Source organism: Gallinula chloropus (assembly GCF_964237585.1).
Source record: "Gallinula chloropus genome assembly, chromosome: 17".
Lineage (NCBI taxonomy): Eukaryota > Metazoa > Chordata > Aves > Gruiformes > Rallidae > Gallinula > Gallinula chloropus.
In genome coordinates this window covers 10,673,790-10,807,918 of record NC_140102.1, presented here as the reverse complement: position 1 = coordinate 10,807,918, position 134,129 = coordinate 10,673,790, and the positions used below count along the sequence as shown (strand labels likewise).

Below are 134,129 nucleotides of genomic sequence, written 5' to 3'. Positions count from 1 at the left end.
ACAGTCGAGTTCTTAATGGTAATTTAGTTACTACCTTTACAGCTATTTTCCCTCCTTCAAAATGTGCACAATATTCTAGGAAAACAACCTTTTATTCCGTAATGACAAATTGAGTGGAAAAGTGCTCTCAATACCTCGAAAAATTTGGCACGGAAGAACTCTTCATTCTAAAGCTTCATTATAAGCCTACCTCTGTCACAGTGATGTGGCTTCCAACCTTATCTTACAGATTGTGAAGACTAGCACATACAGCTCCTGGCTTTCAGGGTATGCTGTACTTCAAGGAATCTGTCCAGTCTCCCTGTGCTTCCATTGTAACAAAAATGAATCAATAGTCAGCCTTTGTACAGCTCCTCCTTCCCCTCTTCCTCCTTTGCCTGTATAGCACAGCTACCCCAGGCTTTACAGCAATACAAGCATACAGCATGGACTTCTGTGGTAGAATTTTGGAACTAGGATGACGTTTCCTCTGCAGAAAAGATATTTTCACTAAGGTGTACTAATGAAGTACCTTGTCTCAAAATCCAGCTTCGCCATGTTTTCTGTGAGTTTTTTTCCATTGGTCTTGCACATCCTCATCTGACTGACAGAAGGTGAGACGTTCCCCGACAAGGACTGTGGAGGAACTGATGTAATTTGTATACACCCTTTAGTCTCGAATATTGTGTGGAAATGACTCACTGTCGCTAGGAAGGAGTTGAGAAACTTTAGTCTGCTCAGCTTCTGTGTTCCTAAAATGTACCTGATTTCATGTAACGGCTCTCGGGTGAAAGAGTTCAAGTAAGTGCCTTAGCAATCATTGAATTGATACATCCTGGCACTGCAGGGCCTCGTGCAGAATGTTAATGGCTCAGAACGATTTCATATATCCATTTGTCATAAGCTGTTTGTTGTAATTTTGTTTGTCAAATCAAGGGAAGACTTCACTCTATCATTGCTTCTGCCTCTTATTTTTCTGAATACTTATCAGCAGTTAAGCTGCAGTTGAACATCTCATTAATATTAAGCAGAAGCCTACTTTAGAAGTGAGTTCTCTAACAACTGCTATTTATAAGCACATGCTCTTTCAACACAGTAACCCTCTTATAAAGAAAATGAATCTGCCATTTCTATGGTGCTCTTATGACTGTTAAGGACAATTTGAATGTCATAGATGTTAACCCAGTGAATGCAACTGTGCTTGGCATCTGTGAAACTTCATCATGGTATAAAAGCACAGATTTAACTCAAAATTGTTGCCAAATCCAAAAGCCTATCATCTGAAGAACATAGCCCAGTAATATTTTAGCATGTCTCTAGCAGCTAGCATTATGAAGAAATACATGCTTACACTGATACGTGCCTGTGAGAATTAAAAAATTTGCAAAATAACTACTTAATCCATCCTGAGGGCCTTTGGAGAAGTTTTCAGAGCAGCAGTGTCTCATTCTTACTGTTTCTTAGAACCCTAAAAGATGCTAGATACCCTCAGATTATTCATTGGTGCAGCTGAAGAGCCAATGTAATCTACAGACCATTGGTTGCAAGAGAGGCTTCCAGCCTAAAGTCATCATTAACAGATTTTAATAAAAGTCTGAAATAGTTTCCTGTATATTTCTTCAAATTTTGTTGTCTCTTCCATTTCTTCTAATAACTTTTAAGTAAAGTCCACATTATTGCTGTCTCACATTCCATCTCTTAAAATTCCAGGTTTTGCAATTTGTTTAAAAGAAAAAATCCCTTCTGTTCATCCTCTGAACAAACATCCTCATCTATGATTGCCTTAGATTTTAAGAGAGTATTTTTCTAATGAAAAGGATAGCATTTCTTGGTCTAAATTCTCTTGTGACCTGTTTTGTTAAAGCAATTTGAGCTTTAAGCTTTTTTTTTTTTTCTGTCCAGTGGTCAATTTCATTTACCTGGACTGTTGCATTAGTCCTTAATTGAAATAACAGGAACAGTGTAACCATTTGTACAAGGGGAAGTCACATTTTCCAGACACTTTCTGTTAAGATGAGCTGCTAGGCTTCAGAGAGAGAGAAAAGGTAGTAGTAATTACAAAAATGATCTTGTTCTGAACTTCAGAGCCCTATAAACTGCTTTGTGTGATCTGTCTGATAAACCTCTGCTGAATTCCTATCTGTAAAGGAGTATTGGGCTTCATGAAGAGTTGGGAGCTTTTCTAATGGTATATCTGAGCCTTTGCATGTAAGGTCCTGCACAGCTATCTGAGAGGAAGTAATGGAGCAATGGAAGGTCTAAACTAAACACAATGCCCTGCTGCACTCCACAACGTGTCTTTTCTGAAGGTTCAAACAGCATTAATATTTTTCAAGAGGAAGTATAGCTGTAGTCCTTCTGGATGGGGATGATACTGTCCTGTTTGGTTCCTACTTGTAGTTAACCCTGAAACAGCCTGACTTTTGTACGTATGAGGAGCACGTTTATGCTGATTTCCTTTCCTTTCTTTTTAATCCAGAAAATGTTTGAATGTACTAAAAGAAGACACATATTTTATCATCAATTTACATTATTGCATTTTAATATGTGCCTTGCAAATGCCTCTGCTGTGATATATTCAGGGTTCCTCATTGCCAGCTGTAGAGGTGGGTAACAAAATGGAGCTGTGGAACTTACAGATGCTGATACAACTGTATTATCTTCTGGGTCCTGTGTACTGGAACACTTGCATAGGTTGGAGAGGTCAGTTTAGAACCAGATGTGTATTAGTCCAGTTTGGCTAGTTGTCATCTTCAGAGGAGATACTGAATGACAGCTCTGGGCTTTTCTCTGCCCTACAAGAAGGGATGGGAGGAAAGATTTTATTTGGGTTATTCAGGAAAATTCTGACAGAGAAGTTGTGATATAGAGTGTCTAACAGTAACAGCTGAGGTGACTTAATGTCTCACACTTGGTTTGGTTTTCATTTTGGTTTTCATTTTGGTTTTGTTTCATTTGGTTTTCCTGTATATTTAAATAGAAACACTGAATTACTATCTCTGGTGTGAATCTTTGTGTCCCTCCCAAGGATCTCCTGCTCTCATGCCTCTGAAAAATCATGACTGAAATTGTCTAGTTTAAATTTGTGTTTGTGAACAGGTTATCCAGAATATAGTATTTAATTACAGCCTCTTCTTACACAGCAGTAGATTTTGTGTCTCTTGCATAAAATGTATCCCTCAAGTTATATGTAGCATTTTTAATAATCTTTTTGTCTCCAGTTTTGTAATATATTTCGTCTGTTTGATTTTTTTTTTCCTGTAAGGTCCATCATTGTGCTTTAGGGACCCCTTAAATTGCCAGAGCTAAATGAACTCAGCTGTGATGTACTGGTGTAAACTCACGTTAGTAGCACTGGCAGCACTCACACTCTGGCTTTATGTGCATTAGGAGAAACAAATTTGTCCCTCTCTCTGATGATGCAGCACAGAGGTGAAACTGCTGAGGATCTGCCTTAAGAATTTTGTAGCTGTGACAAAAAATTCTCATTAATATCTCATTTCTGTCACTGATCTCTGTGTTAAGTTCCTGTCTTGTTCTTTCAGTTCCCTGATTCAACACTTAAGACATTTGAAATCTGTTCCATCTTTTACATCAGAAAAAAACTACTTTTACTCAATTCTCTCTATTTCTCTACAGTTTTGGCCCATGGTACAGGTTTTATCATAGCCTGGGGTTAAAAATAGACTATTTGGGAAGTTGGAGATATGGAGAACTTCTGGGTATTTTTCTTCCTTTCTGTGTTCTGCTTGTGTCTGGTTTGGGAACACTGTCTGGTTTTCAGGTGATATGTGATGGTATCTTCCCAAGCTGCCCTGCCCTCAAGATGGCTGGTGTGAAGCTATGCATAGGCTGAAAATAAGCCTTGAAAACTGTGTTCATGTGACAATGTCATGACTTAACTTTTTATTTGGCTCTTGCAACTAACACAGCCACGGTTTAGCTACAGGCTGTATCGAGCAGGAGCTATTACGGGGCAGGATTCTTCTGGGAAGGAATCCAGCTGTACACCTTTACACTATTTTTTGCCTATTGTGAATAATGTTCTTGCTGAGGTGGCCTAAGAAAGTGGATTTAAAAATAGAGTTTGCTTGCAGACTGATTTAACTATATAGTTTGTTTGTGGTGCTTCCCTTGCCTTGGTAAATATTTATTTCCCTTTTATTTTTATGTCCTGCCAGGCTGTGTTTCTGCAGTTCCTTTCCTTACTCTAGCATTAGTGTATGGTTACTCAGTAATAGTAGCCAGTGTGAGAAATAGTTGGATGAGAAGTGGTATTAGCATAGCCAGGAGCTCGGGACATGCTGCCCTGCTTTCCCAGGGCAGTGTGCAGTGACGGACAAAATGCGCTGCAGCTGCTGAGCTCTCCCACGACTTCCTCACCTCCCAGATTGCCTACATCACCCCGGGGTGGCCAGCAGGTTGTCTTGCCGCCCCAAGTTATCAACTCCTTAAATGAGTTAAGGGTTCATAGGCATCTCTTAATATATATTAATTGTCCCTATTTAGAAAGGTATTTCTAAGGGTGTTTCTGCTTGCAGAGGAGAGTGACTGGATGCTGTTTAAATTGCTGCCTGGCTTGCTGAGCTTTCCCAGTTCTTCACTCATCTGTTTTTTTTAATTCCCTACAATTTCAGTATCAGTGTTGTAGCACACTTTGTCATTGTCAAAGCCAAGATGTTAAGCATCTGGAATATGTAGCAAGTACGCTTTTGATAATTAATGCTAAATCATTTGTAAGATTGAGGTTTGTTCAGTTCTGATTTCTGTTAGAGCCTTGATACGAGGCTTTTTTTTCCCCCTCTTATATCTGCTTGCCAGTTTCTGGGATGCAACACCCTTGAACTCAGTTTGACAGGCCACTATCCTAGCCTCCATAAATTCATTAATTCATTCTGCGATAATAGGATTATTTCCTCACACCCAAACTTGAGTAAAAGCTATGAATAGCAGATTACTTCCTTCCAACTGACATTTAGCTTTTACTTAAGAGTATTCCTTACCCTTAGGCTGCTGTCTGCCACAGAGTTGCACATGAAGTTCCCATCAGTTCCAGTGGGATTTGTGGATGCAGAATGTTAGGGTAAACTTTTGGCAGAGTATTACAGCAGCCTGATGCAATTAAGCCGGTTTCATTTTAATCCCCTGTTTTCAGGGGGTTCCAGTTTAGCCAAAATCACTTACTCAGAGCTGAAATGTGGCACGTTTGTTCTCCACTGGGAAGTATGCTTCTGTTTAATAATATTTTTATGAGATTGTATTTATGGAAATGGAAAGGAAAAATGTTGTAAATCTAGTTTTGTTGCACTTTTCTAAGGCTTTTTCTATTTTGCATAGAGTTCTGGAATATGAACAAGTTGTTTGGGGAAGTCAAAGCTTAAAACTTACTGTGCCCCAGAGTAGTGACGTATTGTGTGCATCTTCATTCTAGTGATATATGTGTTATTTTAATGGCATGTAACCTGTGTATTTATATGGTAGTTAGGAAGCCCAGTGGACATTTCCTGCTGCAGAGGAGCCGTTGGCAGTCCTGGTTCCACAGTTCATGAACTGACCTTGTTTTGACAGCAGACTGCATTTGCAATAATGGAATAGTCGTTTTTTGTTCCTGAACTCAACAAATGGGAGAAAGGGGCTCCTCTCTTTTTGTGTTCTGTTGTTGAAATTTCTCTGGGGGCTTTTACTGCTTTCCAATTATTGCATATGTTCAATTAGGATAATTACTTGGGAATCAGTTCAGGAAAGAGGGCACAAGTACATGTAACGTACACAAGTATTTAATCTTTGTAACTTACAACATTTCAGTTTCTTAGAGACTTTTGGGTTTGCATATATTTTAAGGTCAATTTTACTTTTTTGAAGTAGCACTTTTATACATATCTGAAGGGTTTTTTTGAACAGAAATGTTTTTTTTCTGTATGTTACCTAATGGCAAGACAGCATAACACTTCTAAACAAAACATAGGCTAGTTCGCCTCCAGACTGTAAGTTCACTTTAGGTCAGTAATGATCAAGAGTCATTCAATGTGTATGGAATAAATCAGTGATCCCATTTAATATTGGACGACTCTCCTGATCAAAGTCAGAAGGGCATTAATCGGTACCCTGCAACCCTTGGCTGAGGGTACTTTCAGTTCAGGTGTGAGGCAGAATTGACAGAACAGCGTGGTGAATTTTGGACTTGATGAAAGAACAGAATTTTATTGATGTGTCAGTCTAACTCCACAGCACTATTGGATAAGGACTAACCTTGTTTGAGATGACACTGCCGCCAGTACTAATATCCTAAATTAGCTAATTTAGAGCTCATTTTCCATGGACTTTACAGATGATGTAAAAAACTGTGATTCTTAAAAGCTCTTCTCATCCAGCCAGCCGCTCTGATTTGTATTTGTTTTATACTCCCTTGAAACACAACTGTTAGGCTGACCTAACAGGAAACGTATGGGTTTGGTAATTGTTGTTCTAGACAACAAGAATTTTTCTTCCAGAACACTTTCACACACATGCAATATATAGACATTTTACATATATAGAGAGGTTTTACATAAGTGTATGTATGCACATATGTATACACACATGTATCCATCTGTATACATATACGTATGTACGCAGGTTCTTAATAAAACTGAACATGTTTCAAGAAGTGCTTGCATCTTGAATACCATGGGTGATATATTGGCATGTACATTTAAAAGGTAAGGAGGAAAAACCCCATTTCGTTTCCTTCTGGTTAGAGCTGAGAAATAGAGGTTTGAGGAAAAGAAAAGTATGTTCAAATTGTATTTCACCCTGTTTCTGGTTTGAAAGGCACAAGCTGTTAATCGTTGGAACTTAAAAGGTCAGCAGGCATATTTTAAGCTAAACCTTTTGGAGGACCAATATGCTTTTAGTTTGCAAGGACCACTAAAGATCTGGGCATTTACTTTCTCCATAATGTATTCTGTATGAGTATTTAGTATGTATGCCTTCAGTTTGCCGATGTTGCCATGTTTTCTTCTTAATTATTCATGAAATAAAGATTGCAAATAACAAAATGTGTGTTTATGTTTTCTTGAGTGAGGCTGCTACAAAAGGGAATTATTTGAATGTTATTTCTGGCACTGTGGTTTTTCAGGGGTAAATGTTACAGGAAGTAGTTTGTGGATGTTTAAACGCTATGGATGAGAAGTGCGTGGAAATGATTTGTATGCACGTAACCTCACGGCTGTCTGGAAGTCATGTCTCTCTTAGGATACCAGCATACTTCACAGTATCAATCCCCCAAAGGGGCTTGAATTGTAGGACAGTGAATACCCTAGATAAGAGGTACATAGTTAAGGCATCTGTTTCGTCTGTATTGTCCTAGGTTTGAATATGAGTAACAGAGAAGGGAATTACAGAGAATATATTCAATTTAGGCATCTTCTGGACTACATTGCAGCATTAGAGTTATTTAGATGTTACTTAGCCCAACCCAAGTAAGGCAGTGCATGTGTGTGCGCTCGCTTATTCTCCCTTTCTCTTTGCAAGGGAATTGGGTTGGGGAGGGATTGGGGACTTAATCTCCAAAACAGTACAGAACATTTAAAATAAAATCTCCAGGTGAAAATAAGAATGTAACACCTTAAATCGGACTTGGTCTAAATCATCCTGGATGGTAACTGGTTTCAAGTGCTGGTTTAGAGCTTTAATTTCAAGTGCTCTGGAATAAATTGGATCCAGAGGTTTTGACTGAGCTCCTATTTAGTTCAAATGTTCTTAACTGCACTGACTGGTATAGCTATTTTAATTCTGTCTGTTTCTTACATAATTTTTTAGAGATCTTGTGTGGTGGTTTCTGACTGTTCAGCAGTCCAGAAAAGTCTTTGTCTCAGTAATGCTGTTCTGCAAGAAAATGTCTTGCTTCTCCTCTCTTGAGGTGAAATATTCTCTCTGAACTAGTGGGGGTTGGGAAAGCTCTTCTTAGTTTTTATGGTGGATTTATGTCCTGCTTTTAAGCATGAACTTTCAGTTTCCATGCTCCTTTTAAAAATCAAGGTTTTTAGTGTGTAGTGTAGTAAACTCATGTCAGAAAAAAAGATGTGTTTTGTTCTCCTTAGGAAGCGCGTGCCAGCACTGTACAAGTGACTTGTAGGCCTGCAACTGCCCGGTCTGAAGGTGAAGCCAGAAGCAGTGAGCCCAACACAGGCCAGGCCTGAGGTACGTTAAACCAGTGCTGCCTGTGCAGCCTCCAGAGCTCCAACTTTTCTTTCTATACCCACTGAAATAGTATTCCCCATCCAAAGGGGTTGTTTAATGGTTTGTCTTCCATGCTGTCAATAGAAAATTCTGTTTAAAGCGTGAAGCTGGCTCCCTAAGTTTGGTTTAAATTGAATATAATCAGTTGAATAGTGTCTCACTGTAGTGAAAATCTGCAGCTCTGTGGACTAGTAAAATAACCCCCCCAAAAATATAACCCACTGTACCAATCACAAAAGCTTAAACTGGAGTTCTGTTTTTTCTGCAGCTAAATTCTGTGTAGGAGCTAGGCTAGCACTGCAGAACTTGGAGCTACAGTTCTTATCGTAAAGGGATTCACAATTGCTTTGATCAACGGAAGAGACTTGGATTATATCCTGTGTGTTGCCAAGAGCTGTGTGCAGTTCCACAGTGTGCACAGACAAGAGGCACTCGGGAAGAAAGAAGTTTTTCCCACACAAAATTCTTTTAACACAGAGACACTAACTTACCATAAAAAGTTAACTCCCTTTTCCAGATGGGAAGTTATTAATAGCCAGCAGGCTATTAAGTTAAGACTTAGAAACCCCCAACAAAACAAACCCTCAAAAAAGCCACCCACAAAACCCAGGAACTCCGCCGAATTCTGTGCCTTTCACATTGTTCACCCTCTCTTGGGTCCCTCAGTGTTTTGTCTAGGGAAGATTTTTTTCAGCATTATCTTTACTTTGGGGCCCAGCATTTGTGTTCTGGATTCTTAAACCAGTATGTTTTCTTTTCCATCCTCCATACTAAAGGTTGAGTGAGGTACAGAATTCTTTGAATTGCTCAAAAAGTGGGGATGGTATTGCAGAAAGCTCTGGTACCTTCTAGATGAATTACTGCTTGATGCTGCAACCCAACACCTTCAATGAAGAAGTGAACTAATTAGTGTCTTTATTCCCAGCAGCTCAAGATTAGAAAGTAATTTATATTAAATATGGCTTATTAGCTTCACTTCTGTTAGAAAAGTTGCTTTTAAACTTCTCCCATGGGTCTTTGTTTAGAAAACTTTTGTCTGTGAATTTTAGAAAAAAGAAAAGTAGATATGGGTCTGATGCCATCAATCCTGATCCAAGTTAAGGTTTTAATAGTCTTTGGCTGCCTTTGCCTTCTGTATCACCGTGGTTTAACTGGACTCCCTCTGTTGAACTGAATTCCTGTATATGAAGTGTCCTGTTTGAAATGTTGGCTTTTCTTGAAGTTCTTTGACCTTCAGGATTTTCAGTTCTTTGGAGCCTCCTTAATCTCATTATGAAAACAGCATTGAAGGCAGTAGTGTTTTACCACAGAATTTTTACAGCTAGACATTTGCATTGATGATATAGTGTGAGGAAATACTTGTGTTTCTCTCCAGTGCAGCATGTAGCTCGTAGTTCGCTCCCTTGTTTATCCTCCCTTTACTTAAACCATTTTAGGCTCTTTCCTCATGCCAGGAGCCTAAAAGTTAAGCTCTTAAAAATGAAAGAAACTTGAGAAGGAGACATAACAGTCTGGAGACAACTTCACTGAGCTGTTGACAATATCATGTTTTTCAAAAATAAATATCCCACAGAGCAGGGCAATGCCAGTGTGTGGAGTTAACGCTCTGTGGCTCCCTGGGGCCATATTCAGAGTCCGTCGACTGCCATGGAGTAAAGTCCTGAGTAAACCCTGTGGTGCAGGTAACCAGTGCAATCTCTTGCAAATCACAACACTGGAGGGTATGAACACAGGAGGTGCTGAGCATGGCGGCTTTGTGGTTTCGGAGGTGTTAGGTGTTGAGTCCTTCTGAGAAATCTTTCCCAGAAAGGGCTGGTCTGAAGAAGCTATAGCTGAACTGAGGTCCCAGTAGAGATGGGATGTAAAGGGAAGGCATGCCATGATTTTCCTCTTGGCCAGAGGTACCAGCACGATACAAGCATGGGAACAGGGAGCTAAAGCACTAACTTCACTTGATAAACCCATGCAGTTCCATTGCTTTGCACCACTGTTCCCAGCACACGCAACTCCTGAGCAGGGAGTGCAGGGAGCAGGGTCAGCAGCTACTTCTTGTCTGCAGTTTGTGTTGTGCCAGGAGCTCGAGTATATACAATGGGGATTTTGTCAAGTTAAATAAGGGCTGCCCTCTCATTACTCCTTCTAATAAAATGAGAATAGTGTAAGTGAAGAAGAATCATCTGACTTCTGCTGGGCCTTGCGACTCCAACAGCTCCTTTATTGTATAAAGGTAACGTCTATATATTACTATTATAGAAAATAAATAGCTGTTGCTCTGCAGCTCCCACATGATGATTCATGCTACCAGTTTTTCTTCTATTAATAGTCTACAAAGAATGCTTAAATTTAGATTGAACTCCATCTCCTAGTCTGTCATGCTGAACAGCATTTAGAGGGATGAAGCCACAGTGCGTTTGGGCAATGCCTCTCTCAGAGCCCAGTCCAGCTCCCACCACACAGTGCCTGAAAATCCTCCCCTCATTTCTACCTTAAGCACAAGTGGCAGGGTCGTGGGGATGGGTTGGCATTTCCCACTGAACACAAATCATGCCTTGGCTTTAACTTGTTTTCCTTAAGGTTAGGTAAAAGTTGTGCTAGACCTGAACAGTTTGTGATAAAGAGGAGCCTCCTTGGTTATGTTGTTAGCAGTGGACATTTCCAGCTGAATTCTGCGTGTTTAACTTTGTTAAAGGCACTTTCTTGAGAAAATCCAGCTGCTTGGTTTTTAATGTTTGATTTTAAAATTGCTAACAAATACACGGTGTCAAATGATGTGAGAGAGATTATTTCATCTAAATATATGTACATATATGGATTTTTATGTGTATATATATTTATGTATCTGTAATGTTGAGGGATTTGCTAGTGCTTCCAAAGGACCTCAAGTAACCCTAACTCCATCCCTTCTCTTAGACTACCACGAGTGCCTTTCACTGCTCTGAGGCGATTCAGGCAATATTTGTGGGAATGGGATTGCGTACAAGTCAGAACACATCATCTCAAGTGTCCTGTTCAGCAGCACTGCACCTGTGTGCCCAAGGAATCCTCAGTTCGATGCTTCTTTGCAAAATATCCATCCCTTTTGTATCAGATGATTCGTTCAAGTTAGAAAAGTTTCACAACAGAGCAGAGCTCTAAAACTGGTAAGTTATTTCTTAATAACAGAAATATTTTTTTTCTATTTAAAAAAAACATGAACTCTTCCAGATTCTGTTCTAGGCAAACTGGTGATGGGTTTCAGTCCTTCACATGGAACCCTCCATACACAGGTGTGATTTTCAGGCGCTCTCGCTGCTTACCGGGGCAGCAGGCTGGCCTTGGCTCTGGTCTTGATCTATGACTCTGGTTTGTGTTTCCAGTGGCATCACTGTCGCACCCAAGCAGAGTGTTGCTCCTGCGGTATCAGCAAGGAGAAGGGTGAGCTCTGTGATAGGTCCAGGTGTGAGTTGTTTATTTACTTTGCTCTCTTATTTTTGAACCATTGCAAAGTTGTTTCTACGTGGTCTTCCTAGAGCTTAATGCTTGAGCGTGGTTGCTAAGCCTGAAAAGCACAGATGGTCTCACCTCGCTGCTTTCCAGCTGCCCAAATTTCAAGGGTTTGGCCTGTTCGGTTGGCACGCTGTATGTTCCTGCAGCTCTGCTTTTCAGGAATGGAAAAGCCAGTTTTGGCTCTGCACAGGAGAAGTGGATAATTCAATTTCTTTCCTTGCAGTACTGGACTTCATTCAGCTCACATCCAGAGCCAGCAGCAGCTCTAGGCCTGTGGCATTGCCTTCCCCAGGGCTGCTGGAAGCTGGTTTATTTCCAGGCAGTTTCAGCCTACATCTTTGTGTTGTCCCTTCTCAAAGGGGTTCTGGCCACAGTGGTCATGGTAATGCTGGTGTTTTCCTTCATGAATGACTACAAAGGGAAGGGAGGTTAGCACTCCACTGTACCACTACTCCTCTGTATATTATAAAAACAAAGATAAAATAGGAAAGCTGATGGTCTTCCTTAGCTCTGTTTACTGTCCTCATTGGGCACTGTAAGGGAGACGCATAAATAGAAATTCTACAGGTATGGGCGATACACATTGAATATGCATGTTCTGATAGAAAAAAAAATAGTAAACCAATTAATTTCTTAATTAAAAAGAATGGCAACAGATCTATTCAGATCTTACTGTAGTAATGAAAGCTAAAGCTATCCCATCCAACTGCTAAACAGGACATAAAGTAGCAGCTGATGATAATAAATGCTTTTAGTTGTGCCAAAGTGAGAAATGGGGATGCAGAAGTAATAGAGGACCTGGCTCAGTTGCTCTGCGAGGTGTTAATGCTGACTTGTACCATCTTGGAATGCTACAGAATTCCCACCGGCACAGAGAGAATCAGTATGTGACAATGGGGACTCAATATGCCATCCAAACTGGAATGGCTACTGAGGGAAGGAACCAGTGGCTCAGTGGTTCTGGTAGTGCTATCAGAATGCTTTCATGGAAAAACGGAGGTTTAAGAAACACCAGAAGTTTGTCAGGCTGCCATTATCAGCCAGCCCTGTGAAAGCACTTGGACCTTTGCTTTGGGTCTTCTCCAGCTTGCTGATTTAAAAGCAAATCCCCATTGCCTGCATCAAATAGTCTTGAAACTGATTAGCTGCAAAAATCAGAGTTCTGACTGGGAAAAGAAACATCCAGTGAAGTGTTTCTGGGGTCCTTCAGAGATAAGCTGATCAACATCCATGACTCGGGGTGCTTGTAAAAGGATGTGCTGAGGGTGGGACTGTTGGAAGAAACCAGCCTGACAGCTTAAAGTGAGCTGACGGCAACGGCTTCATTTTGAATGTATTCGGGGAAAAAAGAAACCCTCATTTAGAAACTGCATCCCTGCTCCTTGAAAATATTTTGATTCCCAGCTTTCATTGATTTCAGTGGGAGAGAGTCATTTGGACATTTGGGGAATCTGGGCCAGAGATGAGAGGCAGCCTCTACAATATAGGAAACTGCCCTGGGAAGGAGCAGCGCTGAGCAGGCACAGCAGATGCCAGCAGGTAGCTAAGCGCTACGGCATCACGCCTGCCCCTCTAGCTCAAATGCAACCGCACAGCCTAAAATGCTGTGGAGTGTCAGCCCAGGGTGGGAAAACAGCACCTCTTGTGCAGTGCAAAAGCGAAACCACTGCCTGAGCAGTGCCCAATTCTAGTGTCAGCACTTGTCAGTAAGCTCTGCAAGCTTCATGTAGGCAGGCGGCAGTTCTAAATTTATCAGTGTTGCCGCATGTTTTGTTGAGGCGTCTGAATTTCTCAGTCTCTCATTTTTGCTTTATCTCTTGACTTGGCTGGTCAATATATGTGGTCCTTAAGATCCCTGCGTGTTAGCATGTGGTGGATTGCTCCAGCCTTTTCTGTAACTTCCTGGGAAAAAATAACAACTTCTTTTTTTTCCCCCCCTCCCCACAGGATCCCCATTGTGTTTGGAGCAGCGCTCAGGTCTCTGCTCGCTCTGTAATTCATGGCTGAGGCAGCTGTGTGCCAGCCTGCCCTCCTGTCCCAGGTAAGAGCGGAGGGGAGGACACCACAGGTGCCAGATGCTGCTGCCAGTGCCAGTTTTTTAATGCTTGAATACTCGTAAGTTTTGAGGTTGATGCTGGTGTGGCTGGTGCCCATGCTCATACTTTTTTTTCCCTACTGTCTTGGTACATCAAAAAACCCCTTAAAGCATCGTTCATGCCCTTACTGCCAGGAGAGGCTGGGTAAGCCAGTCACCTGCAGGTCAAAGCAATATACTTATGCTTCTGGCAGATGTGACATGGGCAAAGCAGCTCTGGGCTTGGGAACCCTCAAATGAAAACTTTTGAGGCATGGAATGAGCATCGGGCTGCCTGTTGTTTAAATGAATCAGCTTTTCATAGGCTGAGCTCAGCCATGGGCTTGGAGGGGAACGTGGGGTCACACTGGTGGCTTTTCCTGTTTGCAGTGTCCAACCAATAGGAACGTGTAGATAAATTACTTGCTAAGTAAGTAAAGATGTAAAGTTGAAAAATAGAAATTTTTAAAAAAGGCCTTAGAAGATACCCACAAAGAGCAACGAGTTCAAATTCTTAAGAGGTTCTCTCCCCGCTTCAAAATTGCTGCGAGATGAGTCATGGCTGTTCCCCAAGTCTGTTCCTGCGGAGGAGCAGGAGCTGGCTGGGGACACGCACAGCCCCAAGGGGCACACACAGCCCCGGGCCCGACTCCAGGCAGGAAATGCAGGAGTGCAGACTGGTGGGACCCACCACGACCCACTCGCTGGGAAACGTGGGACTTCTGTAAAATATTTAATGTCTTTACTGAGAACTCTCAAATGCTTCCACAGTAGTGATGCGTGGGGTTTCCTTTCCGGGGCTGGTAATGACAGTTCAGCGGGGAAGAGACAGTTGTGTTTCGTTCTGCTTCTGCAGCTTTCAGGGTGTCTCCTCGGCCCAGCACTGCCCTGTGCCCCTTGCCAGAGTTGTGGGCTCACACCGGCTGGGAGGGCTTTGCAGCCTGGACAGGGGATGCTCAAACCACCGCATGGAGAAAGCCCTCCTTCCCTTTCCTACTTTCATTGTATGCAGATCGAGCCCGGTAGAAGCCCGTTTCTGTCACTTGCAGGACCCTCAAGACGAGGGCTGGACTCGGTGCAGCGCTGCCAACCTCTTCTCCGGCCGCCCTGCGAGATGCCGGTCCGGACTGTCCGTGGCGGCGCGACCCCCGCAGCGCCCGGCTGCCGCCCGCAGCCCCTGCGCCAGCCCAGGTAAACCCGCGGGGCCGCCGAGCGCCTGGCTCCAGGCGCTGCCAGCGCCCGCTCGTCCTCGGGGACCCGCGGCCGGGGCACCCGGCGGGGTTCGCCGCCGCCTTCCCGCGGGGGCCGGGGCCGGGGGTTGCCGCGCCTCCCCGCCGCGGGCCGGCCCCGCCGCCGCCCCCGCCCCGCGCCGCCCGCGCCGCCCTGCAGGGGGAGCCGCTGCCGCCGGCTCCGCGCCGCCGGGCTGCCGGGTCCTGCGGCGGAGGGCGCCGCGGGGCGGGAGCGGGACAGCGCCCGGCGGGCCGGCACCGCCGCGGCCACACGCCTCCCGGGCGCGGCGGCGGAGGCGCGACCGGAGCGGAGCGGCGCCCCGAGGGCAGGTGGGTGATGCTGGCGTCGCAGCGGCCGGGCTGCACGGTGAGGGGCTCTCGGGAGCGAGCGGGACCCGCCGGCTGGGTCGGGCTGCGGTTCGTGCCCCGCCGCCGCCTCCCGGCCGGTCGATGCGGGCAGGCTCGGCGCCCCGCTGGAGCGTCCCGGGAGCCGCTGCGGGCAGCTCAACTTCCCTCCCGTCCTTCGCGGTGTTCACGGCAGCCCTGGTCCGTCTCCTGCCGCCGCCGCCAGTTTTAAAAGTGGCGGCCGCTGTCCTCTGGGTGCCGCTTAACCCCTCGCTCCGAGACGGGGGCGAATTTTCTTTGCCACCGCTTTCTCCCGGCTCGGGTGGCTCTTCCCCCGCAGCAGAGCCGGCTCTCTTCGCGCCGCTCTGGTCCCAGCTGTCAGTCCCCTGACACACCCCCGCACGCCGGGACGTTTGCTCCACGGAGCTTCCTTCAAACATCAAGTGCCGGACTTTGCCCCCTTGCACCCAGCCTTCCTTCAGCCCTTCAGATGGGATTTGTGCTTGTGCTTAATCGTAGAACGGCGGTGCCGCGGGAGCACCCCGCGTCCCGTGAACTTCCCCGCAGTGTTAAGCGAAGGAGATCTCTGTGCGCTTTGCCCTGGCGCTAAGGGGAAAGGGCAGGGACTGGACGAATGGCTTTAAACCCAGACGCGATCTTATCCTACGCCGTGTCCCCAAAAGCCCCGACCCTGCCCCGTCCCGACCCTGCCCCGTCCCGACCCTGCCTCGCCCGTGGCAAGAGACAGGAGCCGTTTTGCGGTGGCATCCCTTCTGCTGTGCCTGGGAGCGCGCTCAGCCTCGGTACCCAGGGAGTACATGATTCAGCGATGTAGCTTAAGAGACAATTAATTAATATAGCTTTAATATAGGGAGAATCTGAGTGTTTTGGGAATTGAAAGTGTTTGCGTGCTTTGGATTTTAGCAGCCTGCGGGTGGTTAGTGGAGCTGCCGGTCACAGCGGGTCCCGGGGCCTCTGCGCCGAGGGGAGAAGGCAGGTGAGGGAAAGGGGAGGAGGCTGCGAGGTGCCAGTTGTCCCCGGAGCTGCTGGGGGATGTGTGAGAAGGCTTTCTGCCCGGGTGGACAGGGCCCTGCCGGGGTGACCTGTCCCCATGGGGCTGCAGGCAGCCCATGCTGCAGGAGCACTCTGGATGTAAGATGCGTTCCAGCTGTCTGTGTGCCCGGTGCCCTCGGAGGGGATGCTTCTGGTAGGACATCTTTCTGCATGGTCTGAGAGTCACCCAGAAGCACCACAGTTGCTCTAATGGTCTTTTATGTCCTGGTGCAGTATGAGCTTGGGGCTAAGTTTCGAGGGCAGGGGTATCAAAGGCTTTGCTCTAGCTTGAAAGTAGTAAAGGTGGTCGAGCACCCTCTTTAGAACTGCCCTAGGCAGAGGGCCCAGGCAGGAGACAGGAAGGGTTAACCAAAAAACATGACTCACATAGTAAATAGCAGCTAATAGAATCGCCATAACTACTTTAAATTATTTTCCTAAGCAGATGGTCAACTATAAGATAACTCGATCTTTGGATGTATTTGTTTTCAGGTTTCTTATCAGACCCGTAGGTCTCAGACCTGTGTAACTCAAGAACTGTAGTAGCCGATAAATTCATTCTTCTGCATGGGAGAAACTCCAGCAGAGAGGGAGCAGGGTCAGGTCCTGCTGCTGGAGACACCTCCCAGAGCTCCCTGTCGAAGAGACAGATTAGATAAAGCGACCAGCGGGGATGTGAGAAATGTTTCAATTGAATTAGATCTGTGGCAGAAATACCTTCTTTCAAATCTCAATAAAAAAGTCAATATAAATGTAATCAAATATCACAAAAATACTATGAAAATGAAATCCTCTCTAATGTGGCAAATGGATTCAATTCTGAGTTAGCCAGGAAAGCTACAGGCCTCTGAATTTGTAGAGAAAACATGTAGGTAGAAACTGCAAACATGGATGTGTATATATAAAATAAAAATGGCCTATTCCAGGTTGTGTGGGGGAATGAAAAAGCAAGCAGGTCTCCTTTTTAGTGCTGTTTAAGTGATAAATTCGTAATTTACACACGTACATAACCTGTCTCTCTTTCCCTATGTATCTGTATGTATAAAGAATAGTCAGCAGCATTCTGTGCTAGATCAGGGTCTGGCAATCCAGTAATGATGTTTCTAGCCTCTGTCCTGCCAGTGGGTGCAAAAGGCAGTAAAGCTCTGAGCTGAAAAGCCTCCTGCCAGGTCTCCCCTGTTTGCATTTCTATTTTTGCTGGTATTTTAATAGGATGTTTCCATAAGGGCTGCTGGCATGGTTGTGTTTGGATGTAATCAACTTTTGAAAGCTCTTCATCTTTTTTGTTTAATCTTCAATAATGGATTTTTATGTAGAGCCGTGTGGTTAAGCCCTCTTAAGAACTACTGGGAAAGGCTTAGTCCAGCAGGAGGTTTGGAGGGACTGTTCTCAGTCTTCACCCTTCCTTTCAGTTGGGTTTCTCTGAAGGGTCCAGGCTGGCCAGCTAAGTGCATCCCCTTCGGTCTTGAGCCTGGCAGCCTTTCTATCTGGTGTGGAGGGAAAACCTCCCCCTTCACCACTTCCTTTCTGCCTGGGTGACTGATAGCTGTATGATTTCTTGTCTATACAGGATGTTGAAGGCTTCACAGATTTTCCAGCCGAACACTTATTTTCATCCTGCTTCAGCCTCTCGCTTTGGTTTGACGTTTCCGGCCACATCTTTACACCTGTGAGGTGTTTTCTGTCCAAAGGCTGAATTAAGCTTCTCTCTTGGTGTCCTGCAAAGTTCATCCTTGTCTTCAGCTTGAACAAATTTCAGCTGTTCATTCTCTCCATCAGATCTGGATGGTGAATAACTCTCTCGGTCCTTCTTCAGAAGATAGACATGGGCTATTAAAGCTTTTTGGTTTTGTTGGACTCTAAACTAAAACCTAACAGATCTTAAGCTGTATATCAGGGAAGTTTCTCAAAAGCCATTGGAGAATTACTCTCTTTCTTTGGGGCCTGGTATTTAGGACCAGAAGGCTTGGTTGCCTAATATATCATCTTCAGGTTTTGCATCAGCACAACTGAACAGCCTTGGCAAAGCTACTTTAATGCAATGACACCAGTTCCTGGCCTCTCTGCTCGTTTTAAAGAGGCAGAGAAAGCTGTGTACTTAATGAGACGCTCATGTAGCTGAATATCAAGGGTTGGTCTGGTAGGGGTAAAGAATCAGCAGCATTCTGCCTTGGGAGGGCACAAGGTACACAGAAGGTGGTTTAACCTCTGAAAGCCTCGGTTTCCTCTATAGAACCAGAAGATGCCTCTCCCTTCATAAAACCTGCATCTATGTCGGGAATAATTATGGGTTGTATTGCACTTTTTTGTTCCCCTGAAGTAAATCTCCTCAGCTCGGAACAGACAGATGGCACATACAACTCTCAGTTATGGAAAATATCCTCAGGAGGTACTTTGAGGTCATCTAATCCATGCCTCTGCCCAGAGGCAGGATCAGCTATTCTTTTGCCATTCCTGACAGCTATTTCTCCATCCTGCTCCTAGAGACTTGCAATGGAGACTCCTTACTTCCCCAGCATGCAGGAAACACCCCAATGCCCAGCTTAAACCTCTTTTGCTGCAACTCATGCCTCATCCTGACCGCAGAGGGTCGGCAAAGAGGATTTAGAAGTGCTCCAGCAAATGCAGGTATTTGGTAAATGTGAGTGACTAATGGTGTGATCTCTTTCACTCCTTGATCTGAGGTCTTTAAGGAGTAAATCATACGAAACCTGGCTACCCTGTGCCCGGCTTGGCTGGAGATGCACACTAGTGTGGGACGGATGGGGCAGGTAGCCTGCAATACAGCTCCGAATGGTGATGGAATTGCAAAGTTAGGATCAAGCTGTTTGGATAAACCCCAGAGCCGTGAGGTTTTGAAAAGAGCTGCTGAGCCATTAAGTGCTTAGGAGGGTTCAGAGAAAAGCCAAACGCAGCAAGATGGCTTCTGCAAAACATGACGTCTTCAGGGTGATGTCTGCTGTTAGGCAAAAGTGTTAATAGTGCTGTGGTATGTGCCTGAGTGCAAGCCTTGTCCCTTCCTGTTCAGGACGCCTGGGGCCTGATATGGGTGCTATAAACAGACATGTAGTGCTATGTGAGACTTGCCGACGGCGCTGGCAGAGAGGAGCTCAGCATAGGAGCTGAGGGAGGCGCGTGCCTCTCTGAAGTGGCAGCAGAGGCTCAGGTGATAGCTTAGAGCACTTCAGGCCTCGCCGTTCACTCATATTTAAGCAACTAACTCAAACCTCATCAGTTCAGTTTAGGCCTTGTTCTGGAGAAAGGATGCTTTTCATCATTTGGAACAGGCTGCCCAGGGAGGGGGTTGAGTCACCATCCCTGGATGTGTCTACAAGAGGGGTAGATGGGGTACTTGGGGATGTGGTTTAGTGTAGGACAGGAACGGTTGGACTTGATGATCTTAAAGGTCTTTCCCAACCTTGTGATTCTGTGATCATTGGGACTGCTGGTTGATTATTAAAACCAAAAATCACCAGGTAGCATGAAATACATCGTATCTTATGTAAAGCATATGTAAATGTCTTTATAGAAGATAGAAAAGAGCAGGGGTACTGGAGTCTCCTCCCTGCCCACAAAGCCGCAGCAGATCTAGTGTCAGGGTGGCTGTACTTGAAATTTTCTGTCTGTTCTGGGGCTCTTGCTGATGTGTTGGTTTTGGTGGCGTTTTTGTGAAGTTGTGCATTTCAAGCCCAAATGAAATCAGTAACTTGTCACAACTACAAATGCAGCACTGGAAGGCAGGATCTGAAAAGAAATGACAGCTACAAGACAGATCGTGTTTGTCTTAGGAGATAAGTCAGGGGTTGCATGCAGTAGGTTTATCGCTATCTGACAGGTAACAAGATAAACCCAGGTGTTACACAGGGATCTGACAAGACCTGAAACAGGAATAAAGATTACTTTACATTGCATTTTTAGGGAACATTTGCAAACAATGCATCTGAGACAATGGAGAAGTTAGCAGGGAGTGAAACCTCTTGTGGGGATGGTTTGAGCCAGGGACAGGGGGAGGGAAAAGCATACAGAGAGAGGATGAGGGCATCTTCCTGTCCCCTTCTGATACAAGGAGAGGAAGGGGAGTTTTCCTGAAGCTTTGGAGACGTGACAAATGACATGCCGGCCTCCTGCCTGCGTGTTGATTAGCATTTGTGATTGCACTCAAATCCAGGGTGGAAGGCACTCAGGCATTCTCAGGAGGCCTCTAGTCCTTGCAGATTGGGGCCGTTTTATCTGCCGGCTCGCCGAGATACGGCACACTCTGTGTCCCTGTCCCCCGTGTTTACCCCATGTGACACTCACAGGGACAGTCGTTCAGCAGCTCTTCCAGGAGGGCAGGCGGTGGGACTGTTCACTGGTGGGACTGTTCGAAGCTCAGCTGAACCCACGCCAGCATCAGCTGGGGGTCACGTCTGCGTAACTCCCTGGGCAGAGTCCCTCATGCGTTTGTGTGAGTAATGCTGATGAACAGAGGGAAGTGTAATTTGGTCTCATTCTGCTCTTTTCATGCATCCCTTTGGGAGTGGTGAGGCTTGTGCTGTTTTCCCTGTCAGAAGTTTCTCTCCTCGTTTAGTATTCAGACCTCAGAGTCTCTCCCATTTTTCTCCTGATTTTGCTTCTTTGGAGCAGTTTTGGTTTGTTGTGTTCTCCTCTTGGTGCTTGTCTCCCCTTCCTTTTATTTTTCTTACTAGGGGAGCATTAATGCTTCTGCTCTCTCTGCCTCTCCTGTAACGTCGGCCTGTCACCCACATCTCCCTTCTTGTACTGGAGAGGCCCTCTACAAACTGACCTATCATTTTGGCTATTGAGGTTTCCCTGAATAGGACTGTCAGATCCTGGGATGGATGAGTTGTTGAGCTTAAGGAGTTAAAGGAAGTAGGCTGTTAAAGATCACATTCTGCGGTGATAACAACTTTGGTTTCAGTGTGAGATCCATATAGTTGGGCACAGACTGGGATTTTCCATGGGAAACGTTTCCCAGGATAAAAGACAGCTAAGAGCTATGTGGCTTCTTAATACAACCTTCAGAAGTGGGGCACGTGACCGAGATTGATTTGAATGATTGCAGTTTCCACAGACGTCCGATCCACAGATCAGTGCCCAGGTTCAATGGGATGATGGAAAATAACATCAGATGGACTTGGGCTGGCACCAGCACCGTTACAGCTCCTGGAGCATGTGAGGGGATGCATGTTGACTTTTTAAAAGGTCCCTAAATGTCCTGCAACCTGGATCTTTGGCAAAACCTGACCTAGTCAGGGATTCCTTCAAATCTTCTGATTCCTGCTTCCTTCCCAGATATCAGGCCTCTTTATCTGGACCTGTTAAAAGGGAGGCACCTAACTTTGTCGAACACCTAAAACGCGTTAAACTTTTGTTTTATGTCATCCTGTGTCTTGCCTAATTCTGATCCAAACTCTGCTTGACCATTATGATGTATTTAGGGCTACAATGTGGGTAGACACTGAGGATTCTGGCAGATCTGATGTGGTTATGGGACGATATTTCTCTGGTACAACTGCATAGTGTTAGCTCCTGTGGGATATAGAAAAATAAGGAGCTGTACTCTTGGCTCGAAGCCTGGAAAGAGGATTCATTGACAGTTTTTGTTGTCTTTTTTACTCCTTTCCTAAAGGAAAACCTTCCTTTTCCTCCAGGTAGCTGCAGTACAGGCTAGTTGTATGATTGCAGCACGCAAGAGACTGACACAGTCTGCCTGTGAGAAACCATCTGAAGTTCTTGGGGCTGGCTGTTCTGGGTGCCTCCCCAGGATCCAGCTCTGCTTGACTCCCATCTTCTGCATCTGGAGTCAAATGCCGCAGTCCCTAAGGAATTTGCCTTGGGAGTCTTCTGCTTTATCCTTGTTCAGCAGGCTGTGAGGATGGTGGTTGTCATGTGTTTGAGAAATGATTGCAGGTTTCTATAGCTGGAGCTTTTTATGATCTCCTAGTGCAGAATCTGTAAAATACCTTGAGGTTTTCACTGGAGAAAAAAGACGCTTCCCAAGCATGGTAGAGGTGTCTCTGTTGTAGCAGGGTACTCACTGCTCTTCTCCTTTGCGTTCTGTTCGCTGTCAACAAGCACACTAACCCATAAACAGCCAGCAAGGCCAGTAGAATGGTTTCTAAAGTGATTTATGAATAGCCACTAGTTCTCCAGTGCAAACTAGAAATGTAATTTTTCACCAGCTGTTGCACACTCTCTCCACCCCAGAGTATCAGCGTCTCTGGCCCGAGCAGTCGAAGGAGGAAGCGGGCAGAAGCAGGCGGATGTGCATTTACCACAGCACAAGGGCTTGGGAACCGAAGAAAGGACTTTAATTAGAGTCCTCAAGAGCACCAGCTGAACACTGAGACTTTGGTATGAGTAAGCAGTGACACTGGAGACTTCTTAATAAATTGGATTTCTAATCAAGGACTTGGTGGGGGGGAAACCCAGTCGCTTTGAGTACCTCCAGAAAGGCTTGTATTGGCGTGGCTGCCTGGAATAGTGAAAATGCAAGTCACTTTGCAAGAGTGACAGGGGTATGGTGCAAGTCATAGTGAAGAGAAGAGGGAGAGACAAAGTAAGGGCGTGTGGCCTCAACATCATCAAAGCATCAGCTCCTCCTTATGCACAGAGGGTGACAGAGTCCTAAAAATGTCATAAATAGCTTTGAGACTGAGCCAGAAACACTGACAGGGTGATGGAAGTGACAGAGCAAATAAGCAGCGGCCAGTCAGGATAAACACCTGGAGAACTGGAAGAGGGGAAAGCTGCTGGAAACAAACCAAGGAGGCAGAAACATGCTTACGGTGGCTTTTTTGCCTGCTTTTGAGATGAGCCCACAAATCCCACACTGTCACTCACACCTCTGCCTGAGGTGAAATGAGTTGGGTAAAACATACTGGCCCACAGCCTGGGGGTGCAAGGAGCCGGAACACCCCTGGGGCCATGGGAGGAAACAGGGGTTCTGGTGTGTGCTGAAAACCAGCAGGTATCGCAGGGCACGTGGAGTTCATGCTTGATGCCTGAGACTGAGCCAGCCATGAACAGAGCAAACGGCGGTCCGTGAGGTGAGCTGTGCAGGGGCAGAGGAGGGGGGAGCTCTGGGAGTGTTTGGGCTCCCACTGTGTCACTGCTTAAATTGATAAGAGAAGGGAGAAGGCTGGGGAGGAAGGATGTGATGAGCTGTGTTAGCAGCCCATTGGAGGCTGGACTGCTTTTCAGACCGTGGGTGGGTATGAGTAAACCACTTGGGTGGTAATGGGAACTTCATGGTGAGTCCTCAGGAATAACCCCTTGCTCAGAGGGGTCAGCATGTGAGCTACGGATGAGCTAATGCAGTGAGACAGCTTTGCTTTGGCTCAGAGGCAGGTAGGATTTGCTCATCTCTGTTCAAGTTGTGCAGTGCCTTCATCAGGACAGATGAGGAATCACTTTAGGTTGCACAGAGAGAGATGGAAAAAGTTCTATTCCTTCTCTTGTAGAAGGGAGGGTGTTAGATGACCTGATCCAACAGCACTTGTGCACTGGAGTGAGTTTTTGTTTCCCTGTCAGAGCTCAGGCAAGCACTGCTTAGAACCTGCAGAAGGACAGTGCTCGGAGAGGGAGCAGGGCTCGCAAGGCCTGGAGGAGAGCCAACCCGGAGTTAGAGAAGGCAAATTGTGTTTGGGAACAACTGAATAAAACCACGGGAAAACAAACAGATGTACTGAATTCTCAACTGCCTGACTGGAAACCTCATATAGAAATGAGAGGTGAAGTCACATCTGGAGAGAAGTCTCCTCCGTTATTTTAAAATACACCAGAATGGACGAGTTAGCAATAGAATGAATGTTTTCTGAGCAAATTCCTCCCTTGCCTGTATTCCTCAGTGGGTCACCTCTTCTTGATATCCTGTTTTCTTATTTCTCTTATTTTGTTCTTGAAGGAAATGCTCCCTTTGTCTGAGCACAGCTGGCTTTAGTAGGGCTGTGGGGGGGAGGCGAAGTTTGCTTTTGAGTTCTTCCCTCACACAGGAAAGGAAAACTGGATCCTCAGAGACATTGTGGATGATATTGGCAGTAGAAGCTTGTTTCTGGCCATGGTACATGGTTTTAATTACACTTTTGTACATGTCTGTCTTACGAAAGCTTATCCAAATGCTCTAGTTTTTATTTTTGGAAATGGCACTGTAGGTAAATCAACATCATCAATCCTGGTTTGCTCGAAAGTCCCAGCATGTTTCCGTGCCTTTTGGCAATGTATCCTGCTGCCCAGGCAGACTTTACTCAAGTGAGCACAGGGGAACCTTTTCCCTTGTGTTTGTTTGTTCGATCTGGTTTATTTAACGTTAGCTGGTCATTCAGCCTTACTTAGTTTTGCCCTCCCTGGCTTTTTGTGACCATTAGAATGGGAATAATTACTGTGAGGATTTTTTTTTTTTTCCTTGCTTTTAAACATTTATAACAGCCACTTAGGGGAAAAAAAAAATGGTCAAATGCATTCTGTTCTAGTCTTCTCTTCCGCTACTGCAATAAAAATTAATCCACTCCTAGCACTTGGAGGGCAGGAGGCAGAGCTGGAATATTTGTTTTGGATTAGCCAGTCCTATTAGCCAGCCCATCTGTGTTATGACCTTCGCTCGTTGTCCAGTGGGGTTTCACTTTTTGGGTGTTTTTGTTTTGTAATTTTTATATGGGTCATAAACGGGAGGAGGAGAGAGACACGGGAGGGGCTATGATTTTATTGTGCTTTTTGTTGTCGTCACTGCTGCAGTGGTGTATGTGGCTCTAGTAATCCCCTAGTCGAGAAAGGCTTTACACCCAGACTCACCGTGCTTGTTCTTGCTGCCAGTATAACCTCCTCCTTTGGCCTGGACTGGGCAGATGTGGGAATGTAAAGCAAAATGTTGTCCCTCTTCCCCATTTCTGAACTGACAAAGACCAGGGGCAGTCCAGATCTCTGAAGAGCCATTTTTTTGGCCTTTCACCAGTACACGGAGTGAAGGGTTTAGGTCTTGGAGGGCTGCTGTAAGTGGGAATTAGACCACGTCTAGCAAAGCTGAAGCCCTTACTTTACACGCTATTTCTGGAAAATTTGCAAAGCCAGTCAAGAAACTTTGTTACCTGTTGGGAGGGTTTACACTGCAGGAAGACTTCACTCCCCAGACGGAGACAAGCTCTGTGTGCAAAAGATCCTTGGCCCCGCACTGGCTCAGCAGCTCAGACGATGTTTTGGATCCTCTGAATCGATCCTCTGGAAGGGTCAGACTGCCACATCCTCAGTAGAACAAGGATTTCCAGATGTCAACAAGTTGTGCATCTGTATGGGTGTCCACACGGGCAGCTGTGCAGCACATTGGGCATCTGCAACTCTAGGGAAGGTCGAGGGAAACGACAAGTGGTCCCGGTACCTGAAAACCAAGAGCATGCGTGCTGAGAATTTTGCCTGCTTTGTTTCACTTGTACCCTTTGTTAACAAGGAGCAGTCTAGAGGGAAATAGTCTATTATTAATATTTAATTTCCTCCTATTACTGTAAGCAGATGACCTAAAAGATCATTTAGCCAGCAGCCAATAATAAAGCAAATAGGGGAATCGGAAAAAGTATGAGTATCTCTTAGCTCGTGATGCTGCCTTCCTCCTCTTTCCTGCCCCACCCAGCCACATCTCTTCATCCTTCTGTAGGAGGTAGAAGCGGGGCTGCTCTTGACAGCTCCAAGCCCACTGGTCTGAGCAGTCAGGGTGTGGGGAAGCTGCTCTGTGTGAGGCATTCACAAAATACCGAACTTCGGAGAGGAAACCATTGAGCAAGGCAGCAAAGTGCTGCTGCTTCTGCCTTTCCTGTCCTGCCCCCAGAGGGACAGCTGCTTTCGTTATGTTTTACAACCTGAGTTGCTTTGTGGATTCGTGTGCTGCCCATGAGCACATCGGCTCGGCTGGTTTATTGTGACTTGATCCTCTGAAGAAATGGGGAGAGGAGGTTTGTTAGAGACTTTGATTTAAAAGATAGGGAGATTCTTTTTGAGCTGAGGGGATTTCAAAGGCAAGATAAAAACTGACAAGCATCTCCCCCTCCAGGCTCTGGAAAGTAGGAAACAAATGATTTAGCAGCACCTGCTTTCTGCATACAGCCATGTGTGTATTCAAAGGTTCTGCCTAAGGGAGTTAGCTAATCTCTATCAGGCTGGTACCTCGGCAGGGTCATGTTGTCAAAGGAGATGCTCGATTGTGATCTGTGGAATGAGCCCTGATGATGACTGCCCCACTTGGTCTCATGATACCTGTTGCCTTGCTTACCCTGTCCTGAGGCAGACAAGGAGAAGCAACCAATCGTCTCTGGAGCCTGGGGAAGCTACAGCCTGTCACCTACGTGCCCACAGACTGTCTTGGGTGCCCTGAGGGCTGCTCATCCCCTGATTTTCCTGTCATTGTTATATGTGTCAGCCTGGCACATGGATCAGAGGGCACTTCTCTGTGCCAGCATGGGCATCCAAACCCGGGGTGACTGAACTTGGCCTGAAGGGCCCAGAGCAGGAGAGAAGCTTGTTTGAGGTGGTGATTTGAACCAGTGGCCGAGGGCCCACCTCAATGCTTTTGGCACTCAAGAGAGAGAAGGGGCAACACCTTAGTCCAAAGCTAACTGGAGATGCCAAACAAAAGCTTGCTTAGGCTCCAGCAGTGAATTGCTTCATGGGAACGTGCTGTTCAGATGCTTTATTGAATTTTCAAGGAGCAGTTTTTCATTGGGGCTGAAATATGAGAGAGAACAGAGTGTTCCAAGTCACTAAAAAATGAACAGAGCAACAGCTTTACAGGTTTGTGAGTGGCAAGAAAGGTTTATTTAATAATGGGGAAAAGGCCGGAACATAGCCCAGGGTACCAAAAAGGAATTAATCCAATTAACACAATCAAACACGGGCTTAAGAGGAAATACTAATTGTAGCTGTCCAGCAGATTGGGTGATACAGGTTATTTTTCTTAAGTTTCAAGAAGCTTGCAATATCGATCCCTCGAGGGCCTGAGATGTTAAACATACACTCCCCTGGTGAGTAGAGCAAGTTGTTAATTAATATTGTCTTGTCAGACCTGGTTGCTGAGCCTTTGGGTCTTGCATCAAGTGGATGATTCCATAATAAATTTTGCATTGCCTCTGGACATAAGTCGTCTTTAGGTGGTCCTGTATTCCATTTTGTCCCCGAGCAGTAAATCTCCAGCTGTATGAGCAGAAAGATGGAGCCTGTTCTTGTTTTAAAGCCAGTTGCAAATACTTCCACAGTTAAAGACCTGTTACCATGTTAGGTGAAAGCTATAGCAGGCTGACACTGCGGGAGATGAATGAGGTGAGATGGCTGAGCTCAGGTTGGACACGGGAACCTCCCAGGCTGTGGCACCTTCTCTCAGTAGCAGGTGAGACCTCTGATGTGCTGGGGGTTTGTGGCTAAGAATTGCTTTTCCTACACAGTGGCTACTGCAGAAGCACTGGCACTGAAGCGGACACAAAATGTTGTTTTGTCGTGTCTGGGACACCTGCTCAGCTCCAGTCATTTCTCTTCTGAGATGTGCTGGCTCTGCAGAACTCTCTAAGTGTTTTCTGGCCCATCTGAGAGCAGAGGGTGGAAGGACATGTTGTCCTCTTCTGGACACAGCATCTCACAGATTGCTTCGGAATAAACAGCTAGGGCTTGGGTTGAAGAATCAGGCCACTGTTTGTGAAGGAGGATTGGAAACAAGGGACTGAACAAATCCAGGAATAAAAAATTCAAATTTAACATCAGATTGTGAAGCAAACAGTTGAAGTAGAAGGTTAAAAGCTCTGTGTCAGAAAACAGTGTGTGATGTAGTCATTAAACTTCAGATTCAGGCATCGTGCTCTTTCAGGATACGTGCAGAGCTGTTGGTGACTCCAGCTTTGTCTCTGTGCTCGGCTGTTGGCACAGGGGCCTCTGCAGCGTAGGTTTGTTACATCCCTCCACGTCCCATTGGCAAATGCATTTGAGATGAGCCACTGAAAGAGTCAGGTTAAACAAAATGCATCTGGGATCAATAAGGGTTGATAATTCTACTCAAGGAAGCTCTGACATGGGGAAGAATATCCCAGTCATTTTGCTTTGAGCCTCTTCCCTGAGGTGTGGGAGGTATGAACATGCGGCGCAAGAGCAGCATAGCTGGGTTAATGTCACCAGTCTTTGACTGCACCTCAGAGGAACTTGCAGGGTGTTTGTGGTGGTTCTGTTTTACAGAGGGATAATTTTGGCCCAAGTATCTCTCAGCAATTTGTGGGGTGGTTTGGTTTTGGGTTTTTTTTTTTCTCTAAACTTGTCCTGACACTGGAGTCTGGTGAGGTGTGACCTGCATGGAAACATGTGAGCACATTAAGAAGCAGAGAGGTGTACACTGCCTGGCACACACACTGTCTTCCTCTTACCAGCCCCCTGCTTCCCTTGTTCAGTTGGGGTTTTTTTTTCTCCTGCCAACTCTTCCCTGTCTTTTTTTCCCCTTGTTCTTGCTCACACACAGGCACAAAGCATTGTTTATTTTTTATCTTGCCCTTTTCTGGTTTCTTTCCCTCTGGATTTTCTTTATTTCAATCTTATATTAATTCTAATCCTCTTCCCTGAAAGTCAGGCTTGGGGAGGGGGGTGGGGAGGAGTAGTTTGGAGCATCACTGCTTTGAAACAAACCTATTGGGATTTGTAATGGACAAATGGTAGCAGAGTGGTGTAGGAGCCTATCACTGACATCCCTGAAATTCAAGAAAGTAGAAGCAATCTTTAGAAGGCTGGTGGAAAACCAGAGATTTTTGCTAAAGGAAGATAGACAATATAGACTCCTTGGGGTTTTTTGTGCTTTAGCAAAGATTAAATGGATGATCTTTATCTTTCTCTTAATAGCTAGATCACAAGCTAATCTCTTCTGTTGATTTCTTCCACACAAACCGAATGCATAAACAAGATCGCTGAAGGTGGAGAAAGAGCTCGTTTTTTTGAAGCATGTCCAAACCACCAAGAATCATTCACTTTCCTTTCGAAGGCAGCATTAGCAATAGAGCTCTAAATCAATGAAAGGTCCAAAATCAGATTATATTCCTGAGATCAGATGTGAATCACCAGTTAATCATATTTTCCTTTATTATCACTGTCTTCCCCCTTTTATTTTATCCTAAGAAATTAGGTTTCTGACTTGAAACCAGAGTGAACTGTGAAGGCATGAAGCCCCACTGGGTTAGGCCACACCAGGTCACCTGCAGATGGGGCCCCAAATACCCTTTGTTTTGGAGGTTCACATTGCAACCGAAACTGAACTCGAGTGATTTATCTGTTATTGTTGTGTCTCTCTGTCCCTCAGCCCTCTGATGTTTCAAGGAGCTGTTTCCTTAAACTAATGAGAAAATAGCACTGCTAAAGCTTGCTAAATTTGGGTTTAAAACCCACTCTGGAAGTGACAAGGTGGGACAACAAACAATTGTCTCTTTACAGGGGCATGAAATTCAGGTAGTTGTGTTCTTTGGTGCTCTGTGCCTGTTCGTATGAAGCAGCAGCTGTAGGGACCGTGCCTCCCCGCAAGTGGCACCAGCGTTAGTCCCAGATTTGTGCTCATGATACTGTGGGGACCTCAGTGGATTCTCAAGAGATGATATTGGCATTGTGCCTGTGCGTGTGTGTTTCTGGGACGGGTGTATCTTGGTGGACATGTTTCTGGCTGGTTGTAGTTGAAGAATGTTGCTGACCTGAGTCCGTGGATGCAACAAACACCCTGAACAATGTGGGAATAATGAGTAAATGGTTTGGTTATAGGGTAGAGATTTACACAAGCAAAACCAAGAGTGCTGCAGGAGAGGAAGCTGCGGGGACCCTTGCAGAGAGTATCCGTGCTCAGCAGGAAAGTCCTCAAAGATGTTGGTGTCTGACATACCTCCAACTGTTCTCCTGCTGATGGCCTTCCAGTGTCTGTGCACTTAAAGGGACAACTGGGTATGGCAACAGAGTGGTGACCACTCATGCCAGCAGCATAGCCCTCTTGTGAAGGAAGGTTCCTGTCATAGCAGCACACTGGTGCAGCATGCTTGTGTGGCACAGTACATGAGGGTGGGCAGTGTGTGATGGCTCAAGTCTTGTGTTTGTGACCGGAGGGAGACAGGTGTATGTAAAAAGGCTCCTCCACCTTTCTGCTGTGCAGCCACCGCACTTGCCAAGGCATAATTAGTGGGGCTCTCGTGTTTCAGGACAGACTATTGAGCAGCTGCTGAAGTGCCAGCTCAGTTGGTAGCCTGGAAAACAAAACGCCCCTTGTTTCTCATCACCACTGTGAAATGCTGCCTTCCCGAGCCTTGGGTTTGGCCCTGCAGCTTTCAGGATAGACAAAATGTGAGATTTTTGCCAGTGATGTATTCTTCTAGTTCTGTTTAATATCTGTTATCAATTTAATGTGCCACTTTAATGAGATTTTGCTTTTGCCATCTCCTCTGTAGAGCTGATTACTTAGCATATGTGGTTGGTGTTGTGTTTTTTTTTTTAAAGGAAACTACAAGTGAAGAAGTTGAACGTTTGCTTCTGCTGAAGAGAATATTTCCCAAGTCCTGGGGGGAAAGGGTGAAAAAGAGAACTGGAGGATGTTGCTAGTAGGTATGTACATGACAGGAAGCCATGACTAGCAGTGTGACTGTCAACAGGAAACAAAAACTCACGGCCGATGCGACGCTGCCATAAAGCACGCTTTCTGGGCTGAGTTGCCTGCTGGACTTTGTGGCCTGGGAAGCAGTGTCTGCCTACATGAGATATTCTCCTCTCCATTCATCTGCTGGAGTTCAAAGCATTCTGCATCTGGTTAATCCACTTTGCTGGACTTGGCAAGCCCTGGACTTTTTGGGGTTGTGTTTTTCTTGAAACCTGCTCCTGTAAAGATCTTGAACAGCTATGGAGAGGAAAGGGTGCGTGTGAGCAACCTCCACTGGCCAGCAGCTGAGTGCTCTTCAGACCACAGGCAGCTTTGAGGTGTCTTGGCTGTTCAGTGCTCTGCAGATATGAACGCTGAGCTTTTCTGGCACGTTCTCGCATTGGCCTGGTTGCTCTCACCATGCTAGTACCTGAGAAAGAAGACGTCCTCTCACACATAGCTTACATCATCCTGGAACTGGTCATTGCAGTTCTGGCCATCCTGGGGAACATCCTGGTCTGCTGGGCGGTCTATTTGAATAGCAACTTGCAGAACGTCACCAACTATTTCGTGGTGTCCCTGGCTGCTGCTGACATTGCCGTAGGTGTGCTGGCAATCCCCTTTGCCATCACCATCAGCATGGGCTTCTGTGCCTTCTTCTATGGCTGCCTTTTCATTGCCTGCTTCGTCCTGGTCTTGACTCAGAGCTCGATCTTCAGCCTCCTGGCTATTGCCATCGACAGAATCATTGCGATCCGCATACCCCTCAGGTAAGCACGGGCTGGACTGGAGGGAGGGGGCAGGTTGGTGAGGGATGAACTTCTGTAAAATCAACAGATCTGGAGGCGAATTGAGGAATGAAAAATTAAACAAGGAGCAGAAATTCTTCCCTTGTAATTTGAAAACAACTTTTCTAGCTCTTGAAGGCTGCCTTGGCTGCTGGATTTTCTGGTTGCTTCTTTTTCTGGTTCTTCTCTGTCCTCTGTGTGCCTGTGGCATCACAACGGCACTGCCTGGGAGCTGCTGTTCCATCTTTGGGCAGGACTGTGTGGTAACCCTGCTAACTTGCACTTTGATCCGTAGCCGACAGCACCAAAGGATCACGGTGCAAAAGTGGAGTGAAAGCAGTACGTGGTGGAGAGCAGAAAGGAGGGGAGGTCAATTTGTCTCCTTAGGGAAAATGAGGGAGTTTGTAGCAACAAGGTTGTGGAGAATGTGGATGGGAATTTTCTCTTGGGGCCCATTGAACATGAGGGGAAGAAAAGCAGCAGGCAATGAAAAAACAGTCCTAAGAAGGTTTGGACTAGCTTGGGTGCTGTTTCTGGAAGTAATGTATGTTAAGGTCAAGGCAGAAGCTTGTCCCAACCCAGACCTGCAGAAGGTTATTCTATGGTCTCTAGTCTGGAGTAAAGAGGAAGAGGGTCGATGTTTCAATATTACAGCTTGAAAGCTGAATATGACTAGCCACTACTTTGGGTGCAACCAGGGAGGTTGATGTGGGGCAAGGGAAAGCCACACACAGGGACTGTGACTTATTTCAGTCTCTCTGAAACACATTGCTGTGGTGGGATATATCAGACCATGGGTGCAGAGCAGCGTTGTGTTTTGTGGGTGAGTTTGAATGCTCTGAGACAATGTTTCTGAGCCTTTCCATAAGTTCAAAAGATAGAGAGGAAGCCCCCAGCAGAGTACAGGGATCTCCTCTCCTTCCTTCCCACCTTGTCCTTGCTTTCTAGCCTGCTGAACAAGAAATGTAGCTGCAAAAATGGAACAAATATTTGACTGAGATGCCCTCAAGTTTGAGTTTTTGGACATCCTCATTCCTGTTGAGCTTAAATCACTGTGTTGACCTGTGCACTTTCATTTTTCTTTTGTGAATACTCCAGTCACTGAATGTCGAGTAATGTAAACCTCCCGCCCAAACCCAGGAAGCATCCTTTTCCCTAGAGCTGTGGAGATTCCCTTTCCACATGGACCAGTGCAGTACAGTCTTTTCTGACACCTCACCACAACAAGCTTGTGCTTCTATAACGTTACTGGTAATTGCTGGTTTCCAAGCCCATCATTGTACCTCTGCTTTTGATGCAGCTGCAAGGAATAACTATTCCATTCCATCACAGAGAACTCTGTTGATAATAGTTACCTTTAAATTGGGGTCTCTCCAGTTTTCTAAAGTTCTACATATAGATGTTTCCACTTACACAGCAAAATAATGATAAATGGTACAAAGAAAGGTATGTAAGCCCTTAGGAGCTTCACTTCGAAATGATTTCGAGAAGGACTGATGTCTTTTAATTCATCTCTCATGGGCTAATTCTGAAGGCTTTTACTGATGGTTTAAGCACTCTTATTGCCAGAGGAGGACTTGCCAGGAAAAGGATTTCAAAAGTCTGGATGTCTGCCCTATTTTGTGGGATCTCATTGTAACTATATTGTCTTGAAATGTTAAATTTCCTGGAACAGCCATGGTAAAGAGACTTTATCTGTGCTGGGCACTGTACTGGTTTCACTATTTTGTTTTTGAAAAAACAGAGCACACCCTCTTCCACCCCCGAAACAGTGGAGCTGATTGGATGCAGAAACTCGCAGGTAGATCCATGGGTTCATCCCCCTCCTTGTCCTCTGCTGGTTTGCCCTTTTACAGTAGGAGCAAAGGACTTCTCAGTTGCATTCCCCCTTAAGAACTGATGTATGAATAAGCATTAGATTTACAGCCTCAGGCATGCAGAGAAAGTGAAAGCTCGTTAGCTGAAGAGGGAAATGTGACATGATTCAGGCTGCTCACATCCCCTTTTTTTTTTTCTTTTTCTTATCTGGTTGTTTCAAAAACGCATCAAAACCTTGGAAGGTGAGTTCTGCACTAAAGGTGCAACATTCGCACCCATCCTTTACTGCCTGGGAAAGCCTCCCCTCTGCTCAGAGGACACGGTAACACCAGGCGTTCCTAACGCTCATTAGATGGGTGCTCTTAAAAAACCCCAACCCAAACCCAACCCAACCCAAACCCAAACAACTCCAACTTCCTTCACTCGAGTGAAACCGAAAAGAGCCAAAGCTATTCTTTCTTCTTCTTTTTCGCTGTTTCATGTCTGAGTTGTCCTAAGGAAGGTAACCGCCTATCTCAGTGGTTCCACATATGTGGAACTGTATTCCCACACAAACTGTCAGTATTCAGGAGGCAGAGGAGTGGGATTTCTCATACTGCTTGGGTTTGGACACCTCAGTACAGAATTAGCATTGCCTTTGGGATTATTTTTCTGTAGATAAAAGGCCCTCTGCTAAAAAACTGCATTGAGGAAAGACATCTAGAGGTAAAATCTTAAAAGATATAAAACCCAATTTGTGAACATGTTATGGGTTCTACCTCTCAGGTGATTAAAACATTGTGTAGAATTTGATAATTTTTCCAACAGTTCTCAAACACTTAGCTTATTTCTGCCAGGTTTTATACAAATTTATCACTCTGCAAGTGGCGATGAAGCACTCCCACGGAAGTGAGTCTGAGCCATTGTTTGGTCTAGGATACAATCCAAATGGTGTCTCTAACATGGCAGGTACCTGAAAACCTGTGCTCACTGATATAAAACCCCTGGGTGTTCTGCACAAAGCTACCTGTGAGTCTGAGCTCCAGCATGAAGTCATGGGCCAAGAACAATTGCTGCTTTCCAGGCTCATTGATGCCAGCAAATGGTCCGTGGGCACAGTGCCGAGGCACGTGTTCTTCTGCAGGCACTCGTGGTAAAGATACTCCCGTGGGGAAGGGCAGGTAGCTCCAGTGCACTGGAAAGAGAGGAGAAATTCTTCTTCCTACAGCCAAATGGAAAAGTTTTCTCAAGTTACTGTTTGCTCTGTGTGCTGGATTCAGGTATTCACCCGTGGCACAAATACTTATGCAGGTCATGTAGTGTCAGATACAGTAACTTGCTGAAATGCAGACCTTTTCCTCTGATGAGAGGTGCTTTGGAGATGATCGACTGCCAAAGCTACTGGGATGCTTCTCTGGGAAAGGTCCCTGGCATTTGGAACACTGGGACAGATTTAACCCACATAGCAGTGTTCAAATCTGCAGCTCTGAGGTAGCATTGGGATGCTTTTCTGCCTGAGGCTAGGGGAGCTGGACATCAGCTTCCCAAAATCTGTGATAGGAAGAATAGAAGAGATGAACACAAACCCTGAATAAAATATAAGATCTGGAGGGGACCTTTGTACTGAGAACAGTCTGTTTCAGCAATTGCTTTAATTCCCTAGGCTTGTCTTCTCAAATGCTCTTATATGAGCATGTGAATCAGGGAATGAGGGATTTAATTTTTATATTGTCGCTTTGAACCATATCTGGACTTCTTTTCTTACTCACCATAAACCTTTTGACTTTATTATAACCATTTCCTACAAGCATTCAGGTTTGTGTCCAATAGATTATGGCAGATTCAGCCTAAGAACAATTCCTCTGAAGAACCACTGGCATGGCTTTTAAAGCAATGCTAGCTCTCTGTGGCTCCATGGGATTTCTCATACTGTCTGGTTTTGGACACCTCATTAGATTTACCTTTGGAATGATTTTTTTGTGGAATTTGCTGTTGCCAAGATTTTAGACTGGAAGCTGATCATCATTGCTGCTGCTGCTTAGATCCCACCTACCCTGTCTCCATAGCCTAGTCAAGCCCTCGTACCAGGTGGTAACCGGTAATAGGGGAAACAGTTTCTTGACTGGGAGTTCTGGGAAAGGGTTGGTTTTGGTGGTACCTGAGGTCTGAGTTTAGTTTCTTGCTCTGCCACAATGTTTCCTGGATGACCTGGGATTGTCCGGGTTCCTCATTTCCAGATACAAGTCACAGGGATAGAACATCCCCCTTTCGTCTTTCCCCCAGGACTGCAGCTGTTGGAGGTGTGGGCTCCTGCAGGGATGTGTTTTGCAGTGATTTGTTAAAAAACCATTGAGCGCTGTGGGAATCCAGATCAAAGCCTGGTGCCCTCAACGCTGAGCACAGGCTTTCTGGTGTGATGCAGAAATGTTTCAGGTGGCTGAAACATGCCCTGTGCATGGCAGAGCCATTGGCCAAAATGTGCAGTGCTGCCAACCAGAGGTGGGTTTGGAAGACAAGCAGCAGGCTGGCTGGATGCTGTGATGATGAATTAAGCCAGCTACATGTCATGTATGGAAAGATTTTAACTGCCACTTGAGGACCCTTTGGTCCTTCTACCAGCTCTGACTTCCTCCCACAAAGGACACAGAGCTTAGGCCAAGGACCCAGAAGTGTCACATCCTCAGCCAGGTTACTCCAGGCAGCACAGGTGAGTTGTACACTCACCAAGGGCAGCTATTCTGGAGTCAGTTTGCCAGCCTGGTAGCCGAGAGAGCAGCAGGGCAGGTGAAATGATTTTTGGGGAAAAGATCCACATTTTCATGTATTTGCAAAAGTGGGGGGTTGTTTTCCAGAGGAGTCAGGCGACCCCATCCCCACAGCCAAGTCCACTGTGAGTGTCCCTGCGTTCTGCATTCATGTTCTTTGTGGCTGGAGTTGCACGAGTAGAAGTCCTTGTTTGTGCAGCAAGTCCAGTATTTCCAGGAAGCACGAGAACGGCTTGTGCACAGACAATCCAGTGCTGTCTGGACACATCAGACATGCCACAAAGTCACCTGCCAACGATGCAGAACACGGGCTGCAGGTGTGACTGGCTCCTTTCAGCAGGCTGTGCCTCTTGTGTGGGTGCCAGCAACTCACAGGATCTGTGATGCTTCCTGGAAGCCCTGAACTTACCACACAGAGCGGTACAGCACTGGGGGTACAGAGAGTAGCTAGAAATTAAGGTCTTCCAAGTGAATGGACACTTCTCCATGGGTACCTGGCCAACGTAGTGCCTCACACTAGGTGATGAGATGCTGTCAGCTTTTTTTCTCGGCCCTTGGAGATGCAGAGCAAGGTGTGAAGGAGAGGTTCTCACTGGTAATCGCCACTGCCAGCACAACATGCTGCAGCTGGAAAGCAGGAGGCTGCTTGGGTTAAGTGCTGTTCCTAAGCCTTGTGAAGTCCATTGCCTGGGAATCCCCAGAGGGTAAGAGGGAGGGAGAAGTGACGAGGGGGGGTGGAGGGGGGTGTTTGCCTGGAGCAGTAATGAATATATTTTTAGTGGAAGGCAAGAGACATCTCTAGTCGTGGGATAACAGCTGCACGATTTCAAAATTCCTCTGACAAGATGTAGCCAATTCCAGGGCTGCAGGGTTTTGAGGGTGCTTTTTTGTTTGTTTGTTTTTTTGTTTTTCCAGGCTTCAAGTGCCTTTAGCCAATCTCTTGCTCCCTGTGTGTACTTTTCAAAGCACAGATGCTGTTTTGCTGTGTTGATGAAGTCTGAATGTGAGCAGCTCCCTGCTACCATCCACACCGTGCCCTTAGCATCCTCAAAGCATTGAGCAGGATCACCTACTTGCTGGAGAAACTTTTACTCTCTCAGAATCAGCTGACTCCCTCCCTCGTTTCTGGCAGGAGGGTTTTGGTGTATTTTGGGAACCAGGAATTGTGTGGTTAGCTCCCTCACCCACTCCCTTTTTCCTGATATTGAAATGCAGCTGAGGAAGGGCGACTCAAATGTGTCCGGTCTTGTCTTTTTTCCCAAGGCTCAGCAGCAGGGATTTAAAGCCCATGCAGGATCTCCATTCTGTACGGGCCTGGCAAAAGCAGCCTTTCTCCCCTCTTGTCTTGAACCTGCAGTGGGATAGGAGCATGAGCCTGGGGGAATAACTATTTCATTGAGAGATGGAAAGATTTCTATGGCTTGTTGGACTTTGGTGGGGTTTTTTTTGGTGAATGTTTGTTTGCTGAGAGAATTCTGGGGTCAGAGGGAGAAGGAGCCTTCAGTAAACACTGGGAACCCAACACTACCGTTGTCCGATTGCAGACACATGGGGTCAAGTACAGTGTGGGACCCACACTGGACAATGTGGGAATCTGGCCATCTACTGCTTTCCATGCTAAGCATTACAGAGGGAAGGAAATTGCATTAAAATGTTAAACTGTTGCCCTGACTTACATTTCCAGAGAGAAGAACTGGTGGAGTCAGCTCAGAACTCGCAGTAACCTGTGAGGCCTTGGGAACTGGCTGATATTTCAAACAAACCAAGGTCCCTGGCTGCACTGTCAGGTTCTTACCACGTTGCTTATTGTGTCTTTCAACAGATCCTGGAGAATTTACTGCTAGGAGCACTGGCTTCAGCCAGGCTTATCAATACCTCCACCACTGAAGTCCTCTTTGGTGTGTGCAGTGCAGAGGCAGTGAGAGCACTGTCCTTTCTGAAAGAGACATGGGGTCGCTTAGCTGGGCTGGTGAGGAAAACTGCTGACTTGTCTCACTTATTTAAGGAAGGTTAATGGTGCTGGCCTTCTTCAAAGTACCACTGTGGAGCAGAGCAAGGTGCTGTGCAAGCAAATGCCAGCCTGGCTTCTGCAACTCAGTCAGCAGAATTTCCCTGGAGCACACCTGAGCCTGGACACGGGACCGATGGCACTGCGCCTCCGAGGGGGGTTTTGTGCTGTTTGGCTTACAGATCTGCAAGACAAACCTAGCAATTCTGTGCTATAAGGCTGCTCCTTTGTCAGGAAGGAGGACCTACCCTAGCCTCAACGAGAGAGCCGTGGTGGTCTTTGCCACCAAGGGTCAGAGCAGTGCTGTTGATTGTCCAGGCCACAAGATGACAGTGTGGGCTGGTGGAGGAACATAAATGAAAACTATTAATTTTACTGCTTTTTTTGTCACCTATTCATTGTTTAAAGGAAAGAGGAGAGAAAATGATGGCATACAATGTCACCATGGTGACCATGCTATGCTGTGTGGATTCTGCACCTAGTTCAAAGGCCCATCTGAAGAAGCGGGTGCCTTTCTTGCTTCCATTGGGAAGTTGCTTGGGTGTCCGGAGCTTGTTGAATGATACTGATGTAATTCCTGTTTCCTCTGCTTTACAGGTACAATGGCTTGGTGACTGGCTCTCGAGCTAAAGGTATCATTGCCATCTGCTGGGTGTTGTCTTTCATCATCGGCTTGACACCAATGCTAGGGTGGCACAATCGCTCCCAGATCGAAGACCAGGGTTCCAACAAGTCCTCTCCCATCAACTGCAGCAACAGTATGGTGGCATGTCTCTTTGAGGCTGTGGTCACCATGGAGTACATGGTCTACTACAACTTCTTTGCCTGTGTGCTCTTGCCCCTCCTCCTCATGTTTGGAATCTACTTGAAGATCTTCATGGCCGCCCGGCGACAACTCAAGCAGATGGAGAACAAGATGGTACATGGGGAACGTTCTCGCTCCACTTTGCAGAAGGAAGTCCATGCAGCTAAGTCTTTAGCCATCATTGTTGGGTTGTTTGCAGTCTGCTGGCTTCCACTACACATTATTAACTGCTTTACCCTATTTTGCCCAAACTGTGCCCATGCTCCCCTCTGGCTGATGTATCTAGCTATTATCCTGTCTCATGCTAACTCAGTTGTAAATCCTCTAATTTATGCCTACCGCATCAGGGAGTTCCGATACACCTTCCGTAAAATCATCAGCCAGCACATCCTGGGACGGAAGGAGCCGTTCAAGGCAGGAACAGCCAGCTCTAGGACTTCCACCTATGGTGGGGACGCAGAGAATGCCGGCATACGGATCAGTGAGTATGCATTAGAGGTATACACCAATGGAGAGATCCACAGGGATCCTGAAAAGCAGGACTTAAACAAATGCAAAGCTGGCTTGGAATGGCACCACAATGGAAATGCTCTGGACGTGGAGACAAATGGGCATCTCCCACATTCCTGCAGAAACGGGATTCTCTCAGATGCCTGCATGAACAGGGAGCTTCACAGTGAAGAGCTACTTGATGCCCAGGTGTCTTACTCAGATCTAGAAAGAGCAGCCTTCGCAGCAGCTGATGTTTCCTGATGAGACTCTCAAAGTCTTCCTGGTAGAATTATTTTTTTTCCATTGGTGACCTCTGCCATGGCAGAAAGGGAGGTGGGGGGGGCGGGGGGAGAGATGTGTATTCAGATTGCTGTGGAGAAAGGGGTCCCTACCCAGGACTGTTGGGAAGATCCTAAATACTAGACTGGAGTAAAGCCAAGAGACCACTGAAATGGACTGAGGAAGGAGGACATGTTACCCATCAGTGACCTGTCACCAAGAGCCGTGCCAAGGTCACAGATGGCATTCCAAGTTCAGCACTGGGAGACTGCTGATGCAAGGCTTATCAGGACGTTATGCTGTACTGTGTGTCTGTGCTTGTATGTTGGTTTTGCTGTCTTCACCAACAGAAATAAAAGCATGGCTGGAAGAATTCACTGAATTGCGGAGAACAGCAGGGAGGGGCTTTTGAGTACTTTGGCCCTGCAACAGATGGAAGGGGGACAGCAACATCTATTGGTCAGGAAGGATGCAAGCAGCTGCTTAGAAAGGGGAGGAATTTACCTGATGGGAACTCTTGATACCTTCAACCATGGCATTTTGTCTTTCAGTTCATGTTTTTAAAGCTTACACTGCAAGATGATGCTCAATTTTTTTTTTCTTGTCTTGGTATTAACTTTATATTAAGTTATAAAAGATGGGCAAAAACTCATACCCATTCCCTGAGTGTTCAATGTTCCAGATGCACAAGGAAAATGTAACCTCATAGATCTTCACTTTGTCTAACTGATAATGAAAACGGAGACCATGATGTGGGTTTCCCGTAGCCTGTTAGCAGGGCTTGGTGCTGCAGATACCAGACAAGTAGGCCAGGCTGTGGTCTGCATTACCAAAGCTGTTGTGCCCTGAAGTGTTGTGAAGAGCTGTCGGGTGTGTGAGCTGTCTGCAGGCTAGCAGGCACTGTCTGCTTTCCCCCCCTCTCTCTGTGCTTGTCCTCCTGTAATCCTAGAGTGCAGATTCTTTCCGTGTCCCAAAATGTGTGTGAGGGGAGCTAGTTTTCCATATTTTCATCCTCACTCAAAAGGCTGTGGGTTTTTTTTCTTCTTTCTCAGGATAGGGAGGAACACACACACTCACACCTCACGTTTCTGAGGTTCCAATGAGTTCTATTTAAACACCTTTTCTCCTGTGATTCCATTTGCTTCTGATGTGCTTGACTGTGAGGCCTGATACATCCTTGCGGGGCAGAGCCCAGCAGAGCTGGGTGTCTCTGGTTAGAAGATGGTTCCCACTTTGAAAAGCTGAAAGGCATCAGTAGTAGTGGAAATCACTCAGAAACTGCAGTAGTCTGTATTAGAGAACAGGCAAATCGGTGCTGGCGCAAGGCTATGCGCTGGTGTCCTTTGTTGGAGAGGTGTTTCACAGCAGGTTGACAATTTCCTCCATCGTTTATGAGGCCTGGTAGCTCAAGGATAGCAGAATGCCACAGCAACTTGAATTCTACCTAAAGATTGTCCGGTCTTTGTTTTCCAGACAAATAATCCACCAGCCTTCTGGAGAGACAGGCAGTAATGGTCCTGCTGGGAAACAGTATTGTAATTCCAGGGATCTAAAGCTTATTCCCTGGCAGTGAAAACATCAGAAGTATCATCCCCCAACCCTGGTTCCTCCTTGTGTCTGTCCACTAACATCTCAGAAGACAAATAATCTCATTTTCAGAAAGGAAAAGGGGAACTGGATTTTGATATTTGAGGAAGATCAGATTAGGCTTGTTCTTATTCCATGTTTATTTTAAATATTGTGAACTATTAAAATGAAAAGTCAGTTTTATTTGCGTAGACGTTTTGCAGTCTCCCTACGTGAAGGTGGGGAGCAGTTTATAATGCTCACCGTGTTCAGGTATGTAACTGCTCCAAGATAGCACAAAGCTTACAGTGAGAGGGATAAAAAGACGTGGTTGCCACCATAATCCTTAGCAGAAAGACAGGCCAGTGTGTAGAACAATAGACTTCACAGTCTAATTCAATTGCTGCTTTCTTGGCATGGCTCTTCCACAGGTCTAACGTCAGAGGAGTACATTATCGCTCCAGTGCCATTAACAAACACTAAGCCATTTCCCTGTGACTGACGTCGTAGGTTGTTCCTCCACAGGGTGACTTGGGATCTTGTTACTCTTGATCTTTTTTTATGGAATATTTCTGTAGGTTATTTGTGGGATGGCTTCTCTGACCCCCCTGTAACAGTGGCAGAGGAACTCAGGAAAACGGGGTCTGATCTCTTCAGGCCTCAGTTGGGAGCTGAAATGTTGCTAAGAATAACTCCAGATTACATCCGGTGTTCATGTCAATAGCAATTAGGTCCACAAAGAAGCAGAGCAGGGAAGGAAGTGTGGGAAAATACCAGCATCGCTCAGGCAGTGGAACACACACAAGTGCAGAAGTGTCTCCTACTGAGCTCTACTTGCCATTGTAAGGGGATATTTTATGCCACATTGCAACAGATGTTCAACAGCTCGTGTGGGTTGGTTGAAGTCTATTGTTTCTTGAGCTTCTTCACACTCAATTATGGCAGCCTCTTGCTTGGTTGCCACAAGAATCAAGTTGATCTGTGTTGATGCGACAAATTTAGGATCGTTGCTCTAGAAAACTTTCTTGCCCAACCAGATCAACATGAGAGCTTACTGAGTTTCCAGATGTCTTGAAATTACCTTTTCTGTTGCTGTTTGAGATGTCCCCGAAGTGCGTCCAGTCCCTCTCAATCCAGATTTGAAATGGAGAGGGTGTGTGAAGTGGCTGGGGGATGTGTGCAGGAGGAAGTGCAGTGGAGGTAAGGAGGCAGAGTGTTTTACATAGAATTGGAAGTCTGTAGTCACAGGAAGGAAGGAAGGGATGGCAATTGCACCACATGCCTTCTGGCGAGCACATGTCTGAGATGGACTTTCAGAAGATGTTTTCAAAGCAGTTGTTGGGGGAGTGTGAGCTTTTTTAACACAATTTTGGACTTCTTATTTCTTGTTTCCTCGGGATTGTGATTTCAAGACTTTCTTTTCTTTTTAAACAAGTAGAAGAAGCTTTAGGGTCCCATCAGTGAAATATGCTCTTTCTTCCACCTGGCAGCGCTCTCTGCCCTTGAGAAAAGTACCCCTCTTCAAAACTGCGTGGGGCAGGGATCATTAGAAAACTGAAAGTTAAACATTTTTGTCCTAACCTCTCTACTCATATTCCCATTTTCATTCCAGCTGGAGAATGTTTAGCTGTTGAGGTATAGCTGTTCTGGATAACCAAAGATGGTGCCAAGACAAAGGGAAGAATGAGGTGATCATCAGGAAAGGCTTCAGAAGACCTCCTAGGGAATCCAAGGTGCAGTGGGTCCAGAGAGTAAGAGTTGGGCTAAGAGGAGACTAACTTCATGGAACTGGAACATCTTGCTAAAAATGGCTCAAGACCCATAGAGAGATGTGGTGCCTCATTTGGCATGAGGGCGTTCCACGAATTTCACCATTCCCTGAAGACTCTTAGGCTCCAGGGTTTATTTGCTTTACAGGGTTTTGGAGAAAGTTAAGTTTGATCAGTTGCCAGGAATAATTTTATCAAGAGTTCTTCTCCAGGCCCTCTCCTCAATAGGGCACTGCTTTTTCTGTGTGCAAATAAATGCACTTACATCACTCTCCTGCAGAGTTTTGTTTGGATCAGCAATATCTCAAAGCTCCATGCAAGCTTGAACTGCAGCTCTTGAACAGAGAAGCAATGTGGTGTGGTGGAACAGCTGAGGCTACTGTGGAGAGGGTTTGCCACTGACCCCAGTCGGTGCTAGGAAGCTTGTTGTGTGGATGGACTTAGGAGATACTGAAGTAGATTGAATCTTTTATCATTTGAAAGGAGTCTCCAGGAGATGCTGGTGGATACAGAAAAGTCTGTAAGGTGTGGGAGCAGACTAGAGGGTTAGAGGAAATCTTGGTGGTGAAGGAAGATTGGTAGGGTAGGTGTTTGTGGGGATTTCAGAGGGAGCAGGAATGTGCTGGGGATTGCACAGATGGTGCTGGCATGAGACCAAGGTGTGACTTGCTGAGGAAGGACTCCAGAAGGGATGTACATCTTAAAGTAGAGGGGCAGCCTTCCCTGATGTGCGCAGAGGGTTGACTTTGTATGATCTGTATGTAACTAAGGTAGAGATGGTTCTCATGGATTAGCTCCTTTTCAGATGCATTGTCTTATTTCATGAGTGCTGAGGTATAACAAAAGCCCTTCTTCTTCATGAAGATGAGCCCAACCTAAGCCCAAACCAATCCAGCCACATTCTGTGGGAAGGACAAGTGTACTGTAGCAGTGCTGTGATGCATTTAACCTGTAGAACACTCACTAGTGGTCTTTGCCAACTTCAGCTGCCTAAGACCCTGTTGTCTCCCAATTCATTTTGGGCATCAAACTGCACAGAGTCATCCCAGAGAGGTTTTGTTTTTTTTCTCTTTAACCCTCTTGATGTGCTTTACTATAGAGAAGGTCAAAACCAGAGTAAGTAAAATCACACCAGTTCCTCGTTTGCATGAGAGGTGATGAACCCTGACAGATTGAGAGCCCCCAGACCAGGGCAGTGTGGTGTGTAACTAACTCCCTGTCTCATCCGTCTGTTGGGACTGTTCACACAAGGATGTTGTGAAATGAAGACTGGAACCTGCTGATCTAGGAACATCCTTTGCTTCCCCAACTCTGCCTCAGGAGCTGGTGTTCCTGCCCCCATCCTGAGAGCGGTTGTCTCTGTAGTCTGCAAGCCAAGACAGTATGAACACCCTGCTGCACACGCTGTCACTAGAAAACCATTATTCTTTTAATTTAAATGTTTTAGGAATATAGTTGTTGGTTTTCCCTCTGTTTGTCAGTTACCAGTGGGAGGGAAGGGGAGGGAAGGGGGTGGGAGAGTCTGTGCATGCAAATGTATTTAAAGTGCATTGACCAAAGTGTTTTGGTTTTGTTTTGGAGTTTTTCTTTTTTTTGAATCTGTGAAATTTTCATACCTGTGAAGTCATCAGACTGCTGGGCAGTGAGGAGCCGCTGGTGCTGCTGAGTCTGTCTTGGTTACATTTCTTAATAAGCATTAAAATAATAAAATATATTTGTAAAAGAGAGTGTGAGAGCCTTTGTCCCAGGAAGGTCCAGCTAGCTGGCCCCTTCTCGTGCGAGTGTTTTCTTCTTATTTTATTAGCCTTTTCCATAGACTGAGCCTTCTCCAGAGCTCTCTTCCTGGTGCTGTCTATTCTTTTGCAGAAGATGTGGACTGAGGTGACAGACCCCGGTGGACTAGAAGACCCCTCACATCTCTGCCCTCCTGGGATGTGTCATCTTGGCAACAAGAGAATGTTTCTAGCGGCGTACTGAACACAAGGTAGAGCACTGTGTTTGCCCAGACTACTGCAGCCTCAGGAACAGTGTGTGACACAGTGAGACCTGAAGGGTCCATAACTGGACCATGAAAGAACTTTGCCAGCTGTGACTGGAGCATCCCAGCCTGCTGGCTCTCCTTCCACGTGGCTCTGCCAGTGCCCCCCAGACCTCCTCATGAGACCATTGCAGTGTCAGACCTCTGTCCTGTTCTACCAATGCCACTTGGGCTGATTTAGCTCCAAAGTAGTCTGGAGATGGGCGGGTGTCAATCTGGATGCTCCTCTGGTGTCTCCCAGGGCAATTCTGAGCAATGCTGTCAGGATGAAGCAGGAATAATTTTCAGCTTTTTCCAGCTGCAGCTACTAAATGTTCATGTGGGGAGGTTAGTGAAAGTCTGTACAGTCCAGGAGCACTTGGAATTGGTGGAAGCAGTGGAATGAAAGTTCACCAGACAGCCATCAACTGCTGTCATTTCCTCCTTTGGCTCACTTTGCAACTGTACTAGAGGCCTCATGGAGGCTCCAGTTTGCAGAGAGGTGCTGGCACCCTGGTGCTGTGCAGCCAGCTGTGCCCGAGCTGTGCAACCAACGGTGTAATTGAAAAGCTTTTTGATTTTTCCCTCCTTTCACAAACACTGTATTTTGTTCTGCAGCATCAAAGGCCAGGAGCTTAGGGGGAACAATGGGTGTCTGCAGGAGCCCAGGGGAACAATGACTGTACCTGGCCCTGGGAAGAACTACTTGAAAGAACAGAGAGAGCTCCCAGTTTAACAACACAATTGGCCTGATCTGGAAATCTCTGCTCAGAGATCCTTGGCTTCCTCACTGGGAGTAACTAGACTTTCCAGGGCTTTTGCAGTAGACTAAGAACTGTCTGAGGATAACGCAGCTCATAGTGTAACATTTCCTGCAGCACTGGGGAACTGATGACACTTCTGACTGGTGAAGTAGAATGGGGCTGTGAAGGATGGGTGAATACTGTTTACAGATAAAAAGCTTTTCACAGTATTTAAAGCAGCAGGATCTTCCTTGTCACTTCTGCCCCCAAACAGGAAGCCTTTGCTGCTAAGAATAGTACGTACAAGGGCCTGCTGTGCTGTTCAGGACTATGTGTTTCAAGAAGTTTCGGGGAGTTAAAAGTTCTGAGCACCTTTTCTGAGGCCCTGTAGACCTCAAGATTTACTTTCACAGGGAAGATTCCCACCGGCTTGCATTTGATTGAAGGATGGAGTGAAGAGTGAGATTCCCCGTGTGCTCAGGGAAGGAGACTTCTGCCAGCTTGGAGTGATCCTGGGAGGAATCCCCACCTCTGGTCCCACAGACAAGCACCTCAAGTTAGATGCTGCAGCTCACTGCAGGTTGGAGTCTCACTGAATAGTAAGTGGAGCTGTATTCCTCCCTGACTTCCCAATCCCCTCCTCAGTGCTGTTTTGAGAAGAAAGGGGGGCACTTCCGAATATTTGAGAGGTCTCCTCAGAAATGACCCAGTGCATGGCACTGCTGGAGGGTTTGTGGCTGTATGATGCTCTGCTTAAAAGCAGCATCATTTCTCTGTTGTGTGACTGCAGTGGTGACTGCTGCGATCCCACAGTGTGGTAGGAAAATACTCCCCAGATCTCAGAAAATCAAAAATTCATTTTGAGACTTGGAATTCTTGCAACATGTCTAAGAAAATGATCTAAGCCAAGTTTGTGTCTGAGAGTAGCACGGTGGTTTTTTCAGCAAGTGAAAGGAGAGGACTGGGAAAAGAGCTTTCAATCTGCAGGTTCAAAATAAACTGTGTAAAGATGAGGTTATTTGGAGTGCAGATCCATACTGTGTGGTCTGAGCCTGTTGTACTGAACTCCAAACCTGGGACTGTGGGTTTTGGGAGTGTCCAGCTGCAATCCAGAGAGGTGACTGCAACTTCTGCAGAGCCCAAGGCAGTCTTTAACCCTGCTTGCTTTGGACACTGGCAGCACTGGAGCTGAAATCACTCAGGTTTTGTTTGCCAAGGATTTACCCAGAGCCCTAGGCAGCTCCATTTTTTGCTTTACCTAAGGCAAGGAGATTAGATAACAGCTTATAATGACAGTGAAGAAAATCTATGTGCATGGGGCATCTTGCTGCCTCAGCTGTTGATGAGGTCATGGGGATGCGTTTTGGGCTGGTATTAGTCCAGGATATTACTTCTAAATTGGAGTTGAGCATATCTCAGTTGGATACTTCGTGTTGCTGGAGAACTTGCAGCTGCATCATTTGGGCATTTGGCATCATCTGGGCTGTGAAAGCTTGTGACTGTGTTTTGGGGTTTCCAGGGATGCAAGGCTCTTGTGCAGTGTGGTGATGGCATCCGGGGGGGGTGAAGGGGAAAAAGTCCAAATAAAGAGAGAATTGAGCAGCCGGGATCAGTTTGACCAAGAATGCAAAACAAGCCTGGGCCATCTCAGGGTAAGCTGCACTCATGGTGCCTCTTGAACCCATGTCCTGTTATTGTTGGTGTGGAACGTGAGGGTCTGGGCCAATGAAAATAAGGAAGGCAGCTTGACAGACACAGATTTTATCTTTTGAGATTCGTCATGACCTTTCTAGTGCATAATAAATAAAGTTGACTCAGGAATTGGCAAGTGCCCTATAACATGCAGTCCTGGTGTTGGGACTCGGCAGAATGTTCTGCTTAGCAATGCACTCCGTGGGCTTTGTTTGCCAAGTTCCTATTTTGGAGGTGTGCTGAAGGGCTGAACAGTGGCAGATGCTGAAGCCTTCTGCAGGACAGGTGCACTGGGCCAGGCATCTCTGACCATGCTGATCCAGGCTGGATGAAGGTCGTTCTGAATCCCTGCTGATACAACCTTTTACTGCTGGGCCATATAAAGGAATGTCTTGCAGAGTAAGAATGCAGTGTGCTGTGGTGTGGATCCTGGGCCAAGGAGGACCCCCATCCTTTCCCATTACCGTACAACATGTCATGCAACTATGTCATTACTGAACAGCACTGCTTCCTGTATTAATGTTGTTTGAGCAGCCCTGCCATGCATGCTGGATCCTGTGATATTAAACAATTCCAGAGGATGTGGCCACTTTTGCAGATGACAGCAATGGTAGCTCTGAGACTTGCCTGCTGTTGGGTGAATTCTTCTGTACCCATCTCCTCTGCTAACTGTGACTGTGAGCAATCACAGCTGGGTTTACTGAGTGTCAGGTACTGTGATATATAGGGTTCCTGCAGACTGGGAATCATGTGCTGCTAAATTGAAGCTGTTCTGTGATGGTATCACATCAGATGGTGAACTTACTCTGCAAAGCCATGACAATGGGGAGAAGAGGACTAATGCTTGTGTTGCCAGTCCCAGAAAGGCTACAGGGGGAGAGCTGCAGTTTATTCACAAAGATTGCAGATGATTCAAATGCAGAGCCTCAAGAGGAGAGCACTCAGTGATGGCATCAGGGTGCTGAGCTACAGGAGCATTCAGCACCTTAGAGGACAACAGGCTGACTCCTGTCTGAGGTGCATGCCATTTGGGAGCAGTCCAGTATTCCAAGTGTTTCCTGCCTTTCTTTATATTCATGCCAAAAGCACTAACAGAATAGGGTGGAGACAAAAAAATCTCAGACCCTCCTCAAGATCATCCTCTAATTCCAGAAAGATCAAAATGCTAAAGGTTGCATTAGAAAAACAGAAATAGTCTTTTCTCCCACAATTGGTAACTCAATGCCACAAGTAAAGCTGAGAGTCAGCTGCTTGTTCTACAGCTGTGTCCTTTCTGAATTCATGAGAAATAGCATTTTGACTTCCTTCCAGAGGAAATATACAGTAATACCCCTAACTTGCACTGAGGCCTTCCAGTCTGCTCAACTAACCCATGGAACATTCATCTGCAACTAAACTAAATCCAAGATCCCCTATTCCTTATGGACTGAGCCAACACTTTATTCAGAAACCTTTACAGCTTGCTTTCTCTGAGCACTTGCTTCCCAGGCAAGTTTCCTCCCATCTGAAGTTCTATGTTAGCAGATGATTCCTCCTTTCCTGCTGTATGCCAGACGTGGGAAGCACGAGAAGCTTATCCATGGTGCAGGGGCTGTCTGTCCCTTTCCATGGTTCAGCCCTACACGGACTTTCAAAAGAACTGTAGCAACCACGTTCCTGTAGATTGTGTCTGTGTGGCTGGAGGGCAGGATGTGCTCTCTGCAGGCTAACAGCAGCCTCTGATTCCCTTGCAGGAGGATATTTCGATCAGCCTCTGATCTGGAAGCACCATGTGGGACACAGGATCCTCCCAGGGACAGTTTAATGCTTTCTTCATGTCCAAAGCATGAGGCTTCATCTTGGGGTCAGGATGTCAGTGACGTGGATGACATCAAACACTGAAGCCTGCACGTCAGTCAAGTCTTGGAAGAGGTTGCGCTCTGCTGCACAGACACGTTTGCTGTCTCTGAAGGGAGGTCCTCTTGCACGTAGCCATGAATTTGGTGTCTTTCAGGTTGCTGTGTTCTCTCTATGCCGGATGAATCCCAGCACTGCAGAGCACGTGTCCCTGTTCTGCTTCCTAAAGAGATGCATCTGCTGATGTCAGCTTCCAGGTAAGACGCACAGGAACCTGCTCTCTCTCACCATCTGTGGCCTTTGGCCTCTGCTGGTAGTCAGGCATCCTAAGGAAACGACAAGTGACCTGAGGCTGTTTTTTCACTAATCCTTGGCCAGTGCAGCAGATGCAGAAGTAATGGCAGTTTTCCAGCAGGTGAGACCCTCCAGGCCAGCTAGTCAGACAAGAAAAATAAACACAGGAAATAACATCCATGCAATAAGATAATTGAGAAAGGAGAAGCTGGGAGAGCTTTAGCTGCCAGTGTGTCGGGGGAAACACAGAGCTTGGAGCTCTAACGGGAGCAAGTATGGAGGAAGGGGTTACTGTTTGGATAGAGAGCAAAGGAGAGAAAAAGGGAGTTTTCTACTTTTCTCACAGTAGCAGTCGCTCTCTAGGGCAGAGAGGGCCTGTGGAATGAAGATCGCAGGTCTAGATGTGGGGTGGGTTAGTGCTTTGCTCAAGGCAGAGATTCCCATTAGCTCTGCTCCGCCTGGATGTTAGTCTTGTCTTTCTGTTTCAAAAGCAGTTCTGAGGGTGTCTGTGTTGGTGGAAACTCTTTTCTGTGAAACCCATTCCCTGAACTCGTCCTGTTGGCCTCTGCCTCATGTTTCATCCCCTCGTATCCTGTGTGTTCTGTCAGAGCCTCCGCACTGCTCAGTTTCTCCCTGATGGTATGGCTGAGGAGTATTGTGGCAAGGCATCTGCTGGCTCCATCCTATGCTCAGCAAGATGGAGAAGCCACCTGTGGTGCCCAAAATAGCCTCTGCCTAGGCAATCCAATCCAAATGGTGTTGATAGTGGTGGGGGATTCTCATGCCTCATAGAGAGGCTTTTGTTTGGAGGATCTAAGCTGAGCTCCAGGCCTTGCCAGCTGTGGAGAAGAGCAGATGGGCCTGCAGGATAAAAATAGAGCCAAGCAGACTTGTTCTGCCTCTTTTCTTCACCAGCTCAAAGTACAGTCCCAGAGGTGCCTGGTCAGCTGAACCAGTGCAGAGAATTGGGTGCTTTGCAGCTGCCAGTCTGCCTGGAGCCCATTAGCTATTGTCAGAAACAGGAATTTATCACTCCTTAGGCCCATTCGCCTTACAGCTGCCGTGTGGACGATCTTGTTTGCTCACAGCTGCTGGCAGCTCGTTACCTGCCATTTCAAGCAGGAGAAAGGGGCATTTCCGTCAGACACCATGTTCATGAACTCTGCTGTACTTTGCCTTGAGAAGCAGAGGCTGTGGCTGTGACCTCTGGACAGCACCTCAGGAAATGTGCTGAAGCCATGCACCAGGGTGTCATTGGCACAGTAAATGTTGTGGCATTGGAGACCCCCATGTGTTGCACGTAGAAATCTCACCTTTTCCCAGCCCCAGCTACAGGGGGAATATTTTGGAGTGCTGTGAACTTTGTTGCTGCTCCAAGTGCCTTGAGTTCTAGCACCGTGAGTTTATAACCAAACTCTGATGTTAAAATGCCATCCAAAGGCATCTGAGGCTCATTGTCCTTGGTCTCTCATGTAGATGAAAATGGCATGTCCCCTACAGATACTTCCTGGCTTAGTTGTTCATCCTAACACTTTCCATCTAGGCTTAGGGATTTTTCATCTCTAAAATACAGTGGGTTTGGTGCATGAAAGCAAGTGCAAGGCTGCACCCGTGCTCAAATCAGAGCAGGCAGGATGTGGTTCCTCTGCGTCGTGCCTGCAGAGCACTGCCAGCCCATCAGTCCTGAGGCATGTGTTTACATAAAACCCCCTTCTCAGTTGGCATCCCCACTCCATCCCGTCCTGCTAACTGAATAAGGATCACATGGACGCTTCCTGAATGGGCTTTCGTAAGGCACTAATTTGATAGACTTGGGGCATCTTCCTGTAATGAATGTTCCTGTGGTAAATGAAGGTGAATTTGCATGGGTAGATGGAGGGAACAGGGCAGGACTGTTGGCAGAGATAGTGGGAGGAATAGATGAAACTGTTTTGTTCCTATAAATCCTGAGCTTATTGTGTCTGTCTCCCCAGCTTCTATCTGTGCTGTCTTTTGAAGGTGGCTGCACTCCTCCTCTCCTCCTCACTTTTTTGGGGGATTTTTTTTTTTCCATTTCATATTCTGCATCTGTTCTGCTGCTTTTTTTTCCTTTGCTTTTTGTTTCATTCCTGGTTTCTTCCCTCTGCTCTATATTCTCCTTCTTCCTGAAAAGCCACATTCTGTGGTACATGAGGGAGAAGCACAGAGACTGGCTGTGCCTCCCTGCACTGGCATCTTAGGATATACTAACTGATTCCCTGCTATTTCTTTGAGGGAGCCATATAACAATGAGAAGGAAAGTGGGAGCAAAGAGTAGAAAGAAGAAAACAGGTCAGAGCAAAAGCTGGGTGCAGATGTGGTGGGCAGACAGGCAGGGCCCTTCAGATGAGAAATTTCCAGGAGGCTGCAAAATGACAGCTGTGGAGATGACCTCTCTTTGGGTGGAGTCTGCACTCTTCGTGGTGTTTTGCAGTTCTTAAGTGCCACTGAGGTAGTCTTGCTTTTTGACTGAGATGGCCTTTTTCTTTATACCAGAGGAATCTTTGACACAGAAAGTCTTTACAACTCAGGTCCCCAACTAATTTGGAGTCCCCTGAGATGAAATGTTTTGCCATGGCAGAGATGATGTTGGAAGCTGTTCAGCCTCTAGATGACACTTTAGAGGAGCCTTATCAAATACAATTTTTGCTGTTGATATGTGAGGCGTAGTGCATCTCACAGCTCCCCACAAGTAGCTCTTTGAGCTTCTGTGGTACTGTGGTCACAGCCTGTGTGTGATCATGAATTCAGATTTGGACCTAGGGTAACATACTATTAAGAAGGGATGGGCATTGCAGTTTTGGTATTCACCAGAGGGTGGCCTATACTGGAGGACACTTGTGCAAGAGGTCCATCCTGATTAGGTAATACCTGTGTAGTGTCATCCTGTGGGAGGACAGAGTAAATAAAATCCTGTTCAATTTTGGGTAGAAAGCTCAGGTCTGTAAGCAGCTTATTATGTTGACTTCTCCATTCATTTTCTTCCGTCAGGTTTCCCTATGTTTAAATGAAACAATGATGGAGACTCAATTGTTGACCCCAGGATAATCCTCTCCAAGGTGAAACTACTTGATTCATCATCAAGACAAAGGTCATAGAATCATGGAATGGTTTCAGTTGGAAAAGACCTTCAAGATCATCGAGTCCAACCATCTATCCAGTCCTACTAGGTCCAGTGGTAGATCATGTACACCAAGTACAACACCACCAGGGATGATGACTCAACCACTTCCCTGGGCAGCCTGTTCCAACATCTGACAGGTCCTTAGGGAGCTGCTAAGAACTCAGGTGGGAATGGGGCACCCAGAAAGGATTTTTAAAAGCAATTAAGCAACTTAAGAGCAAAACTGCCTCTAAATTATTCTGAGTGTTGGGCTTATTAAGGTTATTAGCCCAGGTCCTTATTTGTTCTGGTGAAGCCTGAAAACATAGTGGCTAGTTGAACTGGACAGTGCCTTGCCAGAGTGCTTGCCTTGCCAGCAAGCTGGGTGGCAACTCTGCTTTTTGCCTCTCACCTCATGTTTATGAGGCCTCTCTTTTCTTTGGAAGGGTCTTCTCTGTGTCCTTGCTTTCTGTTTATCCCCCAGCTCTTACTCTGTGTAGACCACATTCTGGACTTGTGCTCAGAAAGACATTCCTGTGTTTCTCAGCTGTGCATAAATTGATCCTTTGTTATGGCATTTCAGTTAGGTGTCCCTGAAGGGTGAGCAACTCTGGTCAAGAGCAACAAGACTTTCTTGCTCCAATTGTTCTTCGGCCTGGCAACTCATAAAAGTGATCTTTTTCTTCACCTCAGTTAAACTCTTAACATGTCCCAGCATGCACAAGATGCGGAGGCTAAATAAACCCAAAGGGCTCATTGTTAAACAAGGTAAGTCATCCTAAGAGGCCAGGCATTAGATGGTTTTCAATGTTTCCCTCTGTTTGTCAAGGAGGTTATGTGGCAGAATAGTCCATAGTATGAATGGAAAACACTGTGTTACAGTTCTCCCTGAAGGCCAAGAATAGCCACCTTGGTGCTTCCAGTGCCTGGTTGATGCTGAACCATCAAAAATTCTTCTTCTGTGGCTTAAATTGAGCTCTCTGCATTTACGACCTTCTTAAATGTTTCCTTTTGCTGTTAAGTTTGGGCCTTGCTTTGCTAAAAGCTGTATACATTGAACAAGCTAAAAAATACAGTGGAAGAAAAGTAGACATAGAAATAAGACAAAGGAGTAACAGAAACAACAAGCACCAAATTGATCCTGTGTCTGAGATCATCCAGACCATATGAAAGCTGTGAATTTTAAACAGGCAGCTGAGAGACAAAATAGTAGCAATTTTAAAAGTTTTGTTTGAGGGTATGAAAGTGAGAACATACTGAGAGGTCAAGCACACTTGAGTGTGGGAAGCTCACTCATCGGTACATTAGAGGCAAGGAGAAGGAATGGGATGCTGAGGTCTAAACTGAGAAGGGTTATTTCCTGGGATGTGAATATTTTGTCTAATGCATAAGATGGAAAGGTGAAGAAAGGCCACAGGCATGCTAATTCCTTGCAAATTGCACTGTCATCTTTGCCTCTGCCCAGTTTTAGCCATTGTTTGGTGCAGGCTACATCCATCCATCTTCCTGATAGCTGAGTTAAATTGCACAATCATTATCAATACCATTTGCAGGCAACTCTTATTGCTTCTCCTAGCCTCTGCCCGGTAAAATGTTGCTCCAGGGTCCTGGCACTAACATTTTGAAAGTGTGGTCAATCAGAGAGTATTTTTATGCTGCTGCTTGTCTCACCTTTTTATTCCTTCATTCTGCTAAATCACTATGTTGTAAGTAAGCAATCTTCTAGGACTGGTAATTCAAGATCTTGTGATGCAACATGACTAGAGAATGGTTCATTGTACCCTAAGAAGTGAGGAACCTTTCACCTAAGATTTTGCTCCTAGCCTTGGGGAGAACTTCTGCACTGAAAAGTACAGCTTTGTGCATACAAAACCTCCCAGGTAGTTTGGTAGTAGTTTCTAAAGAAAGCGTGCCTATGGTGGAAAATTACACTGTTAGAAGGAAGATCTGAAGACCTGCAGTAGTTAGGATGCAATTAAGCACATTACGTCAACAGAGAAGCATGGACCAGCAGACCTGACAGTGTATTGTACTTTCGTACACTGAATGCAAGGTCCAGGTGAATCTCCTAAGTGTTGCAGTTCCTCAGGCCCACAGCCCAGCCTCATGCTGTTTAGCACTGCTGAGCAGCACTTTGCTATAATTGCTTCTCCCCTCCCAAGGCCTGAACACGTGGATTTATGGTGACAAACTGAATCCAGCAAAGAAGAAAATGAAAAATGGTACCCCTGTGTATTGGAAAAGAGGTTGGGTATGGTCTGAGTCACAGCACATGTAAGAGACACTCTGGCATCCCCCAACTGTCCCATCCCAAAATAACATCCCTCTGTGGGCAACCGCTGCTCACAGTGACTGCTGCTCAGAATGACCATCTTTAAAAGCCCCTCTGCCATCATCTGTAAATGGTGACCCACTCTCAGTGGAAACTACTGATATTAACCCCTACTGCTCTGCCCTAATATCAGTTCAGTCTGCCTTTCAGGTCCACGTCTCTCAGTTTTCACCTAGCGCTGCCCACCTTGCTGGAGAGAACATACAATCCTTGTGTTACAGAATCATGAAAAAGCAATAGCTGGAGGGGATGCAGCAGTAGCAGAGATGAACACAGTCTTGCTGGGACAGTGCTGAATTTTGGTGCCTCTTGAAGGAGCCGTATGAATGCTATTCACACATCTTCTCCTCTGGTTGAAGTGCCTGATAATGCTCTGCTGAGTCAGGATGAGGAGGGGAAGATGGATGGGTAGGTAAGCATAAATGTGCTCTTCACTGATTTTTTGATTATCACAGGAGATGGTGGCTGTGCTACAGGGACTTGCTGGAGGCTTTAAAAAATATTTTATTTCATTCAGTTCCTGGAACCGAGCTGATGTTGATGGTTGTCATTGTGCCAGGACCAGGAGGAATGGAACTGAGTGTCATGTTTGTGAGTGACATGCTGTGAATGCTTCCCATTGTGGAACAAGAGATGTAAAAGGTGAGTTAGCAGGTAGTAAAACATGAATATGAAATCTTCACAGACTCCCTCTTGCTCTGGAGACTGAATCGATCATGTGCTGGGGGAAGATGCATTGTAACACTGCCTTTTGCCAAGTAGTAACTTTTCTTTTTTTCTGATACCACTGATAAAGAAAAAAAAAAAGGTCCTTTATTATAGCACCAATATCATGGAATCAAGTGCTGTGAATAGCCTGTCTGATCAGTTAAGAGATTTGATTTGGTCAGGAGGCTCTGTGCTAGCAGTTTATGGGACAATGTGCTATCCCAGCTTTTTATCCTTGCATGCCCCAGTTATCCATCCCACACTCCTGCCAGCTCACTCATTCCCTGTGCTTCTCTTACTTACATCTGCGCATGGACCATGTCTTGCAGATGAGCTGCCCGGGGAGTGTGTGTTATGTTTCCTTTCTCTTCACATGACTCTGGAGATGTTTGTTCCCTCACCAGTTAGCTATGAGATCCTGTAGAAATGTAAAATGTGAGATCAGTGGGAATCTCCAGGCATGCTGGAGGGGACTATGTATTGTTTCCAAAAACATTTATTTCTCTGGTGTAAAAAGAAGAAGCGTCCTTTGCTCAGGGTCTTTCTCACCCTGAGTTGCTTCTTGGAGAGAAGCAAGAGCTCATACTCTTGCCAGTTGTTTTGTTATGTATTTCCCCAGGAGATTCTACATAACTTTGGTGTGGGCTCACTCGTCTGTGTGTTGGCTGCCTCCATCCTTATCGTGGTGCTTTTTCTCTCTCTGCTCTCCCAGTGCCTTGTACCCCTACCAACTTTAAACGTCATCTTTCGAATAATCTTTGCTGACACGAGCTGCAGGGATTGGGAAGGTTCCTCAAGCAAGGAATGTTCAGTCCTTGGGGTCATGGAAACCAGCCAGGAATTTCTGCTCTCCCATTCCCAGGGGCATGAGGAGCCTCCAGAGGAAAACCAAAGGTGACCATTTCTTCAGTTTAAATGTCATTGACCTGAATTGGAGATGTTTTCCAAGGCTTTTTAAGATCAAGAGAGAAGTTTTGGAAATATGACTGATATCTTAATGGAGAAGTGATAATTTAAAATGATAGAGTCCTATAATGCAATATAGAAAATTGTCAGTTGAATTAAAAAAACAGCATCAGGCACCATCTGTTTCAGGCTTTCAGAGCTCCACATACACACATACTTGACACATGTGTGTGGCTCGTTCAGTGAGAAAGTTGGATATTAAATGGCCAGCTATCATTTCTTGCATGTGTGAACACAAAACATCTAAATAGGCTAAAAAGTCAGCTATATTCCATATGATCACTGGGGATAGTGTGTGACTTAGAAGGGGAAAGGAGGTGACAGTGGGACTAAAGCTGTCTCTTTTCTGTAAGACTGATATCTTAACAGCTCTCATGGGAGGAAGGACATGTTCAACCTAATAGGATAATGGAATAATATGTTGAACATATCAGCTTTGATACAGACCAGCTGGTGGCTTTAGACACAAATAACCTAAGGAAAACAAATTTGAAATGTTTCAGGAAATGGCTATATGCAGTGCGGGGAGTGGGGTGGGGGCAGGAGGGTGCCTTGTGTGTAAAAGAAAAAAGATAAAAGCCCCTCTCCTCAGCTGTGGGAGGAGTGTCTCACTCATTCCTGGAAAGGACTACATTCCATCTTTAATGATAGTTGGAGATATAAATTTAGCACTGTCTTCTCTTCTGGACCCCCAGAATTCTGCACTGTGAGGTTGGACCAAAGGTCCAGTATGGAGTCTACTTAGTAAACAGAAATATCCCCAAACCAAACAAAACACCCTCCCACAGTTACTGTTAGAAATTTCCTCAGAAATTATTGGTATGGTAACTATTACTCAGCAGGAAGACTATCTCTGCCAGTAGGTCCTCCACAATCTCTTTCCTTCTTTCTGCTGTCTTTGTGTTTCTAATCCCTCTTGTCTTTTCATCTCTAGTTTAAATTGCAGTTTGTAGACTGCTGTCCAGCACTGAAATGGTTAACATGGACTTTTTATTTCTGCCTCTTTTTTGCCTTCATAAAGTTGGTCTTTGAGTTTTGGAGCCTAGTGAGACACCTGGGGTGGAAGGTAATTACTCTTCTCAGAGCTTTGATTTCAGGCTCTCTGCAGACTTCAGCAGACGCTATTTCAGCTGCTCCATTCTATTCACGTGTGAATTATTTCCTTTGCAACTGTGAAAGATAGAAATGCACTTTTTCTTTCTAAATCTAAGTTAAAGCTCAGATCCTGAACTAGAGCACATCAGGCAAACCACAGCCAGTTGGCGGATGAACGCATAACCACATAGGTAATGTCATTTTCTCAGTGCCTCTCTCAGGAGTTACGAGTTGTGTCTTCAGGCAACCTGCAAGTCTGTTCTGTGCTTACAGCCCAACTGGCCAGATATCAGTACGTTGTGTGACAACCATAACAGGTGGCTCCAGGTTCACTGTGCTGTGGCTGGGAACAACACGACATGAAAGACAGTCTCAGTGATGTGAACTGCTAACCAGCCTTTGCAAGACGCCAACGATACCGAAGATCTTGAAGTGGCCAGCCAGTCCTCCCCTTCTCCCCTTGGCCACTGCAAGCCCACTCTTGCCATGGCATGTGTGTGCTCGCTCTCTCGTTTAAAAGTCACACCTTTCCAACTCAGCATTTGTACTTGATCCTACACAAGGATAGTAGAATGTGCTACACTCTTCATAAATGCAGCTTCTCCCTTGTTTGCCAGCAGCATATCAGCAGCAAGTATCGCTTTCTTTTGCAAGAATGCCTTGGGTAGAAGGTACACTAATGAGATACACTCCATTGACAAGTTATTTCTGGCACAGACAGAGCTGGAAGGAAGTCAGCATTACACACAGACACTCTTTGGCCTGGGAAGGTCTGGGAACCCTTTAAATACTTGGCTCAGAAATGGCTCTTTTCCTTTTATCTAGAAGATTTTTGCTTTCCTGTTAATTAAACTTCTGTTTTGTCTTCCTCATGCCCTTTTGTCAACATCTAGCCTTTTCATGAAGACACTAGTTCAATAACCATCATTTATAGTGTCAAGCTTAGGTTACTACTGTTTGTTTGCCAAGTGCAGCTGCAACTGTCTGCCCAATTTCACATGTTGCTGTGAGCCAAAGATACTGGCCTTCACTACATGAATGTGCTGTTGAGGGCTCACAGTGTCCCTTCCATGAGCTGTCCTTACAAGATGTCATGATTTGCTGTCTTCCCACTACTCTGAAAAAAAAAAAAGGACTTGTTTACAGTGGACACTGGTTTGGATCGCAGCAGAGTCTGCTGTGCCATTGAAATACTACTTCTGGTTAACACCCTGTATGAATATTCTCACTGTGGAATAAGAGTATGTTACTCAGAAATAAATCTTAATGCAGATCAAGTTATTTTGAAGCAGAAGTTTCCAGGCTGGGTGTCAATGTAAGTCCCTGTACATAAACCCCCTGCTTGCCTGAAAACTTGAGGCACTGGGTTCCTGAGTGCCTAGGGGTATGCATCATTTCATCGGACAAATTCAACAGGAGGTTTGAAACCCTCTTTCCCACTTCTTAGCACAAAAAAACCTGTGCTCCCACATCATGTTGCAGCAGAGAGACCCCTTTTGTCTTCCCTCCCACTGCAGCCCTAGTTACTTTTGGTCTGGGGGAGCCATGAGTTCAATAGCTCTGGTGAGACACTACTGGCGACGCATGTGAATATGTTCTGGTTTTGGGCCAGTCTAGGAAGTCTGCACTTGGAGCTCCTATTCTGGCAGTGTCTGTATGTGGAGTTCTGACAGGTCTTCCTCCACAAACCTAGTGGTAAGAAAGGTCTCATCCTTTGTAGAGGACAGGCCTTACTATAATTTCTTGGTTCACAGCTCAAATACCTTAACAGAAACATGAGTGGATGTCATTATTCCTTTTGTGCTGCCATATGTGAAACTAAAGGTGAATGTAGCCCTTTATTGACTGCTATGTGCAGGCTTTGGCCTGCCTGAAGGATCTTCTGTGCCTATCCTAGAAGCTGCCCATTAGGCAGTCAGGTCAGTGGGCTTGCTGAAGGAACACACATCTCCAACCTCCTTGTTGAGTTGCTCAAATAACATCAAACCCAAACCCATACAACTGGAGACCAGAGTGGTGTATTGAATCATTTCATACTACTTTGTTACTGGCCAAGCTGTTAGCTGAAGCTCTCTCACCTATAAAATAATGGGGTTTGGGCCATCTAATAAGTGCCTCTGAAACAATTTAGAGTGTTTTGCATTAAATAATTTTTCAGTAATCTTTTAATTTTTTTTCATAAGGGAAATGTAAGGCTCCTGTATTGTGAATTTGGTTTTTTTTAAAACTTGGATGGCTCTAAAGTAGCTTTTTAGGATAACTTTGCACTCCAATTCTTTATAGAGAGCTAAATGACTGAAAAATTATCCCTTTCAGAATTTCAAATAAGTTCCCACTGCTTTCTATAGGATATCCCTATCAACCCTATCAAATGCTTCTTCGAAGTTTACAGAAACTCAGAGTGGAAGTCCTTAAGGATTTTCGTCTTAGCCATGTGATAAATTCAAGACCATCTTTCTCAAAACCAGATTATTCAATCCTAAATTAGATGCCTGATAATTCCATTCTCTAACTACGTTCTTGCCAGGAATCTGTCGGTATGGAAATATCATGTTTCCAGGCATTGCCTCATGTCTCCAGCTCTTACACTCTGAATGTCTCATTTCTGCAAGGAGTGAAACAAAAGATCTTTCTCCTACTACAAAGGGAGGGACATCTTCCTCTTCCCAGATTATACCTAAAATTCATTCATTTTGGTATAGACTACTACCCGCTTTGATGAAGGATTAGAACACTCTATTTATAGTAGGTGCTTAAAGACCGGGCTTCCTGAACCCGTGGAAAACAAATGCGCCAGATTTTATTCTTTTGTTCTTTTAATAAACTGTCCGTGAGATTCTTCCCCTCCCCTCCTTTCCTGCTGGTTTACTTGCATTCTTATATGTTCAGTGTTTTTTTTTCTTCGGTCTTTGTTCCAGTTTATCAGCAATTTACACACAGTTGTCTCCCAGACTGCACGATTTCAACAGCAAAAATAACACTGACCTTTTGAGCCCAATAGCAATCTTGGTGGTGGTAATTTAGCAGAAAGTTACAGCAATGAACAAGAACGCTGCTCTTAAATGTTAGATCATTAAATGTGTTTTATGAGTGTTTATTACTTCTTTAATGCACTTCCTGTGCACCAGGGAGATAGCCATGTTCCATGGAAGAATTAAGCTTTTAATTGGCAGAAGCGGTTAGTTTGTGCATCTCTTCTGGTTTCAAGATACATTTCCAGGTGTGATTTAGTCAAACAAGGAGAATATTTCTAGCTAGAAAGACAATAGCACTAAAAGCAGAAGGATGCTTTGAAAGGTAGGCTAACTTTAAAAACTGTCAGGCTTCTCCTGAGAGAGGATGGTGACTGAAAATTTACATTTCACTGCCCAGACCTGGAGCTGGCATGCCTGAGAGCAGACAAGCATGCCTGAGAGCAGACAAAACGTATTGTCAACAATAAATTTCCTCAGTTTTCAGCCACTTCCCCTTACCCAGCCTTCAGAAAGGCAGGAAGCCAAGAGCAGATGAGACAAAGCCAACTATGGGGTTTACAGTTTGGCTCTCCAGCTCTGTAGGGGATTGTACCTGTGGCTTTTGCAGAGTTTCATGGAAAGGCAGAGAATCTAAATGCAGACCAGAATTTTCCATTGATATCAGAACCCTCAGCTTCACTTTGGCTTATGTTTGTGTACAGATCTGTTTCTAGAACTGTTAAGAATACTTGTGAAGATTTACAGAGAAATAGGAAAAGAGCTTTGTCTGTAAGTGCTGTAAAGGCAAAAAAAACCCCAAAACCCAAACTCAAAGTCCCCCACCAAAATTAAGTGTCATTAGCAAGAGATCATGGTACAAAGTGTGACTTCAAAACAGAGAATATTTGTTTCCTTAAAGCTTTTTGTCTCAATATATAAACCAAAGCAGGACAGAAAGGAAGTTCACTGTCTTCCTTCTTGTAGCTGTGCATTAAGTAGGATGAAGCCAGTGTTTTATCTTCCCCCTGTACTTTGGTCCTATCTCCTCTCTCGCAACTTTTATTTTGCTAATTACCCTTTACTGCCTGTTTCTCCCACTAAATGGCTTGAATCAGGTGTGCTCCAAGATAGTTGTTTTATATCTCCATACGAAGCAAGGGAATCTGTATTGGAGGTGCAGCAATGTTCAGATCTATTTCGTTGGCCTATTTCACAGTACAATTCAGTACTTTATTTTGTGGCCACTGGAAAAGGACAGTGTAGAAGGTCATTTTACAGGGTGTTGCAGCATCTAGAAAGCAAGCTTAGACAGAGCATCAGTATCACGTGGCCTTGCAGGACATGACTGGGCCCACGTCCACCTAAAGCCCTTGATAGATGTTAATAGGAAGTAGCATGACCCTGTGGGTGATGTGAGACAGTTATTGCATTAGGGACACGAGTTATTTCATTTATTTAGGAACTCTGTGTGACCCATTTCAAGGAATGACAGGAGAAGAAAGTGTTTGGAAACATGATTAGCATGATAGTAGCCGGGTGCTTCAGAGGGAACATATATACATACTACTTAGGAAGGAAAGGCAGAAATGCTGCCTAAAATCCTGCCTGATATGTGATACTGTTCAGCCTTCACTCCTATCTTGGGTTACAGTGGAAAGAGTTTGTTTGTTTGTTTAAATCTTTTCTTGAGTCTTACCCAATTTTAGCCTGAACTCTAGATATTTGGCTCTTAAATTCAATCTCCAGGGTGCTTCTGACTAATGCCAGGGTGCTGTTGTGGGGGGTTACAGGAACTCTTGGGAACACTCTTGCAGCACACAGTGTGTGGACCAGTTTTCATACTCATTTTCAGCTGTGAAGATGGTATTGGTGCAATAGGGTTTCAACATAGAAGCACACAAGGATTGCTTCCTGTACAGATTACACTATGTGGTCCTGACTTCTGTATCTGACTTTCTGGACCACCCTGACTGAGGGCAAGAGAGATGAAAAACATGTACATTTCAGAATGGTTTTGTACAAATTACCCCGTTTTAAAGAACTTTTGTTCCATAAAATACTTATTTTCCTCTAAACCAGTTATTACAGCCTGGGTTCATACCAAAAGGTTCAGCTATTTCCCAAAACAATTATTTTGTCTAGGTAATGCAGAAGTGGGAAGAAGTTTAAATACAGAGGTTTACAGCAGTCAAAACCAGAGTGGGGATCTGGATTCAAGCATCACACTTAACAGGTAATTGCAATGACTGAGGTAGAACATTCAGACTTAAATCCAAGCTCTCTAATATGCTTTGTCTGGGATATGGAAGACATCTTCCTTTATTAGGTTACTTTCCTGCTCAACATTAACATTTTGTGCTTTGAAGGTTTATTGTGTTGGCTAGAGTTATACCTTTATATATGCGTAGTCCCTATGGAATAGTCTGATCTCCTTTCATCATTATTAGTAATTCCAGGCTTGTCATTTCCTATTCACACAGTCTGGACCTCGCTGCGTTGTTGCAGGATGGTTGATATGGTGCACAGGAAATGTACTGTTATTTCAGGTCTTGACTGTTCGTGAGTATTCTTTTCAGGGGCTTCAGTTTTATTGCCATGAAGTCTATTTCCTACATGTAGTACAATTTACTAAATTACAAATAAACAAGGCACCAATAGAGAAGTCAGTGAAAGTTCACACTAAGAATAGAAGCCTGAAGAGAAAAGTTCAGTTATGTGACCTTCTTCAGGAGCTGGATACAAAATAGACCTGCTGTTTTTTCCCTTTAATTTGCAGTCCAGGCAGAAAAGAACTTGTACCGTTCCCAGAGAAACCCAGGCCCTTCTGTTTGTTTCTATGAATCCTCCAGAAATGCTTTATCTGTTAGTTGACATCTGAGTAAGATAGGGAAATGAACTTACTTGGTCTCATAATTTCCCTCCTGTATTGTCAGCTGATTTTTGCATTGATCCCCCCGTTCTGCAGTGTTCAAAAACCTGCCAGCCATGAACGGGACAAAATGTTACTGATATGTGCCTTTAAAAGCAGACATTATTGAAAATTAGGATCATCAGATGAAATACCATCAGCCACTGCATATTGCTGCCCTACAGAAATTCTTTTGGGAATTCCAAAGAACAAGGTTTTAATCACAAACAGGGAGATGCTAGTCTGATGAGTACAGGGCAAATGTAGAATTCACTAGCTATCCAGATTTTTTAAAAGTCCTTCCTTCCAAATGATGGCTTTTTTCTTCTCCTTTGTATTCACTATCTTTTTTTTCCATATAGCATACTAGCATCCCTAGTTTTATCTCTACCTTGAAAATTCCCCCAAAGACAAAACCCCAATTGCTGTCTAGAGGAGGTAGTCCGCTGTTTAAGAGTTCCTGCTCCTAACAAATCAACAGAGTAGCATGTCTGCCCATGTCTCTGGCATATAGACCATTGCTGCTACTTCAGGGGTTAAAGACTCCAGATTAGAGTGAAAGAATCACATATCTCAGAATGCCTTGATGAAACCAGACAATCTCTGGACACTTTCTGTTTAAAGTTAAATATTAGACACTCTCTCCCTGACATTTTTGAATTTAGCCTAAAAGGCTTAATATTTAACTGAAAATACCTAACAACCGCAGATGCTAAGTGCTGAATGTTGTTACATCCTCCAGAATATACATAAACTAGTACTTTGATGCGGTGTGATATATTTAGACCCATGTAGCCATCCCTGGACTCAGTAACTGGTTTTCTAATTCAAATGAAGGGCCTACGTTCTAACTTTCAGTTGGATCTTGAAGCAGAAGGCACAGTCAGTAGTTCAGTGGGAAGAACTGATTCAAATGGAGTATCCACTTGATACCTACAGAACAAAATAAACTTTATTGAGATATGTTTTTCTTTGTCCCTGATCAAGGTCCTAATTTATCTGATCCCAACTGGTATTAACTTGGGTTTTGGGATGAATTCCCAATTATACCAGGCCTTGAACCTATGTTGAAGACAAAATAACTTATTACTGGTTGGTGTTCAAAGTCTTATTGCAACTAGAATGCATATAGATATGGATGTCTGTCCTATTTCTAGAGTCTTTTTTGTTGGGTGGTATTGTTGTAAAAGGCTGCTAAAGATGTTCTGCTTTTAGATGAGTTGTTTCTGAGGCGAAGAAGTTGGTCTGGAAGCGGCAAGTAGCCAAGAACGGCCCCACACTTGTTTCCATCGCCTTTTGGGGCAACAGACCACGGCGCACAATGCAGCCAGACCTGCCACACTAAGGGGGACTGGCCGTACTGGTGCCGCTTGAGCCCCTGGGGCTCTGCACCCAAACCCGGCCGTTCCCCGGCCGCCACGGCAGAGCACCTTCGCGGCCTTAGAGGCCAGCCGCGCCCGCCAGAGCCCCCTGAGGCGAAGGGGGCGTGTCTCCGCACACGCGCCCTGCGGGTAAAGTTCGTGGAGGGTGCCTAACGGTCAGCGCGCGCCTAACGGTCAGCGCGTGCATAACTGCGCGCCTCGCCTCCCGGCGCCATGGCGGACGTACTCGAGTCGCTGGAGTCTTGCTTGGAGCAGCACATCCCGGCCGAGACCCTCGCCGAGGTGAAGCGGATCCTCTACGGGGGCGAGGCAAGGTGCGCTGCTAAGGCGGGCTGCCTCCCTCTCCCCCGCGGGGGGTGACCTGTCTCCTTCCCCCCCCTCGGTCTCCGCGGGGACGCCCGGCCTGGCAGTGAGGGGAAAGGAGTTTATTTGAGGACAGGTGTGCAGAGCCCAGGGCTGGGCTGAAAGGAAGATGAGAGCCTGTGGTGTTGGTAGTGATGCGGTGAGGTTAGGCTGTGGGGAGAAAACTGGGGTAGTTAAACTGGGGATGTAACCCGAGTTTGGGAAGCAGAGTGATAGTGTGAGGTGGCTGCCTGGAATGAACAGCCTGAGCCAGGATAGTTTTGAGGGGTGTTTGGGGAGGCTGTGCCTTTGGGGTGAGGGAGCTGCAAAAGTATGGATCTGCTGAGGAAAAATACATTGGGGGAAAGTGTAACGTGAGGGGTGGCAGATGAAGTGTGTAGGTATGTGATCCTTGATTTCTGAAGCAAGGTAACAGTGTCTGGAAATCACAATTCTGGAGGAGGACACAGCAGTTTTCTGCCATGGAGGACAGTAGTGAGATTTGCATGTGACCTGGCTATTGCCCGACTGTTCTCTTGTCTGATAGCTGTGCTTGGGCGCGTGGGAGCTTGGGTGTCTCTGCCAGGGGTGGGAGGCGTTTGTGATATGTTTGATCCATTGCATTCAGAGCAGAGAAGGAGAACATCTCATCTTGAAATACCTTTTTTTTCCCCTATTCTATCTAGAAAACTTGATTTGCCAGCTGCTGCTCTATCTGCAGCTCAGGAAAGAGATTTTGAGCTACGAGGCTATGGATTTGAAGCTGCTCCAGAGCAATTGCGAAGGCCACGTATTGTTCGAGTAGGACTGGTACAAAATAAAATTCCCCTTCCCACAGACACAGCTGTGGCAGTCCAGGTACACAAACTGGGATCTGGGCTGTTTGTGTGTAATTTGTCTTCTCCTGGCTTGAGAAATAACGTGCTTCAGCTGTTCATGTTAGAAGTTTACCATGAAACATCTGGTGATTGTCTGGCAATTATAGGACCCATCACTGTCTTACAGCATACTGTAAGAAATTCATGTGACACGTTTGGTTTTATTGTTTCTCAGACACATCTTCTGTGTCATGTTTACCTAGTGAATTGTCCAACCTGTTTGCAGTATCTCCAAAGCTAAATATTTTGTCACTGATTTTGTATATGAAGTCCTTTGCCTCTAAAATGAAACACAAAATCATTTACCTGAAATCAAAAGAAACAGCCACTCATGGTAACCACAGGTGCAGTTCTTGATTTAATTGAGAAATGTTCCATTATAGGAAAATCCATTAGAGTAAACACAGATTAATAAAGTTGTGTTCATTATTCTTTGTACAGCAGTAAACAAAATCTTATTACAACCTGACTGTCATCTCCTAACATCTTGGATGCAAAAGCACTGAGGTGATGTATATTGAAATAGCCTCCTAAAGGTAGCTTAAAAAAAGTGAAAGAAAATACCCACATTTATAAAATCTCTTGAAGTAGTAGTTTTGTACAGTGACAGGACAGAACATTTCTGGAGTAATTTGTTTTGGAAAGATTGCCCATCACACCTGCAAGTAATTTATTCAGTGTATGGATGAAGTTTGTGGATTCTTTGTAGCATCTGTTAAAAAGACTACAAGTTATGTTAATGATTTTATCTTATAAATGACTAGTTAACTGTTTCTGTAAATCAGTGTACAGTTGTTGAGTTCGTAGGTCAGGGTTAGCTTGTCTTGGTGTAATGTTTGGGTTTTTTAATTGACCCCTAAAAGTATCAGTGTGAATTGCTACATACATGCTTACCTTTAAGTAGAATGCTCAAGAAAAAAGCATTTTGAAACAATGTTTTCTGACTAATAAATGCTTTGACTTTTTCTTCCTAATAATCATGTATTTAGCTCTTTGGATGGTGGGATTCAGAAAACAATTCAGAGTTACTAACTTCTAGAGCATATCCAAGATCCGCATGTGTGTGCAGGATTTGGAGATGACCAAGGAAATGGACTGTCCTTACCTCATATTTAAGATTCTGAGTACTTGACTTTGAATTCAGGTTTACATAACATCATTCTGTAGGTTGTTCATGATGAGCAGCATAATTATTTTTTTTGCTGATTCTGTTAAGATTTTTTAGCTATTTGCAAGTCAGTCAGCAGTGAGTTGCCATATACTTAAATGTTGTAACCATGGAATTAAAATTCCATTGAATTTCTTTCTCTATTTTTGGCAGCTAAATGCTTTCAAAAATTTGTATCTAACTCTTATTGTCAGTGCTCAGGAATGATAACTTCTCGAGTTATTCCCCCTGAAAGAAATGGGACTAAGTATAGAACAAGATAAATCTAATGTGAACAAAGCTTGTAAAAACAGGCTATTAATATACAAGTGAGTTGGAACATACAGCTTTAATAGCGTGACACTTCTCGCAATCAGGTTGCTGCATTGCACAGACGAATTGAGGAGATTGTGGAAGTAGCTGCACTGTGTGGGGTCAACATAGTTTGTTTCCAGGAGGCATGGAGTGAGTATTTTCTGTGATTCCTTCTAGGTTGTCAGAGGGCAAGTTCCTTCTATTTTAACAGGTATCCTGTGATAGAAGTATGTCTTGCACGTAAGCAGCAGAGATCTTCCAAGATAAACCAGTTGACTTTACTGATTTTCTTTTTAAGGGAAAAAAAAACCAGTTAGCAGAACTGTATGGAGGGTATATGTGAACTCTGATATATTGAAGACTGATGTATGCTGCAACAGTGATATTTTTTGGTGTGCTGCTTTGCATCATCCTTTCTTCATTTTTCTTTTCCTAAAACTTCAGGTTTTTTCTAGACAAGCTTTAAAGTTTAAAAATTTAATTTTAATTAAATTGGAGTCGTTGAGGCTTAATAGATGCCAAAACCAAAAAGAGTTGTGAAAACAGGATGTTTACAGAAAGTGTTTGCTAGTGACTGGGTTCTTTTTGTATTTTTACCTCCAGGAAAGCCTTCACTAAGTTTATTCTTTCTTTTCTGCTTTGCTCTGTTTGGGTCCAGAACTACATGCCCTTGCTAAAAATATTTTTAAATAGCTTTTTGCCTTTAAACAATGGAAACTGTTGAATCAGTCTTAAGTGTTTAATTTATCTGTATTCATGCAAACAATGTGTATTTTGAGTGATATGAACACTCCTATAAATTTTGACTTGCATTGGTGTTTTCCAGCCATGCCCTTTGCTTTTTGTACAAGAGAGAAGCTTCCTTGGATTGAGTTTGCCGAGTCAGCAGAGGATGGGCCAACAACAAAATTCTGTCAAGAGGTGAAAAAACCCCAACCAAGCAAAAAGACACTCAGACACCCCACATCCAGCCTCTAGCCCCAACCCATAAGTGCCACTGCTTTTCTGGTTTCTTCTTTATGTACCAGTCACATACCAGTGAGAAAACAGAAATAATCAAAAATACATTGCTGTCTTGCTTGATAAATAACATGATAGTGCGTGAAGTAGAAATAGATGACAATTATGCTCAATATTTATTTTTTTAAACTACTTTGCCTTTGTAGACTGTCTTGTACCATGGAAGGCAGATGAAATTCCCATTTAATTATTGCTGAATTGTATAAGGAAGGATGATTATTCATCCAAATATTTTAAATTTTCATTTAAAAGGTGTTTCTTGCCTAGGAAGATGAGCATTAAACCATGCTTGTATGAAGGTGTGAGAATAATAGCCTATTCTGAACAGGGAACACTTTCACACAAATCTTTTGCATCTCCTTGTGAAGTGACACAAAGTATAGGGGGCTTTTTATGGACCCAAGGATATTTGTTATTGTCTGTCTGGCTCTTATTTTGCCAGACACTGTTAATTGCAAGGGTGACAGAGTTTATTTTTGGGTTTTTTTGTTTGGCAACTATTCTTTTTAATAAGGAATATAATTTATTTTCTTTTATGAGTGATTGGAACAACAGAAGGCTGTTTGGATGTCAAATTTGCCCAGATATGCGCTGACCTATTAAGTTTTTGTAGACAGCAATTCTTTAGTCTGATCTAGGGCAAGTGTGGTGTTGCATCTCACTGTGGAATTAATGACACTATGGAAGCTCAGAAAAATAAAAGCGAGAGAAGAAGGAAGAGACTCTGCTAGTAAACCAGCAGTCAGAAGTTGATATATTTTTCACTCACACATGTTATTTAACTTTTACAGTTAATGTGTAATACCATTTTACATTTCCTTTTTTCTTTTTCTCACTCTACCCCATCTTTTTGCAAGTAACATTTTTCAGCTAGTCGTGGTGTCTTTCTGGTATGCCACACATGTGGTATGTACTACCAGAATGGAAGAATGGGATGGGATCTATCTCCTCTTGCATCTGTGAACAGATACAAGCATGACTTCATAGTTTGACCATTGCTGTTAGGTACAGTACATACCAACGTCCTGTTGGTACGTTTCTAGTTCAAGCATTCAGGTGGTAAACTCTCTGTGATGTATTATCTTCGATGAAGAAACTGTGGTGATGTGGGCATGGCAGTGTGGCATACTTGATAACAGAGTAATGTATGAGGTGAAAACTTTTCATAATCCTCCTGTATGAACAAATAATTAAAATAATTACTGCAGGCTTATGTATAATAGAAGAATTATGCTCATTTTTATAGCTGGCAAAGAAATACAATGTGGTTGTGATATCTCCGATTCTGGAGCGAGATGAAATACATGGGGGAACTCTGTGGAATACTGCAGTGGTCATTTCTAATTCTGGAGCTATCCTTGGCAAAAGTAGGAAAAATCACATTCCCAGGGTTGGAGATTTCAATGAGGTAAGCTGCAGTATTATGATTATCAAGCTAGTCTCACTTTGCAGCTCTTGTTCATGTCAGCATGTGTTGTATCAGAGACATATTGTCAGGAAACGTACTTATTTCTAGAAAATGTTGTTAAGTGTCAAATCAGGTCTTTTCTCAGATGAAATTATAGTAAGTTAATTTATCAATAAAGAATGACGACTCTTAAAGGACAAATAATACTGAGACTTCATCATGTACTCTTCTTTGGCTTGATGGAGACTGCAAAAGTATCAAGGATCTTTAAAAAACTAAACTCTGGAAGTCGTAGCTTTGTTAGCTGTGTATGATTGGCTTGACAGTTTTTGCATGTTGAACTTACTTGGAAGGCAGCGGTTCAGGTTTGAGCATTATTTATGGTTTTGATCTCTGTTTCTCTGTGTGGTTGTCCTAGAAATGACAGTTCTTTTGCTTATGTTTCTTTGAGCAGAATCCCTTAATTCATTATGTTCTGACTGAATAGCTGTTTTCCAGCATCTTCTGTTTACTAATCACATTACTTCCACAGAAGCCCCCAGCAGTTTTTAGGCTGTCTTCCATAATCAGTTTCAGAAACTGAACTGGTAGTAAAGGCAATGTCAGAAGAAAACAGGTAGTTCTGAAATGTGTTTATCCATCCATAGAATCATCACAAGCAGAAAGATCAGGATTAAAAATTAACCAGAGTCTAAAAATACATTGTCTTACCTAACTAAATCTCGCCTTGTCAACTAAAGTGAGTGATTGAGAGGCATTTTTGCTATGCACTGGGGTTTATGTACCTGCAGTTGCTTTTGTTCCCTATCTGAATGTTCCAGTCACTAAACTGAGGCTTCAGAATCCAAACTGCTTTTTTAACTTGAAAAGTTTTTTTTTATGTCTTGAAACTTGGTGTTCAAAGACCTCTGGAAGTTTTGATCTGGGCTAGCAGACCTGATCAGACTGATTTGTGTTCTTCAGAGGAGGCTGTTAATAGGTTTCTACACAATGGATTTCTGGCACAGGCCTGTCAGTCAGCAGTGTTGACTTCTATCTTTAACAATTATTTGGATGTTTAATATTATTTTGTCAGATCTGTCTTCTAGATAGCAAAACAGTAACTAGCAAATACATAGACAATATAAGGACTAATAAAAATTAATTTTGATTACTTTCAATGCTCTTGATTTGATCCTTGTGTAATCAAACAAAAATGAAACCCCATTGCTGATGTCTTTCAGTTTTCCAGACAGTATTTTGTAGAGCATCAACAGATTCAAAAAGAAAATAGTTTTACTTTTCCATGTTAAGTGTATAAAGAGTTTCAGTAAGAGTTTTGCATGATTCCTAAAACGAGTTAGATCGTGTAATCCTAATAGACAGAATTATCACAAAACTGGCAATCTATTTATATCTTGCAGGTACACTATATTCATATTTCTTGCTTTATCTCCTTCCTTATAGAAGCAAGTACTATTTACCCAAACAGTGCTGTCTCTTTGGCTCATTTTGTTAGCAAAACATTAAGTTCATTCTTCTGAGCCAAGCAGTTCTGATAAAGGGACTTTAAAAGTGCCTACAGACTACTTCATGGAAGGACTATGCTCATCTCTGTTACTTTAATGTTAGTTTCCTTAACAACAAAGTTAACCCCCAAGGAAAGGTTGAATTTTAAATTCTTTTTTGTAGATTGTTTCTGTAGAGCAGAGAGGGAAAGGAGGCTTGTTAAAATCACCCTAGTTGAATTGGTGAGAACTGAATGGAAAGGGGAAAGTTATTGGTCTGTAACCTATTCAGCCATGTGTGGGAGGGCATATAAATAAACAAAAATCAATCCTTGAGACATCACAGTTTGTTGCTGTGGAGATGATTGTGACCTCTGGTGAGGAATAAAGAAATAAGAACTGATGAATACCCTAAAGCAACAGCATTTTTGTTTTTCTTCTCCTATTGTAATAAAAGAAAACTGAGAATAGAAGAAAAAATGGAAACACATTCAATAAGTGGAATTGTTTTGAAGAAAGATTGTATGAGTGTCCACCACATGGTGTGTTCTCTACAGACATGAAAGGAGATAAAATCAGTGCCCAAGGGACTGTGCAAATTCATGAGACCTCATAATAAATAACAAACATGAGATGTCACATATACTGGGCATACTGAACCTCTATTCCCTGGATTCAGAGGATGATCCCTTTGTGTCTGTCGTGCCATTCGCCTACACTTTGGTGAGGCCCTGGTTTGTTCCTTGGCTGTAACTGCTCGGTTTAGGCCTGATGTGGTGGTCTTCCTTCAAGACCTATGGCAGGGGTTGTTAAAATGGATAGATAGTTTCAATAATAAGGTAATTGTTTTATAACATGCCTTTCTTATATGATAAGAGGCACATCCCATTTGGTCAAGCTGATTAGTTATGTACGCTGCTGTTCCGTTTCCAAGATCGTCACAGAAGTATTATTAGGAATAAGTCTGGCTGCTCTGCAACTTTTGCACTCCCTTGGTATCCACAATCATTTTATTAGGGATGTTGGGTAGCATGTGCCTTTCTATTTAATTTCTTATCTGTGATTCCTTTATCAATGACTGTCTAATCCCTTCTGAACCTGGTGATCTATCTGCTTTCACAAGCAGATTTCCTGTGCAGTGCCTGCTGCATGAAATAGTTACTTTGGTTGAAAACAAGAGTGTCATTTCAGTCAACAGACAGTACTGCTGCTGCTTTCTTTTTTCTGTATTTGTCTTATCCACTGCCTTTGTATTTTTGCCAGTCTCATTCATAACATTGCCTTCAGCCTTCTGTTTGCAGATTGAAGAGCCTTTTTAATTTCTTCTCACCAGGGAGCTGCCCCATCCCCTTCATTGTTTCAGTGGCCTTTGTTTATCCATCTCTAGTATATCCTTACTGATATGCAGACACTGAAATTGCCCAGAGTACTCAAGCCATGGGCACACAGAATTTTTATAAAACAGAAAAATTATGCTCTCTGTTACGTTTCAATACCCTTCCTATAGATGTCTGAGATTTTCTTGGGTTTTTTAACTACCACTGAACAGTAAGCAGGCACCTGTTAGTGACTCCACACAGGCCCTTTCTTGTATCTGTAAGAATAATTTCTGTACGTTTCACTTAGAATATCCCTGTGAATGTTTGCCTCTCTTGCTTCTTTGACAGTGGCCTATCCTCTTCAACAGTGCTCTTTACAGGAACCAGTGCCTTTCTAATTGTTTAGAAATGCTCAGCATGATGAGATGAAAGTTCACAGCATATGGTAAATGGGATCTTTTAGGCCAACAGTTAGCTCCAGTTTCTTTAAGGAGTGTTCCCTAGATTTATCCTGTAATTTTCCTGCTGGTAGTTTCAGGCCTTGTATTTGTTTAGAGCAATAGGCATACAGGAAATTTAAATAACCGATCACAGCTACACACTGATACTTCCTTACAGCATTAATAAAGTTACTGCAAGGTGTGACATAACAGTTGAATGCAAAGGCATTTTGTTCTTTAAACAGTGTTCACCATCTCTCTCTTTAATCAGAATCAAAAGTTTGTGATGACAGGAAAATTGTCTTATGTGTTGAAAGTACTGAGAGGTCCCTAAAGTTTCTTTAATCTCTTAAGAGATTCTTAAGTGAATCTCTTAATGCTAGAAACTTCTACAAAAGCTTAATAGAAGTGTTTATATCAAAGTCAGACAGTTCTTAGGTATAGTGAAGGGAAACAGAAAGGGACTTGAATTTGATCTCAGCAGCCTGGGCATTCCACTTTTTGCTATATACCCATTACACTGCAGGCAATGTACTAAATGAAAGGTGGTGTTCTCACTCCTCATCTAATGACTTGAAGCTGGGAATCAGAAATGGTGAAGTGTGAAAGCAACATTGGAGGTAGGTACTTCTTTTCACTTTTGTAATAAGTCTGCATTTGTGGGATTTTTGTTTGTTTGTTTGTAGTCTACTTACTATATGGAAGGAAATACAGGACACCCAGTCTTTCAGACGCAGTTTGGAAGAATTGCTGTGAACATCTGCTATGGGCGCCATCACCCTCTGAACTGGCTAATGTTTAGTATGAATGGAGCAGAGATCATCTTTAACCCTTCAGCCACTATCGGAACACTCAGGTAAAATACAAAATCATTTAGGCCCTTGCACGCTTTCTGGCTTAACTGAACCACTGTGCCCCTTGCTGGGGCCTCAGGGGAACCTTGCTGAGGTCTTGGAATCTGAAGTATCGTTTTTGTTTTGCCTTTCACAAAGGAATCTGCATTCTTCTCCCTCTGGAGTTTTGGGCTACCAGTCTGCTTGTAGCCACTAACTCTCTTCCAGAACTTTAGTTATACATCTGCAGGCCTTGGGTCTCTGAGACTGAGTTAATCAGTGTCCAGCTGGTGTTTTGAAAACTAATGAGAGTTTATTTAGATTATCAATGTATAACAGATATAATAAGCAGTAATAGGCTGTGATAATTTAAAATAAGGCTTAGCTTGCCAGCCTGCATCGTCCACCTAGGAGCCAGTAAGTATAGTATCAGCTTGCAGTTTTCAGAGCCAAGCTGAGAAACAATTTTCTCAGAAACGTTTTTTTTTAAACTGTTGGCAATTTTGTGATTATCAGGCCTCTTGTGATTATCAGGCCTCTTAAACGAGACTGAGCCAGTGTAAATTGTTTCCTTTGAGATTAATTTTCTGCAGATTGACATTAATTGCACCCTACTGACTTCGATTTCCTAAAAGAAAAAAGAAAACCACATGGATTAGATCTTGAATATTCTTTCCCTCTATGTTCTCAGCATCAGTCACATTTCAATATAACAACCTTTGAATGTACCATGTTTCCAAAGCACTGTCTGACATGGGCTGTGTATTGCTGCTATATGTGATCAATATAAAATAACTGCATTTGGGGGGGCTGGGGAGGGGTCTTTCTTTAGGTAGAGACCTTGTAGGAATGGTTTCAGTGGTTCTTTATACCACTCTTCTTGACAAAATCGCCATTCTTCCATCCTTACTGTGTTCTATTCTTTGTCATTATACCAAATAGTTTCAAATTCCAAATTAGACTGTTTGTGCATTGAGGTGTGGGATTCCAGAATGTGTCTACATATCAGCTTAATACACAGTAGAGAATCTGCCATTTTTTTCTTTTTTTTTTTTTTCTCTTTCCTGCTTTTTTGGTTTGGATTTTTTCCCCCTTTTTTTCCCCTGGTAACAGTAGGCTCTGAAAACTAATTTAGTAAATTTAGTATTGTATAATATTTACATACGTGTGACTGAGGAAGTGATGGTAGTTTATGCTTAATTATAAATGTTAATATTTTAAAAACCTTTTCAGTATAAGTGGTTAGCTTTGTATGGCTGGGAGGGAAGTCTGGTGTTGAGGAGTTCTTTGGAACAAAAACATTTCCTTTGTGAGTTAAAAAAAAATATGTTTTGGGCTATCTGAGCTGTCTTTCAGTTTCCAGCTGCAAATATAAGTTTTAGGAAGCTAATGGGAGCATATTATTACTGATGATATTTTAATACAAGTACAACATCCATTAGCAAACAAAAAAAAAAAATACTGATCTCTTTATAATGCTAAAAACTTTCTCATTTCTTTCCCTTCAGCTGGGCTTGTGTGCACAGACTAATTGCAGAATACTTTCATTTTAATTTCTTTAAACCCAGAGGAAGAGATTTTCCCAGTTGGAGTTTGTAAACAAAGTATGAAATGTTCAGGCAATATAGACTTGTTAACTGGGTATACAGGTCAATAAAATAATTATAAATGTAAGAGAATTAGCTTTTTTAGCATTTTTCATTTTTTTCAGGGTTCACCTAATCCACTTTCTTTACCTGTTTAATGTAAAGTTGGATTTTTTTTTTTTTCTGTGTCTGTTACAAGATTCAAGAATATTTTAACCCAGTTAATTTTCTGAGGACATTGAGCATTCATAAAAAGATAAAAATTATGAAAAAACAGATAAGAGGCAAAACACTTTCATACCTACAGATGGTGCAGATATGTTTACAATGTATTGTAAATTTACCATGTGTTTACTATCCTGGAGAGTAGAACTGTAGTTTAGATGCAGTATTCTGTCATTCAAACTGCCTTTAATAGTTTTTGGTATTAAAGAGAATTCAGATTGCGTAATATTGGAAAAAGTCCTTTGAAAAGAGTTCAATGAATGCACGATGCTTTTGGGGCATTTATGTCACTAGTAGAATAATATTTGTGCTGTTTGTCCACTTATAGCCCATTAACAGGAGAGCAAACAGAAATTACCCTGTTGTCATACAGCACTTCATTGGTACTTCGGGTGCTTCAGGCTCTCCTAATTATTGGCTTTCACTTGATTGTTTTTAAGCATATAATTTTTATTGCAGGAAGAGGACTCTTGAGGCCCATGTGAAAACTGTCTCTGGGGTCGCTTCTTGGCTGCAGCCTTTTTTTTCCTGCCTCTCTTCTGTGAAATTGTAATTTGCTGGCGCTTTTCAATAAAATCCCTTTTTCTTAGAAGAGCTGGCTGCCAGATTCAAAGCAATTGAGAAAAGAGGCAATAAACCAAATGTTTTCAATCAGTCCAATGACCATCTCTTAAGATTCTTGAGCCTGACTGGGAGATTAATGAGTTGGATGCTTGCAACCTTGTCTTGGTACTCAGAATCTGGCAGATAGGTGCTGTCACAGTAGTGTATAAATCATATCACCTTTGTTTTGGAGCTCTGAGTACTTCCAGACCTCCTATTAATGAGTCTGATCCCTGTGTATCAAACTATTTAATAAAAACAGACTTTCAGCTTTAAACATGAGTCAGAATTGAAATTTCCTTTGGGAAAGAGGTAGAGGCTTGTAAGAGAAGGAATTCTTTGTTCCTCACTTCTCAGTTCTTGGTTTTATGTAAACTTAGTGATTAGTTTAACAGATAATTACTGGGAAGTTATCAGGATGCTTTTCTTGAACATGCTTGCTTTTTCATCAGCTCACTATGGGAAAATGACTTACTGGTAAGTGCTATGAACTCTGCAACAACATAAGTAGGAAATTTCAGTGGAAAAGCCTTTTTCTTTTTCCTCGTTTTTATTATTCCTGTGACTTTTTTTTTTGCCTTTTTTTTTTCCCCATTCACTGCTGCAAAAGCCTCTCCTGGACCATTTTGGGGATAAAGGAGATGACTTGTATCTCTTAAAGCTTTGCCGCAGAATGATGTTCAGTATATTGAAAGTTAATGGAATGTGAAATCAGATGTGTAAATTCTTTGTGTAATTTGGAGAGTAAAACATTTTACACTTTATTGCTTTGAAAACTTTGACAGGTGTTTGTTTTTTCCCCCACGGTGAAGCCAGGATACTTAGGAGAGTTGTTTATACCTATATTTGAGCAGAAAATAATTGTAGTGCTTGGTTGGATCTGTGGAGAGATTTTGATTGTAAAAGCAAGATCAGTCTTAGTGGCTAACTTGGCTTCTTTATACAGTGTGAGACAGTCATCATCTAAATTTAACTCTGAAGCAGACAAGCAGTAAATATCTGCCGCCTCTTTTGTGTATTGCAGCGAGTCGCTGTGGCCAATTGAAGCAAGAAATGCTGCCATAGCTAATCACTGCTTTACATGTCCCATCAACAGGGTCGGAACGGTACGTATCTTCACTTGATTTCAATTCATAATTTAGGGATTGTAGTATGAGGTAATTCAAGGTAATGAACTGAATAGCACTAGAGTGCATAGATGCCTCTACTGTCTAACTACAGTATTGGTGTGTTTAATATAATCTTAAGATGGACAGTGGTAAAGTGAGTGAGAGTTGCCTTGTTGCTGGCAGCCCACTTTTTGGTTCTGGCTGTTGTTGAATTGCTCCCTTTGTAATAGGCACCCTCCCTTTTGCTAACCCTTCTAGTTTCTACAGTGGTATCAGTATTATTTTTGACAAAATGACTGAAAACCAAATATATCCTCAAGTCAGTGGTACACAACTGGTTGCAGCCGTACAGATACTACCCCTTTCTTGAAATTCTATGAAATGAAAATTAATATTGCACACTATAGATTGTTGTTGCCTTTAGATTAGTCCAAATAGTCCACATGGGTGTTTTTTTATGAGCTTCTCTGTAAAAATTCAGATGTGTTCTTACCGTTACGTGAATACATTTGCCACTTGTGATCTGGAAATATATGTTCTTTTGCCTCTTCTTCAGGATATGAAACTGATACGAGGCATGTTACCCAAAGCATATGAACAACAGGCAGTGATATAAAAAACAAATCTTTTTTTCTAGCCTCTTTATTATGGAAACTAGGCCCCTCTGATGAATCCCTTTAGAGAGAGTGCTGATAGCACACCAGAAAAAAATCTTAATAGATTTATATAAACTACTATACTAAATATTGTAGACTAGCAAGGAGTTGTTGAATGAAATGGAATTGTACTGCCACCTACAGACTCCTTTTATTTCACAGGAATACTACAAAAATGCCTTTACTTCTGGAGATGGTGGAAAAGGTAAGTTCAGAAATCACATTTAATGGCTGCTAATAATTGTTAACTAGAAAGTCTGAAGAAACTATAGCTCTCCTGCAAGTGTCTAACCCATGAAAGTTATGCTAGCTAGCAACTGCTTTACTTCAGGCTGCTGTTTTGTAAGATGAAGAAAAGTAGCACTTCCTATGAAAGGTGGTGGTACCATGCTATGTACTCGACAGAAGTTCATATGGAAGGTTTCTGTGTAATTTCAGAAGACTAAGTTTTGGAGTCAGTGTAGTATTGTAGGATTGGAAGACAGAAATCACACAAATTAGCCTGTGTTGTCAGTGCATGCAGGCGTTTTATATGTAGTTTTAAGATTATTAACAGCAGCAGGCCTAGCCTGAATACCTGGCCAAGTCATTTTGCCCCATTTCACAGATTTGCTGGAATTTAAGGAAGACTGCTCAAAGAGCATTCCCAAAGAAGAGCATGAAACTTACTTGTATGTTGAAATGTTATGATTTGACCTATGAGAACCATAACAACTTCTGACCTAATCTGGTGTGGGCCTGAGCCTTTTGAAGCTATTTTTGGAGCTAAGTGTTTATAGCAGCTGCATCAAAAAGACCAATGGTATCCATTGTGTAGCAGTGCAACAGATGTGGCTGGGTTTTGGCACAACTCAAGAGTTGTGCAATATGAAGTAAGATTTCTTTTTTTTTCTTTTTTTTCCTTCCCCCATGCATCAAATCCCAGTGTTTTCACTTCTGACTTGGTATTGAAAATGAAATGGGTGCATCTCTCTCTGCTGTTTTGGACATGTGTGATTTGACAATTAGAATTCATTTAAATTCTAAATAAAAAAAAAACCAATGAAAGCAAAGCCTTTCTTTTAGTTCAGAGACATAATGATGGGAAATCACAATAACACGTTATTTAAAAGGCAGTGCAGTGAGGTGTTTTCCTGTTAATTCCATCTCTGTGAAAGCTGTACCCTGCATGAAAGCAACTACTGGTCAAAATGGCAGTTACCTTAGGATTGTGCTGTGACTCCTCAGGATATCTTGCTCACAGTGCGTGAGCAACCTCAAGAAATTGAGCCAGGTGTTATGCTAAGTTACATACATGTTTGCAGATGGTTGTAAATGTGGTGGGGTTTTTTTAATTTTTCTTGAAGCACACCATGACTTTGGCCATTTCTATGGCTCAAGTTACGTAGCTGCACCAGATGGCAGTAGGACTCCTGGACTCTCTCGCACTCAGGATGGACTTCTGGTAGTAGAGATGGATCTAAATCTTTGCAGGCAAGTCAGTGACAAATGGAATTTTAAGGTAAGCCTGCTTATAAAGAAACAAATTTATGTATGATACTAGAATGAACACGCTTTCATAATGGTCATATAGTCTTAGACTAGTTAAAAGGAAGCTGCCTTTTTTAACAGTCCCGAACTTGAATTGTTGAACTAATTTCGCAGGATGTTCTGGAGGCCAAAGGCATAAATGGATTCAGAAAAGTAATAGCCAAATTCAGGAAAGCTAGGCCAATAGATTTTAAATGAAAAACAGACTTTGGTCCTAAAATGTGGATTTCCAGGCACTCTAAGTACATAGGTACATAGGTGTTTTTCACTGAGCTGAGATGGGCCTTTGATTTGCCCTAATGGTAATTCTTTACATTCTTACAGGCCTTAATTTCAGGTTTTGTACAGTTCAGTGAAAACTTAGAACCACAAGAATCTTTGAGCTTGTGAAAACTTTCTGTGCACAAGCTTCTTGTAGCATTAACTCCCTGAACTTGTGGACGTGTTGAAGCCATAGAGAAAGAGCTGTGTACAGTCATCTCTGAATCATCCTAACACACTTTTGAATTAACCTACATCAGATCAGGATGACTTCAACTCTCTCTACCTGGCTTTAGCAAACTTATTTCTAATTAATTTTTTCATTCTGAGATAAAGCTAATTTGGATCATCTGTCCTGAGGGTGTAATTTGTTTTAATTTGTCCAGCAGTGATGCTGGTTTAAGAAATTGCCAACTCAACACTGCAGTTTGACTTTTCAGTTGTGCCAGTACAAGCTCTGTGGGGTGCTGTTCTATACTGGTTTAGTGCAGTGAACCTTTTTCTCCATGTGTCGTCGTCGTGGTTGTGGTCGTGTCCCATGTCGTGTGTCGTCGTCGTGTTCCCCCCCCCCGCCCCGCAAACAAACCATGCTCTTCTTTTAATCTGATCAAGTTTATGATAGGCCCCACAGATATTCTGTTGGAACAACAAAGGTGGCAAGCAAAGGGAGAAAAGATATGTCAACTTCTTAAATAGGCTTTGTTGATGAAGAGAACATTTTGCTCCTGTGGAGACAGGTCTTTCATTCTAGTCCTCATTACTGCTGGAGACTAGAATGTTTTCCTATACGCTCTTAAGACCAACACAATTTGAACACTAACAAAGTAGAGCAGAACTCCTGGCTAGTGACTGTCACAATATAGGTAGGTTCTTCAGTAAAATCTAGTATTTAAAATAAGTAATTATTTGCAAGGAGTGTTGATTTTTCTGTATAATGTTTTGCAAGCATTTATTTCATTGAGCTGGTTTATTTGGAACCACCTTGTGCATTACAATATAGTGTAATGTATAATGCGTTTTGATTTCAATTTGATGTAAAAATATAACTTTTCTGTGGATTTGAAATGCTTTTTTTTTTTTTAAACTTTTTAATTAAAACATAGTCATTTATTTGCTAGAGCTGAATTTCTTTGGTAGTGTTGCCAGTGCATATATAGGGACTAAAGACAAAAAGTAATTTCAGGTCGTTTTCTGGGCAGAGTCACATTTGTTATTTTACAGATGCATGTGGTAGGCACATGGTTGTGACATAGACAGAATTAAATTGTGCTGAGAGATTCCCAGGTTTTTTGAAGTCAGGCAGTCATTTAGTTTTGCTTTGCCACTGAAATCTGAGACCCTTACTGCAGAGGAGAGATTAAATATGTCAGGAAGCACACAGAGCATTGCTTATAACAGCAATACAAAGGCAAGTGCATTGGTTAGGAAAAACCAACTATAAAAGCAAAACACTCACCTTTAGCTGTTTGTATGGAATTGTTGATTTTTCTTGTCTTCAAGTTTTGTGCTTTCAGCACCTTAGTTTTATATTGATGTGGATTACTATTGTTGGTCTTTGGCACATAAGGCACAGCTGTGGCTTTTGTTTAGATGACAGGAGATATTTATTTCCTTTTCCTCTTCTTTGTGGCTAAGGCAGAGGTAGCCCTTGATATGAGGGGAATGAGGAAGTATGAAGTCATCATTTATCCACTGCAGAAAACCCTTGATAGAGAGTAGGAACCTATTTGATCTGCTCTGGTATCTGCAGTTTGCACTCGGCGATGCCTGAAAGGGACATTAAGTAGAATGGCTTTGCTAAACTTACGCTGGCAAAATAAACAAGTTGTCGCTGTTGCACGCTGGCAGGAAGGAAGTAGTTCAGCCCTCTGAGCCTAATGTTGCACTCTGCACTTCAGAAGAGGATAGTGCACTACATAAAGTGCTTGATTTCTGCCTCCTGGCTTACTGTATCGGCCAAAGCAATCATCATATTCTGTGTTATTAATAGATAAACAAAGAGCAACCCAAATACAGTAGTCAGTGGCACGTAGGCAGACTCGCTGCTGGCAACAGGCTTCATCGCTTGTCAAGAACATAGGAGGAAGACATAACTGCAAACACACTCCTTTGCTTTCATTGATGTAACTTAAAAGAGGATATTGTTGATGCATAAGAAACTAAGTCCATCTTTCACATTCAACTTTTGGCTATCCAGGATATCCAAAATAGCCTAAGTAATTAGTCAGCAGATATGACTGTCAGTGAAGGAAGGCTGCAGAGCAGAAGGTGTTAGTTTTAATGTTTTACTTTCTAGAGTGGAAGGGCACTTCTGTTGGCTTTTGGTAGATACATAGTTTTCACAGCTCTTTTCTAAAAGTATGTAAAATTAAACTAGGGCACTGGAGGTCTTGCATTTTGAGTGAATTATTATTTTACTGTTTGGGTCAGTTAAATAATATGTCATAATATTGGTTGGATATTAACATTTTTGTACTGAAGTAGCTCACTAAAAGAACTAAGCTTTGATTTTTCTTTTTCAGATGACTGGTAGATATGAAATGTATGCAGACAAGCTCACTGAAGCAGTCCAGCCTTATTTTATACCCAATATAATCAGAGAGTAAGAGACTGCATCTTGCTACAATCAAATATTACAGAACAAATTAACAGGTACTGTTAGATGAAAGCTTTACTGTGGATCACAAGTTGTTATTTTAATGTTGATTTAATTTCTTGTAACCAACTTTCAAATAATAGCATTCAAAACTGTTAAGTAAAATTGAAAAATGGCTACTTGGTTTGGGTTGTTTTTTTTTACTTACACTAATGAGTCCAAGCTTTTGTTCCTTACTAAAAATATATTGAGTAGGAACACGCCGATATAAAATTATGATATTTAGTCAGTAGTGTGTACTATGATAGTTTGGTGGTGATGAGTTCATTTTTACATAAGCTTTGCATTGTTTATCTGTTCTACACAAATGCATGATTTAGGGAAAAAGGAGGCATAAATTGTTTTCATCCCCCTTTTTTTTTTAATTACGAACTGTTTGATGCGGTTCTGTTGGACATGTCTGGGACATTACTTAGCCCTTAGTTGTTTGAAGATCCATGGGTACTATAAAGCATGATCACTTTGGTTCTGTTTCCCTTTGGTTCTCTTACAACCAAAGTTGAACCAATGTCTTTGGGCTCCTTGAAGGTGCAAAAGTAGTGCTGCAGACAGATGCTTTTAGTATCTTCAGAAGCTCAGTACTGTGTTGAGGCAAAAATAGAAACGCAAGCTAAAGCACAGCAAAGCTGGTGCAGTTGTATGCTTTCCATTGTGAACAGAAAGCCACGGAGATCTATTGAGCTGCATTCCAGTAGGATACTCAGTGGTTGTGGAGTACACCAAACAACTCTTGAATAGAGATAATATCGCATTTGATATTCTCAGCTACTCATGTATATTGAAATTTTGGTTTGTGTGACACAGGTGATGCAGTAGGTGTTCAAAACCTGCAGGATGAATGCAATTTTTACAGCCTAGCAACTATGAATTTGTAGCTGAAATAAATATTTGAACTACTTATTTTCCAGATAACAATTTGAGCTGTGCCGTGTCCAGCTAAGTATATAACACACCCTCTAAAGATTTTTCCAACATTTTTCATAATAAGCTAGTTAATAAATGCACTTGCTACATTATATTACAGGGTTACCTGTGACTTTAAACCTTTATTGAGAATGGCTTAATTACAAATAAAAATATATTTATGTATAAAATCCCTGCATGTAAAATACCCCTTCCTTTGCTATTGACATCATGAAGGAAACAAAGTGACAGAACATTTTTAGAATGAGTATTTTGATTAGACAATCTTGTAATGGGAAATGGAGTTTCAGAAGATGCAGATGTTCTGGATGCTTGCGTAGTGAGCTGCTTCTTCATCTGAATTTGTCACATAAATACTTAAGTCTTTTCACTTGTCTTCTTCCTTGTATTTTCATCTCTCATTGCTATCTTCCATTTGACAGCTATAGGAAGAGATCCTGGTGCAATGGTGGAGCTCCCGTTTTGTATGAGCTTCAGCCACTGATAAAGCATTCTTTGTTTTGTTGAAGTATTTAAACCCTGGGTACCAAACATTTAACAGTCAATATTGTTACACCTATCTGTGCACTTCAGAACACTTAGCATGCCCTTATGTTCACATTATGTGTAACATGAAAGTTATTTATAAGTTTCACATTTGGATAACTGAATTTAAGAGGCTAAATGTCAGCTACAAGCCTTTTGTAAGAATTGTTTTATTTAGCTAAACAAGCCTGCTCTAAAATCCTGTGGCAGTTTAATGGTATTAAATGAACAACCTACCTGAAAATGCATGGGTTAAGGAAGTACTCCATCAACCTGCAGTTTGCATACCTGTTAATTAGTAACATAGCTAATCCGATCTCTCTACATCAAACACCGTGAATTTGGACTTGGACATAAAAGATCCCAGATTAGTAGCCTTCTGGTGACTTACTTTGGAGCAGTCAGAAGGCATGAACTGTTAAGAGGCTTTGCACCTTTTTTCCTGGGACTCTGCTGGTGGCACTAATGTACTGATTCTACTGCTCAGAAATCACAACCTAATTTTTACTCATTTTGCAATATAAGTGCCATAATGTACTGCATCTTCACTAATGATGCAGAAGCAGAATCTGATACGCTGAAAATTTGTCAGTTTTAATTTGGAACTTTTGAAGGCTACTGTATTCTAAATGTCTGTTAGCAATTTTAGCCTTTGTGCAAATGAGCACTCTTGATCCTACTGAGCATACTTATGGGATGCTTTCCAGATATTTTTCAGTAAGTCAACAACTGATGAAAGAAAATGTTTTCTTAGATTTTCTTTTACCATGCCGAAAGTAGATTCCCATTTGCTATTCCCACCACAAAATACGAATGTCCTTTTACTGTTGCTCCATGGAGTTCCAGAACAGATCTGTTCTTAAAGCCACGCCAAAGGTGTGGGATGTATGTCTTATAAAATTTTGCTAACTTCACATTAGTATTGGTTATTTTTTTGCCTACCCACTTCAGCAAGGTGAGATCAAGACTTGTAGGAAATTGTGATGGATGAATCTGAAACAGGTGGCTATTTCTTACACTGTACAGAGCTTCTCAGCAAAGTAATTAAACCCAGGTAATACATGAAAGTATTATGAATGGGCTCTTAACAATTTCACTTGATAATAATAAAGTAATTTCACCTTAATACAAATACAGCTGTAGTCTAAGAGCTAGAAGATCTGATTTCCTGGCATTTTACTTGTAGCAGAGATATGTTTGTATTACCTTTTAATTAATTTCAGCTTTTCTTAGAAGGTCTCTGACCTAACACCAACAGCAAAATGTGGCTCAAATTATGATTCAGCATTCTAGTTATAATCCAGTACATGCTGTCAGATATTTACAGTTGACACACAAAATGTATACTGTTAGTGTGGATGATAATTTTCTGCATTTGCTTAATAAGATTAAAGCTTGTATTTAGAATGGATTCTGCAGGAACTGGCATGTGTAGGTGGCATAATGTTCAAAGGTTGCAAAGAGCAATAAAGACTTCTAGGTACCAATAAATTATCTTAATTTAAAATTTCTGGGGTAATACAGAAATTTGAGCAGTCATCCTAGAGGATTTAGCCAAAAGAGTTTGGGTTTGTAGTACAAGGGAACAATACCAGTAACCACGACTCAAAATTTTAAGTAATGGCTTAAATGCTAAATCTGTGTAAGGTCAATTTTGGTGCATGGGAAGTTTCCTTCAGTAATGTGTTTCATTCCTACTATGCAGACAGTACTCATAAGCCAGCAAAGCATTCTTTGTTACTTAAAATTGGTTTCAGTTAATATTTTTCCTCTCATAATACCTCAAACCCCTAGATTTAGGGTGAAGATCAGCCCTTGAAGCTTTGACAGACAGAAAAACAGGTGTTTTCTATTCCCCCCTCCCCAATTTTGTTTACCTAAATCTATGCACGTACTACAGTGTGTTAAAATTCATAAATTTGGTGCTTCTTCTCTCATGTGTTTAAGTAAGCTCAAAGTGAACAGGCTCTGGGCCTGTAATCTAGAACTGCTGTCAAATGTGCAATGTTGAAAATGAGGAAAAAAAATAATCTGACATACATTGCAAAATTAGATACATCATCATGAAAAACAAAAAGGTAGAGAGAGCATTGCAATATAGTCCTATCAATGTCTATAAAGCCTCCCTTGTTTAAGATCCCACCGCAGTTCTGGAGCAAGGTTTCTGCAGGGGGAGTCCTGAGACAAGCAGCCAGCTGCCATGCAGGCTGCACAGGAAAGGACCAGAAGTACCACGTGTGGATGTCAGCTGTCTGTGTAGATGAACAGAATATCCTCATCAGTGCCGTAACTTGTCCTGGCTTCCTCAAAGTTACTGATGCTGGTGCAGCATGTTCCTGTTAGGGAGGAACAAAATACTACTAAAAATTCAGAAGAACTTGCCTGTGAAAGGCTCTTATACTGGGTCTAGCAGCCTCTACAAAGAAAAGTAACTAGTATGCAGACTAGACCTATCAGTTTAGGTGACAGACTTATTCAGGTAGATTTTTTTCACCTCCAAGGTAATACCTAACTCATGCTGTCAGTAGGTACTAAATTTGCCATCCTGTTGTATTGTGAACAACAGGTCAGGATCCCCCACTTAACCCACCTGAAAACCAAACAAGTTTGCTAGAACTCAAAGCCTCAAATAAATCACAGCACAAAATGTAGCACTGATTCAATTGATGTGGCAACCCCACTTCTGAAAAACAGATCAGTGATGCTTGAAATAGGCACAGTACTAGGGAAGGCCCAGCTGTGGCTATTACAGACACATCAGTAATGCTGAGAAGCCACCCAAAAGGAACAGTCTACTCACGGTCAGCATAGGCAGGATTGTTGTAGTAAATACTCCCTGAGGCTTTGTTGTAGCCACATAACACAATGAAATGGCCCTGGTAGTCGGGATTCCTACAGAAGCACTTCTGTCCAATAGGGAGGAAGCAGCAGTATTTGACAGGACTTGAGCAAAGATCACACAATAGCAAGACGGCATTCACTAGGACGATGGCTACATGACCTTGGGACAAGTGGTTTTGGATGTCCTGGACAGTTACTGTGCTGCAGAAAAAAATAAATCAGACATGTTTATTAAAAAAAATAGGAAAGAGACTGGTATACAGTGAAGTGTGTGATGATGGACAGTATTTGGGACATGCAGCTGGCATGGTTATTTTTATATCACAGGTACAGCTTTTTGCTGTCGAATCCTGCAAGCTTTGCTACAAAGTCTGACAAAAACCTATGTCATTCAAGGCTTTTTGATCTCATTGCTGTTGAAGGTGCAGAGCAACAGCTCCAGATTTTGCAGTAATGTAACTGTAATCTCAGAATGTATCAGATGCCCCACAGAAAGAGTATTAAAGGAGCAACTTACTCGGTAACTTGAGAGGCTTCTGTTGTGGGAAAAGTGTGAAGTGTATGTGAAGTGTTCTCTGCTGCTCTTAGAAAAGCTTATCTCTGAAGCACCAAATCTTTATCTACTGAGTGGTTACAGATTGTATAACCACTAACCAAATTCAGATGTGCCCAAATCTGCCTCTGTCACACAGGAATGTTTCTCCTAGTTGAAATTTTGGACTACATGATGCTCTTGAGGCTTTATTTCTGTAGTACCTCCTACAAAGAATATTACCCAAACATAGCCTACAATCTCCTCTCTTAAAGGCTGTCCTTTGCTGAGGCACATGGTGTATTCCATATGCATTAGAAACTTTTCCCTTGGGTATGCTCCAGATGTCCGGGCTATGTGCTCTACCCAGCTGAACTCATGTGCTTTTTAATCTTTCCCAGTGTGGCTTCTCTTCTTTGATGCCTCAACCTCAGTACTGCACAGGTAGATGTGCCCTCTGTCCTTGCCCTGATCAAGGCCAGGTTCTTAAGTTTGCTAAACCATGATGGACTGACTGTCCCTTTTGTCTTGTCACAGCTCTAGGTAAACAGATGGGGCCAAAGAGACTCTCCTTATGTTAAAAAGGACACTTAATGCTGCTAAATGAAAGCTGCATTGCAGCATCTCTCTATTCTTTTCTTACTCCTAATCATTTACACCCCCTTTGACAACATAGATCCCAATCTGGCTTCACTATAAAAAAAAGGGATGCAACTCAAGTTGAACGTGAACCCTTAGTTCTTTCCCATGTAGAATATCATTATCAACTGTGAAACAATTCTGCCTGGTTTTCCCTCCTCCTGGATTTGCACAGAGCTTCCTTATTTCACTGTCCCCTTGGCAAAAGCTCATACGCTAGCTTTTTCTTAGTGCATCTGTCTAGGAACAGAGAGCTATAATGTTTGCACAGCTCTGGGAACAATGAGTTGTGTACCCACATAGCACTCTAATTCCAACAATGGCCAATTAGTGCTGTAGACACTCCCTACTGGGGAATCTTAATGGATAATCAAATTTAAAACATAAAGTCAACTCCTGTCAGCATTTTCAAATAATTTATTCTGCATAGTCACTGTTTTTCCTCAAGCTTCATCATTAACTCTTCATGTCCACTTTTGGGGTTTTTTGGTACATACATACCAAAGTATGTATGTAAATATATATTTATGTATATATAAAAATATATATTTATATAGTATGTAAATATATATTTTTTGTGAATTATGGAAAGACTCCATAATTCACAAAAAAGGCTCAGGGCTGGATTTCTCTCTTTTCCCAAGAAAAGCTTGGGGCCCACAGAATCTCCAAAAGAGAAAGGGAATAAGCAGCTTACCACTTCTCAACCAGCACCTTGCAGGCTTTGGCTTGCGCAAAGAGCTGATTCACTCGATTCTCTTCTGTGTCAAAGTGCTTCCTGTAAAATGACTGTGGAAATAACAGAAGTTATGAGCTGGAATGATGGTTACCTTAGGTAATACACCATTTATAATCCCTACTAACAAGGGCCTGCAGAAGTTGGTGATCTGGCTATGGGATAAAAGATCTCTCCCTTAGTTGACTGGTAACAGGGTAAGGTATCCTGCTCTAAATTGAGTTTAAATTCACTCTGGCTCAGTTATTACTGTAATTCCCATACTGTGGCTATTGAGCTGCATAGATGAAAGAAGCCAGTCTGGTTTGTACTGGGCAGGTGCTTACATTAGAAAGCCATTGCCACAATAGGTGTTTGTCTGTAGTCTTGGAAGAGGCCAAGCCCTTAATGGACATGGGAGGCTGAGTTCCCCTCTCACCTCTAGAGGTGGTTCTTCCAGGGCAGGGCTGAGGCACAGTGGTGGGGAAAGTGGAAGCTAGCACTGCTGCTGCCCAGGCTGTATCCATTCTGCAGATAAACAGAGGCCTTCTGTTTCCAAGGCTGTCAAATAGGCAGAACCTTTCATGAGGACTACATGAAAAAGTTTTTAAAACTTTGTATTATGGAGTCAAAGATGTAAAATCTGTGGGATCATATCTAGCCTCGCCTCTGGAGCTGATCTGTCCCAGTTTTGACAATAGGGAAACCTTGTTTACAGGACCTGTTGTAAATTGTCAGTAACACAGCATAGCTTTTACAGCACAATAGTAGTAGATACTGACCTGATTCTTGTAGCCCTTGTCCACGCCAAGCGTCTGGGTGCAAAATTTATGCCTAACACCAAAGTGCCGCATTAAGTAGGCCAGATCAATAGTCCAGATACTTTTTGTTAACTGGAGCTCCTGGATGGCTTTCTGAAATTCATCATTGTCCAAATGATTCAGGTACCTATGGTATTAGGAGAGGCAGGGGAGGGAAGCACAGATCTTAAGAGAAAGAAAATGAGTTCTGCTGCCCAAGCCTCCACATAGCAGGACATAAAAACTGAAACGATGGGCTTGGCTGAGAAATAATACACACAAAAAAAAACCCAACCCGCAGAGGTGCCACAAATTCAAGGGAAGGGAAGGGAGTAGGGAATATTTAACTGGATTTATTGCTGACTTTTCAATTGGAAATGTATGAGTATCTTGACTGCTGTATAGTGCTAGAGTTGTACAGGTACTGTACAATAGGCAAGTTACACTAAGCAAGTATAGAACTCTGTCCTGAAGGGCTTACAGTCTAAATGTACAAGCAGATTAGAGCAAACGCAGATAGAATTGTTAAAGACTAAATCTTGTTGCACACCATAGATGGATTTCAAAAGGAGGAACTGTAAAGGAAGTCAGTAAATATTCAAAGGACGCTTGTCTTAGGCGCTGATGGCACAGAAGGGGAGATGAAGTCAGGAGGAAGCCTGGGGACAGCTTGCAACGGGGTAGGGAGAGGCAGTTACAGAGAGTTCTGAAAGTCAGAAAACAAATGGAAGTAAATGAAAAAAAAAAAAAAGACTGGAATTGAGAATGCAGGGTGAACAAGGTCAGATCAGGAGGGTGAGAAGATTAATCTTGGAAGCTGAGTTTTGTGCGGACTGAAGTGGCAAAGAGGTAAAGGGAATAGAGGCAGAGGTTACAGTAGTCAAGATGGGAAATTACCAGCACACGGACTAACGTCTTGGCAGAAGAGATGGAGAGAAATGAAAATCTTCTGCTTCATATCTACTAAGTGGACATCTAAATAGGTATTTCTCCTGCACCTAAGCTCATGTTCCTCTGTGGAAGGAAAGAGGAGTTCAGCAGGACAGCTACTATTTCAAAAAAGAAAAACCAAAACAAAACCAAAAAACCTCAAAGGGTAATACAGTGCATTGTTTTGAAATTGAAACTACTCCTGGAACAAATCCACTCATCCCACAGGTGGGGGGATCCTGCTGAGAGCAGGACAGAGGCAGTATATACTCCTCAGCAGGGATACACCTACCCATCACTTGAAAACACAGAAAGGAACAGGGTGAACGGCTGTGCCAAGGATCAGTTCTGAATTACAACAGAAAAGAGGGATAACTTTAGTAGCTTATGCATGCCAACATGCAAAGTTCTTAGAGCTTATCAGGTATTCTGCATGTCAAACCAGTGATTACTCAAAAGGGTCTTAAGTTCATCAGCTTATATTTCCCCTTGGTCCAGCTGGAGAGCTGTGCCAGCCCCAAGCAGCAGCCACTCTCCCAGAGGACCTGACAATATGGGATCTCACAAGACTGTTAAACTCACAGCTGCTTGAACACCTCTTCCCCAGGCGCTACTTCCCACTACACCTCCCACGGGCTGGGATTTCCCACCCCTTCAAACCAAGAGAGTCACTTACTGAAGCACCATCCTGGAGCAGGCTAGCCCACAGTCCCAGTGGTACAACTGCTGAATGACTGGCACTTTCAGCTGGATGCAGTCAACTGTAGTGAAAACACCTCGTTGTGAGTCAAACACGGAAGAGGGTGATCCTCACAGGAATGCTTTTTCCATAGCTCAGCGTTACAAGTCAGCTTGTGCTCAGCACTACCATGGCAGAAGCTTGGCAATGTTTTCTTACTTTGTCTGATGGGTGGGTTGGGTTTTTTTCTTTCTTAGGGAAATGTGAGTTTGGCATTTCTGTACAGCTCCATGCTTGGTTTAATCTTGTACTCCTTCACTGATCCATACCTGGCTCACCCTGCCATATGGTCCACCCCTTTTCCTTGGAACTTTCATTTTACCTTCTTTGGTGGGGTAACATACCTGCCAGCCTCTAACTATGAAGCTGTATTCCCTCCTAAATAACAGGAGGTGAGGCATGGTTTTCATTCCTTTCTCTTGTGCCTGAAAGCATTTCTGTGCCACTGGAGGTGTTAAACCAAACTGTGAGAAAACAAACACCAGAGTCTCTAGGTGTCGATCTCTTACAAGTCCTAGACATGGGCCTTGTCTACAGACATCCTTTCCCTGTAATTTATGTAATTTTATGTTAACAGAGCTCACGAATGGCACTTGTTGGCCCTTTCTATTAAGTCCCCCAGGAACTCAGTAACAGGAGACAGAACAAGAACTTTCTGCACCAAAAAGTCCCAGAACACAAGCAACTCCATCCTTCATTTTATTTTACAGAGTTGGCAGTGTAGCGGTTTCAGTTTCAGCAATACCCTTACCACTCCAAGGACTTGAAGTGTTGTGCCTGTTACTGCTACTTCAATGTCAATCAAAGTGAGTTAATCATAAAGGGCTTTCCTCAATAACCTTTGATCTAGAAAAGACCTTTGAGAAGTTTTGTTAACACAAAGTCAACTATACTTTAGGATGGCAATAAAAATGCATTGACATCGTGTGGGCTGGTCTAGGTTTGCTCTAATTTTATTTCTAAGACTTTGTAGATCATTTTCAGCTAAGCTATAGCCCAGTGTAGGAACAAGCCACTGCATATTCTGGACTCACATTCCAAATACTTTTTCATAGTTGTCCCACTGCTTAATCCTGACTTTGAGGACTGGCAAACCCACTGGTATATCCAATCTCGCTAGTTAATCTAGATTACGGTGCTTTAAATCTCTGAGAGAAGAAAATGAAAACTCAGTTCCCAGATTCTCCTCCAACCAGGATCCTTAACTATTTTACTGTCATTTTTTCTTGGCATGTTACGATTCTGTGGCCCTTATGTTAATACCCAGGGCCTCTACCAAGTCCCAGAACTAACTGAAGAAGCACATGTTTTCTAGGTGAGGATTTCTACAGGTAGTAACTTTCATTTCCTTGGACGTTCAGCTTCCAGTCATCCTGTCTCCCAGCACACCCAGACTTCAGCGGTGGCTGCCGGCTGCGAGACAAGACACCTGCCGCACGGCATGCGCTGTGGCTGTAAATAACGCTGAGAACACCGCTCCTCGCCAGCTCCTCGGCGCGACGAACTTACGGAGCCAGTAATTCCGCGTTACTGCCGCCTGCGAAACCGGCAGCTTCGCGGCTCCGGGAGGGCGAAGGGGCCGCCGGGCCCGAGGAGGTGCAGGAGGAAGAGGAGGGGGGCAAAAGCCACCCGCATCCCAGCGCGGGCAGGGCCATGTCCAGCGCTCCTTCCCCCAGCCCGAGCCGGCGCACAGCCCGTTCCGCCAGGGCCGACCCCGTCGCCCGGCCCCCACCCCGCGGAGGGCTCTGCCCAGCGCCCCGCACTCCCCGGCGGCCGGGGCCGGCCCCGCTGCCGCGGCTGGGCGCACTGACCTGGCGGCGGCTCCCCAGCCTCCCGGGGGCTCTTCATGGCGGCCACGGGACCTGCCGCCCCCTCACTGCCGGCCCCGCCGAGCCGACCCGAGCGGCGGCGCGGCCCAGGACCCCGGCATGCCTCGGCGCGGCGCTGGCTCCTCCCGGCCCCGGGGGCGGGCGCGGAGGCGGGGGCTGCGGGGGGCCGGGCCCCCGGGTGTCTGCCCCGCCTCGTCGCCGCGGTGTGGGCGGTGGCCGGGTGTGCCGGGGGGCAGGTGCATGACACGGCGGGCGGGGACCGCGGGATGGAGGGCCGGGGCGCGACCTGGGGCGGGCGGGGGAGCACCGGGCGCGCCGGTAGCCAGCCCCGCTCTGGGGTGGGGGCACCGCCAGCGGGACAGGGTTGCCCCCGGCCGGCGGGACAAGACTGTGGCGGAACCGTGGTGCCGAGGCGGCGCGGCCCGGCAGCCCCGGGCAAGCGGGCGGGGTGGGGCGGGGCGGAAACCGTGCCGCTCATGCCGCCTTCCGGTTCCGGCGCGCGGTGTGCGGCGGGAAGCTGGGGAGGCCATTAGAGGCTGAGCGCGGGCACGGGCCGGGGCGGTAGGCGGGCGGTGAGTGGCGGTGCGGCCGGCCCTGAGCGTGGTTTTCCTATTGCCCCGCGAGCCCCGGCCGCGGTAGGGTCCCCATTGCTCTCCGGGCGCTGCGGGGAAGTATCAGAGCTGTGCCGCGTCCCCTGGGGCCTGCCGGGCCTGAGGGGGCGGCAGGCAGCCTGCGCAGGGCTCGGGGCTCTGCCCGGCCCCTCTTCGCCGCTGAGGCAGCGCTGAGGCCGGGGGTCTGCCGTGAAGGAGGGACGCGCGGGGCGCTCCCTAGGCCGCGGTGCGTGTGTGCGGAGGGCTCGGCCGGCTGCTGCGGTGCGGTGCCCTGGGAGCGTGGGGCCGGCTCGGGCCGCGGGCAGGCAGTGCCGGTACGGAGCTATGGCCTGGGGCTGGCTGTGCAAGCGGGCCGCCACCTAGGGCAGGAGAGACCTGGAGAAGACTTTTAACTTTTCTGCCCTCTTAAGTCTTTTCTTATTCCCTTGGGTCTGTTTCTCCAGGAGTTTTGCTAATTCCTTGCCAAAGCATGTGAAGTGTTTGGGCAAGAGAGAAAATCCACCCTTTACCCAGGGAAGGATCACAACCTAGTCTGTAACTTCTTCTGTAATAATGTTTGGGTTTGGTTTTTTTTATTATCTCAAGTCTAGAGCCACAGCACTGCAACCATGTCAATCGGAGTGCCAATCAAAGTCCTGCACGAGGCTGAAGGCCACATTGTGACATGTGAGACCAACACAGGAGAAGTTTATCGAGGCAAACTTATTGAAGCTGAAGACAACATGAATTGTCAGGTAAACCAGTTGGAGGGACGAGGGAAGGTTGTCTGATCTGTCCCTGGAAAGGCTGAGAGCTTGCTTATTGGCAGCATGACTAGAAGATTCTTCCTTCTTGTCTCGGGATAAAGAAACTGTACTGCTGCATGCCCTTACCATAGTGAAATGGATTCAGGATTGCTGAGAGCCCAGAGGAGGGCAGAGCTTTCTCTTTCTGGCTTTAGAGTCAGATTAGGCATTCCTGTCAGTAATGTCAGAGTTCCTAAGAAGCTATTCTGTACACAGTGTTTCTGCTGAAGTTCTTTATTTAAAGCTGCTGAGGATAAGCATAAAAAACCTCCTTGATTTAAGAAACTGAAGCTTTAGCATCCCAAGAGGGCTTAATTTTGACTGACTTTAGGCAAGTCATTTGTGAAATCAAAATGCTTCCCTGAATAGTTAGGACTGGAATAGTTTAAATAAAGTGACTCAGTATGAGGAAAATATCCTGCTTTCCAGCCAGGGTAGAGATAACTTTCACAAGAAGCTGTGAGGGGCCACAGCCAGGACAGGTGACCCCAGCCAGCCAAATTCCATACTGTGTGAGATCATGTTCTGTATATTAAGGGGCTGGCTGGGCACCAGGGTCTGGGCAGCGAGCAAATTGTATTTCATATCACCTGCTTTGTATATTCTTTTATAAATGTTGCTGGTTTTCTATTTGCTGTCCCAGTAAATTGTCCTTATCTCAACCCATGTTTTTTTAGCTTTTTACTTCTGTTTTTTCCCCTCATCCTGTTGGGGGGTAGGAGGGAGGAGTGGGTGAGTGGTGCTTAGCTGCCAGCTGGGGCTGAACCCCAACAGAAAACAAAACTAACAAAGCTAATAAAACTTCTTTGCAGACTGGGGAGAAAGCAAAAGTCCTGGGCCTGCTTGAGTAGGAGCAGCAGACTTAGTATGTTTGAGTGGGCCTGGATGCCTTGTCACAACTGCAGCTGGGAGAGCAGTGTGCTCGGAAAGGCTGTGGTACTTGAAGCCTGGCTGTGTGCTCTGCAGGCAGGAGAAGCAGGGGTACAGAGCTGTGTTAGAGGCCTCTGTGAGCGCTGACTGATCTTTGCTTTACAGATGTCCAACATAACAGTCACGTACAGAGATGGACGCGTGGCACAGCTTGAGCAGGTGTACATCAGAGGTAGCAAGATACGGTTTCTCATTTTACCAGATATGCTGAAGAACGCTCCTATGCTGAAGAGCATGAAAAATAAAAACCAAGGTTCTGGAGCTGGGCGAGGGAAAGCAGCTATCCTCAAAGCTCAAGGTGTGTACAGTTTGGTTGTGGTCATGTCATGTGCACGTGCTCCCCCCCTGTTCTGCTGCAAAACAACGGGGAAAAAAATCAATCCCTATCACATAGGAGATCTAAGCTGCAAGAAGATGAAAGATTACTGTCCCATACGTTGTTTTTCTGTGTATTGTATCTTACAGTGGAAGTCAGACTGTCCATTTAACTGAATGTGTGGTATCAGTGCTATGCTAGTTTAGACCTGTAGAGTAGTTGTGTTAAACGGAAGCTTTACATAGGATTTCATTATTTGTTTTCTAGTGATTGTGGTTGCTAAGTGTATGGAATACTTAGGGGAGAATAACTGTGTTCTGGTTAAACTTTTGTAGGGAAAAAGAATCAGATATTAAGAAGGTATTTAAACTGCTGGGAAGCTGTAATTATTAGCTAGTATGTAGTTCACTCCCCTTAGTACCTTTCTCAGGGGAACAGCCTAGTCACAGCAAGATTGAGTAATGATAATGGGCTGCAGAGTCCTTGGTTAACTTTAGTAAATGCAGCTGGGATACAAATTGGCGGGGGGTGGGATAATATCTACTGAACCACTCCAGGTTCTGTTGCAAAGCCATGGCAGATGGTGGGGTTTTACATTTGTTGGGCTGGAAATGTGTGTTTCAGGTTAGAAGGAACACAAAGGGTACGAATGTTGGGCTGAGTAACCATTAGCACTGACTCTTCTCACAGAGAGCTCTGTCCTGTTCTGTTGCTTTCCACGCTTCATTGGACAGCCTCATCTCCTTGCTTCTAAGCAAGAGATGTTGAGTGTTGTTTGGTTGGTTTGTCAGCTGTTGAGATAACTATCCAGTTATGTCAAATTCATATCCTCCCTGTTTTCTCTCATCAGTGGCTGCCAGAGGAAGAGGCCGTGGTATGGGCCGTGGCAACATCTTCCAGAAGCGAAGATAATCTTCGCCTTGACCACCGTGCTTTTTTGTTGTGTTTTTTTAGGGGTATTGACTACATGTGCATCAGTATCAGTTTTGTTTAATAAATGTTTCTGACAAAAACTTGTCTGCTCTTGTATGACAGGACTCCCTCTTGGGCAAATACATTGTAGGTTGATTTAAAACTTAACTACTCTGGCTGGAAAATAGTGGACTATCTGGATTTAACTGCTTTATGTGACACTGAGTCTTAAAGATCATCTTGTTTCCTTTATCCTGTTTAGTTCCATTGTTGTTGTTCTTTTCCTAAAGAATTAGAAGGTATTCTTGAGGAAGAATTTTTAAATAGTATGTTTTAAAGTCATATTAGCAGCTGCATTATGGAACATACAGCCAGAGGCAGCTTCCTGAGAAGCAAAGCAGTGTTGGCTTTATATGGATCTACACTAGGTAGAGGTCCATCTCCAGAGCTGGACATTGAGCTTGTATTCATACATTTCTTGTTTTTCTCTTTGGATATGGGGAGGATTTTTCTTAAGGAACACACAACTTTGATAATCTGGAGTCTGCATTTGCAGTGAGAAATTCTGATCTAACTGTTAGTAGTTCACTTGTTTGTGGCAGTTTGGGGTTCTTTTTTTCCTCTCTGCCTGGGAAAAGAAGTGAAAATATAAAAGGATTTTTCAGGAATGAATTTCAAGTGTTTTGTAAGTTTGGAAAGTGGTGCAGGTGTGTGGTGAAACAGTTGCATTTAGTGGATGACCAATAGAAATGCTCATCTTCTGAACAAAACTTCAGGTCAGCTTTAGCTTTTGGTCTGAACACTTATGGACTGTCATCCAGATCATCATCTGGTCTGCAGGAAGCCAAACACAGTTGTAACTTCATTTTGCTCGAGGTATAGTGTAGTTGTCTTACTGACTTCAAGGGCTGAAATATTCACCTGTTACACCTCTGTACCTAATCACCTGCTTGCACACGGCTACTATCGGTCTGTACATGTATCCCTCCTAGTCCTGCTTTTCTGCTCCAGTATTTTTCCCTTGTGTGCAGACATGAAAGTTGAACTAATGTATTAATTTGTTGAATTGTCTGTAAATAAAGCTGTATTTGGTCTCACATTACTAGAAAAACCATGCTACGTGTTCTTCTGGGTTGTAATGATCGTAAATATTTGTATTAGAAAACTCCTTAAAATGTTTGTTGTGCTTGAGCTTAACTATAAAAACATTTTGGTGTCATCTTATGCCTAAACTGAAGAACCTGCCCCAAGGACAAGAGAGTTTTCACAAAGCTCTGCCTCAAAACATGGCCTGCGAGTCATGTTATAGCGGTGATGCTGTCCTGAAGGCTTCGCTTCCACCTTAAACTGAGTCCTATCAGGGTTTAGTGGAGGCATTGAACACTTTTTTTGAGTGACTGGATTTGAAGAGCAACTCTTCCTTAAGAGAGACTCATAACTAATACCAGAGCTGAGTGTTTAGCCGCACAAGGCGGGACAAGTAGAACTATAGATTTCTAATCACTAATAGTACATTTTAGAATGTTAACAATCAATTTGGTTCTAGCTGTTGGTGTAGAAGTGAAGACACACCTCTTCACAGAATTTCTGCTGCATAAATGCTTCTGAATTTCACCAGCCTGTTGTGATAGACTATCTTAAAATCAGCATGGATCTGAAGTCCATTTTGGGTCTGTACCAGATGCCCGATGTGACTGTTTTTTCGACACACACTGGAGAAAAGAATTCCCATCCTGTTGCTGTACCGTGAGCGTCACGGTAAGAATTGACCTGTCTGCTTGTAATATCCCAGGTGTAAGCACGGACTCTCTGGAAATGAGTTAGTAGGTAAGAAGAGAGATTTCTGTTGACATCCCCTGGCTTGGTTTGTTGTATGGTGGTTTCTTATGGCTATTTGGAATAGGTGTCTCTTACTTGCAATCTGTTAACTGGGTTTTAGTACTTTTAATCCATCAGGCTGGTGATTGTGCTGCTGATCAAGTTTTTGTACAGTGGGTTCAGTAGAACAGGAATGGTGCAATACACAATTACTGTATTGCTTGAGGCAAGTATCTGTTGGAAGATTTTATAGGATGCTTCTTCAGCTGTTAGAGCTGCTTCCTCTTTTCAAAGCAAACACCTAATAGAAACCTGAGATTGATTAGCACAATTATTAATTGCTATAAATATAAACTAGTAAAGGATGGAGTGTGTCTGGTGATGGATGGGAAGCTGTTCTCCTTAAAGGGTGTCATCCTGGCCGTGGCTAACGCACAGTGAGTGACGAAGGTAACATTACCTTGTATAGTAACAGGAGAGACGAGGAGTGCTCACAGTTTGAGCAGAGAAAAACCACTTTGACAGAAGCCTTTTGGGTCTGGCTTCTGTTGGGTCCCCTGTAATCACAGAATTGGTGGTTGGAAGGGACCTCAAGAGATCGAGTCCAACCCCCAAAATCTCCCAAGAAAACAAACAGTGATGAGGATTGCTGCTTTTTACTTTTTTCCCAGGACCACCCAGTGCTTGCCAGCCCTCAAAGCTCTGCTTCCTTTCCTGAAAAGTCTCCATAAAGAATTCTTAATATGTAGAAAAGGAAGTAAGCCATGGGTGGGTGTGAGGGGGGAGTTGACTAGAATTATTTTTTAAAGAAATTCAGCATTTTGGTAATGCTGCAAATGTGGCCCATTGGCTTTGGGTGTCTCACTGTTTCCTTCTGACTGTTAAACAGCATGTAGCCTCTCCTGAAGGTTAGATGTCAGCTGCTTTTGCAGTGGGCAGGGCAGGACACTCGTTTTGAAGCACAGGTGGCTACTGGAATGGCAAAGATTTTGAAACACCAAGGGGAACCCTGAAGAATGCAATGATCAAATGCTTTTAAAGCAAATTAAAGCTGCCTGGCAGTAATAGGCTTGTTGGGGATTGTTTCCACTACTGATGGTTGGCTTCCCTTCTCTATTTCTCAAAGGCCGGCTTCCTCTTCCCTGTCCCATGCCAAGCTTCTCTCTACCAAGATCACCTCCCTTCTCTGAAACAGTAGATGTGGCATTCAGCAGCACTGAGGGCAACCACAAGTTTCAGGAAGAAATAGTAACCCTCCCAGTAGGTTTTACTGCTGGAACAAACTGTCATGTATCTGCTTTAAGAGGTTTCTACCCCTGTGGATGTTTCTCACCCTCTGTATTTGTGCCGTTCTGCTCAGCACACAGCAATGAAACTTTGGTTTTAAACTTTTTCCAGCTGGTGCTGCCTTAGCTTTTAGGCTTTACTTGAAACACACTGCATCTCTAACCTGTGTCAGCTCTGAGGAAAATAATGGGCTTTGCATAAATGAAAAGCTTTGCACCATCAGCTGAGGTTGAGGCTGAGTCTAGGATGAAATGTTTACGCTCTTCAGAAAGATACTGTGAATTAGTGTGAAGCTTCATAGTGGCAGGAAATTAAGCCCCAGTCAGGACAAACGTATCACTCAGCAATTTCTTCTCAGTAGATCAAAATCTGACTCGACTGATGTGCCAGTTTGTTGCAAGCTGCTCTAAAGATCCTACATGCATATTACCCTTCCAGTGGGATAAATCAGAATTTCTCTCTAACAAACCCTGTCCCATCACTAGATGGCTCTGCTGGTATGGGAATGAAAAGCAAGAAACCAGAACACTCTGGAAGGAAAAAAAATGTGAGAAACGTGACTTCTGCTATAAAAGTCACAAACTCAATGCTATTACAAACTCCAGCATGAAAATCCTCAGGTTTTCTGTCCTCTTCAGTGTTCTCCTAATGCTGGCTTCATATGCACCCAGGTTATTCCAGCTGTTGATTGATGCTGTGTGTTTCCCTGGAACTTGGCAAATTGGGCATGTGCACTTAGGTAGGTTGTGCAGATCCCTCTAGTCCAGCAACTTAGGTGATCTGTTTGGGCAGAGGATCCAATGGAGAGATACAGCTGTTTGGTTTTAACATCTACTGTTATTTGTCACCATTTTTCCCTTTTTGTCACAGATTGCAGCATTTCTTTTCATTATCTGCCATTGCTTTGTGTGTGGGCTTGAAAAACTGTTCCTGTCCAGTGGATTTGGGGCTCACTGGAGCTTCTGACAGAGAGAAGGAAGCCACTGGCATGGAGCCTTGATGTGAACTTGCCCCTTTGATGTCAGCAGTGTAGGTGCCTTTTGAAGTATTCCTGTGGGACACAGAAGCTATGCTGCAGCCATGCAAACCCATGTATGGAGAAGTGCAGAAGTTCACTCACTCTTCCTAGGTCAAAACCAAGGTTGTGCCATGGTATGGAAATGGGAAGGACATCCTGATAACAGCAGGGAAGAGAGAAATGCTTGGAGAAGGCATCACCTGAACAAATCCCTTTGCACAGAACACTAGGACTTTTCCTTACTGACCAGTTGCTTTCATCCCATACACATGCAGTTCTGCTCTCCAGGTGTGCCTAACTTGTATTTAATCCTAAAGCTACACTTTCCTCTAGCTCATTTTCTAAGCCTACTCTGCAAAATACCAGTCTGTGGGGTGTTGTGTTATGCCTGAGAGAGGGTGGGAAGGGCTGCTGTGTAGGTAAGTGGCAAGTTACAGTCTGTCTTCTCAGTGTAATCACGTGCCATGCTGTACCAGCCCTGTTCTCCAGGGTGACAGAACATCCTATGTACCAACTCAAAACCATAGGAGAGGGAGAAGTAAAGTGATGTGGCCCACAGTTCCCCCATGCCCTCCTGACAACCTCTTCCAGAAGGGTAGAATGGAGTTGAAGACACCATGTGCTGGTGCTGGTTTTGATTTTGAATTTTTAAGGCTTCAGTTGTCAGGATAACTGTTCAGTCTGTATCTCTTTGCTACTTAAGCTGCACAGTGAGCTTTCCATTTAAACCAGAGATACACTGTTTCCTCTTGCCAGTGAAATGTGAGCAAGGATGTAAGGCTGACATCCCAGTGGAGTAATGATTTGGTAAGGTAGCAAAGGGTGGAATTCTGAGGTCTACAAGAAAGTGTCAGTGATTTGGTTGCTTATTTCTCAGCCATGGGTCAAATTGGAGGAAGGGTTCTCCCTATATCCTTTGAGAAAGGCAAAAATTTCAATCTGGCCTTGCACCTTATTGCAGGTTCTGAGAGCAAGACCTGGTGTTTTTCCTCTCACATTAGAGAGATGGGAGATCACTTATGGGGCCCTCCTGCCTTCAGTGTTTCTTTGGGAGGAAATACAGATACACCACAGCTAAAACATGGACCAGAATAGCCTTGAAATGAATTCTGGTTCGGGCAGTGTGCTGCAGATTACTTTGCAAGTAAGATGATGCTATTCTCTGCCTCCTCTGCTCAGGGACAGATCATGCCTGCAGACAGAAAAGCTACCATATGACTACAGCATGCTGGTGCCTGAAGTGGCCAAAGCAGTGCTCGTCTGCAAGTACTTTCTCAGACTGAGTCACATTTTAACTGCTTCAGGTGTCCTGTTGTTGCCTGGTCCTGTAACAACAGTTCTTGACAGTGTTGAGAGTACCTTGGAGGTAATGAATAGGGAAGTGCCACCCTTCTCAGCCCTTGCTGACTGTTCTGCTAAGACCAGGGTGTGGGATGATTTAACTGAGAGTGCAGTATGACTTGTAGGTTTGGGGTGGGTTTACTCCACCTAATGCAGATATTTAATGGGAAAAGTATCTTGGCTTTTTTATGTGAATTGGTTGTTCCTAGTAGACAGGGTATTATTCCTGGCACAAGACCAGTCATTGCATAAGTAAGCATTGTGCTGCTCTCTGCTGCTCAGCAGAGACTATCGGAGTCTATGAAAAGTGGAGGTTTTCCAGCATCATTAATTCAGGGGAGAATGTTGAAGCCCTGGCAAAGAAACAGATTGTATCCAGAAGATGTGTAGTTATGCTGGGAGAAATGAAAAGAATGGCAGAAAAACACAATTATTGTTCTTTTGTTTAGTGAACTGCTTGCAGTGAGCGTTTAATTTGTTCTTCATTTTCCCTTGCCTGGGGACTTAAAATCTGTTCTCTGGTTGGGGGTTTGCCCTATTTCCAGCTCAGTGGAGAGGCACTAGTGCAGCTACTCCAGAGCAAACCCCTGCTTGTTGGGAGGCAAAGCTCCTCTCGTTCTGCCCCACAGTCCTAGAATTTTAACAGGGAGTGGGACAGGACAAGGGGGAATGGATTAAAACTAAAGGAAGGAAGGTTTAGATTAGATCTTAGGGGGAAGTTCTTTACAGAGAGAGTGGTGAGGTTCTGGAACAGGCTGCCCAGAGAGGTGGTGGGTGCCCCATCCCTGGGGGTGTTCAAGGCCAGGTTGGATGGGTCCCTGGGCAACCTTGTGTAGATCCAGGCTGGAGGGTGGTGGCCCTGCCTGTGGCAGGGGGATTGGAGCTCTATGATCCTTGAGGTCCCTTCCAACCCATTCTATGATTCTATGACAGAGGACTTGGTGGGCTGGTAAAGCAAAGAGAAGGCAGTGGGAATGCCTGGATTTGCAGGGAGGTGGGGTGCTGTAGGGGACTGTCCCTTTAGCTGGGTCATGGCTCCATGCTGTAAAATGCCTGAGCACCACTCTCCCGTGTTTCTCTCTGCAAAACTGGGTACACAGGGTATAAAGACATTGTCAGCCCAGGTTTCACAAAAGGAGATGGACACCAAGCCATGGAGTGGTTCAGACCAGCATTTGAAGACAGGTTTGGGCCCACAGGTCCTGCTGAATCTAATGAGCCAGGCTCCTAAGTACTTTTCAATATCTATCCTTAAGTGATGAGCCTGGAGCTCAGGGACCAAGTCTCTGGAGTCCTAGTGACTGCTTTAAATCCTGGATGATCCCAGAATTGATGGTCTTTGAGCACTACTACCTCCTGCATCAGTCTCTTCTTGAACAGTAAGCCACTTGTTGGAGTGGATACTCCTAGCATATTCAGGCTGCTTTGCTGGAAGTCCCTCAGGACATCTGGAAAAATGCAGTTCTGTTGTTTCTGTTACAGCTGGTTTGTATGCTCTTTTCTGATTTCTCTGCTCCCCCACAATAAACATCAATCCCCCTTGTTAAGCAGCTCCAGTAAAGCCTGCTGAATCTGTGCTACCTTGATTTATTTTCATCCCCCTGCCTTAATTCCTCCCTTAATTTCATCCTCAAAGGGTAGTGACTGATGCTCCCTTCTGCAGAGTAAGAGAATGTTCCGTGTAAGTTTATAACAACTGAGATGCAATCCTGCTGTGGGTTCTTGTGCTTCTGGCAAACGTTTACTCACTGTAGGTAAAAGTGAAAGCTGTCTTTATGGAGGGCTGCCAGGGAAGGACAGGGGACTGAAGAAAAGCTTACCTTCTGTACCTCAGTGCTAGAGGTTTACTGGCAAGTTTCTTGACAAGACAGTCATTCTTCTTTCCTTGCAAGGATATGGGGAAGATGAATCACTGGTCAAATGATCTTGGATGCTCTGGTAAGAACACCTTGCAAATCATTCTGCCCAGGCACAGAGCTGATGATTAGAGGATTAGGCTTATTTATAATCCTCCTTTCAGGAGGATTGGTTCTGTTTTCAGGGTAGAAGCCTCTCCACCCCACTTGGCAGAAGAGGACCGACCTCTGCAACACAAATATGTGTTGGCTTTGTATTCCAAATTTGAATGTGTTGAGTGCAGCCTGTGTCTGTAAATAACAAAGAAGAGATGGCTTGTCTAAAAGTAGAACCTGTCAAGGTTGTTGGGTTTGGGCTTTTTGGGGATGAGTTTTCTGCTAAGTTGGTAGTATTTAGCCCTCACTAGAGACACAAGTCAGGCCACAACAGTTGTAAGCCCACAGCCTCTTAGAGGTTTTGGAGCAGTGCAGCTGATGGCCCTCAGCAAACATGCTGTGGAGCTGGGAATATGACAACACAGAGACCCATGTGGAGGCATTTTAGGATGCTTATTGGTATCTTTACAGTTTTCTAAAACCTCAGTTAGGCTGCAGGAGGGTGGTTGGTTTGGGTTTTAATTTTGTTTTGTTTTATGGGTTGGTTTTTTGTTTGGTTTTTTTGTTTGTTTGTTTTGAGGTGGGTTTTTTGTTATTAGTTTTGGTTGTTTATTTCCCCTAACAATATCTAGCTGAGAGAGAGAACTGTAGTGTGGAGATTTTTGCTCTTCTATAAGAAGAAAGGTGTTGCTGTTTGTTGCTTCGCAACTGAGTAAATCTCATGTGTCTCCAGAACATTTCCACAGCAAGCCTTTTTTTTTTTTTTTCAGTTTCCAAAGCTCACTTGTCACCCAATATTGTTCCTCTTTGAAGAACACTATATAAAAGTGCATATCAGAGACTTCTTTAGAACCAGACAGAATTGCATCATTTTGCCTGCAGTCCTGTCCGCGCTGGCTTTTTGAGGACAGCTTGGACACAGCAAGAGGCAGTGCTGTGGTTTGGGGAAAGGAGGAGTGAATGCAAGTAGAGAAAATGTGGCTTCTGCCTTTCTCTGGGTATTTATTAGGATGTGCTGTCTTTGTTTTGTCTTTTCACTACAACCTTTTTTTCCAATTAATGAGCCAAATTTGACATGGAAACGGTGGGTGAAGCTCTAGGGAACTCATTAGAGGTTTTTCATGTCAGAAGTTGACTCTGAATGTATGAAGTCTAATCCTAAACCTAGGCTGAGATTTATGCCATGGGACATGGTAAAGCCTCTGGCTAGAGACTGTTGGGAGGGTCCAAGTAGCAGCCCTTACTATACCTCTGCAGCCCCATTTGAGCCTTCCTTTTAGTGTGTGTTTTAACTCTCTGGAACATGATCCTGTCCTTAGGCTGAAACTAATGCTATATGACACACTGATCATCCAGTCTAAGGGTTATGCTGGGGAGAATTCCAGTAGCAGCTTTAGCTTTGCTTTAGCACCCTGGTCCCCAGTCCTGCTTTACATCTTGGCTGTTGCTGAACCCCAACCCCAGCAATGGCTCCAGGTGGTTTATACAGTGTCAGGTCTCCCCAGACAGGCATAGGGCACCCACCCTCTTGCTCCCCCCCTCATCAGGGCAGGGAGAGAAAATTAATTATTATTAATTACTTATTAATTACTGTCACCACAGCCTCTCCTCACAGCTGCCTCACAGCCAGGGCACAAGCACCCTGTGCTGTTCAAACTGGAAACACCTCAAAAACATGATCTGGTGGATGCATCCTGCTGTCCCTGCTTGTAGGAGACAAGTGACCACCCAGCTCCAGAGCACCTGTCCCATGAGGGCAAAGTGTCTTGCCCATCTTCTCTCCTCTGTGACACCTGAGGTTAGTGGATAGGCATTGTGTTTTTCTGGCTTGGCTTAATTCCTGCTTACAGAGGGACAGCAGGAGGCAAGCATTGCTTTCCTTCCTCCTGCCTTAAAGAGGGTTCTTCTGTCCTCCATTGTGGTCTTCTGAAAATGGCCCGTGTCTGAAAAGTCATCAGTAGTGCTGATTGAGCAGCAGGGCAGTGAGGTGATGGTACAGCGAAGGGGCAGAACAGCACAGGCATCAGCAGCACAAAAACTGACAGGGGATGCTGCTGCCTTCTCTGCTCCTGGGCTTTCTGGTCAGCAGGTGACAAAGGACCGATCACCCCTGTTGTCCTCGTGCTGCTTGCAGTGGGGAGACAGGGACCTGGGGGCAGCTTGCACAGGGTGGTCCTCTCTAAAATACCTGTACCCATGCAGGATGGGCCAGTCCAGGGCTGAGACTCAAGCAAGGAGACCTTACAGCTGGAGACTCCCTGGGCTGTTCCCCCTGAGTATCTGGTTGCATGACGAAGCTGCTCCTTTCCATTTCACACTCTCCCAGCTGCAGTTCCTGAAAAGCTGTTGGTAAAACGAGCAGTTTGGTTCTGATTTATCCAGTTATTCAGTTGCAGCAGAGTTCAGACAAAGGTGCACACACCAAACTGTCAGCTCTGCAAACCAAAAGATTTCAGGGGATCAAGAACAAAGCCCCACTCAGAAGTCTGACATGGAGACCCAAAAGCAGCTGCTGCTGCTAGTCTGGGAAAGTGCCTTTTCCCAGTTTTCTGTGCCATACTTGTACTTGATGAGACCCTATGTGTTTCAGGGCAGTTACACACGTTCATTAAGGCCTGTGTAGTTGTTCGATAGCTTCCTGAATGCATCCTATCACAGTATCCAGATAGATACATAGATATCACAGTATCTGGAGATATATGTATATACACAGGCAGATATAGCCTGAAAAATGGACTGGGAGGGATAATCCTCCAAAAAGTAGAGGAGCTGACTGATCAGTAAGCAGCAGAGCACCTATCCTCTGCCCTTGTGACATGTCTGCATGGGAGCTGAATAAACCTGATGCTGCAGACAGAAAGTGGGTTTGGGGTTTATTTGCTTTCAAGGCCAGTTTGTGTGCAGCACAGTGCAGGGCTTTGGGGAAAAGAGAGAATGTGTGGAAGGAAAGCTGACTTTCCTCTTCACTCTTCTCCTGGGGAAGAGTTACTGCATGGCTGTTGTTTTGTGGGGCTTCTGGGTTTGAATCAGCATCACTGAACCAGAATGCTGTCGAGTCACAGAGGAACAGAAGAGATTCATAATCGAGTACTTAGTGTCTCAAAGCAGCTCAAGATGTGGTCGTGGCTTCCTGGAGCGCTGGCCTCAGCTGAGAGTGTTCCGGTCTATTTTGTTTTGTGAACTACCTCTTGGCAGCCTGAAACCAGCTATTGCATCTATTTCAAGAGCCCTTGTTTAATGCCAGTAAACTGCAAAACGGATTCTCTTGTCCATTGATAATGGTCCCCAAAGGCTCAGAGCTGGGGGGGGCTGGGCTTTCTGCCAGCTGCTCTTGAAGGCTGTCATACCTGCTGTGCTGTCAAGATAGTGTTGTGATAAGGGTTCCTGTTGAGACACACCATCACCTCCTCTGAGCTGGGAAGCACATGTAATCTGGTGGTGGACAGAGTGATCTCTAAAAGCAGATATTTCATTCTTTTTTGTTTGCTTTCTTAGGATGAAACCATTTATGTTTTGGCTTTTTTGCCAGTACCTGTCCACTAAGGAGCCTGTCAGCCTGCCCCAAGCAGTGCAAACTCTTTTTATATCTTCCAAGCTCTTGTGATGAGGAACGAGTTGTAAATTGAAAAAAGAACCTTGGCAGTGCAGAAGAGAAGGGCCTTGACAGGTTCTAAAGCATGTGAAATAAAAATAGATCACATGATCCTGTGCTTCCAGCTGCTTTTTTCATCCTTAACCTCAACAAAACGATTGCCAGATAGACAGTCACAGGAATGAGGGAGGCTTGTAGTGGCCCCCATGGTAAGCATGTTGCTACCCGAAGCATGCTAAGATGGTGACCTTGGGCTTTGTGGTCAAAGATTCAGGTAAAATAAAAGATGGAATGAGGAAGGTAGTGCTCAGGGAGGGAGCAAGTGCATCTCTATTTAAGTAACTGAAAAGACCTGGCCTATTCCTTCCTCCCTCTGCTATCTGGTACTAATGACTTCGTTGCTTATGGTGCTGTTCAGCTTCCCCACGTTTGAGCACCTGTGACTGGGCTTTGTGGGCTGGTTCTGCTGCCAGCCTGACCCCAGACAGACCCCAGCTGACTCTGCTCACCAGCATTTTCAGTGGAGGTGCTGCAGGTGGAGGAAGAGGGTATTTTGTAAAGAGTGGGAAGAATAAGAAGGTGGTGAGGTGTGGCATGGCTTTGCACCTGATGACTTCTCCTTCCAGAAGACTATTTTCAAAAGGTGTCTCAAGATCTGTCGTCAGGTGAGTCACCTGGTGGGAGGTTGGGGTGAGGAATGGGCTGTGATACTGCCCTGTGCAGCTCCAGCTTCCTCCCTGCTACATGATAGAGGTCCAACTGCAGGCTGGCCATCTGCATCTGGCACAGGGAGGGAGGGTGGAAAACTGCAAATGGTGGCAGTAGCCTGGTGTGGGAGTCTCCATTCTGAAGTGTGTGTGCTGCTTTGAGTAGCTGAGGTTACAGCCCTGCGCCAGCAAGAATGGTACTGAGGAGAGTATTCCCTCTGGCAGGGATCCATCTCTCCTGCTGTGTTATCTAGCAGGAGACAGAGGCTCACTGCAGGGCAGGCAGTCCCTGATGTGGGAGCATTACAAACACGGTCCTTTTGGGTATCAGTGAGGAGACGTGATTTAGCAGCCCATCCCTTTAATCCCCTTTGAGAGCCCTGAGGTTCCTGATTCGGTGCAAGGAAAGGCTCGTTGGGCTTGTGCAGTCCTCTCTGGCTTTCATGAAAACAGCTTCCCTTGGATTTGGGGCTGCCAGGCCTGCTCCTTGAGCACACATCTCATTTCTAGGGGAGCACTGGGCCACTTGAGGGGTCTGGAGCCGGATGCGTGCCGCTGTGCCCCCGCAGAGTCCCTCACTTCTCAGCGCAGTCAGGAGCCGGCGGGGCCCAGCTGGTTGTGCTGTGATAGTTTCTCCACAGCTAAGATGCAGCCCATGGGAGTTCATCCCAGAAGCAGTGGCAGCTTCCAGGGCCAGGACCTCATAATTGCATTTGCATGTATTCGTTCACAGCCAGTTCTCCATGGGGAGGTTTCTATGGCAAAGCAGCCAAGTGCATATGAAGGAATAAACACGGATCCCACAGCTGCTCAGCTGAACCAGGCTGATTCAAGCCGTGCTTGATCTCCCGCTCCCGGGGCTGCCAACTGGCAGCCAGGAATCACCAGTGATGAGCAGAGTTCCCTTGCGAGGGGCCAAATGTCTCATCTCCACCCTGCTGATCAGCGTGGCTCACACCAAACCCGGGCTGCCCAGATCCTCCCTGGGGCTGGGCCAGGGACCCCGCAGGGAAGGGCGGTGTCAGCGGTGGGCCACACGCTGGGGGTCTCGCCTTGTTTAGAGGAGGGGTGCTGCCATTAAGGAAAAGCTCAAAGATGCCTTGATGCAGAGCCAAAGACTGAATGCTCAGCACCCCTACTCAGCACCCCTACTCCCTCTGTCCAGATCTGCCACCAGGCAGCTCCAAGCCTCCATTTAAATGCTTCATGCCCGACTTTCCTTCTTGGCACGGAGCACTGCTCTGCTTAGACTGTAAGTTTAAGTAGAACTTGCTGACATTTGAAATGCCTTTTTCCCTTTTTTGCTGAAAGGTATTTTAGAAGGAAAAGAAAGAAAAATAAAAAACCCAACCACCCCACATCTCTTCCACAGCGGGGGAGGAAACAGATACCACACTGATAAGGGAAAAACAAGCTTTGAGAAGTCAGGTGGTGACCTCTGGAAGCAGCATGGCCTTTTCCCCAGCAGTGGGAACCTCTTGAGCAGCTGTTTTGCCTTTTGTAAAGCAGCCTCCTGCTCCCTGCAGACTTTTCTTTACCCATAGAAATGGCTCCATCCATAAGAAGGGCTAAAAAGTGGGTTTGGGTCATCAGGGCCCAGGGAAGCACGCACTCCCTCCCCACCTTGGGTTGTGCTGGAGTCTGTTTACATGCTCTGCACCCCATCCTCTCAGCCAAATATCATATTCTGGCTATTTCAGGGTGTCTTCTCTCCAACTTCCACTGGAATGGGGCAGCTAGCACCTGGCCATAGCTGTATGTGCTTTATCCTTTTGGATTGTCTGCTCTTTTTGCTCACCAGGACAGAGACTGCAACATTTCTGTTTGCACGTTACTAGCATGAAGGTTAAGAGGTCCTGCTCTGGTGACTGGAGTGTGAACAGGACTGGGTTCAGCATTTGCAGCGTCAGGTTGTAACACTCAGCACAGCGGCTCTAACCCCAGCTTTCTTCCTCTGGGGACTGGGTTTTATCTGGGGCTTTTGACAGTTGGCCAGAGACACCAATACCTTCCAGTGCCCTGACATTCTTGGTCCAAAGGGAATAAATCACTTCATAAATATCACTGACTTGTTTCTTGGAATATCTTGTAAAAATCAGCAGAGCATGAAAGGTGTATCTATTGCAAATAGATCCCTCTGGCTTAGTATATGAGAGATGCTTGTATGTGTTGAGGCTCCCAGAGGCAATCAGCAGAGGAAGGCAAAGTTGCCATCATTAATTTAGGAGGGGCCAGGATTTATAAGGGGCTTTTTAATATCCCTGATTTCTTTAATTCTTCCAAAAACATATCTGCTCTCTGAATTCCTGTGGGGACAGGTAATTGAGAGGATCTGACTTACCGGCTACAGTCTGATGAGGGTTTGTATCAGCACCTTGCAACACCAATGAACATCCACGTTTCTCTTTCCTTCGAGGAGTGAACCACTCCCACTGATGTGAACGGTCCTGCTAATCCTCTCCCAGGCTGCGTGGCACCGCGTGAGGACCGCTGCTCCGTACCCTCACCCTCTCTGTCCCCCTGGCTCGCTTTGTACACAGCCCAGATACTCACACTTTGTAGTGCTTCATGCTCATGTCCAAGAGAACTTTTTATTATGTTTACATAGAGCATGAGCACGTTGAAAACACTAGAAATATTGCATCAGTGGTTTAGGTTTTGGACAGCACTGGAGATGGCGATGCAGCTGCTCACATCAGGTCTGTATTACGAGGTATGCAATGTGCCATGAGGAGCCAAAGGTCTGCGCTTTAGTTTGGGAGGTGCCCATCTCTGGCATATTCACTGCTTGCTCCTCCAGTGCCACAGTTGTGCGCTTGGCTGTCTGGTTTTCCTCAATTTCACTTGGAACTTGTATTTTTCATACAAAAGCACGGTTTTTGAAACCGATCCTGCAAATCCACAAGACTCTTCCACTCCCTCTCCTCCCCCCTCCTCCCATCCCATCCCAACTCATCCCATCCCCCATGCTCCCACCAACACATACCTCCTTCCCCTCCCTCTCACCCCGGTCACAGAGCAAATATCCTGATGCTGCAGTTCCAAGCCATGTGTCCGCCCCAGCCTATGCAATCCAATGGTCTCTGACCAAGTCCCTTTGTTCAGACGTTAATACAAAACACACAATAGGAAAAAACAAAACAAAAGGAGCCAGACACAAGAGGGAGACACACTGCCGGGCTCCAGCTCCGAGCCCTTCAACTAAGCTCCACAGCAGCTAGGCTCTTGGGGTACCTCCTTTCACACTCAAGGCTGCAGGTCCCAAGGTTTCCAAGGTGCATAGGAAAAGGAAGAAAGGAAGTTAACTACAAGCCTGTTTCTGTTTTAGGTTCCCCCCATCCCTTTCCCGCAACCCAATGGCTGCTGGAGGATATTCTTGACTCCGACAGGTCTTTTCCCGTCTTCCAGTGAGACCCTGCCTGGGGACCAGGTTCACTGTAAGTCACTGGTTCCTCTCTGGAACGTGGGTGATGGGTTTGGCAGTGAGGGGAGGGAGTGGAGCACGTTGTGGGGGGACGACAGGCTTCTGTCTCACAACAAGTTGGGGGGGGAGATGTCAGGGAAGGTGAGAGAAAAGAGCCAAAGGAAGCCGGTAACGCTGGCCCTCTGCTTGATGTATGTACTCAAGGCTTCTCCTTGGGGCCGCTTCGGTGTGCCAGTGCTGGCCTGTTGTCCAGTCACCTCTCACAGCCCTGCTGAGAGAAAGCACGTGGCGGGGTGCTTCCTGCAGCCTCGTCCTCTGGCTGGCTGCCCTCGTGCCCGCTGGAGATCTCCGAGTCACAGTCGAGCGCCTCATAGATGGTAGGCAGTGTGGTCTGCTGGCTGAGGCGCTTGCGCAAGCCCACGAGCAGCGGCTGTGGCATGGAGGAGACATCCACGTTGTTGCCAAGGTCAACCCAGGCCAGGCAAGGGAACTTGTTCATGTCCTTCATGGTGTCAGTCAGCTCCTTCATGGTTGCCCGCGTCAGGCGGTTGCCATTGAGAGACAGGTGAGTGAGCTTGGGTAGCGCCCAGAGGAAGGGCAGCAGCAGGCGCACCATGTCGTCATTCAGCTCGGTGAAGCTCAGGTCCACAGAGGTGAGGTGGTCCCCGTTGTTCTGCAGGTAGTAGGCCATGCGGTGGACATCCCGCATGGTCAGGGGGATCCCCGACAGATCCATGGAGTCCTGGCTCACCTTCTTCTGCAGGCTGGTCTTCAGACTAAGGATGGAAAGGGGTAGAGAGAGATCATTAAGGGGACCGCTCTCACCCAAGTGAGAGATCACTTGGGATAGAGGGGAGCTCACTGTGACCATGGGCTAGAACGTTAAACAGAGGGTTAATGGACCTTATCTGGGACAAGCACAAGGGTCTCACACAAAACCTCTGGGTAGACTGTCCTGGGGCTTACTTGTATATTCTCAGCACTTATATATAAACTTTGCTAGGACTGGCTGAACACAGGATGCTGAAGTGTCTTCCACTAGCACACTTCAAAGGGTTTGTCTTGAGTGTGTGTGCACAGAAAGCAAAAATAACCAAGGCAAGCAAACTTTCCAAGTGTGCTGGTTTGTATGCATGGGGGCTGTTTGTGTGCCACCTCTCTAGGTGAATGCCAAGGTCTGCTGCAAACAGATGGAACTGCAGGGCTACTGCAGAGGACAGCAATGGGAAAAGGCTGAGAAATGGATATTTTAACAGGAAAACTATATGCAAACTATACTCCAGGAGTGAATTTACTGTATGTCCCTTTAAAAGCCTTCCCAAGCAGCAATCAGTCAATAAGCAGCACCAGTGGCTGCCTATTGGGGTCTCTGTGGTCAGCAGATCATCTGGGATCTGCTGCAGCTGTGAGGAGGTGGGGAGGGCATAAGGATACTGAAAGAAATTTGGAGAGATGGGCTTCTTTTGCTGTCTGCTTGGCAAGTGGAGCGAGGAGGAGGAAGGTGGTAAGCTGTGTGGAGGGATATAAAGTGAGTGGGACATGGAGTTTTACGATGGACTGTGGGCTTGTGAGAATGCTGTGAGAAGGGGGAGCTGAGGGGCTGTAGGGGCTGCAGGGGATATGTTGCAAGATCAAGTAGAAATGTGTGTTGGTGTAACAGGTGAGAAGCTAATCCTTTTGTATAATGATAGTGTCTTCCAGTCCTTTCAGATACATCTAGCTTTAAGGATGTTAATCATGTGCTTGGTGGGTCTCTAAGTGCCTTGTTGAGCTTGAGAGGAGCAGTGTAGGTTAAGAATTAACCACCAATCTAAAGGTTCCCCACTCTTCCTATCTGGCTCTCTGTAGTGTCCTGCACACCTGTGGCACAAGCCAGTCCCTGAGAGCAGTGGGGACATGCATTTTCCTTGGAAGAAGCTGCACCACCACAGGAGCTCCCATGGTAGGTGAGAATGTTCCCCAAGCCTTAGTGTTGCCAGATTCTTCTGCCTCTAGAGCTTAGCTTTAGACATGTAGTTCATGGCATCCTGGAAACATTTGTCCTTAATAATGTCCTATACACACGTGAATAAATGTGTGTCAATACAAGCAACAGCTCCTTCACAGACACATTCAGCACTGGCAAACCTGTAGCTGTTTCCTTAGGGGTGTGAGTTGGACAGACCTTGTGCCCTGCTGATTCCCAAGCTCACAAATCCCTGCTCCAGGTGTAGCAGCACTTTTTTGAGGTTCCTTCTGTGTGTCCTTGTGCCTCCTGTAGGAATCCAGTGTGTGAGGCTGCAGCTGTACCCCCAGGTGTGTGTTTCAGCTAATGAGCTCTCATGGTACAGAGGTAATAACAGTATGGAATTACTCAGACCTAAACGTTTAGAAGAGTCTCATGTATTGCTTACTACATGTTTACACTTTGCATGACCCAGATTACCCCTCTGGGAAGGGCAAGGGGAGCAGTGCTGGTCTGTGCTGTCAAACAGCAGAGACCAATGTATTGGTGAGTTATAATTGGTCTGAAAGCACACAAGTGAGTTCTCCAAAGGTCCTTCACTCAAATGTGGTACTTGATATCCCCCCAGTATCAGGGCCTCAGAGACAGGACTGGGAAGAGCTAAACAGTCATGTTGCTTGTAGCAGCAGTGCAATTTCCTTGGCTGCTGAGAGCAGTATGAGTTGTGACCCATGCAGGCTGTGCTCTGGATAGCACTGGGCTAGCCTCCCTTTTCTTGGTAATCCAAAGGATGCCTGGAATCTACCCAGGCTGCCAGGGAGTTGTATTTCTTCAAACTCTCCTGGAAAAACAATGTAGGGACTGATACTAGAGATGAGACAGAAGCCTGTTCTGGTCTGTATCAGCTTAGATTAAGACTTGGGGGTGTGAGGGGGTACAGGATAAACAAGATAGAAGCAAGCCTGGAATTGCTTTACTGCCTGTTTTGTGCGAATGCAGCCTGTGGCTCCTGGCAACTCTCTTCCCTACTGCTGCCAAGCCATGGCATGGCCTGGGGGGTGGCAGAAAGGAGACATAACCATAGGGGCACCCTCTTGGGTGGGGGACACCCCAAGCCACAAGCCTTACCTGAGTTTGTGTAAAGGCTTCTCTGACCTTCCTAGGCTCCTTCTGCTACAAGGAGCAAGCCTTAGAGCTCCTGGTTTGGGATGGGAACCAGGCTGGGTGGGGACCACTGGAGGGCACGTCTGAGCTGGCTCCGGTCCCTGTGCGGGGCCTCAGCACTCAGGTGCCGTTATCTGCAGCAGCAGCAGCTTTCTTCCTTGGGAGGAAGTTTGAATGGCTCTTGGGGTGCCTTTTTGTGCTACTTGGCTCTAAGCACCAAGAGTGATAAAAGAGGGGAGAAGCCAGAAGGACAAAAGCAACGTGCTTGTCCCTGTGAAGCCTCCCCTCCTGTTGCTGCAGACCCTGCGTAGCAGTCAAGTCATGGATTGTGCTTTGACCAGAGCAGGTACCTTCTGCTGCTCTCCCCTGCAACAAGCCAATACCCCGGGGAGACTTTAATCAAGCAGACAAATCATCTTCCTGTAATTGATTTTCCAGACTGGACTGCTCCTGGCTGAATGTGCTTAAACCTTCCTGCCTCCTTGTCCTGTGCCAGAGCTCTCCCTCCCTCCCTCCCTGCTTTGCTGGCTTGTTTTTCTTTCCTTTCCTGTGTTTCTGCTGCTTCCTTTTGCCCTCATTGCTGTACCTGCCAGGGTGACTCTGGGCCTCCTGTCTCAGCACTGGGGGCTCCTCCCGTGTTTAAGTTGTTCTGCCTATAAAAATGCCTGTGCAGGGACGTGCCTGCAGAAGCCTCATCCTTGTGGGCTCAGCCCCTAATGCTGCAGCCAGGCCCTCAGCTCTCTGGTAAGTGCTGAAGCAGGAGCCCTGATGCTCTATGCATGCTTTGAACCCTGGCAGCTCTCCTCCTCGCTGCTCCTGTGCAGCTGCAAGAGGTAGCCGGAGCAGGGTGCAGGATAGCGACACACTCACTACTCCTCTATTGCTTTAGAGGTAAATAAATCTGCTCTCAGCAGAGGGACAGAGATGTTGGTAGATGCTTTACTCTGAGTTATCTGGCACTTGGTGTTTTTACTGAGCCCTGCTAGACTCTGCTTCTCGTGGGGGGTACAGAGGGGGCATGTTATGCAGGACCCCAAGCTCTCAGACGCTTGCACAGCAGCTGAGAAAATGCCAGGTTTATTTCCAGGGAAATGGGTCATCTATTATCCTCTGATTTCTGCAAGTAAAATAGGCTTAAAGATTGCTTCAGCTGCAAAAGCTTTTTTTTTTTTTCTTTGTGTGAGACAAAACAGCTACTTAGCGACGTGGCTCTTGGTGCCCATGGGACTTGTGGGCAGAAGACTGCAAAGCACTGGGGGCTGGATTAACCTACTGCTACTGCAGCTGGTGCTGTGCACAGATTTATAATGTGGGGATTTGCATCTAACAAGGACCTGGACCCTGGATGCAGAGGAGCAGACTCTGTATTATCTGCAGCGAGCTTAGAGAAGAAACAACCCCCCCCATCCCCACCCCTGCTCCACCAGGTGCTGGAGGAATGGCTGCAAGTGAGGAATTCTGTGAAACTTGGAGCAAGAAGCAAGGGTGATCTGCACCCTGTCTGCAGATAGATGCAGCACCCAGTGAGGAACAGTGCCTGCCCACCCTCCTGCTTTATAAGGTGTCCTGCTTGCAGCCCTTGTCCAGCCCTGCTGAGGGATGAGAGCTCTTCCAAGTGCATCTCCTTGTTACTCTCATGTGAAACAAGATTCTCCTTGCGTCGTTCCCAACTCCCTCCTTGGGGTCTGGCTGTTCTCCCACTGACACAGAGGCAGTGTTCCTTCTACCCTTGCTGCCAATTAACCTTCTCTAGGTGCCAGCTCTGCTCTTCAGAGAGTTAGCCAGCGGGCCACGTGAGCCTGGCCACATGAGATCGGTCCCCATCACACAGACACAGGGCTCTGAGGGACCTGCAAGTGGCTTAAGAAAGCTTGCTCTCAGTCAGAAATGTGGACTAGGGAAGGGATGAAACCATCTTGTGCCTCCCCTGGCTTTTTTTCTGGAGTAAAAACCATCTTCCCCCCCTGCCAAGGCTGTCACTGTTTCTGCCTCCTGGGAACTCAGCTAACATAAGCAAGTTCAGAGCTGTCTTGAGATGAAATAATTAGAAGAAATGAAATGAGTTGTTAGTTGTTTGTCTTCAGGACCTGTCCCAAGGGGCATAACCCTTAGGCCCTCTTCCAGGTGCTTCTTTGAGTCCATGATGCTGAGGGCTCAGCACTTTTTTTTTTAATTAGAACTGAATCTCTTCAACTTCTTGGTCATCAGCTAAATCCTTTGGTGGCTGCAGGAAGGGGGTGTAGTGGATCCTGATTTTTTGCTTTGGTGAGACTTGGCAGCAGCCACAGCAGTGCTTGACCTCATTAGCTTTGTGGGGTTTGCAGCAGTTTGTTCAGCCCAAGAATGTTCAGGTTCCTGGACTCCTTAGCCTCATTTTCTTGTCTTTATGCTATGGAGAGACATCCTTTCCCATCTCTCCAGGGAATTACCAGCTTCCTCCCCCTCTTATTTTTAAATTCAATTTGCCTCCAGATGTAAAATTTTCCTGATGCCAGAGACTCCCATCACTGTGCATCCCCTCATTCATTAGCAAGCGCTGCCAGGAGTGGCTAATTAGCCATGAGTCTGGTATCTCTTGGTTGCTCGCTCTTCCTTGCACAGAGCCTAGTGACAGGCATGTCTGGATGGCTTCTTTGCTTTGAGCAGTGATTTAGGGGATGGACTCTGAGCTTTTAAATCACCTGCTTAGCATAATCTGCTTGCTTTGCTTCCCAGGGTGCTGCTGTGCAGGGCTGGCTGCAGCTGCCTCTAGTGAGACATGAATAAGGAAAGGGAACCCTCAAAAGCGCTGACATCTGCAGAGGTGGAGGCAATGTACACACAGGCCACTTCCATGAGAAGTGCCCTGGTCACATCTCCATCCTTACACCTAAGCTCTCTTGATCCACTGTGGAGAGAAGGAAGAGCAAAGGTGGCCTTTCTCCTATCACACTGCCTCTGCAACTGGGGTGGGATGTGGTTATCTCCAGGTGTTGGTGCAGCTGAGCATCCTGTCCTTCCTGGCCCTGCTGTCAACTTCACTCTGTCTTTGAAAGTGTGTTCAAGAGAGCTGTGAACCCTTGACCTTCCTCCTGCTGCCACTTGATCAGTCTGAGACCTCTGGTTGCTTCCCCTTGTTATTTAGGAAAGCAGGGAATGCTGCTATGTCCTCACTGTAAGGGTCCTTGTCAGACCTTCAACTCAGGGTAAGACATGAAAGCAAAAGGTCTCTGCTGATTGCTTTTAACTACTACCTGCCACCCAGCCTCTATTATTCCACTCATTGTCTATCTCTCTGTCAAAGTGTCCTGCTTCTTCCTGCTAGACTTGGAATTGTTCTGATCTGTGACAGAGCAGTGTCAAGCTGCTGGATGACCCCTTCTACCACCTACTGCCTCTGCAGATGCATCTGCCTCTTGATGCAGCTGGGAACCCTGGTCACTGGTAGTGTTTGAGTGTCTCTGCACTGCAAAAATGAGGGGAAGGGACAGTTCCTGCCTCTCTCCACAAGTTATTCACCCACTTGTGTCTGTCCAGCTGATGTCCCTGTGAGCAGCAGCTTCTTGAAAACCTTGTGTGTGGCAGTTCCTGTGCTCCCGTATGACTGTTACCATGTGGCTTTAGTTAACTGGTATTCTCTAGCTGGCTTCCTCTCTCTCAAGCAGGAATGATGGTGCCTATTTACCCTGTTGCATAAGGGTGACATGAAGTTGTAGTTAATATTCACCTCATGCCATGTGAAGGCCAGGATCTAATCTGCCAGAGCCGTCATCTGCAGCCCTGAGTGATGTTTTCAAGGAAAAAACAAAGATGATCAAAAGCCCTTTAGAGCTCTTTCCTTGCAGTCTTCTAGACACAAGTGCTTCCATTGCATTTTAAAAGCACATCTAATGCCGCAGTGTCTGAGCAGCGCACATCAATAACTGAGGAGTGGAGCAATAAGCCTGAAGGGAGGCTGCGCTCTCCACTGGCTTACCAATAGCCAAGATGACATTCACTCAGATGTGCAAAGTAAAACCCTGGTGGGACTTGTGAAAAGGAAAGCCCAGGTGCACTGAGTTCGGGAGTTACCTCCATGCACACAACTCCTTTGCTCTCCCAGAACCAGTCACTGAGTGACAAATATGGGGGGTTTGTGGGGGGTGTGTGTGTCAGTGGAACAGTCTGGTTGTAAAGATCATTCTGTGATTATTGTGCATGTTTTGTGGATTCAGGCTTCATCCTTTCCACTCAAGAGAGGAGGTAGTTATGCTGAAGCAGCTAGCTCTGGTGATGCTTCAAGGGGAAGATACATAAGGTTCCCTGACATGGCTTTGCTGAGACAGCTTGGTTGTAGTCTGTGGCTCCTTCATTGCAATACTAGGCTGGGATCTAGCTCCCCAGACAAAGGGTGTATCACCTGATGCCCATCTCCTTTTCCACTCTGAATTGCAGCCCAGTGTGTCTTGCCCTCAAAGCAATGCCTGCCCTGGGTCCAGCCCTGCTCTGGCAGCAGATGGTGGCACTTGCAGTAGCACATGAAGTTCTCCTTAACTCAGCATTGCAGGAGGCCTCAGGGCTTCCCAAAACAAGAGTTAATAATATCCAAAAACTCTGTTCCTGTCAAAACTGCACAAAGTGGTGGCTGATAGCCTAAAAAGCCTTTGTGCAGAGAAGTACTTCTTACTCCATTACTCTTTACACTGTAAACATCCATTGAATGATAAAGCTAGAAAACACTCCAGCCTGCGTTCTGCTCGGTACGTGTGGGTGATCTGCACAGCTAAAATGGCACTAAAACTGAATTCCCATTAGGATAAAAGGGACTGAAAACTGTGTGGCTGGTCCCTGCTGAGAAAATCTTATCCTCCAGCTTTTTAAGGTTGTGGTTTTTAAACTTTAAATCGTCCAGAGTAAATCCCCCCAAGAGCTCACCCCCCCTGGTTAGGCAGCCAACCCAAGCAGGGTCAGCTGCAAGTGGGGTGCAGGCTGTTGGCTGGAAGCTGCAGACCTCAGATAGGATTTTTCAGGAAAGGAGAACTGAACCTCTTGCCTTCAGTGGGGCAAACTTGCCCGAGTCTCACCTGAGCAGCTGAAACGGTCTCTTTGGATGACTGCACAGCTGGGTCACAGCTAACCCTTCACTGTATGAGGAGGACAGCTGCTGCCAAGGACCCACAGGCATGGATGCAGGGGGTGGACTGTCTGCCAGCATCGCCTCTGACAGTTTAATCGAGCAGAGAAACTAGACACAGCTCGGGTTGGATCTCTCCTACTCGCCTCAGCTGCTGTCGCAATGAGTCCACTGTCCTGCAATGAGCTTTCTCCCTCCACATCTCTGTACAGGCTCTGGTCAGTGTATCAAAGCAGGAGTGCTCCAAGAAATGCATCTTATCCTTTTGCTTCAGCTCATGGGTGCCTCAGGTTTGCACTTCCTGGATGTTTTGGGTCCCACTGAGAGTAGATGGGTGTGTGACTACAGTTAGTTTGTTTCTGACCTGCTGGCTTGCTCTTTGGTGGTGGGGACACCTGATGTGTGATGAGGCTCTAGTACTGCAGATCCTTTCTGTTTCCCATCCCACATGTCTGTAACAGCCCAAATGTAATTAAAACCTGGCAGATGCTCTAAGCTCCCTGTATGCCTGGGCTTGTTAATTATCTCCTGGACCCATCTAACATCCTGCCAGAAAGCAGAAATCACATTTAGGAAGAGAACAAGGGAGTCCTGCATCAGCTCTCTGAAAACCAGAAGCCAAAGCCCAGGAAATGGCAACAGTGAGAGAAGACTCCTGTTCCTGAGTGTGATCTCTGCGTGCTGGTTCCTCCCTGCTATCCCAAACCCCTACTGGATTTTAGAAATATCTACCAAGCATTGCTGCTACACCGATGCTTTCTACAGGGCCTTGATGGCAGGAAGGGTACAAGCTAAGGGCATGAGTTCATCTCTAGAGCTCTGCATTTTCCATGGAGAAAAGGTCATCTGAGTGGGTCTGGAACAGGACTCACCTCTGGTCCCTCAGTCTTGTCCTGTGTGTGGTTCCCACCTGCAAACTGGTGCAAACAGCCCTGTCCTGGGGTGCTGGGAATGGGTGTGTTGGAACCCACAGAATGCTTAGAGTTGGTGGCAAAGTGAGGCTCAGGTATGAGAGACAGATGGCCTGGGAATCATGGTATTAGGGATTTTATTCCTTAAGATGCATTAGGGATGTGCCTCTGAGTCAGAGTGAAAGGTAGGATGGAAATGCCAATTCCCATGGGGGATTTTTTTAAGTTGCTGGCACATGCATCGAGGATTCTGAAAGCCTCAGAAAAGCCCAAGGCCATTCTGAGAGCATTTGCATTTTCCCTTACCCAATCCTGCATTTATTCCTGTTAAGCTAACGAGGCTGAGATGAACTCCTCTTTTTCTTAGTCATTTCTCTGTCTCTTCCACACTGATGATCTGTGTCACAGAAACAGGCTTTGCTTGAAGAAAATGGAGAAGGGGGAGACTTAAAAGAAGTAGGGATTGCTCTTTATCTGGTTGGAAAAGCTAACAAGTGTCAGAGAGAGAACACGTGTGGGTGTCTGAATATGTTTGCAGTAGTGGAAAGCAGCTGCCATGCAGGAAGCTTGTCTGTGGCCAATGTGCCTTGAGCTGGGTTCCTTCTGCATCATCTTGGGTCTCTTGCCTGGTCCTGACAGAGACCAGGTAGCCACCCCAAAGTGGTTCCTACTGAATGGGGTGATCAGCCTGTGGTAGTGCCTTGCAACGGGAGAGTTTCCCCACAGACAGGGAAATTTCACTGGGATAAAACAAGGACAAACTTGGATGCAGAGCTGGGAGTCAGCTCAGCTTGGTACGTGGAGAAAAGGAGGTTGAGGGGAGACCTTATCTGTCTCTACAACTCGTCAAAAGGGGGTCAGTGTAATCCCCAAGCAATAAGGGATAGGACAAGAGGAAAGCCTCAAATTGTGCCATGAGAGGTTTAGATTGGATATCAGGAAAAATTTCTTCACTGAAAGGGTTATTATTGGAACAGGCTGCTCAGGGAAGGGGTGGAGTCATCCTCCCTGGGGGTATTTAGGACTTCTAGATGTGGTGCGAAGGGACATAGCTTGTACTTGGTTGTGCTAGATTAATGGTTGGACTGCATGATCTTAAAGGCCTTTTCCAACCTGAAGGACTCTGTAACTCTGTGGGTGTGTGCATGTGTAAGGCTGCCTGCCTTGCCCATGTTCTTAGGGCCAAACACCCTGCAGTGCCTGCCGGGGGGTTGTCTGTGCTGCGCAGTCGGTGGGATTGATGTCACCACACTTGGGAGAGGCTGAGGAACTGTACTACATAAACTACCTAAAAAGGAGTAAACAGCAGACAGGGGAGAGTGGGGGCGGCACTGACCCTGCACCCCTTGGCTGGGGTATTCCAAGAGGTTGAGCAGAGGCTGCCATACAGGCTTTCAGCCCTGCCATCCTCTGAAAGGGGCAATAGTAGCAGACTGGTGCAGTGCTTGGCTGCAGCTCCTTCTCCCAGCAAACCCTGCCCTGTGCTTACCCACGCTGTACCCCGCAGGCTGCTTACCACACTTGGGACTTCCTCCGGGGCATGCCGTGACGGTGCCATTTGGAGTGGGGGGTGAGGTGGTAAATCAGCTGCCTGCAGATCCTGTCCGAGGATTTCCAGGGGTCGTATTCCTGAAAGCAAAGGGACAGCTCAGCCTCTGCATGCAGAACAAGAAGCAAGGGGGAAGATGAGGGAGGATCAGAGGTGGTAGTGGGGCATGGGAATGTGTAGTGGAGAGGAGATGAAGAGGACAAGAAGGTGAAAGAGGAATGGTGAAAAGACCTGAGATGCCTCTGTGCCACTGCTGTAGCTCTGTGCTGCCAGGAAGGACTGCTGCCCCGCCAGCATGTTCCTTCCCAGAGCAGGGATACAATTTCATGCCCCACCAAGGAACAAGTGGAGCTCAGAAGAGGAGGTTATTTGCTAGAGTGGTTGTGGAGAGTCTTCCTCTAGACCAGGCAAGTCCAGGGAGGCAGGGGTGGCTGACAATATGAGGAGGGCTCTGTGCAGGGACCCCGTATGCCCTGTCCTTCAAAAGATCTCTGCTCTCAGAAAAGTCCAGTGTGGGGGCAGCATGGGTGGCCCTGCTTCTCTGCCGTACGCTCAACAGCACCCCTCCCCAGCTGGGCAGCAGTCAGCACCCTTGCCCTGTCCCCCAGGTGCTTCTTGCTGGGAGAGATGTGCCCTGGGACATCCCTGCTCCTGCAGCAGCACCCTGACTCTGCTCCCTCCTGTGCTCCAGCTGGGAGATGCCAGGACAGGTACCAGCAAGGTCCCCGTACTCCATCTTACTTCCCTGCAGTGCATTCTGCTTCTGGAGGTTTGAGTGTGGGAGCTTCCCAGCACCAGCAGTTCGTGCCATCCCCTGCAGTAACTCATCAGGAGAAGATGGCACTGAGATATTGTTACTATGTTCCTGGGTTTAGTTAGGGTGTTCTCTATTGCCGTGACTTTGAACAGCACTTCTCTCCTCTGGTGAAGCAGAAGGGTAAATGGCAGCTGCTGAAGGCTGGCATCTCCAGCTCCTAGCATATTTTGCAAATGCTGACAGACACCTGCAGTCCCACTCCTCAGCCCTCCAGCTGTGGTGCAGCATGTGCATTTAGGGATTTGATAGGTAAACACATAGTAAAGCTGTCAGGGAATATGCTAATCTATTCTTTATTGCAAGCAGTTAAAATGCTGCACTGTGGGCCAACAGCTGCACTGTGCTGCTCTGAAGCAGCCACTGAATCAGCTGAACTCTCCAGGGATGTGCTAGCAGCATGTGGCTGATCTGCTGTGCCAAGCGGAGGGGGATCCCACCTCAGTGCTCAGCTGAGCACCCACTGATCCTTGTCCCAGCTCCCCTAGGAGCCCCACACAGACTGACTCTTGCCTTTGGGTTAAGTGCCGTGCTCTAGACTATTGCTGTGCCAGCAAGGCTGCAACCAGCACCCTGCTGTCCCCTGCAGCAGCAAACCTTCCCAAGTGGGTGCACACACACACCTGGCTTGGGCAGAGAAGCTGGCATGATGCTCTGTAAGTGTTTGTTGGCTCACAACTGAGAATTACCCTCCTGTTCCTTCCCATGTACTCGCTGATTTAATTTCCACCGACAGACTGGGAGTTGTGCTCAGCCTGCTTGGCTGTAATGCATTTAACACCCCCCAGATACGCAGCCAGGGTTGGAGAGGGGATGTAGCATGCTGATGTTTGTGCTGGGAGGGGTGCCGAGTCTCTCCAACCACTTAATTAAACTGCTTGTGGCTCTGAGGAGCAGCTCAGGTGCTCAGCATCTTCCTTAGCAGTGGGGAAACTCTGATCTCTGCAGTGCTACATGTGGCAGTGCAGTTAAGTATGTGCATCTGCAAGACATGGCAATGGGGAGGGGGGAGTATATGTAGGTATAAAGAGGTTGTAGTGCGTTATCTGGTAGGCACCTGGCACTGGGGCAGGGTAAAGTCCCCTCATGCTGCCTCCTCTGAAGGATGCTGCACAGCATGAGGCTGGAGATGGTCTGGTATGGAGCTGGGAATGAGGTCAAGTGAGATATGGTTAAGAGATGGTACTGCTCCAACCTCCCCCTCTTCAAACACCCAGAAACCCCCCCCAAAAATGACCCCTGAAGGTTTTTCAGGCTGTGTCGCAGCCCGGTGACGATGATTAAACTTTGGCTAAATGCAGTTGGGCTGTTGAGCCCAGTCTGGTTAATTGTTATCAGAGTGCCTCAGGAGATGGCAGAACAAGGTTAGAAATGCCACTAATCTACATCAGACATTCAGTGTATTCCCTGGGGTGCTGCTGTTTGCTCTGAGCTGTGTGTACTTAATATTTCCCTTTGGATAAAGAAATTTGCTCTATTGCTCTCCTTATAAAGCAAACACAGTGCTTGCTGAGCCTGATGAGCAAATGGATGTATTGCAAATCCAAGTGTTAGTGGTGGCAAAGGGCAGTAGAGGTAGATGCTGGTGTCGCAGTGGGACTGTGGTATCTGTTATGTGTGTCCACGTTTGGCCTTGCCTTTCTTTGTCTCTGCTCTCCTTATCGTCTGAAGGAAAGTGCCAGAGCAGTGCAGGGATGCTGTGCACACAACACAATTGCTTCATGAACCCTGAGTTGCAGTACGTTCCTACAGCACCATTTTTTACTTGAAGATCTGGAAGGTGTAATGCTGAGTTATGGTAGTTACATACAGCAAAGGGCCTGGCAAGAGAGAGAGTCCCTCCCCTGCAGAGGCATCAGCCTGGACAGAGAGTAGAGATCTGTTCCCCTCTGCACTCCCATAAGCTGCTTTGAACCTCTGGGGCATGCTAGTCAGCATGACACCCCATCCACCCTATAACCTGGCCAGTACCCTGTCACCAAGTTTATTACTGGTGCAAAAAGTAAATTCCTTATTTCTGTGTGTGTAAACCCCCCTCTCCCCGCCTCCCCCCCCCCCCCTCCCCCAGCTGCATTAATGGTCTGAGGTAGCTTTAGTTTCTACAGAAGCATGCACAGCATTCTGTGTGCTACCACTCTGAAGGCACATGGAGGAGGGCAGAGCACTACCCAACACCGTTAGGGATCTCTCTGCATCAGTGCTATGACTCAAAATGTCCACTGAGCTGAGGGAAGGGTTCACCTTTTTAGGACACTGCAGATCCCTGGCAAGGCTCATCAGCAAGTCATGGGAGATGGGATCCACCAAGTTGAGGAAAGTCGCATTTTTGTAGAGCACTTCATTGAGGAACGTTCCTTCCAGTCCCAGGTCCTAGAAGAAAAACACAGTCAGTCAGATACACAGGGCCCCTTAGACCTACAGCCATGAATTGCTTTGAAACCAGAGAGTAACTTCTGCAAGGTGTCAGCTGGTTGCTCAATACAGGAAGCTGCCCAACAAGGGTGAAGAGCTGTGTCTGACCTGGCATTGCTGTGAAGGGGAACGTGGACAGCCAGAGTGCTGAGTGAGATGCAGTGTTAAGTCGAGCTAGTCAGTCTAGGGACCGCCTGCCTCCTTCCCACCTACCACAGGAAGGTGAGAGTGATATCATTTCCAGGCTGGCTGGAGCCCAAAGAGAATTAGATCCAGAAAGACTTACAGTTTTGTCAGCTTCTAAGTGTGAATCTGCTGAAGGGGCTGAGCAGGAAGGCTGGTTACAAACCTGCTGCTTCAATCTCAACTTTTCTGGAAGAATTAAACCTTCCTCAGGTACGTAGATACCGATGTAACCCTGGTAGTGTCTGGCTCACTGAAGTCCTGCCCGTCAGCCTAAGTTTAGCTGTGCTTTGAGCTTCTCAGTAAGCACTGGCAGTGTTGTCTTTTGGGTACAGCTCTAAATTTATAGGTACCTCTCCACAACAGTAACAGGAAGTCCTCTTCCCAAATTCCACAGTGTGAGCTAGGGAAACATTCATGGTCCATACAACTTAACCTGTATGGACCAGATACAGGGCACCTTCGGATATGCTGGAAAACCTCAGCATCCTTGGGAACAAAAAAGCCTCCGCAGGGGTCAGATGGGTAATACTGAAAAGAACCAAACTGTTTCTTGCTAGGAGGAAAGCTAAGATCTAATCTGTGACACAGTTATTACAACCAGGAGGTACTGCAGAGCTGTGAAGGAAAAAAAATAGCATTGGGAAAAAGAGATCACGTAGTCACATGAAAATACCCTCAGAGCAGAGAAACCACCCTGGGAATAGACCTGTAGAACAAAAGGGCTCCTTAACAGTAATAGGGGTAGTGCTGGGTTTGATGCAGTTGACAAGGAGGGCTCAGCTGAGGAAGGAAACAAGTCCTCTGCCCGTTCTGCATGCTGCTGCCAGAAGAAATGAATAAGCAAATGGGTGCCCCATATGTTCACGCTGCTCCACTGAATGTGTGCTTTGGGCACCACCCAGTGAAAGATGCTCTGAGAGCTCAAAAAAAAAGCTGGGTGTGCACACATACATCACCAGCAGGGATAGAGCCATAGTTGACAGAGGTGTGGGATCTTAATCCTGAGCAACAATCAAAGCCAGTGCTGTACCCACTGTCTCCTGCTCTGGATATATAGAGCAGAGAGCACAATACCAGAGACCCTGGCCACAGAGCTGGTGGAGAAAGAGAGGATAAATCCCATGCTTTACAGCCTCATCACTGTGCCTACAGAGATGACACCCATAAGCAACCAAGGAACTGAAGCAGTGCATCAGTCCTGAAGGACAGACAGCCACACCTGGATGTGGGCCAGGAGCGTACCAAGGCGGCATGCCAATGTCTCCTTAACCGTAAGGCTTCGGGGAAATGGAGCCTCCTACGCCAAGTGTAATCTGTGTCTATTAAGAAAGATGCTGAGAGGATGGCATGGCTGGGCATGCAGCAGTGTAAGTCAGAGCGGTAATTAAACTCCCCCAACTGGAGCTATACCATTAAGATGAATCTGCATTCCCATTATAAAACCCTTGCAGGCAGGATTTATAAATAGTGTAGCTGTAAATATTCGCTTCACGTTGATGGTCCATAAATTCTTAGCCATGGGGCATGTTCTGGTTCATCTTACGTGTCTGTCTCCCTTTCTCTCATTTCTTGGAAAATTCTGTACCACCCGCAGGGTGGCTGCAGATTATGGGATAGTTTAAGTCTCACCAGCTCAGTTGGATTGCACCACTACCATAAAAAGGACACTTGGCCATTGCCTCGGCACAGGAAAGTTCAGATTGTGCCAGACATCCTGCTGGTGCAAGTCTAATGTCTCCCCTGAGTGGTGCCCACTCAGACCAGCAAGAAAGCTGGTCTGTCTCTTGCAGGTGTGTATTTCTGAGACTGTTAGGATGACATGCAATGGAGCTGTCCAACTCTTCCTATACAAAGCAAGTGTACACCTGTGGTTTGCAGTCGTTCTCTGTGCAGTCTTCTGAGATGCTGGGATCTTGCATCTCTTGGTGGATCTGCTGCTGGCTGTCTGGCTGGCTTGATTTTATTACAGCCTCCCAGCATCCTGGGAGCAGTACACAGCCCTTTGTGGTGTGCAGACCACAGGTCAAAAAAACACTTGCAGATACAATTACATCCTGTGGGATACATCTACAGGGCTGGACAAGGTCTGGGTCTGCTGGTAGCAGCAGGCTGCCTTGCAGCAGGAGGCACGCATCAGCCTGCCACATCCTCCAGTCTGCTTGAGATTGTCTACTTGTTTGGGGAGGCTGCAATTCCGGTCCCACCACTGCTCTGTCTTCTCTGGGATGTTTGCACCTTGGTCCAAGGCACAGCGATGAGATACGGTGTTAAGTACCCTCACTGTCCACTAGAGTGAACGAGGTATCTCTCTTTTTACAGGTAACAAACAGGCCCTCACCTGGGACACATTAATCCGTGACTCCTGAGAGCGTGTTACTGCCAAGGTAAGCCAGGCTGTGTAAAGGTCGTCCTGGGAACTGAGATAAGGGCTGAGTTTGGGTGAGTGAAGGAAATGTGTAAATGAGGAAAAAAGGCTGATCACAGTCCTCTTTGAAGCTGATGTTCAGACATGTGAGGAGCACTGGTTCTGATTACATGACCCCAGACTGGCTGGGAGTTGTGTTTTGTTGTTGAAGGGTGTGGTATAGTCCTACATCTCTGAAATCTCTGAGCACACAGTGACCCAGAAGCTTTGGGCTGGTGCTGGATTGGTTCCCCTGACTTGAAGGAAGGCAGTGTTGTGGTTACAGGATCCATGTCCCACTGCTGTCTTGTGAGTGCATGAACAGAGGGGTGCTGTTTTGACACAGGCAGACATGGGGACCAGGAATAAAAAGAGGAATTGGCAAGGCAGTGGACAAAATGTGAGTGTTCAGGACATGATAATTCTCAGTGCAGATGTGGGGAAGCCGGGTGCTTAGCTGATCCTGAAAGGAGCTGGCAGGCACATTGAAAGGAGGGCTTAGACATGACCCTCCATTCCAGATGGCCCCATGACTTAGCATTCAAACAGTGGCTGTCCACAGATGGACCTTCTGGAAACCTCCAAGGTCCGTGGGGAATTTCAGTGCTTCAGTCTCAAGAAGAGGTGCTGAGCACAATAGAAAATGATATTCTGCAGTTCTGGCCTCTGGCATACCCTACAAAAGTCTGTTCGTGTTACATCACCATGTTCATGAAGTGAGTGGTTGCCTCTCCTGCTCACAAGCTTCTTGTAATGGTGCCTTTCCAAACGTGACTTTGAAATCTTACTCAACCCTTGTCTGCTATACTGGTGCACACAAACTGGCTTTCTGCTCAGGGTTAATGTTGTCTACATGGCTGGCAAGAAGTCTGTGGTGCTGCCAATGAACCTCATGTAGACACTAGGGCAGTGGACAGAAAAAGCAGAGGTGTGATTTTTGATCCTGTAACTTCTCACTCATAAGTGTGCAGCTTGCTGGCAGCCCAGGGCACTGACCACCACCGTTGGATGTGCTGTAAACCCTGGGACATTCAGGGCACACACGGGGCTGTTAACACAGCCCCCTGCACCCCGTAGTATGGCTGCACAAGCATCCCAGCAAGCCAGTCCTTGCTCTAATGTATTCACACCCAAAGGTTACTTGCCAAGAAACTCAGTATGTTCCTCAGATGAAGTAGGTCATTATTTAATGAAGGAACATGCTAAGCTAAGAACTTATGGTGTTTATGTGCAGATAAGAGGGAGGATATGTCTCCTCTGCTACTGACTGCAGAGTTTCCTGCAGTTTGGGGGAGCCAAATTTGCCTGGAAAGTGATGGTAGCACTGAGTGATGGAGGACATGGCTCTGTTCTAGCAGCAGCGCTCTGGCCTCAGCATCACTTTGGCACCACGCTGTCTGCAGACTGGCTTTTCCGTTCCTGAATGGCGGCAGACAGAAGCAGGCTCCCACTGATACACTGACCCCTTTACCTCTCCCCTCAGCCCAGACTGTCCCAGAGGTCCTTTGCAAGACCATCCTGGCTTCTCCCAAAGACAGATCTGGGCCAGTCTGGTTGGGGGAAAGGGAGGGATGTAGTGGGATGTGGTGGCAGGGCAGTGGCTTTTCCCTGAGGGGAATCGATCCTGAGAACCCCAAGGGGCTGGCGCGAAGAGGCAGGGATGGGGACGGCTGATGGGCACCCCTTTTCCTGCATGCAGCATCCTCCCAGCCCCTCTCCCCCTGTGAGTCGGGCAGGAGCCGGGCGGTGGCAGGGAGCCGGGGCGTGTGTCGCCTGCCGCGGCGGGCACCGAGCGAGGCGCGGCGGCTCCCGCACCACCGGGACACGCGAAAAGCGGCACAAAGAGCCTGGCCCGCCCCGCGCCGCCAAGGGCGGCTGCGAACCCACACCGTCGAGGATGGAGGCTTGTAAACCGCGGCTCCCGGCCCCGCACCGCCGGTCTGGGGGGGGACACCGCCCGCGCCGCGCACAGCCCTTTGTTGCCTGCCCTGGCCGCGCTCCGATCCTGCCCGCACCGCCCCGGAGGCGGCGGTCCCGGGGACCGGCTCGCCGCAGCATTTACCTTCCTGAGCAGCCTGAGGATGTGCACGGCGTGCTCCCGCTTGTGCTCCCGGATGGTGGCCTGGATCTCCCGCAGCCACCCCACCCGCCGCACGTAGGGCGCCGGCGAGGCTTTCCGCAGCACCCCGGGCAGCTTCTGCGGGTGGAGAAGCAGGGAGGAGAGGTGGAAGTCGCCCCGGCCGCCCTCCAGCCTGCCTGTGCAGGCGTCCTCGGGGCTTTCCTCCTCCAGGCTACTCTGCCGGCTCAGCCGGGAGCCCATGGCCGCGCTCCGGCCGCGATGCTGCCGCGCTCCGGACCGGGCGGGCGGGTACCGGGCGCTGGGCCGGGGGAGGTGTCGGGGGAGGCGGGGGGTCCGGGCCGCCACGCCCGGCTGGCCACGCCCCGGCTCCCCGTGCTTGCCGGCACTCCCGGTGGAGCTACACCCCAGGGGTATTTTATCTGCTCGATCCCTGCCCCAGCACCCGCCTCCCCGGCGGCTGGGGAGCCCCTGCCGCCCCTTCTCCCCGGAGGCGCCGCCTCCTCCCGGGTCTGTTCTGCCGGGAGATGCTCGGTGGAGAAGACAAAGAGCGAAGCGGATGCTGCCGGCACCGCTCCGTGCAGGCGTCTGGAGGAGCTGCTTCTCTTCGCTCCTGGGCAAACTCTTCGAACGCTGCAAAAGGTTGTCGAGGTTGATAGTGGTTCAAAACACGCCATCTGCCTGGCACCGCTTCTGTGGGCTGTGTTTTCTGTCAGTCTGCTGGTGGACCCAGAGGAGGTGTTTTTAAGAATCTAGAAAGTGGCAGGAATTTTGCCCATCACCAGTCGTCTGCAACTGATAGTACGGTGCTGGCCCCGGTCCTTACCTGCTGTGGGTAGCAGTGTCTTCCTCGTCTGCGTTCCTCCCTCCTCCAGCAGTGCACAGCAAGTTCAGCACATGCTTTTGCTCAGACAGAATCACAGCTATCCAACAGGGTGGTTAAAAACAGCCTGGATCCCATCTCCAACAACTGAGATTTTGCAAGCAGTTAAGTCATGCTCCCAGTATAACCAGTGGCTCAGCCTGACCTTGCACTTTCTGGAGCTGGAACTGTGGGCTTACTTGTGGCCAGTAGGTCCAGGGAAGTGATCGTGCCTCTGTATTTGGCATTGGTGAGGGGGCACCTCGAGTGCTGGGTTTAGTTTTAGGCCCCTTACCATAAGAAGGACATTGAGGTCCTGGACTGTGTCCAGAGAACGGCAACCAGGCTGGTGAAGGGGCTGGAGAGCAAACCTTCCGAGGAGCGGCTGAGGGATCTGAGGTTGTGTAGCTTGGAGAAGAGAAGGCTGAGGGGAGACCTTATCACCACCTACAATCACCTGAAAGATGTTTGTAGAGAGATGGGTGTTGGTCTCTTCACCCGAATGACAGGTGATCGATGAGGGAGAATGGACTCAAGATGTGCCAGGGCAGGTTTAGATGCCTTGTGCATCCATTAGGCAGCCATCATCTGATACATCTGCAGGAGAATCTGTTCTTGAGGCTGTTGGGTCCTCATTTTGGGGGAATGAGGGTGGCCATGGCCGCAAGGTTCATTCTGCTTCTTGATGTTCCTCAGGGCCACAAATGGGCATGGAGATGTGGCTGCTCTGCATTATTGCAGCCTCTTTCATATACTCTATGTGTGACTGAGTCTGGCTTGAAGAGACAGGGACAAATTAGGGATGGACTCTAAAGCAGCCTGGCCAATCCATCAGTTTTGTTATTGTGTTTACACAGGTCTCTGTCTAGAATTTTGCTAGGTCAAATTCTGACAGACTGTCTGTTTTACTCAGTGCTTGATCAGACAAAACCCCTGACTGTTCATCTCCCTGTTATTCCCCTCCCTGCTCTATCTAAGCACCTGCAAGAGAGAAATCAGCATCGCCAGATCCTGAGATACTGCTGAGCCTGACTCAGGCTAATCCCATTTGGAGGAAGTAGATGCTGAGTAAGGACTTCAGGATCTTGTTGGAGAGCTTTGACAGACGCTGGGTCAAAAGAAAATCACTTTTATGGGGTGAAGCATTATGGCTGCAGGAGTGTCACTGGGAGCAAAGGGAAGAACAAAATCTGCCAGGCTGGAGCGATGGGTAAAGGTGTCAATGGAGGGTTGCATGATGGCCTTTCCCCATCATCTGGCAACTGGACAGGCTGCCTTAGATCTGTGCTTCTAGCTGCTCTGTTCTCTGAGTGCTGCTGAAAGGGGAAGCAGCGATAGCAGGGTGTGTAACCAAAGGATCAGTTTGATAGCACAATGGCTTTGTATGGCTGAATTGTCTCACACCTTATCTCCCAGAGTCAGGAGAAGGAAGCATAATCTGCAGTTTACACTTAGGCAGGGATGAGACTCTGTGCGCTGCAAACAGTTGCAGGAGCAGTTCAGCTGTCTCCTGTCTGTGTGCTTTAAAACTGGAAATGCTACCACAGCATGAATAATAGGAGCTAATGAGATGCACACCAATGCTCTGCTTGGCTTTATTGAAGGAGAATGAATGGGTGGCAGCTCTTTGTAGACCAAGAGATAATCCTGTCCTATCTGTATGTGCCCTTTGAAACGGCACATGGCAGCAGGTGGGTGTTATTTCTATAACTAAAATGGTCAACAAGGTTTGCTGCATATAGGGGAAGGAGGCAGGACTTTGTCTGTCAGGGACTGCACCCTCTGACCCTGTGCAGGCCTAGGAGAGATGGAGCCAATAGGTGAGGATGCAGGGCCTGAGGGGTACCAACCCACAGAGAGTCTCTCCACCTTCCCTTGCTGTGGTGGCAAGGGCACCTGAAAATAGATCTGCCCATGAGCTTGTTGGGCAGGGCAAGGTGGGGACTGTGGGGCCTCCCACAGCAACCACAAGCTGTGGTTTTGAGGCTTGGAAAGAAGATTCCTTCACCCCATCCCCATGGATGTATTAGCATTTCTCAGGAGGATGTTAACTTGCTTCTAACCTAAACACATGGTGCTGTACCCTAGCTTGGTGCAGCATGGCTGAGTTAGAGTTTTCAAAAAAAAATCTTGCTTAAGAATGGGAAAAATAGAAACCAAACAGAGATTCTCATGCTATTCACTTGAATGCTGTGCTGTAAGCATATCGCCTTGTTACTGTCCCAGTGTACAGTAGTGGAAAAGTTCCCAGCTCCTGGCCTTTAGGTCAAGTAAGAAGCACTGGGGTCAGTGTTGGGAACAAAAGAGCAACTGTACTGGATGAGCCTGCAGGTCTCTCCCTTGGGACCCTGAATTAGCAGTGGTTAATAGAGGGTGCTAGTGAGGTGAAGGTTGGTGTGTTCCCGAATACCCTC

General features: G+C 45.5%; 5 protein-coding genes across 5 annotated transcripts; 3 read left to right on the top strand and 2 right to left on the bottom strand.

The window, feature by feature from the left end:
• Positions 1-31,420: 31,420 nt before the first annotated feature.
• On the top strand, positions 31,421-39,916 carry ADORA2A (adenosine A2a receptor; the record flags this gene model as incomplete). Its single annotated transcript, XM_084272081.1, has 2 exons — positions 31,421-31,770; positions 38,956-39,916. The coding sequence occupies 2 exons, from the start codon at positions 31,421-31,423 to the stop codon at positions 39,914-39,916; spliced, it is 1,311 nt and encodes a 436-aa protein (XP_084128207.1).
• Positions 39,917-65,529: 25,613 nt separating this feature from the next.
• Positions 65,530-83,249, top strand: UPB1 (beta-ureidopropionase 1). Its single transcript, XM_084271986.1, has 10 exons — positions 65,530-65,631; positions 66,346-66,517; positions 68,062-68,149; positions 68,826-68,920; positions 70,266-70,427; positions 74,360-74,529; positions 77,945-78,026; positions 78,848-78,890; positions 80,032-80,186; positions 82,999-83,249. Exons 1-10 carry the CDS (start codon positions 65,531-65,533, stop codon positions 83,080-83,082), a joined length of 1,152 nt encoding a protein of 383 aa, XP_084128112.1. The 5' UTR covers position 65,530; the 3' UTR covers positions 83,083-83,249.
• Positions 83,250-86,825: 3,576 nt separating this feature from the next.
• Positions 86,826-91,861, bottom strand: GUCD1 (guanylyl cyclase domain containing 1; the record flags this gene model as incomplete). The annotated part of the gene is made up of 5 exons (XM_084271813.1): positions 91,715-91,861; positions 90,091-90,256; positions 89,291-89,382; positions 87,382-87,623; positions 86,826-86,917 (listed from the first exon to the last, which is right to left on the bottom strand). Exons 1-5 carry the CDS (start codon positions 91,723-91,725, stop codon positions 86,826-86,828), a joined length of 603 nt encoding a protein of 200 aa, XP_084127939.1. The 5' UTR covers positions 91,726-91,861.
• Positions 91,862-94,112: 2,251 nt separating this feature from the next.
• On the top strand, positions 94,113-97,261 carry SNRPD3 (small nuclear ribonucleoprotein D3 polypeptide). Its single transcript, XM_084271951.1, has 4 exons — positions 94,113-94,178; positions 94,803-94,951; positions 96,038-96,230; positions 97,099-97,261. The coding sequence occupies exons 2-4, from the start codon at positions 94,826-94,828 to the stop codon at positions 97,158-97,160; spliced, it is 381 nt and encodes a 126-aa protein (XP_084128077.1). The 5' UTR covers positions 94,113-94,178; positions 94,803-94,825; the 3' UTR covers positions 97,161-97,261.
• A 15,291-nt stretch (positions 97,262-112,552) lies between these two features.
• On the bottom strand, positions 112,553-131,096 carry LRRC75B (leucine rich repeat containing 75B; the record flags this gene model as incomplete). Its single annotated transcript, XM_084272152.1, has 4 exons — positions 112,553-113,075; positions 122,928-123,040; positions 126,016-126,144; positions 130,839-131,096. The coding sequence occupies 4 exons, from the start codon at positions 131,094-131,096 to the stop codon at positions 112,553-112,555; spliced, it is 1,023 nt and encodes a 340-aa protein (XP_084128278.1).
• Between the last annotated feature and the right edge of the window lie 3,033 nt (positions 131,097-134,129).

Bases quoted from the DNA above. Each gene is read 5' to 3' on its own strand.
- SNRPD3 (XM_084271951.1), top strand. From the start codon at position 94,826: ATGTCAATCGGAGTGCCAATCAAAGTCCTGCACGAGGCTGAAGGCCAC. The intron at 94,952-96,037 runs GTAAACCAGTTG...TTTGCTTTACAG, and splicing joins AAGACAACATGAATTGTCAG to ATGTCCAACATAACAGTCAC. The intron at 96,231-97,098 runs GTGTGTACAGTT...TTCTCTCATCAG, and splicing joins AGCTATCCTCAAAGCTCAAG to TGGCTGCCAGAGGAAGAGGC.
- UPB1 (XM_084271986.1), top strand. From the start codon at position 65,531: ATGGCGGACGTACTCGAGTCGCTGGAGTCTTGCTTGGAGCAGCACATC. The intron at 65,632-66,345 runs GTGCGCTGCTAA...TATTCTATCTAG, and splicing joins CTCTACGGGGGCGAGGCAAG to AAAACTTGATTTGCCAGCTG. The intron at 80,187-82,998 runs GTAAGCCTGCTT...TTTCTTTTTCAG, and splicing joins GTGACAAATGGAATTTTAAG to ATGACTGGTAGATATGAAAT.